Source organism: Anopheles ziemanni, chromosome 2, assembly GCF_943734765.1.
Source record: "Anopheles ziemanni chromosome 2, idAnoZiCoDA_A2_x.2, whole genome shotgun sequence".
Classification (NCBI taxonomy): Eukaryota; Metazoa; Arthropoda; class Insecta; order Diptera; family Culicidae; genus Anopheles; species Anopheles ziemanni.
Genome location: NC_080705.1, coordinates 77,958,962 through 78,063,681, shown reverse-complemented (window position 1 = coordinate 78,063,681; position 104,720 = coordinate 77,958,962). Strand labels below are relative to the sequence as shown.

Genomic DNA, 104,720 nt, shown 5'->3' with positions numbered 1-104,720 from the left:
CCCACCGTTGGGGCCTGCCGTTTCCCATTTGGCTTCGGATGTTGTGACGATATAAGACACTTGCGCGAGACAACACAACATGATACCCACCCCTCCACCTCACTCCCCCGGTATGCGTGCCTGCCTTCCACCGGGGGAGCATATCGATTAGTCATCGAGATGAGGCGCGTGGCATCACTTATGTGTCTTTTTCCTTCCCTCTGCTTCACTTTTCGCTCGCTGGCTGGCTTTTCACTCTCTATGAGCTCGATCGGTGGTGGTGCTAAAAATGTGCAACTGCGGCATAGAAAGGGCCATTCTCTTTCATAGACGACCCACTTGTTTCGGTCTGCTAGACGTGTGTGGTTTGTTCATCCTCTGGTGTCATTCCAGCTGTAGCTGTTCTCTGTGCATTTATGTGTTTTATTTCCCCCCACTCTGTGTGTGTCGGAATGGTAAAGGTGTTTATTGTATTCCGGTAGCTGCTACTAGTTTTTTTTTCTTCAGCTAGTTCAGTAAAAGCAAAGGAGTTATGTTTCTCTGTTGCAAAATAAGATAGTGGGCGTATTGTTCTCAATCTTCATTTTTCCCATCGCTCACGCTTAGTTTATGATGAATTAAAAGGGGGTAACAATACTGAGGGTTCAACAAGTGCCAGTGATCCCATTCTTATACGTTTGTACTTGAGATGGAATATTATTGGGACCATTACAAGAGTCTACGTGTTATTGAAGTATACTCATGAAAGACGTTATTGAAACGATATTCGTTCACGTTAAATTACATTTTATTGATTTATTTTCGAAAGAACGAATTCATTTGAAACTCATTTAAAAAGGGTTAATCTTAGAAAGGAGAAGGACTATTTTTCAATACTCATTCAAATTTATGAAGATGTAAGGAAATATGTATACTCTTCATCCTTGTTTTTCGAGACGGTTGTAAATCGATCCTGCGGGAGTAGTTTGTAACGAAACATTAAAAAGCTATAAAACAAGATGGCATAAGATAAAACTACATGACCGCACGCCAGCTTTCGAATCAATCAATCTTTTGAACGCTTCGATATCGAGCGTCATCAAAAATACATAAAACATACTTCGTCCCATCGAGGGAAGACCTTAAAAGTGGGCTTGTGAGCCATTCTCGTTCAGCGTTCATCCTTACTGGAGCCGGATCCTGCCGCGTGTGGACGTTGTACGGCAATGAAAACATCGTTTAGACATCGTCCGTCTTAAGCAGCATCCTGGTGAGGATTGAAAAAAACGGAGCGAAACAGTGCAGAGGGCGGAAAAGGAAACCGATTTTGAAACGCCTATTATCCAACCGAAATGAAAACGGCCCTGCCGTGGTTTTGCTCTCCATGTTTCGGGGTCGGACCAAAACATAGCCCGCGTTGCAAAATCAATCTTCATCCGGGACTGGAACTCAATTCGGTTTTTTTTTTGTTTTGTGCCGGTTGTGCTGTTTCCCTTTTCCGTTGTCACCATGTGCGATCGAATGTGGGAAAACTAAAAATAAAAAGCTAGCGGAAGCACAAATCGACATTGGCACACTTCCTGTTCCTGCCGAGGCCGGGTGGTCAAAGGGGGGAAAAAACACAAACCATTAGAAAAGTAGGATGGAAACATCCTTTCTCGTCAACATCTTGGAAAAATGTTGCTACCGGCTGCGCTTAACTGGTGTGCGTTCGTGTGTGTCCTTCCCAAATCCTTACGATTTCCATCGGAAACCATCCGAGATAGCCCTTCTTGTTCGTTGGCTTGGAAAAATCGATGAAAAACCCCCTTCAGTTGAAGGTAGTGCAGCTGCTTGACCACACTATTTGACCAATTTCTCTCGTTCTCATTCATGAATGGAATGCTAAAAGCACAGCTCGAGGCGAGCACTTTCTTCAAGGGATGTTTTTTTCTTTTAACCCTTTCTTCCAATTTTCTCATCCGTAACTAAGTCCACTTCTACCAAACACCGGGCACTGCACGTTCGTCGAAATGGGATTCAAATCTGAAAAGAATTTAAATCTGACCTGCACAATCCTGTGCACGTCGCAAAAATTATGCACTTCCTCGTGAACGGAACAACACTCGGGCTGGAGCAAAATCACATCCGTTTTCCCACAATCCCGAAGCTGCCGTCCGAATTGTCCAGCCATTTGAAACCTAAAATGTCAACGCGGTTTTGCAACTTCCTCAGCTGCATGATTATTTTAGACCTGAACACCGAAACTGGTTTGCCTAACGGACGCGTTCCAAAAATGGACTGAGTTACTCAAACATCTCTTGCGCACCGGAGACTTATCGCACTCACGGGGGCGGGGGGTGAGGGAAGGCGAAATAAAAAAAACAAATACAATCACTCGTTATAAAGGTAAGATAAGTAAGTTGGCACCGAGAGTGTTTCGGAGCGCCACCTTGATGACACCGGACGGCCCGGATGAGGGTCATTTCCTCTCGGAATGAATGGCTGAAAGAAGGTATCTCTAGAATCTAGAAGAAAATCAACCAACCCCCCAAAAACCACGGAGCGAAGCAGGCTGTGGTTTTATCTGCATCGTGCCACACTTCTGCTCTCCGGTTCGCTCCACTTCCATCCCACACAATCCCCCCGAGCAAACGCCAAAAATATATTCCGTGACACAAGATATTTTACCATTTCGTGCACAAAAAACGAAACGAGCGGCAGGAATAATAAACCGATATCATTAGAGCCATCCTTTTCCGGGGCGCAGTTTTAAGAATGACCGCATTCGGGGCACGGTCCGTACTGGGGGTACATATATTTTTTTCCATTTCGCAAACCGAGGAGAGAACATAATTCGTTTCGAGACGTGGTAGCTGCTCTTTACTTTATCGCAATTTCTCGTGGTTTTCATCCTTGCCGTACAGAATTCGGGCGAAAACGGCGCAAGCCACACGGTGAAAGGTGAAACCGTCGGTGACCTTTGGGGTCTTCTACGAAGGGGCGTGGGAGACGCCGGTCGGCTTCTTAAGAAGCAACCGATACGGAGCGCCAAAGTTGTATCATACATATTCCGCTTCCCAAACATCACTCGCGAACGTTTGCGTCTCGCGAGAGGAGAAAAAAAAATGATGCCGATGATAATGATGACGATAATGAGGGGGGATGCAAAGGGTGGCGGGGTGTCGGTGGTAATGAGAGTGGGGAATCGTAGATAAAAAAGGTACCAGTACATGAGGGGGCGGGTGGGGCGGGTTTGGTTAGTGCACGGTAACAACCTTTCCGACAGACATTTTGATTACGCGAAGTGTAAATATTGATCTACCAAAGTCGAGTTTCGTTCACCTTCGCGCGGAAAACGGAGCCGTTCTGTGACGTTTGCCTTTCTAAAGGGGGGGGGGGGGGGGGGGAGGGGTGTATGGGTGTCTTTTCCTCCTCCTAACCCCCCTCCACCCCTCATCCGAATCTGACGTGTTATGACTCGGAACCTCGGACTGCGGAAAATGGGTCACAGCTGGGCAGCAAAAGGAGCAGTGGTGGTTGTGTTTATGGGGAATGTGGGTTTTAGGTAACCAGCTTCCGCCCGGAACTTAGCCCCCGCCCCCCGGCCGAACCGCAACGAAACTCCAACAGTGGTGGTGTGTTAATTTTCCCGCAAACATTTTCCCTTTTCGCCCCGCCCTCGTGGCTGGTGGCTTCCATTTGTATGACGCAATTGTTTTCCTTTCGGTCACGCGTTCCTCGGGAACACACCGGAGGCGCTGTGGAAGCTGTTTAGAATCGGAGCAGGGTTTGAAATTAGCACCAAGTCCATTAGAGGCCGCCGACACGTGTTTTGTTTTTCCGGAATATCACCACGGAATCACCGGGTTTGTCTTATTTATAACACACATACACACACACACGCACGTCCTCCGTCCCTCCCATGAAAGGTCAACGATGATTAGTTCGGCCGATTTTTCGTGCCCGTCCGGGTTTAACGATATCTATTCGTCATCCGTTTGGGGCCGCAAAGTTTGAGAATTTTGTATTGGAAGCTCGTAAATTATGCGGCGTGTTCGTTGTGTTTTCTTCTTTACGATGTTCCGGTGTGATTTATGACGCAGCCCCCAACCCCCGAAAACGGAAAGAGTTGGTGGCTCCCGGATCGGTTGTGTAGATCGGTTGTAAAGTTATGGTCGATTGTTGTGCTGAACGAAGCTTACCGGCTTTTAGGAGATGTTTAACAATAAAAGCTCGCTCCAAATTACGTCGTACGTTCATTTTGCGGGGTAAAAAGCCGCCAATCAATATGAACAATATTATCTCAAACCATGTCTTCCCTGGCGAGGCCATTCTTCAGCCCTGGGAATGGGTGAGGCTTCTCCGAAGCGAAACTTCTACCCCTTTGTAATCCACGCGCTTTAACAATACACCAACACCGCCAGCCACCGATACACTTCCGTGAAAGGGAAACATTTTCATAAATTTACCGAGCGACCGAGAAGGGCCGTAACGTTTTACAACTTTTCGGCGGAAGGATTTGCGCGAAATCGATGTTTTTTCTTGGAAAATTGAGAATCTCTTTGGATGCCAGTCGAACTAAACCGCTGGGTGATTTCTTAACTCGTTCACCTTTTCGGTATTTGGTCGATTGAAGAACGAGGAAGAACGAAAGAGTTGACTTAATGATGCTTAATTCTAAATTGTAGGCCGCAAGGGGTTCGCAAAAAAAAAAATAAAACTCGAGCAATAACTCATCTACGCCCAGCCAGGTCCTCGATTTTACGACGGGCGGTTGTAATAAAATGATTTTCGGACGGTAAGCTTACCAGACCTGGACCTGGTCGTCGTTTCCGAGACGTCGAGCTCATCAACGGCGAAGGGCTGACCCTGTCTTGGTGGTGGTTCACCTCGATTTTAGGTTATATTATTTTTCACGAGCTTGACCAGTTCGAGCTAACTTAAAGTCATCCATTTAATTTAAGCGCTGAACATTGTGTTTCAAGTACAAAGCAACACCGGGAACTATATTTTCCAATACAAAACTTGTCAGAGCCCACGTTTTATCACTTTCAAATCTACGATGACGTTTGGTTTTTGCGGAATACGAATGATCAATGACTCGGGCGCGCACGGACTGACGCTTTTACGGTGGGCGTTTGGCCATAAAGCACCCGAGACAAATTTGACGATATGTGTTATACGCATTTTAGCATATCAATGATCTCAGGATTGCGAGTTCGAATCGGGTGGTCGAATGGCGTGGGAAGCCTAAAGTCACTTCCGAACCGGGCACCGGGATTGTAATAATTTTATTACCGTTTCTCTCTTTCATTTTCTTTGGCTCTGTGTGTCCAGATGGCAAATTTCAAACACTCAAATTAAACGCAAAAGGAAGCAGATTATTCAGCAGATCGAAATAGCAACATCGTTTCCGACGGACGTTCTTTCCCAATAACGTCACGTTCACCGGTTTGAATGAACTACTCCGTGTTGTTTTTAACTTTCAAGAATGAAAAATTCCCCGGAGGGGTTTTTTTTCAAAGTTTGCCAAAGTTATTGACGCAAAAAACATTTCATTCACCAAACGTACGAAATTACGAACAACATTGCATTGCTTGCTTATTAAAACTTTTCGTCCTTACAAAACGGAAATAAAACAAACATTTTCCAGATGATAGAAAAAGAAAAGAAAGGGAGCAAAGCCAGGATGGAATTCAACCGAAAGACGTCATAGGATATGCTTATTCATGGAAACGGGGGAAAACGCGAAAGAATCTGCAGTGTCAAACAAAAACGGGCAAAATTCTACTGATTTATTGATCGTGTACACAAACCTACCTTTACCAGCTGTAAAGCTGCGCGGCAAAGGCGATAGACTTCTTCTTTTGTCTTTTGCTTGAGTGAGTTTTCGCGTTTTGGCAACGACAAAGAAAAACAAGTTACCTGATTTGCACAAAGTTCAAAGCCGACGAATCAAAAATTGGGCAAACAGTGATCATTATGGATGGTTTTACCTTTTTCGTGCGTATTTATTTTTCTTTCACGGGATTTTGTTTCTGTTTGTGCACATCCTCTTTCTAATGCTGTCGAGATTAGCAACTGTTGTTCTTCGCTAGCTAATTTTAAAAATCTTCTTTCATCTTTCTTCCCACCCATTTTTGCGATAAATGGTTTCCGAAGACAATTGACATCGGTAAAACCTAAGGTTAGGCATTTTTCGCCTTTTTTTCCACCCATTCCAGCTCCATCGCGACCAAAACGGTGTGAATTGGGAATGCAAATGGAAACTTCTTGACAGGTGTTAAAATAGGAACAGCAAATAGGTGGCGATTCTGGTCCGGGGAGTTGGCAGTTGTTATTTCATTGCCTTTGATGGGGAGGAAGGGGAGGAAAATATGTAAACTGCTACATCCAAAGCGGTACGTTGGCCATCGTTTGCGGATGCCGGTGGAGGACGTTTTGTTTTGACGATCCGTTTGTGGTTGTCAAAAGCGATTCCAACTACGTTTAGAGGATGAATATTAAGTATGGCGTGTGTGGAAATAGTTTCGAACGGAAGTCACTTTAAATATTGTCATAAACCCGGGTCGTTGGAAGTAACTGTGAGAAAATGTTGTTCTCTATCTAATCTAATCGTTCTAGCTATTAAGGAAGCAACACTTACTTTTCTGGCCATAACATTTGCATTCAAAAAAATAGACACAACTACTTTTCATGCAAAGACGGAAGCGCTAGCAACTTTCTGTTGAAAGCTAAATAAAAAGTAGCATTTCCTTTAAATTTTGAACAAATTTGACAACTGTATGATTTAAATTGAATCCACCGTGGCCAAAACATAAAACCAACTACGTTTGATTATATGTTGATACATCCAGCTTCATCGATCTTGTTCGATATTGTGAGACATTTTCTCAGCGACAAGTGGTGAAAAACATCCTTACATGACTGGTTTTGTCGGCTTCGACTGACTAAAGTTTCGAACAGGGATCGTCAGGCCGCCTTACTGGCCGTCGGAATATTTTTTGAAGGTAATAAAATGATGTAACTTTATAATAAAAATAACTTCGTTCAATTAGCTTGGGTAGCTTTTTGACAATGAAAATATGTCTATTTTTTAATGCACACTGTTACATTACGACAACATCTGTTCCTGATTCAGTCGAATCCATTAACGCGTTGAGTGAAAAGTGTTTTAAGCACACTTTTTTAGTACAGTCATTTTTAATAAAATTTGTTTATAATATTTATTAATCCAACAATTTTTAAAGGCTATGCAAAACTTAGCTTCCCAAAGAATTGGCATTACATATTACTATAATATTTATGTTGTATTTTCATTTATTTATGGGTCAAAAACTTTTTAGAACTATTTTCAGCTGTCACACACTTTTGGGTGACAAGGCAGTCAACGTGTTAACGAAAATAAATCCCTCCCAAGCACGACGAGAAGATGCCGTCCACAGGCAATCGGTTCGATTATGCAACAATCGGCACTCAATCAATACCAACGACGTCGTCCCTCAACGAGCTGATGTATTCCGCCGCATGTTTATCAGTTGTGAATTATTTCAATTATTATGCCACCCATACGCGGGGAGTGATATTTCCTTTCATGTTGACACGGAGCGAGAACCGACCGGCACTCTTCCATGCTGGGTGCGTTCTGACGAAAAAAGATCTTGCCGCGCGAGATCGCGAGTACCTTCGTTCTGCAGGGCGTGAGGAATGCCATGCCATGATGTCACCTGAGCTACGGTCACTATATTAGCATACATCATCATCATCACCACCACCATCGACATCCCCGGTGGGGATGACGCCGGGGTGGTGTGTGCGACGATATGAAACCAATAAACCTTGGCAACTCCCAACCCTCCCGGAGCTCCGGTTTCCCGAGGTGATAAAAGACGCCCTTCTGCCACCGCCTCCCTTCTGTCGTCCCCGCCGCTCGGACGGTGTGTCACCGACACATTTGTCACCTTTTTGTCAAAACCTTCAGCCGACCGAAATGGGGCGGAATGTCTTGCGAGTTAAATGATCGTAAAAAAAAACCCGGCAGAACGCGACCATCATGGGAGGTTGCCTACCGAACCCTTCCGCAGGGTGCAAAAAGGCCAAACGTTTGATGAGAGGCGTTTTTTGCCGACAGAAGCCGCCAGGAAAGTGGCGGAAAAAATAGCAAAAAAGAAGGAAATAACACTTGTAAATGCCACAACCGACACCGGTTCAGGTTGTCCATCATCGACCAACTCCTGCCCTCCCCAAAAAGGGGAGCGAACGGAGGAGTACGGAAGACCATCGGAGTATGTTGAGTTTTGACATGTTGGACTAATTATTCAAGAATGAATTTATTAAAGCAATTAACATAACGCGCTACTCCGTTACACACACACACACCACATGGGTTCCATTCGCACGCCCACTTGGGTGGGTGGGATGAGGTGGCCAAGGGCGGATGAATGAATGTTGTCTATCTCTGGATCATCCATCTCTCCCAAAACCCGACCCGCACCCTCCCTTTGGAGCCGGTGAGCCACATTTAATAAAAGCATCACTTGGCGGTTTTTTGGGTGGTCGCGCAGATTTGGCCTTTTCCTTTGCGGCTGTGTGTGTGTGTGTAGATGTCAGTCACCCCCACAGGGGTGGGCAACGCACCACTCGGACGCCGTATCAATCAAAATCTCACGAAATTGATTGATACTGCGGAACGTTCGGCTCGGAGCTCGCGGTTGGCGGCGTTTGGCCATTCAGCGTTTTTTTTTGTTTCCGTCATTGTTCTTTCCTCTTTTTCCGTGCGTTTCCACTTGGGTGGGACTGGAGGTAGTGACTCTTTTAAGATGCTTTTGCTTCAGCTCCGGTTCGTTGGGCAAACATGAGCGTTTGGAAGAAGCTGAGGTCGCGTTTCGTGGTGGCCATTTCTTACACTTTCCGACAGGAAAGCGAGAAGAAACGAGGAAAGCAATGGTAATGATAACAATGGCCACTTTTCTTGTTGAGTCGGAGGGATATCTTTTGTTTCGGGGCAAATCCTACCCAGTCCCTAGGAGTCTTTAGTGGAAATACATTTTTTTCCTCAACATTTTCCTATTTAACCATACCAAACAAATGGATTCGAGATAAATATTTCATCCGCATTCGCAGTTGCCAATTCTTTATCATTCACAGTTTTGTTTTTCGAGTGAAACGATCAATCTTGCTCTCTCGTCTAGTCTTTCTAGCTGCGTTTTGTGGTACAAAATGGTACCCGCGGAAGCGACAGAGAGGTGGTCCATTGGACCATGTTTTCCTCCTGCTGATGAAGACGGTGTGATAAAAATGTTCTAGCTCGGACAAATTGATTGCACACCGTGTTAACTTTTCGCACGTTTTGTTACGGTTATCGGAAACGTGGTGTATAAATAAATAATTTATCTCGTAGCAATAAAAGCAACACATTTTTTTTCGGAATGGTTGTTTCATTGGCCAACGAAAGGTGACGTTAGGCATGTTAACACCTTGTTGATTATCTGCTAACCGTATAAAGTTGGCCGTTGCGTTCGCTTGAATTGGCTTCCAGTTTCTTACGAATTTAATCCAGCTTCGAAACCGCCGAAGCGTGCGCTGTGGAGAAAACTTTTTCCCGTTAACGTCAACCGATTCAACTTCTCGCTGAGCGGGTCGACCCTCCAAAGGCAGCCACGGTCGCTATCTATTGCGCTCCCATCTAATTTTAATATCAACTTCAGAAACTGCTAATTGATCCGGGTACGCCAGCGAGCGGACGTCGTCGTCGTCGTCGTCGTCTTCGGAGTCCTTTTCATGCCGCACGAAAAAACCGTTTCCTTCCGTCCCGGCACGAGTCGTTTCGTGGAGGAATGCGACTGTGTTCTTACCGCCATCATGCTTGTAGATCTCCGCCGAAACCCTTGGATAAGCACACATTTTTGGGGTGTTGGGAAAATGGTGCCCGAATTTTCAACAGACGGAGGAAACTGTCCTCAAATGTTTCGCACCGTTTGCAGTAGTTTGACCTTTCTCTTTGTGGGTAAAATTAAGGACAAGTACGCATAATGTTTCGAAGGCGTGTAAAGCAAGCGTAATACCAAGAAATTCATGCTTTCACGCTCACGAGAAAGGCACGAAAACCCCAGGTCTTACCGTCTGTTGTTGACTGGGCAGAAACGGGTTGATAAAACATTTTGCAGCCTCCTTACATAAACGACACAACAGACGGAAGCTGGATTGAGTTTTAAAGCCTGTGATAAAAAAAGTAATTTGATAAAATAAATAATAAAAAAAACAGTCCCCAAAAAGGCGCACGAGAAATGAAAGATAAAAAAGTAAACGAAAGGAACGGAAACATGAATGTTAAACTTACTCTCCGGCTTAGCAAATACCCGCGAGGACACACACCCACACATATCCACGCAGCAAGATGCTCGCCAGCCATAAGTATGTCCTTTTATATGCCGGTCCATCTTTCCTTTTTTCCTCCCCGTTACTTTTCTTTCGCCCTCCCCTTTTCGTCCCGTAAAAGCGGCAAACTTTTCCACTCCAGTGTGACAACTTTATCGTTTTTCTTTCATCTCAAGATGCTCATAAAAAAGTTTTGCACCCGCAGCATATGTGCACGCGTGTGTGTGTGTGCGTGACGGCTTGTTGGGGGGAGCAGGCAAAGGGGTGGCCGTCTGTTTGGAGGGTGGATTTGCGTAAACCGACCAGCCCCGGACGCGAAGTTTCCGATTTCCGAGTGCGATAGTCCGGAAAGTGTGGCAAACCGGCCGTGAAATATGTCTCTCGTGAGTCATATTTGTTTTACATGCCGATGCTACCGGAAGGGAACGGGGTGGCCCAAGGGTGGGCAATGGGTGGCTGGTGGTGGATCATCTTGTCTGCTTCCGTTTCGAGTGAGTGCAAAGTTAGTGTACGCGTGGTGTGACCGCGTGGGAGCACGTGGGATGGAAAAGTTCGTTGTTCGGAGAGAAGCAAAAACCGATGAACCGGACGGCGTGAGGCGGCGTAGGGGAGCATATTTTATGCTCGTTTCAAGTGTGTTACCGAACGAATCATAACATTTTATTGATGTATGTTTGAAGCTGCTTCCAGCCGAACCGATGTACGTTGGCGGGCTGTAAAAATCCTTTATGACTCTTATCTTTTTCCCAAGTAATGGAGAAGTATTGCCTGTTCGATTGTTCTTTAAAAAATCTGTTTTGCTCCACAGATTGTGCATAAATTTTTTATTTATTTATCATCTGAGACACATCTGGGTTTTAAAAATATTAAAGCTCGCTGTAAGATCATAATTTTATTGACCAAAAATGTAGGAGAAAAACACACTCGAAATAAATCGATCGCATCTCCGCGGACGCTTTTACTGTCCATCTCTTCAACCAAAAAAACCTCCCTGCTGACTCATGCCACGTTCCGTTGTGTTCTTCTGTCAGTCGTTCTTTGCATTCCACCAGACGATCCGTGGATGACGCGACGCCCGATCGGTTGGTCGAGTTGACGAACGTTCTTATGATGCGCCTGATCGGGTCGCAAACGTCTCAGCCTTCACGGTTCGCGTCTCGCCGTGCCGACTGACTTATGCTTGTTTTTTGACTTGTGTGTCTCGTCTCAAGCTCAATGCATCAACACCCGGGCGGCGCCGGTCATGCACTCGCGTTGATGCATCGAGGGCGTTGCCGGTATGCGAGGCGATGAGTTGTGGAGTTGTTTTGTTTAGCAAAGGCACGGATCGATTTATCGATACATCTTCGGCAGACAAAACAATAAAACATCAATCTGCAAGTCTTCTGTGACGGTTTTTGGCGTGCTCGATTCCGGGCGTGCGCTTGCTGTTTGCTCAACTGAAGTGTGTGTTTAAGCCCGATTGCAACACTGTGCAGACACTTGAAAATCGAAGAATTGCCGAAAAGCAAACAAAAAAGTATCGTAAACCGGCAACCGTTCCATCGACAAACGTTCCAACCTCCCCTCCCAGGAACACGGCAACTAAATTGCAAACACTGAACAAATTAGCGACACGAAAATAGCGCGTGTGAGACACGCTCTTTGAGGACAGAAAAATAAAATACAAAAGTCCCGTGATGTCATTTATTGCTGCAAACCATGGTCACGGCCGGTTTGCATTTGGTGGGGGGCCGAGACCATGAGGGGTGGAAGGGGAGGTAGGCGGGAAAAAATGTGCAAACAACTGTCGCGGGTAGATTGCACCGATAACGACAACCGGGTGTTAAAATTGTTCGAGGCGTCGACAACATCACGCAACATTGCAACGGATGACATTGTTGCAATCCGATGCAAAAGTGCAAAGCAAAGAAAAATAAAGTACGGTGAGGTTTAAAAAATTAATAATGAACGCCCAAGTTGAAAAAAATGTCTTATGAGTAAAAGAAACACCAAAGCGTGGAAGCTAATAATGCATTCGATGAAAGAGCAGATATGAGTTGAAGATATTTATAATATTCATAAAATAAATCGATGCTGCAACTTTACAATTTTATTTGCAGTAATTTCAAGCCAAGGCTCGTGAGAACACGAGGTTTGCATTATTTTTTCCGAACCGAAACCGGTACGAGTCGCATAATGAAGTAATTAAATGTTCTTGTTTTCTTGCTTTCCAACATTCCCATATCGTCTGGCGGCCAGAGTTTATGATGGCACAAATGGCGTTATTGTTGGTGTCGACGGAAATTGTATATTTCACTAAGGCGCCAACAATCGAATCGATGAAAGAGTTCGCTTTGGCGATGGTGGAGGGACACGTTTTTTTAAGCCCTCACGGCGTTGGGTTACTTCAAGGATACAATTGTTATAAATCATCTTCCGATACCCCGTTGGGTGGAAAATCGGAGTGAAGGTCGGATGTGAATGGTTGTTTATGAACTGATGCTTAATTTTTCCCAACGTAAAACAATACCAACAGAATGTTTTTAAATTGGAAAGGGATATGCTCCTTCATTGCGAAACATAATATTTTACATTTAGGTACGTGAGTTGCGCTTTTTATTTTTTGTTGCCAATCAAGCTGTTAAAATATTTATTTTATGAACGATCGTATTCGTGGCATCGCTACCATTGAATTAAAAAATAATAAACCATGTTCCGACGTAAGAAGAAAACGAGAGAAACTTTTAACCTACCGACTTATTACCTACTCTAATTTTTAATTTCGATGGCTACGTTAGTTGTCGTTGTTGTCACTAAATTTAACTTTCAAGCATACGAGACATGAAAAATCTAACACTCACCGTTAAACTCCCGTCAACGCGTGGTATCACATATCAAAACTTTCATTTTCAACATGGGTTGATGTTGAGGTTAGAATGGGCGCTTCCAGGAAGGATGTCCTAGTTACGCCTCACCTCCTCACGGGGAGGAATCATTCACAAGCGCCGATGAAAAGTCGGCGTTCGCTTCGCTACGGGGAAAATTCGAGCGATGAATGAATAAATTAGTAGCAACCCTGAAAGCGCTAGCAGGAATCGGAATGGGCCAGTGATTTTCACTTCACTCGCATTATTTCCAACCAGATTTATCCTTTTCGGTACTCCGTGGAGGCTTTTGTCTCAGGCGTAAGTTTGATACTGTTTCGGTAAAGCTCACTTTAATCCTCTTTTTGAAGATACTTTTACCCGGAAAATAATTTTATTCACTCCCACTTTTATCAGATACTGAAAAGGGAGAACAGAGGTATACAAAGGGTCGTAAAGTGTAATCCATGAGGCAGGTCATGGGAGAGCCATAAAACAATGGCTGGTATATTCCGGACACCTCCATGCCACGCTTTTTCATGGCGGCACACATTTTGGCACAAAGGATTTCCTACCTGGTGCCTGATAATTGGTGGATATTACATTTACTTTCGCCAGGGAAATGTTTCGCGCCCGAGATGTTCTACGACCCAATAAAAAGACCCACCGAACGACAGCAAAATACCGGAAAACGTAGTCTGTGGCAAACGCTTGGTTGCCTTTTCTTCTCGAGCAATTAGCAAAGGTCAAATGGCGAGTGGGTTTCATGATCGTCACACGTGTAGGGGAGGAAAAAGTATCCGACAGCCGTTCTGTGACGTTCCATGGTTTGACGATTCTTATCCTCTGAAACCGTTTTCCCCGTAGCGTAACTAGGTCGGGCTGGAAACGGACACATTCCTGAATGTGGTTGTAGAACGAAAGGATCCACCGCAAACACATGTGGCAGAAAATCACGACTCCTGCTTGTTGGAATCTAGTTGAGATTTTTGTTTCTCACTAATGGAGTTTGTGGGAAGCAGATATTTTCCACGACTTTGGAAAAATCTGTTCTTTTTGTTGTACAATCTCTGAAAAAATTATGATCGGTTCGTTCATGGCACTTCCCGCACTTTAAACGTAAAAGAGTCGATTTTGAGAAAAATTTACGGTTGATAATTCCATTACCATTACAATATACCGTGTTCGTTTTTCATTCAAGCCGATTGGATACTTTCGAAAGTTCAAAGTTCGTTCCATAAATTATTTGCAGCAAAAACGGATTGTGAAAGTTTTTGTTCCTCCATTGCAGTGAAAATTCATATCGTACCGCATTAAATATTCATCCCACGGCTGCCACTGGGAAAACGTTTTCCACGGTGCTGTATTGCTTCCCACATCCCCGAATCCTGTGTGGGATTCGAGTACTGAGAAAAGCAGGCGTATTTTTGTGAATCCATATTTTTTGCAGCAAAAAAAAAAATGTATTCCTCCTACAGACCGTTTCGATATCAATCAATACTTGTTGGATCGCAACGAACTTCATGAAAATAGCCAGAGAAAAAAAACGTTCGGAATGGAAGACCCATGCCGGAAATGAGATTCTGCTTAATCCAAAAAGAGTACCTTTAACCTTTTTAACTCCTCGTATCTAATCCCGGCACTTGTGTACGGACACATCCGGTAAGGGTTTATTTATTGTTTTATGAGGTAATTGTAATTTTAGCTCCTCGGTCACGTAATGCTGTACAAACTCACACACGTACATCAGTGTAGCAGATTTGTTCTTACTTTGTCTTTAATGAGGGCTACAGCTGTACGGAGAGCTTGAGTCGATGTAACATGTTCATACCACTGGGCAAAGTTCATCAGCAAAAGTTTATTTGTACCGAAAGTAGTACCTAGAAATGTTACCCAGTCAATTAGCATACGAGTCTATTTTCGGCAAAAAAATTCATGGACCGTAATTGTCGGTTGTCGTAGAATCAAGTGAAGTTTTTTTTCGGAGAACTGTAAGAAGGACTTTCCATCCGTGCATTCGGACTAATTTATGAGTGAAATGGAAGGAAGGTTAAATAGACATCGAAGGATTGCATCAATGCAATTTTTAATACACCCAATTTAATTAGTACCGTTTCCATCTTCTGTTTCTTGTTTCAAACCTTATGCAATGAAAGAAATTCTCTTTAGAGGCGTTATTGAATGTATTTCACCGATGTACTACGAAAGGGATTGGGGTAGCTTTTCAAACCGGGAAAATCATTTGGAGTTTTACCGGACTTTCTTCCCCTTCCATTAAACCCTACCGAGCACTTGAGCAATCTGTTCGAGACGAACGAAGTTCAGAACCGTGGCATTTATTTAACCCAGCGAGTGACGTAGTAGTTCACTTCATCGTAAGCACGCAGTTTCACGAACGCTGTCCGCAGCGTCAGGAAGACTTAAGTCAGGTTTACTCACAAACGCTCCTTCGCCGAGACGGTCCACGATAAAACACTAATAAAATTTCGCAGATTTAATCTCACCAGCACCGTTAAGCGCCACATTGTCCTGATAAGAAATGAGTCGGTTAAAATCTACCGACCAGAACCGGAACGCTCTCCACTTTCGCGTCGTTTGTCTATTAAATGTGTGAGTGAATGTGGTTTAATTCTTTTCACCGAGCTGGATTTTTCAGTACGGTTTCCTACAGCGCTCGCAACGTTACAGCATTTTCCGCTTTGCTAGTATGAAGTCCACCAAAGTGAGCTTAAATTGCGTGTGAACAGCAAAGCTCTCGATTAATGAGGTTTTGTTATCGTTGTTAGAGCAATTAATTAATCCATGCGGGTGCCAAAAACCCGACGGATTGAATGTTTGTTTCGGGCGTTGTTTATCCGATCGTAACACTTTATGGCTTCACCAGCCGGGAAATTAATTTGTATCACAAATCTTTTTCGGGAAACCCTCCAAAGGGCACTTGAAAAGCTTCCAGTAATCTTTTCTTCTCGACAGATTTTCTATGTTTGACTCTGCTGCTAACAAAAGGATTATGAGAGATGTGAAGCTGTGTTTTGAATATTTTTTTTTAGTGAGAGCAGTATTTATTCATGGAAACAATTCTTTAAAATAAATGATTTATTATTTCATGTTTCTAAAATCGGCATCCTACCAACCGAAATATGTTATTTTATTCCTTCATCGTCCTAACTCAGCAATGGTGTTCGAGTTTATTTGTTTTCATTAGTGCGAAATGTTGATTTCTTCACGAACCCCCCTCTTATGCACTCTTCACTCTCAACATGCCAATCTGACAACTTTGAGAGTAATTTGAATAATTTCTTTTCCGAAAAGAAAGACGTACCCCACCGGAGGTATGTGGGAAGCAATTTTATTTTCATAAAATCTGCATACCTATTGCAATCTGTCGAGGGGAAAGAAAAACACCAGCAATCGGTATGACGGAGAACGGCACAACATGAACGCAAAAGACTGTTCATTACTATGCATTCGATACCGTTTCGAGACATGTGGAATGTTGGTGTTGTGGCGAATTATCATGAAAATATTGGCCTTCTTCCGTTGGTTTCTCTACCTTGTGGCTCTCTTCGCACTTGCGTATGCTGCCCTCCTCCTTGGTCGACAAATATTTTTTGACAATGGCCAATCTCATCGTTGATTGGATGAGATCATAGCGAGAGATTGGCCTGCTGGCACATGGATGACAATAAAAGTGGATGCATGGATGTTTCGATGTTATTGTGATTAAAATTCCATTCCCTCGGCTCGAACTCAAGTGCATCTTCGGTGCGGCATATTGCACCGGTATGCCCTACAACCAGTTCGAGCCCGCACGAAGGTATTTCGTTATGCAATGCGGACCCTCGAAACATGGTATGGCTCATTTGCACTGCATGTATTACGGGGGTGACTTCATCCGAGTGTTGACTTTCGTACACCGAGATGACACACACATCTCACAGTTTTCGGTGGTTCGTGTGGTTTGGCCCCCAACACCTACGACATACTCCACCATACAAGGCAATGTGGGACGTCACCTCCCGAGTCTCTGCTTTCCACGCACAAACCGAACATGAAGTTTGGGGGAACGAACGCTTTGGTACGTGCTGTGGACATTTGGGATCAAACAAACTTCTTTCTTACCGGCCTTCCTGGTACTGGCCAGCTCGACGGCTCCTCGAGCTACTCCAAACCACGCATTGCCCAACAACCTCGGAGTGTGTCTCCAGAGTAATGGTAGTGTTTGCTACAGATTCGTTGTCGATAAAAAAAGGAGACGGTGGTGTTCTGTAAATTTACCTTCGAATGGCAAACGAAGCAAACGATAGGATGCTATGTGGCGACGCGTGTATGCTACCTTGAAATAAACACTGGAAGCTATTTACATTCAGATATCGGCCCCCCTGCCCGCCCCAGGCTGGTTGGGCACAATGTAACGGCGGGTGATGACTTCATCCGGGCCGCGATGCGGTTTGTTTCTCTCAGTCCATTAAAAAGCAAACCAAACCGACCAGATGATCAAGAAGGAGATGATACACATTGCGGGCGGTTGAATTAAATTCGGTAACGCAAGGGCTTGTGCGGACGCCAACTTACCCTTGGGCTTAAGTTTTAGTTCTTTTTTGTTTTATAAAGTAAAATTCTCCGGAAAAAAAACACAATGGCCACCTGTGCTACTTCGCTTTGTTTCTGGATAATTAATGTTTTTTTTCCTGGAAGCAAACGCTCCGTTAAACTTTCCAAGTGAATTACGAACGGACACATTTGGCCAAACGCACTCCGCCGAAGGATGCCTTGGGTGTGCAGAAGATACTTCGGAGTTGCCTTTAATGATCAACATTCAATACGTGGGCAGCACTGCTACAAAATGAGTAATTCAGTCGATTCAAGCCACACAAAACCATGGTATGATACGTTTAAGTACGATAAAATTGTGTTTCAAATCCACATTCTGCCTCTCCAACTTGTTGAAGCAGATATGTTTGGAATGCGAAGAATGATTAGTAAAATATATAATAAAGTTAGCGCTGGCAGAAAAGAATAGAAAATATAATCAAAGAAGGCTTGGTAAAACGACATATAAAAGGTTAGCAAAGAAATATGGCAGTTGCAGTCAAGACTTTGTGAGAAGAAGTTTCAGAAATTGTATTTTTTTTAGTTGATGGAGGTTAGATGGAAAATTGATGAAATCCATGATAGAATTTAGTAAAATATAGATGGAAATTTGAAACCAATGAAAGCATCTACTAAAAAGGACTGTTTAGTTATTTTCCGAGATAACAAACAATAAAATGAAAAACCAACAAAGCCATGATTTCCTCCACTTCAACTGTTTTCCTCCAAAGAATAGCTTTACATAACAACTGCTTAAATTTACAAGATTGCCCTTTTGCGGTTAATTTTAACGATTCCGTTCCGTTTCCGTGCCGTTCTCCCATTTCCATTCGGTTTCAATTCAAGTAACTTCTGGATGGGAGGTTGTTCAAGTAACTTCAAATTCATTACAAACTCTCCGTAATACGCACACACACATATGTGGTCCTTGTTTGTTTGGAGTACCACCTCCTCTGACTCCCAAACATTCCCCGCTGGTGGGAAAAGTGGGGGAAATGTAAACGTTGCGGAAGCAAATATTTGCATACCACATACATTAGGCATCGCTTCTGAGGACTCCTGCTCCTGCCGAACGGAACCCGAACTGAATGGGAAATGTCGCCACGGGGAACGGTAAGGCACGCTTAAAGCTGGCCGAAAATCCTCTCAAGACGTTTTGTGGCGTAGGCAAGGACATGAACGAACGACCGAGCGAGCGAGCGAGCAGCTTTCCTGACTGGCTCAACAAAATATGCTTCAGCTTCCAACCACCGCCTCAGGCTGTCGTGGATTTCACGCGAAGTTCCAGCGAAAATACAGCCGCCGCCATTGTTTCGGCCAGAAGATGAAGATTGACGAGTGGAAGCTTTTCATCCTTTCCTTTATCCGCGCATTACAAGGCGCGTTTCCATTGCAACCATGTCCTGTGCGATCTTTGGCCGGAGACGAAACGAAAGGTCACAGGTCTTGGGTGCGGGTAACAATGGCAATTTTCCTCGGGCACAAATATAGCGAACATCATCGACAATGGCATTCGGGGGTGGGATTAGGTGTTTTAGGGGCAGCGCGTGTGGTAACATTGTCGGACGGTTTACACCTCAGTTTACAACTAAAAGCACTCTTTCGATTAGATTACTTGCCGGACGTGTGTGTTCTCTTCTAGCACAAAGGCACAGACAAATGGCACGTTGTCTCAGAGGGTCCTTAACCCTCCTGGGCGCTTCGGTAGGGTTTCCAAGAGCTGGTTAAAAAGTGGCCCTTAGTGGCTTCGGAAAAGGTTCGCCCGGGTCGGGATGGGGGTAGTGTCCCAACGGGATTATCCATGGTAAAATTTGATACAAATCCCCAGAATCAACCTTCATCCTTTCGTGCCGGGGGACACTCGATAACGCAAGGACGCACAGGGATGGTGGTGTTAAAGATGACAAGATAAATGTCATCTAACGACGGACCCAATCCCCACGGGGGGAAGGGATGGAGAAGGAAGCTTTCCAAGGACGTCTTACGGGCTCGCGTAACCGATGGATCGATAGCGTAACGTATTGTTTCCTGCCGTTGGCTCTGACGTTGGGATAACGAGAGTTTCGTCAAGCCATCGTGAAATACCACGTTCCGTCGTACAGTTAACAACCTTCGTGCAACCGCTCATAATTATCTCATATTGGCACTTTATTTCGGTCAGTTTTCCTCACAGTAATGTACCATCTGCTGATGCTGATATTCCTTGCACCAGAAAGATTCCCACGAATGTTTCAACCCGCTAAGTCTGTGACAATGCGGAAAAACTTTTCCACTACGACGATCCGGATGTACCGGAAGACGTTACGATGTGGGCGACAAGGGCAGAGGGGAGGAAAAGATGAACACTGGCACACGGAAACCGCACACAAAATAAACGCTGTAATGAATGTACTAAAATTATACGAGCTCCGTTCCGCTGGAAGCTCTCCGAAATAACGCAATGTCGTCGCCCCATTCGCACTTGGGAGTTGGTGCGTTATTTTTATGCCAACGCCATGTTTGTTGTCCAAAACGGTCGTCTGGTGACCAACGGGTCATTTGGGTGCTGGCGAAAATAGAAATACTTTCTTCCACGGCCATGGCGTTATTTCTGTATTATGTTGTTCTTTTGTTTCGGAAGATCCGGCAGAGACATTATGAAGCTACCGTTTATGGTAGTTATGCAAAGGGCTTTATTTTAACAATAAAGTATGCAAATTATTGTAATTAATTTGCACATCTTTTTTTAAATATAACCTCAAAACTTGCGCCCTTCAAAGAGGTGTAAATTTAAAAGTACAAATTTAAAGGATCTAAAACTTATCCGGCTTATCCTTATTATCTAAAGCTTATCCGGCTCATGGAAAAATGAAGCTTATCTGGCTTTTGACTTTCATATATCAATTAACACGTTTAAAGCCAGATTTCTAGGCACTTAATCCGCACTTCACGTTAGATAAAGTTGTTGTGATTATTGTAAATTAATAAGACGTAAGACACTCATTGGGACCTGGTACTCCGTTGAGTTAAGTACATATATAGAAATAACTAAATCAATGCACTTTTCCTATGTTTCGACGGAATTTAAATGACAGTAGTAAAGAATATATTGTGTCAATTCCATTAAGTTGATGTGATCGATACTTGAACATAGCAAAAGAATTGAGCAGAAAGCTCAATATCGTACAAATTTTTCAAATTATTTTTATTCGGTTGCAAAATATTTGCCAAATGTGATTCTAGAGAGCAATATAATTCTCCTATCACTTAACTTATAAAATCCCACTTAAGCTGTACTTTATCCGGATAAATAAAACATTGCACAGCCCTTTTCGTTTACATTCCCTTCGATAACACTTTTTTATAGCTCATGTGGGCGTCGCTTTAACGCAATCCGTACAAAAAACCTAATTTCGAAACGCTAATGAATATAAAGTAACTGTTATGCTGATCTCGTTTCAGTCGTTGCTTTCTTTCCGTTGGTTAAAATGTTTTGTGGATTTCCACTTTTTCTTGATTGATATTCGAACGTTCATCCATTACTAAACGTCGAGAAAATCGTAGGCCCATTTGGCGGAAAAACCCCAATAAAGGAATAAGGAAACACGTTCAGAGTTGCACCTTTTTCTTTTTCCAAACGATGATGAGTGGCGTTCAAAACACCAAAAGAAAAAGCGTCTACCGAAGCGAAGATTAATTATCTCATTTTGGCCGCGGAAAACTCATCGTCAAACTCGACGGAAAGTTCTTTTATCCCTGTTGATGTTCGTTTCGTTCCACCTAATCGTGTACCTTTCGAAGTTTTTCTCCACTGTTTTATCCACCCGCATCGTATCCATTTCCGTTTCAGAAGCCTTCCTTCACGCTCGGTGAAAAAAGCGAACCGACTTCTGGCTCCCATTTTCAACCCGAAAATTCATTACTTCGGAATATTATTACCTACCCCGGTGAAATTGAATCCTTTTTTCCAGTGCCGGCGGTAGACGTGGACCCGACTGTTTTTTGTGTTCCACTCCCTGTATTTGATGTGTTTTCGTCGCTTTTTGCGTTCGCAAGCAAAACGTCGATGCCGGTTCGCAGTCCATTTGAGAGTAATTTAGCGAGAGAACTTTTCCGCCGCTTCCGGTGGCAGTGTTCTTCCGAATGGGAAAGATAAGTGAAAGTAAAAGGAGGTGAACCGACTAAACACACGGCAGAAGGTCGTTATGGGTGTGAAGTTTGTTCGCCAAAAGGAAGGAGATTCTGTGCATGGAACCGAATGAGCATACATTAAAGTGGTATTTTCCCATCGGTAGACTTTCCGCTATGGGAAGGTGAGAACATGTCAGATCAGGTGACACATTGTTTGTGCATAAGTGTACTTGCTAAGCGGTGACAGCTCGCGGTGTGTCAGCTTTAAGTCGGCGTAAATCAAGCGAATTTTCGAGCCGCTTGTTTAACTTCTCTTCTTATCAGCTAACGCACCACCGATCCAGCGAGCTTGTAACGTTTTTATGCCGCGATAACGGACGCACACATTACAAGCTTATGCTACACATTTTCAAATCCAACCAAAATTCCCAAGCCTCCCAAGCGGGTTCGTTATGCAGCATCGTGGCACGGTTTGGTACTCTGGAACCCGATGGTCTGAGGAAAACCGAAACAGGTGCACACAGGTTTCCTTCATTTCCATGAACATTACTTGCCTTGTGTTAGCCTCCTCTTCTTCTCCTAATGCGAAATGTTTGAGACTTTATGCTTGTACTTTAACTGCTTAGTTTCACCAGCAACTTTCTGCTACATGTATATTTTTCCTTTATTTTGTTCCCTTCTGCTGAAAAGCCACGAAGGGCAAGTAATTTCCGTAGCAAATTTTCTCACACCGGTTCCTTCAATAGGGGCGAAGGAAAAGCTAAACTTTCTTTCCCTGTTTTCGGGCGCTGAGAGCAACCGGTCTCGATCATGACGCCGTCGAATGGTTATGACGCATGGTTTTGGTGGTTTTCCTGTTTTGTTTTCCCTAGCGTCAAACGCCGAAACACACACACATACGTGCCCGATCATAATGGAAATGCTTTATTGGCTCGCGCGTTCTGCTATTGTTTTCCGTGGCGTGTGTGTGTGTTCACTGATTGGAAGTGGGAAGAAAAACTGATGCAACATGTGCTTGACGTTTATGACGGTGATTACTCAGCGATTGGGCCTGGTTTGGGAACTCGAGAGGGCTTATTTCGGAGGATGCGAATATTGATCCGCTCAGGATGATCGAGTTCATTTTTGGTGATGATGGTTTGGGGAGTGAAATGCGACTACTCAAAGCATTTGTTTTATTTCTAATTTCGAAAATACGTAGAAAAAATATAGTTCTCAATTTTCTCTACTCTGATGGAGGAATTTTGACTTGAAAGGATTTTATCTGAATTAAAAAGATAATATATTTAGAAACATCCTTCTTATAAACCTTTGGTCAAAAGTTTATCGTTCGATCGCAACTCTTCCAACAACACTAGTATTTGCTCGGATTTAAGTCCCTGATTGTAGGAAACAGAAGCAAATTCCGTTTACGCTCAAAGCTCCTTCCGAAAGGAAACGTTCAACGAGACAAAATGTCGCCCGTCGCTTGTTTGCACTTTGAAAAGAAAATGCCACCCGTCCCCCCAAATGCCGGAAGCATCTTCATTCCAGGCCACCGTCCGCCGCTTCCATCCACGTGCTTCTGCATTCCTTTTTCGCTTCTGTCGTACATCCTCCGCTTAATGGATCAGCTGTGGCTGGGAGAGTGCTTTCGTCCAACCGTCTTGTGGAAGTTCAGATGGCCATGTGCGTGCATGTGTGCGTTAGCACGTGTGCGCTTCGGAACTTCACAGCAACTTCACTCCCCGGGTCACGCCGAGTGGGGCTGAAGAAATGTTTGTGCACATTGTGCTGTTTTCATTGCGACTAAGGAAAAGCCATCGCCTTTCCAGCGGGCGACTCGGAGGACACGGTACACACACACACACACACACACACACACACACACACACACACACACACACACACACACACACACACACACACACACACACACACACCGTGGACGACCTCGCCGATCACCCGAGGGCGTTGAAAAGGGCTCCTGTTTATTTATCATCAAACATCCATCCGCGAGGCAACATGTCGTTTGCGTCTCACTTCTTGCGATAATCCAGCGTCACGGGAAGCAAACTGCTGCTAACATGTTTCGCCAGAAAATTAGGGAAAATGCTATCAGCTTCCAAAAGACAACGTGAAGCGCTTTTTTCTCCCCGCTGCACTCAAATGGTGAGAAAAATAAAACCAAACTCAACGCGTCCTTGTTGAGCATTCCACTCGATCACACGAACTGTACGTGTACGTGTGTGTGTTTTTTGTGTGCACATGTCGCGGCAACATAAAGCAAACCCCAAAGGACATGACAAACCCCCCTCGGAGACGGTCCAAGTCTCGGTGTGCCTTTCAACAATGTGTTTTTCTTGTACATTTTTCTTGCAGGAAAAACAAAAAAACAAAGGCACACACAGTTGAGAAAAACTGTCAATGGCGATTGAAATTGGATCGTGTCGATAACACGACGAAGTAAAGTGGTCATTCCATCGACGGCCGAATCGTTTGTTGGTGGACAACAAATTGGAATCACACTCATTTTCGGTGGAAACCCTGAGTGGAAATTCGATACACTGTTTTTCGAATTGGCAAATGGTTTCCAGCACGGAGTTGCATTTTTTAGTTATATTTATTTTTACTAAAGCGATGAAGTTTACCGTAGTGATTGTCGAATATAAGCTTAACAAGAAGGTATCAATTGTTTTAATCTAATTAAATTATGTTGTGTAAATGAAAAATAATTACTCAAAGGAAAGCAGGAAAAATAAAACTAACCAAATTTAACGATAATTATCATTGTGTTTATTTAACAGGTATACGTTGATGGGAATGTTGGATAAAGAGAAGGTAGCCCGGTGCATGTTGAAATTACATTTTACCGGATGGTTGTTATATGGTTCTCTAACAAAGTTTCAGTCTCCATAATCGAGAACTTCTTCATAGAAACGCCCATGAAAATCGAAACCGATTCCAACCAAATCATCAGACGCCCAACATTTTCCCTGCAGCGCTCGGATTCCTTTTCCAATTCAGGATTTGTGAGCAAACGGGTTCACGTTCTACCGCATAATTACGTTTAATCGATACCATCTCATCGCTCACTCAATTACGGGACCAGACGAGAGACCCGACCACTAAACCCATCCCACCCTCCCTCCTGCGGAGGCTGCGTTAGTTTAAAAGATGTGCCGAGTCTTATTAAACACACGCCCACCTGGCTGGCTTGTTACCAGCCTTCTTCGATCGAACTTTCAATCAATTTTCGTCGAACGTTTCGTCGCGGAGGCGTCCAACACCGACGCAAGGGCAGGGACGCTTTAGGAACTTCAGGAGGTGCACCGGGAGTAGCCCGTAATGTGCAGCTTCATGTACCCGAGGGGGCGACATGCGGGAGGGAAAGAAAAACAGAAAGAGAAAGCCACGAACATGGAATGCTTGTTTGGGTTGCGCATTGGCTTTGGTTGGTTTGGAGATGGAAAATACGAATCGAACTTCCAGGAATGTCAAGTTCATTTTCCTTCCGCAGTTAATCAGTGCAAACTAATCGAAGGATGAGGCGGATTTTATTCAATTTGTGGACGATCGGTTTCATGATTAATATCCTTCTGAGACCGGGGATATGCCGACCGACAATTATGCGATTCAAGGTCTATTGAATGTCATTGGTTTCTATTAAGTAATCGTAATCGATAATTTATCCACTTAGTAACAGTATAATATATAAACGATTGAGTAAAACAATCATTTTTAAACTCAAAGTTTTGGAAGATAAGTTGATGGATTTTTGACAATTCAAGTTTTGTCTTTCTCATGACTGATTGGAATTGATTTTTCTTTTACAAAGGCACAAGTTGGCCACCCAAAGAATCCGTTAGTTTTTATGACCCGCAACGTCCAGTGCAAGGTTGGCGAGCAAAAAGGTTAAAGCTGTCAATAAAAACTCAAATCGCCTCTAGTTTTGCACCGAACAGGCGAGCGAGCTGCTGCAGGCGGCGGCAGCTTTTTCCTTCCATCTCAACGCAGCTCAACAGGGGGCCAATTTTCCCGGACGGAACCGGTCATCGTGAGCGTTGGTTTGCTGTTTCTAGTCTGGTTTTATTTTTTTGTTTGTTGCTTGGTTTTGTTCTGACCCACCGGCTACTTTCATCGCCTACTGCCAATCTGGTTAAACGGTTTCGGCCAAACCGACGGGATCGATTTCAATCCTGTGGCGTTTTGTGGAGCAACAGGAACGTGGCCTTTCGATAGACTTTCGAATGCTTTTGCCCGATGGTTTGTCTTGTTGTGGGGCGTAGTTTTTCTGCGCCTTTGTGTTGCATTTCATGCGGGTCCGAGCATAAAGCAGCGCCTTTTCATTAAACGAATTTCGATTCTATTGCCTGCAAGCTTAATTCTCAATCATATTCGATTGGCGGTCGGCCGCATGGGGCAGGATCGGCGCATTGGTTTCCTTTAATTCTCACCCACAACTACCCCCTCGGGGCGATATTATCGATCCGTGTTTATTCGCTATCCACCGGCAGCTTTCCATCGCAATCGATTTCAATTTCGCATGCATTTTCCTTAAAATTATCCAATACAAGTGAATGCTTTCATGTAGGGCGAGAAGAGTCGACTAAATTTCCACTTCTCGGATGTACTTTCCAGTTGATGGTGATGCAAAAAAAAAAAAAGATAACCGACACCGCGGGAAACCATTAACGGGAAGTGTGATAATTTGTGCACAACGTTACCAACGGCCGTATTTCCTGTGGCCTTAACACCGTTGCATTTTCGGATGGCATGGAAGCGAGTGCATAATTGAATAATGGTGTTAATTTGGGGGTATCGTCTGCAACGTCGTGCCACAGCGGGGGGCTCTGGTTATCCTGAATTTTATCAGAGAAAGGTTTTTCTCCCTACTTTTACCGTGGACTGGTTTTAATTTTTCAATTTGTGAAAAATTAATTCCAATACTAACAATAGAATTAACTTTTAGTTTTTGGTTCGTCGCTCCACCTTTCTGCGAGAAATAAACCATTTCAATATCAATTGAATTCCATTATGGTAGAAAAATGTTAGATTAGCATTGTGGTTGTTCGAAAAGTGTATTCAACTTCATGATAAAATACAATACAATATTTAGTACTAAAAAAGGAGTTTGATATTAAAAGTTGTGTTGGAATCGGCTTTGCCATATTTTTCAAAATTATAATCAAACCCCGTAGATCATTCTCTCGAAGGTCCATTTCTCTCAACGAACTGGAAAGAGTCAATAAAGCAGAAAACCAAACGAACCGTCAACTTTACCTTTCTTTCCCAGCACCACTTCAAAAATCGCTATCAATCATTTAATCATTTTCCTGTTTTATCTCGCCTTTTCCCACCCCCCTCTCGACCAGGTGTGTGCCATAACGACCCTTGACCCCGAAAAAAAAACACCCCTTGCCGTTGCCGTTGCTCGGCGGTAACCAGGTAAGCATAAAAATACTCGACGCGTATTTTTCGCGCACGACGAAGCGAAGCGGAAACAAAAAAAGTGCCGCCACGGCGAAGGAAAAGGATAGGAAAATGGCCAGGCACGGCACGTGCAGTAAAAAAGCGAGACCCGCGGAAGGAAGCCGGAGGTGTTCGGGGTGGACGCTGAATTTCGCAAAGGAGTCAATAAAAAGTAGCACAATAAATCTTCGTTCTGCACACAAACTCTCTCACACACACAGAGCATAACGGCGGTGTCGGTGGAATTTATTTTCTTGTTTTCGTGGCCTCGCGGATCGGTTTTAAAACCGTCTCGGCAAAGGCGCTACATTATGCTTACAGCGAGGCAAGGGGACAAAACGCTGAACAAGCAAAAGAAGCTTTAAAGATATACACACCCCAAAAAACTGAAAAACCCCGTTATCTGTTCACCCGCCGGGTTGAAGTCGGGTTGAAGCCGGGTTTACGGCCACCGAGCGGGTTTTTCGGGGGCCCTTTTTAATATCAATAACGAATAAAATTCACTTCCAAAACCCGCGACCTCGGGACAAGCCCATAAACGTTTTTTGTCCCCCCTTTTTTGCCCTCATAAACCCTCTTCAAAAAGAAAGTCCGCAAAAGAAAACCAAATTTAAAGGTCAGGTCCCCTTCGTCCACCTGTTGAGCATATATTCGCGCCGGCTTTGGTTGTATTTGCATTGCATGTTGCACTTGTTGGGATGCACTCACTGTCGATGGGGAAGACATTTATTGCCCTTCGCTCCGAAGACGTTGGCAAGTTTTGTTAAATGGTTGTACGATGCGTACCGAATCGAAACCAAGCGCTGGGAAAGACTCATGCTGGTTGTGAGTGAAATGAAATGAAGATTGACACCGGCCAATAATTGAAACCCGGGGGAGGAAGGCCGGTCGTAATTAAGTGTCACGCTGCTTGGACACGTGAGAGAAACCGTTACCGATTGAGGAATGCAATCGAAGAAGTATGCAACTGGGAAAGATCTTTTGAAACACAACTTTTGTGCCATTTTTAAATGAATGCTTCTTGGGAAAGTGCACGCGATAATGAACTATGCTGATTTTTTTTGTTGCACAAACCAAACCAAATACTTTGGTTCATAACAGAAAGGGGAAGCTAAATCATATTTTGTGATTGAAATGATGGGTTCAACCTTTTCACCACTTTTATAACTTGCGTGCGCCCGAAAAATTAAGTTCATGGCAAGTAACTCACTCGATCGAGCCTTAACGCCTTAATGAGTGAAGGGTTTCGGGTTGGGTTTCGTTGTGATCGAGGAAAAGTTCAAACTTCAAAATCACCAAAAGCATAAAAAAAAACACAGAAACGTGCGAACGTAACCACCCCGGTCCGGGAGGTCAGGATTAAGCAAAAATTAAGCACAAAGTGATCGTAAAATGCGGGCAACCGAGTGTCAGGATACTAGCACGGAAGGGGGGGGGGGTGGTAAAAATCCCTCATGTTTTTATTTTCCCAACAATAAAACAACTGCAGCAACCGAAAGGCAGCTGCATGGCTTGGGGATTAACAAAATTAAACAATTAACTAAACAACGGGCGTTGATGTGTGTTCGGTTCGGATGGGGCCATTTTAAGCTTTCGGCAGTGTTGTACTTTGAACACATGTGTGTTTTTCCTTTTTTTCCCTTACCTTTCTCGCTGATGCTCTCTTCGATTTGTTGTGCACGCGAAAAATCGTGCCAGCGTAATCGCGCCGAAGTCAGCAAGCGCAAGTGATCCCACCCCAAAAAGTGTACGCGATCGCATACTGCGCGAGCTATGGCCTTTTTCGCAACCATTGGCGTTTTATTTATGTTGTTGCGGCGTGTACGCTGTGTGCTGTGTTTTTTGATACTTGTGTTCTGGTTTTATTTGTTTTTCCTCTCCCGTTCCTTGTTTTTTTTGCGGCACCCAATTTGGCATTATCTGTTTCTTGGTTTCTTGTTTACTTTTATTGGTCACTTATTTGGTTTTCCTTTTGGCTTGACGATCACCACAACTAACAAAAACGAAAGAAGCCGACGATACATAATGAAACATCGGAAAACCTTTCCTCCGACCGGCGAGCGGATCCGTCCCGATGGCATTTGGATCGTGAGAAACCGCCAAATTCGCGAAAAGTGCGCAGGAAAAAAAACAAACAAAGAAAACATACAAAATAGTGCAGTTATGCGATGGGAAGGGAAGAGCAAAAGGTTCGCGAGTGAATTGCTTAATTTTGGAGGAAACACCGCGCAGCATGGGAAAAGTCAATGAACTTTCAACAGGGTGGGAAGTTGGCGAAGATGGAGCACTTGGATGGGAAACTGTACCTTCTATGTTCTATTGAGCTCTGTTGTTACAATCCGATACGAAAATACAATACAAGGACGAGTTCTTGGAAAGTCGGAAAACAGTTCGGTTCGTGCCAAGATCAATGAGCGAATGTTGGCGATTTTGTTGAGTTGGACGATGGTAAACATATTGTAGTGAGGCGTGTTTTCTTTACCATCATCGACAAAAATAGACAAACATGAATAATCAACGATCCCTTCTTTAAAATTATTTAAAAACGACTATGATGCACACTCCTAAATTAGTAAAATATAATCGCACTGAGGAAACTACTGCAATTAAAAACCGATTCAGTCGTAAATCTACGACAACAGACATTTGTTACAAACACGAACCACTACAACGGTCATGACCCACATCAGTGAGTCTCGACGCCAACTTTAAGGGATGATCTCAGCTGGTAAATTTCCATACTCCCGTCACCGAACGAATCGAGTTGGCTTTCGGTCAACCAGACGCCACCGGAGCGGGTTTCCGGTGGGTATGTAAATTTAGACCGGCCACTTGTCACCGGAATCCCGCCAGTAACCGAGTACCTTGCGCGCGAGCGGTTTATTACTCTGTTTTGCAACTTTTAGTACCGCAAATCGTGTTGCATTTTATGAACCACTTTGGCGGGCGCGCACTTCGACGGTCACCGGCGGTCGTTTTGGACCTAATCCCGGCGGTTCGCTGTTGGCACAACTTTTCACTCGATAAGTGTGTACTTTATTAATCGTTAGAGTATGACACGCCATTTAAGCTCGACCAACGATGACTAACTTTCGGCCTGTGTCTTGCATATGGAGAGGGAATTAAGATAAGGCCAATCATTATGGCGCGCGAGGTGATGAAGTAATCGGAACGCTTTAAATACCAATGACGCCATTAACCGAATGACGATGGTATTAATAAAAATTAAATCATACCCCTTATGACAAGGCAGTAGGAAGGTATTATCGAGCGACCTTACAGGGTTTTTATCTATAACCAATTTTTATTACATGGATGGAGATATTTAAATCAACAGCTTGAACTTCTTAATTGACTAGTAACGTCTTAAAGGTTTATACTTTTCCTCAAACTATTGTCGCCATCTTCACACATTTATTTTCCAACGTTTATACCGTTCGTGACCTTCCCGAATGAATAAGAATCGCATTTTAAGATCAACGGCTCGTTGTGGATAGATCAAGTCGTCATTGATCCGTCTAATAGCAGGCCTTGACGGCTTGAAGGACAAAAGGGCATCGTAGAAGGCGCCACCAGCATTCTAAAGTGTGCTTCTAGCTTCTTCGACTTAAATTATTTCGGCGACTTGGTGGCTACGAGGAACTGCTTTCGAGCTGGGAGTCTAAAAAATAAAAGCCAAGAGTTAAAAACGTACCAAGGGACATTCCTTACGCGCGCGATGCAACGCACAACCCGAAGAGCAGCTCACCGTCTTGAAATGTTTCCCGCCGGCTTGCGGGACGCCTTTTGCAAGCCGGATTTCAGATATCCCACACCAGCGAACCTGACACCCCTTTGGCGGGTTGCGGTGTTCTTTTCTCAGAAATAGAACGAACGCCAATCGACGATCGTTGTGGCCTGTGTTAAGGGGTGTGCACACGTCGTCTGCGCGTTCTTCGGGCGCGGCTAACGCGCAGACGAGGTGTGCGGATTAGCTTCGGCAAAATCCGAAAAAAACTACTGCAGCGAGAGTGAGCAGCAATATACTGCTTTCCTTTGCAACCGTACAGGAGGCAAGGTAAATTTGGAATATTTACGCATACTACCTTATAAGTAACGTACATCCCTAGGTGCGCATCTTTGGTTTTTTTTTAATTGTTTGACCATGAAGGAAATTTAATCATTTTGGTTGCTGTTTTCTCATGAAGAACTACAATGTCGGACACAAGTTGTACACCACATCCATTTCTCATTTTTGAGCCTCTGTATTTCCCATTGCACGGCTTATCGTGCATATTTCATTAAATTTCGTCAAAGCCGCTTAGCTAAAGGTAAAGGTAAAGGTCCTACACTCTAACCCGTAAAGCAGTCCTAGATCATGATATACAAACTGTGCCGACGGGTAGCTCAAATCGTAGGTCATATAGCTTGTTCCGGAGCTGTCTCACATATGCCATACCTTGAGTTCATCACTGAACAGCACATTTCGCTAATGGACTACACCTTAGTGAGCAAATTCAAGCCGAGCCTGGCAATGCTGCACGCTGAGCTTCGACTGTTGCTAGAAGGAAGCTGCTTGATCCGGTAACCTCTAACCGATGTTCTCAGTGACGGACAACTGCAGTTCTATTATGACTCGCGCAGCTGAGGAATATGGTTCCGTTCTATGATCAATGCTGTCTTCTGAGTATTATAAGCAACACTGCGTAGGGATTCAAGAAATACAAATTTTATGTCATGTAAATCTTTTGTCTATAACTGTTGCAGTCTCAAGAACAAACGTTTTGTAGCTAGGACATTTTAAAGAGCTAACGAAAATAGGCGCTCTTATAAACTCATAGCAGCAAATAATAGCCGCGGTGCTATAACACAACGGTTCCAACACATCACGTGCCAACTGCAAAGTCGCACTTCGAATTAAGACCCCTTGGGGTACGAAAGACCGACTACGGTATCTTTTTAACAAACTTTCTAAGAAAGGGACATACTAGGAGACCCGTAATTTAGCGACATATCATGAGAAACAATTATAATACTCTTTCCTTTCCTGCTCCTCCAACAGTAACAGAAAAAAACTGGCAGCAGCGGAAATGGGAACTCCGAAAACCCGAACATTTTCTTATCCTGTCGCTCTTCTGGTAGGCAATGAATAACACGAAGGTTGCCGAAACCGGCGCGAAAGGTTCCGAGCAATTTTTTTCACTACCACTGCTTTGATTTGTGTACGTACACGAAATGCCGAAATCGTTACTTCTCTCTTTATCCAATGGCAATTTTTGTTCTTCCATCTTCCTCCGATGTATGTTCGGCTCATGCAAAAAGAACGAAGTACTGAGAAAAATGCCGATGAAACAGTTTCGAGAGAGAAGAAAGAACAAAAATGATTATATGGAAAAGGGGGACGTAATGAGTTCGGTGTTTCGTGTACGTACACAAATCAAAGCAGTGGTAGTGAAACAAATTGTTCGGAACCTTTCGGGCCGGTTTCGGTAACCTTCGTCTTTTCCATTGGCTACCAGAAGAGCGACAGGATAAGAAAATGTTCGGGTTTTCTGAACTCTCACTTCCGCTGCAGGCAAGATTTTCTGTTACTGTTGGAGGACCCGGAAAGGAATGAGTATTACAATTGTTTCTTTTTTGGCGCTAAAGTTGCTGGTTGCTGGTGTAATCTGACGGTGTATGCAAACTTTTGAATGGCCTCTCGTACTCCCGTGGGTCTCAAGTTGCAAGTCTGCCCAATTTTGAACATGACCTTCAGAGGACTTTTTGTATGAGTACGAAACGGCTCACACCAAACTAGACTAACGCTAGAGCAAAATGCCTCAATTTTGTATCAGCCGCAAGGTCATACAGAACGATATAATTGGTAAAAATAGCGCTATCTTGCGATGTAGGATAACCAAAACAAACATTCGTAATAAACTTATAAATTCCGTTCATTAACGAGAAAACAATAGAACCAGGGAATAAAACACATTTATATTGATTTACAGTTACCGACCATACGATTCCTGTATCGGAAAACCTGTTTGATTGGTATTCTAATGAATACTTTTATCTGTGTATCTATATCAACTTCAAAATGTATTCATTTTTGTACCCACTATCATCTAAGTAATATACATGAAAAGCTGAGGCGATCCAACTTGTAGTTCCAGTAATGTAGGCCAGCCGTTTCGGGCTAATACAAAAAGTCCTCTGAAAGTGATATGAAAACAGGGCATTTGCGAAGATTGGTTGCATGAATGTCTGAAGGGCTCAACCTCTCGGTATTGTCCTCCAACCATAATGTCATGAGCCCAATTATTTTTATTTTACTGCAATGAACTCATGACAGTGCTTATGTTTTTCGATAACGCTTTCAAATGCCCTTTTCTTAAAATGTTTTTCATTGGTCTGTTGGCTCTACAAGAAATAACAGCTACCAAAATAATTAAAATTTCTCCATGGCTAAACCCAAAGCTGCGCATCTAGGGATGTAAGGCGTTTTTAAGATTGTGTGCGTAAACATCCTAAAATCCGGAGTGCAGCTCAGATTTTACGTTGCTTCCTGTACGGTTGCAAAGGAAAGCAGTATATTGCTGCTCACTCTCGCTGCAGGAGTTTTTTTCGGGGAGGAGTTTCGCTAACCCGCGCACTTCGTCTGCGCGTTCTTCGGACCCGAAGAACGCGCACACGTCGTCTGCACCCCCGGTTAGGTTTTAGGGCTAGCAGGAAGAAGAGAAGAAAACCACGGAGAAGGTTCCTTCGGTCGGTAGGGTTTGTTTTGTTCGCGAACCTAGCCATTGAACGCGCGCACGATGCAGTTTTATGCAAACGTTTGCCACAACGGGAACGCCAGCAAAGATAACCATCGTCGTGGTTGAGTGTTTGTTTTATTTTCATTTCCGCCGAAGCGTTTTGCACTATCGGAATGCAGACCGGCATTCGACACGTTGCAACAGGCGCTTAACGGTCGCATAGCAAGCCGCCGTGTACGGAATAGTTCTAGAACAAAGTGTGTGGCTAAACGAAAACATAAATAAAATTACAACAACCACTGGTTCACTCGTTGACAGTATAAAAATATGTAAATATGTAAGTTAAGTATATCAAAAAACCGACAGAACTGTAGAAGAAGTCACGATAAAAGCAACCCATCCGTCGGCCGCCCTTGACATGGGCCCGGTATGGATCATATTTATGCCCTGGCATGCACATTTTCTGCACACCAGACAGGTGCCGGCCGCCAAAAGCCGGTCGTTTCCTCTCCGGCGAACGTTAAGTTAACGTGACGTTGGGAACGTGTTGTATGCAGTTTGTCGAGGAAGGAAATTCTGCGCCTCCCGGCCCGTTCTACGTTGGCTGACCGCAGAAAAGACGCACGGGATGTTGCTTTGAGGCACCAGATTTATGCAGCTGAATAAACCCGACGGTCCCACCCGATGGGGTTTTGGCGAGTGGAATAGTTTTTTCCCCCCTCTTGGATGGAAAAGGACCCTCTTTGTTCACGAATTTCTATTCACTGTTGGAGAGCTGCCTGGCAGGAAGTTTCTGCCGGCAGGGTGGCGACGGTAATGTTGGTGAAAGTACGTTGGCCAAACGATGTTCACACTTGCGCCCGCAATGGAACGTACGAACGAACGAACGAACGAACCTCACTTTCTTTCACTCGAGCGACAAAGGAATGTATGCAAATAAATGAGTGCACTTTTTGTGTGCCGACCCGGAGTGCTGTCGGGAGCTCCAAGGGACCAACCCAAGACACGACGGCAGTGGGTTCGTGGTGCGTCATTCCCTTGCCGATGGTTGTACGGCATCGACTGACGCGATGCAATCTTTGACGCCGGTTTGAAGAGTCGGTAAAGTGTGTAAAGTGTGGATCCGTTGCAAGGGTTTCTTCCGACTCGTTTTCCCTTCTACTTGGGGAGAACGTTCGCAACTAGGGGTTGGTGGGGCGTTTTGTTTGTAAATTTTCCACTTCAATTAAACCATCCACACCTTCGGGGAATTTCCTGATCGTACCTCGCGGGAGCGACGGGAAACGCTGGAGAGTAGGAGACAAGACGTCAATGGATGCTTGTGGTTAATTTGGTTGACTGATGTACAATGTACCATAAGGACTTTTTGCTTCCTCCTTCCTTCCTTCGACACGTGACGAACAAGGCATTGAACTTGTTCGCACGGTGTTGGTGTTTGATAGGGGTACATTATTACTGGCTGTCGACATTTATTGGAACTAAAGTATGTGATTAATGTTAATAGGTAAAGATATCACAAATTCAAATTGGTTCAGAATTTCGTTTGGAACTAAAAGAGATACTTTGGAAAGGAACAGGAACATTAACAAATGTACTAAAGGAATTCAAAACTAGCGTGTTTTAAAGTAAATAACGAAATAATAATGAATAATGATCACTAATAGAGAGGTGAATAGAAACATCAAATACACATAAAAAAGGAATGGGAATAGGATATCGATATATAACAACATGAGCTGGATAATGATTTTTTACACACACACACACACACACACACACAAATGTTCACAGTATTACCAAACTTCTAAAGAAACCTTCATCAAATAACGGATAACGAAACTACCGACGGAAATAGGAGGTGATTGTAAAAAGAAAACATGACAACCAGTTTTGATACCAAATCAAAGCACAATGAAATAATGAAATGTTCAACCTAAAACCCTCCAATTCCTCAACGAACTATGGGAAATCATTTTTCGGAATGAAATTCTATATCTTTTCTCCACCGCAGGGTTTGTTTTTCTTGTTCCTCTCCGTCCCACGCAACACTTTTATTACTTTCCTTTTGGTGGAAAGGATAGACGTCGGTTTCCATTCTCTAAATCAATTACAATCAATCATCATATAGAGACCTATTCATCCTGATCGTCACCACCGTCCTGTTTACCATCATCACCATCGTCATCATCATCATCATCATCGCTTTCTTCGTTGTCATCGCCTTCCGTATCCTTCTCCTTCGATTCCACCGGTTCGTCGGCAACCGGAAGCGGTTGCTCATCCCGTTCGGATCTCATTTCCGGCGTGCTTTCACCACTCGATGGTACGTCTTCTTCCGCCTTCTTTCCCTCCCTTTCCGGACTCGCCTTTGCATCCTTCGTCGACGGTTGGCTTTCATTCGGCTTACCACTGTCACTTTCCTTATCCTGGTCCGCAGCATCGGGCGTCTCTCCCGTTTCGAGGAACTGCTCCCAGTTGCCTCGCCGTTGGTTCACATCGGCATCGGTTTCGGCGATTCTGGGGGACAAAAAAAATGAAGATATTCTTTAGGAAGCGTCCTTTAACTATTCGCCCAGGTCGGATTGAAGGCGTTGGCCAACACACTTACCGGTATTTCGTTCGCCCGTCCCAGATGGCGGCCGTCAGCTTCCGCTGGCCAAAGTAGCGCCCGTTCATGAGCTGCACCACCAGGTCCGCTTCCTCCGGGTCGCCCATCGTCACCTGGGCCACCCCTTCCGGGTGCCGGTCGTACAGCAGCACCCGCCGGACCGTCCCGCACTTGCCGCACTCCTCGCGCAGGTCGCTCTGGTACTCGAGCAGCAGATGAACTTCCCGATCGAACAGCGACGGCTCGAAGAGATTCTTGATGATGACGATCCGCTCGTGCTTCGAGCGCTCGCCGCGCATCTTTTCCGGCCGCCAGTCGAACAGTCTTGGGTGGAGCGGTTAAAAAGCCGATGAGTAAGAAGTGGACGGTTAAACACAAACACGCCAACTCATGACACGACACGGAGTCGGCGCCCTTTGGGAGCCGATCGATTGGGCCGTAAAATTCGTTCCCCCCCCACTTCACCAACCTTTGGTAATTGACTCCTGGGTAAAAACCCGTTTCATAACGCCACGTTATGCAAAATACAAGTTCAAGTGGCGCTCCGTGTCGGGCTCGGGAAAGGAAATCTCAACCCAACCCGGTCCGTTTCGCGAAAGCGCGTGGCATTAAACGCGAGTGGCCCGTAATCCGTTTTCACTTGCTAATCGACCAATTGAGGCGTGCCAAGAGTGCAAGCGAACCGTTTCGTCCGCGAGGATGATCGTTTTGCCTTGCGTGGTTCGTATCACCTCGCTCGAGTTGGTGTGCTCCCGGTGTAATGAGTCACACTTGAAACGTGCCAGCCGGATGATTGTCGGTTACACCTCGTTTTTCTCCTCGTAATCAGAAGAGGCCACCTTCCTTAGACGTTAGCGTTCGAAACCGCAACAAGGAAAAAAGGGCAAAATCGAGGAAAGATTTATGGCACAAGAGTGTTGCGTACCGAGACGATTCATCGGCGCCATCGGCCAGTACTTCAAAAAACCCAAACCCCCCCCCCCCCCCCCTGTTTTGGTGTAGTGTTCAAGCATGGGCCACAAAAGGAAAAACAATACAACACACATGTTCCGAAGCGCGGCTTGAAAAAGACGATCATAGAACTTTGACCTCGGATCCGGGTGGGGGGAAAATACTGTTTGTCCTAACGTGAATGTCGGTGAAAATTCAAACCGAGCTCGCGGCACGTACGGTGGGTCATAAAATTGCAAATTAACAAACAACAACATCCTTTTGCCCTCGGAGTTGTTTGTGACGTAATAAATCGTTTGCAGCAATTCAATGTACTTATTATTTGTTTTTATCTCCGAGCAACGGTTTTATCGACATGTCCGCGTCGGCAGGGACCAAGTAAAACCCATTTTCATCACGATACATAGATATATTTAGCGCACCCAGTTAGCGGTAAGTTGCTAAAAACAATCCGATGATCAGACATCAAAGAAGTAAGATTAAAAAAACCTCTTCTCAACGAGACACCAACGATGCCCAGTTGGTTCGGTATTAAAATCCAAGCACCACAAATTAATACATTTGCTGCGTCTATCTTTACATGATCAGGCCACTCAATTGGCAAGCTGTTAAATGACAAAGCAAATTATGCTAAACGGTGAATGATCACACTTACGATTCTTGCATCTTCTTGATGCGCTCCTTTTCCTTTTTGCGCATTTTCGGCTTCAGCGTCGGGTTGTACTCGCCCCGCATTTGGAACTCGGCACGCTGGACCTTAATCTTGTGGCCGCGCACATCGTAGTTGTCGAGGATTTTCAGCGCCAAGTCGACGGATTCGATCTGGAAAGGGATGAAAAGAGAACGTGATTGAAGTAAATGGAAATTAAATAACTACATTAAAAACTATACAACCGAATTCAATTTTCATTAAAGTACAAGTGGCGATAATGAGTTCTATTCCAGCTCCCGGACTTTGCCAACATCATCCTTCCACTGTTCTTTGGCTCAGAAATACTCCCACCAGCATGAGGCTCTTTTGGCAGTGTCAATAATTGGCGGTTACGGGTGCTACTTTCCACTGCAAATGGCGTTTAAGTGGAAACGGACAGCACACCGCAAGGGCAGGCACCATCATCAACAGCATCATCATCGTCGTCGTCGGTCGGGGCAATCTGTACAAACAGCGTCGATTGCGTATCGAGCGGCAGGCAACGCAGCGTATAAAAAGGCTAGGTGCTAAATGCAGTGCAAATATTGATACTTTCATTCCACGCCGGCCACGTGACACGCATGGCGACGCGTGCTGTACGTTCGGCCTCCTGGCTGCCTGCATTGGTGAGACGGTGCGTTTCGATGCGGGATGCGCGCCAAGTAGCTCAATTTGTCGTCGAGCGGTTTCCACTGCGCCCCGTCCGCCAGTCGAATGCCGTGAGCCCGGAGATTATGGTGCCCGGGAGGGTGATGAGCAGGGTGTGCGGAAATGAAATCAATTTGTTACACACGATTCACTTAACGCACGGGTAAATAACGAGGATCGTCTTCCCGTTTGCGACCGTTAAGTGCCCAAGTTGACGACCACGAACACGACGACGACGACGACGACGACTACCGACAACAGATCGATCAAGCTTGATGAACGAAAGACCAAAGCGACGAGTTTTGACACGGAAGTTTTACCGAGATGTAGGTTTTTGAGGTTGTCTATGTTTCTACCGGAAAGGGATTCATTAGAATATTCCATTTCCAACAAGAGCATCGAAGATAATAAATTCCTTATAGAACAAATAGATCTTATCAATTGCACGAGACACTTCAAAAGTATGAGCATTATTAAATTATTTGCCTAATGTCAAGCATTGAAATCTGTTACAGAATCTTAAACGAATCATTTTTAAATTTAAAACTACCATGGCCTACTTCGTTGCTTTCTACTTCGCCAGCATTTCATCTTCATTTCGTCTCCCACAGTGTGTTATGTTTATTAGAATCCAAAACGGAGCAAAAAGAAAAAAACGAAAAGTTGTGTGCAAACACACTCAGCCCGGACAAATTTGATTGACTTTAACAACACAAAACACACGTAAAATAACACTCTCTGCTGCTCTCGAACGCGTTCGTTCCCAGCCAGCTCAGCGCTGACAGCAAGCATGATTTTAATAGCAATTGGCATCGATTCAATTTTGACACATTTAAAAACGGCCGTTGGAGGCGGAGTAGCGAACGCCGAAAAACGTGAAGAACTTTCGTTAGGCACCAGCAAAAAAATAGCGAAATTTGAGTGCCCTCCCAGCGACAAATCAAAAGACCGACGACAAATCGAGCAACTCTGAGTCTGTGTTTGCAGAAAACCAAAATCGTGTATCATATTTCAAAACCACAAAACCACCAAACCTCAAAGGTTAAATTGTGCCCGAGCAAGAAGCCAAAATTCGTTCAACCGCAAACGAACCGGCTCTCGATTTGTCGTGCGACTGTTCGGTTCGTGTCGTTTGCGATAAACTTGATCCACTCTCGCAGCATCTACATCAAATGTGTGCCAAATGGACCCCGCTAGGTGCAGGGAAGAAAGGTAACAAGGGCACCCCGCGGGGTGAAAGTGCAAAGTGTTGATCGGTCCGCAAATCTTTCGTTGAAGTTTGAAGAAAAAAGGAAAACCAAACAATTCACCCATTCAATCTTTCACAAGCCGCGGGCGATGCTTTGTTCTTGGTGTTGCAAAAAGAAACCTCCTCCTCGAACACGAAGGACACATTTTTGGCACCATCTTCAAAGGGCCTCCCAACGTTGGGTTGGGTTTTTAACCTTCCGACCGACACCGATCCGTTTCCTTTTTTCTTTCCATTGTGCGCGTCAAGTGCAAGCGGGCCACGAAGAAAAGCAAACAGCCATCATCCGGCGTGAGGTCATAAGATCGATGGGAATTAAAATGTTCCGAATTTTTTTCCTCAGACCCTTTTTTTTGGACAACTGCCAACATAATAAAAGGAAGGTGGGTTAAGCAACACGAAGTGTTGGGCTTTTTTCTCGTGGACATGCAATGCGAAACGAATGTGCAATTAACAGCGCATTTGTTCTAATTCACCAAAAGAGTTAAGCGTCTGAGCCGGCGGACAAGTGTGGCCGTGTCTTGAGTGTCTCAAGTGTTCCCCTCGACGATCATCAACTTCTACGGTTCGGTTCGCCAAACGTACAAGCCACAATTGACAAGTGACACGACACGGGGCGAGTTTGATTACCGGACTTTTGCCCCGTGAACGCACAAGAAAACAGCCTCGGGCGGCTCTCTAGACGGTCGGTCGGACGGTCGGCGTCTCGGCCCAGCCAACCGTTACGGAATTGATCATATTTAAATGCTATAAATCCTTCAATTAATCAATGGCCGGGCACCGGCCCGGACCGGAGTCGTCCGCGGCTACCGTCCGCGCCGTTACGCATGTTTGCGAGCGGGACAAGATCAAATGTCAGTGAGAAGCATAATTTTACCCCAATCTAGTCCCTGCCACCTCCCCCTCCCGCCATCCCGTTCCCGAGCTCTCGAACCAGTTCAAGGTTCGCGTTCGGTGAGTGCGCGCGCTTTTGGAAGCGGCGGCTTTTCGGCGGCGCCGGTTCCCTTTCTTCGCGATGACTCTCGAAAACCGAGCGAAGAAACAAATTCGGGAGGGGAAATAAAAAGACAAGGGAGCGAAAGGCGCGAGGGGTCGGTTATTATTGATTTTCTTTTTTATCAGATCGCTATCGATCTGATCGAAGCAAAGATTCAGATGTGAGGGAATAGGAAAATGGATGCATTCGTTCGACCGGCGCACATTTTGACTGATCGTGTCAAATCAGACGAAACCCGTCGTTTGTTGGGCTTCGCGGCGGTAAGAAGTGGTGTCGTTGGCGCCCGACACGACAACAACGACGGTGAGAGGATGAGGAGTGGGCACCACAGAAGCTAGCTTTTGTGTGAACCGTGGTCCCGGTTTTTTGATGGTGTGTAATTGAGATCCGTGTTTGATGTTTATACCAAAAACTTATCTAGTTTTTATCGATATTTTATCGATATTTTATCGTTTATTTTTCGTAAAGAGTTTTGCGTAAGGAGATTGTTTCTTAAGATGGTTTTTTTTTCGTAGAGAGTTTTTTTTGTACACTAAAAACACGACCAATACTGAACCGTTGCTTCTGAATCCTTCCACACATTAATTTAAAAAAACTACAGATGTTGTTGAACATTTGCTTGCTAAACTTTACAATTGAAACTCAGTTTTACTAATGCAAATAAAGCAAGCATGTACAAATATGTCAAGGTATATCCACCAAGGCTGTGCAACACGGTTTATACAAAGCGGGGAAATCGATAAAAAACAACCATTTTAAATGTGCCGCTATTAAAATTATTAAATTAAAACATAATTCTCAAGTAAAGAATTAAAATCATAGCTCTTTTCTCAATGTTTTCCTTACCGAGCTAGTGTTCGATATTTTTGAAAAGTCGGTATTAGAAACTCCGATGAAAAAATAAAAGTCAAGTTATTGGCGTAATAAATTAAAGTAAAAACTACTTATTTCAATAACAGACACTGAACCGATTGAATAAAAAAATGTTTCCTGCTCTTTTTTCTTCCCTGTGGGATGGAGGAAATATTCACTGAACGGAATGCCACCCAGCAACGAAACAGTCGAGTGTCAAAGCTATGTTTAACGTTTTAACTGACCCATACGCTCATTAATGACTGGCTATTACGCTTTCATCATCTACCGAAGGCCCCACACAATCAAGCAATCATGCAAATTATGCAGTCTGCAGCACTTTTGCGACAAAAAAAAAACAGTGAATGAACAGAGCGTTGGAAAATAAAATGAAAAACAACAAAACCAGTCCGTGAAAATTATTGTAATCAACTGCAGCAGACTTGGATGACTGGGAGGGATGAATTATTCGGTGGTGCGTATGCCATTGGCCATCGTCCGTGGGTGGAGCGGTTCGTGACTCATACGAAATACATGCACCGTTGGTTACCCGCTTTCCCGATTTACCGCACCGATTTAACGTCGGATGTCGGATGGCCCCCCATCATCGCCAAAAAAGGACCAACGAAATGTTTGGTGGTGGACACTCGGGGACGGTATTGAAATTTTATTATCAACACTTGACCGTAATGGTTCCCGCTGTTCCCGTCCCGTTCGCCAACGGGTGATATTTCAATTGGCATATTTTATTGGGTAGCCCCGTTTCCGGTCCGGTAAGGGTATGAGGCTCATAAACTGGCATCGTCAAGCTGCGCGACACGTCAGACAGCGGGAAACGGTATAATTTTCAACCAAATCAATGGCGCCCACGACAAACTCTAACCGTTCGGCGAAAGGTATTTTAAATAAATAATTTATAGCATTTTTGCCACCGGTGCCGGTTGGTGTTTTTCCACCGCCGCGATCGTGGGTGATTTATTTGTTTTCCATTATCCCACCACCACCGGCGGAGCTCCACCCGGCCGGTCGGCGTGTCGGGGGGTGGAACGGTATTCCATCAAAAGTTAGATTAGTTGAGTAAATATTCATTCCCACAAAACTCCTTGTGCAGAGGAAGGCATTGTTTTTCTTTACACACCCACATGCATGAAAAAACACATACACACACAGACACACTAGCGACTAGATCGAGGAGGATTCCCTGCGATTTTCCATTGGAAAACACCATCATACGTATGGAACCGCGCCCGTTCTTGTTGGTTTTGATTTTCATTTCGCATACTTTTTCCGTTCTAATTTCGCTACTTCCGTGGCGGAGGGTGAGGCCGAGGGAAGGAGCCGGCAGATACACACTTCGTTCGTTGGCAAAAACGGAAAAAAAACTTTCCATTTCGGGAGTCACTAGCAGACGGCACGGAATTCGATGCTGGAGGAAATGGTTCGCTCGAAACGGCAACACATTATTTTCACCCCCGGGGGAGGGAGGGAGAGAGGATGGGGATGATGCTCGATGGACCAAGAATGAAAAAAGAATTGTCGAAAAATATGCCACAAACAAAACCACCACCACCGCGGGACGAAACGAACGCGGGAGAGATGGAAAGTATGTATGTTAGCCAAATATTGTTTCGGACAAAAGCAAAAACTCCCGCTTTTCCATCGAGTTCGGGTAGCAGCATCGTGGCAAGGAACAACATTCCCATTGTGTCCATCGGGGATATGTGTGTATGTACGTGTGTTCGTTTGCCGATAGCACAACCGCAGCTAGTCGTTCGAGGTAGGAAAAAATCATTTTCCGGTGTGAAAAATGATCCAATTTTCCCACTTTCCCATACCTCAAAGTTGGATTTTTTTTGTCGTTCTCATGGAAAAAGTCGTTTGAGCACAGTTAAAAAAAAAACAACGTTCAGCAGTAAAATTGGAAAAAAGGTAGCTTTATGTGAATTGGTTCCTACTTCCTGTAGGGAAACTCACTCTCTCTACCAAACAATTTTTCTTCACTTGCCCTTTTATTTCGCTTCGTACTACGGAACACCACCTCGGCGGACCTCGATTTGACCTTTGTAATGCATCAGGTGTGTGTTATGATTGGAGTGGAAATCTATTTCAAACTTTTCTTATCAAACAGGACTTGCGAAATATTATGCATTGCTGCCTCAGGTGGAGTAAATTTAGATTTGCCTGTTAACATTTCTCATATCGTTTAGTATTGGGTGGTAAAAAATTTAAAGTTACCTGAAACAACTATTTTTTGTCTCAACGAAACAACTATTTTTTGTTTTACTTCATATAAAAACTCCTTAGTTAAGGTTATGTAATACAAAGAAATATGGCCGAGCCTTTATCGTTTTCCTTCAACAAACCCATCGTTCTGGGCAGTCTAATCATCATTCGGATCCATTTGATTCATGGATTCGTTGATCGATCGAATTTTCACGCGGGCAACACAAACAAACGCACAAACATTGCACGAATTCAAACCGATCTAACGGTTGGAGAGCAAATTTGTTTACGCATCGAACGAGCGATCGAAGCCAACGGAGCAACATTAGCACGTGACCTGCGGCTTTCCAGACACAAACAACTAACGTTTCAATCAACCTCCTCCGGCCAGCCTCTGTTTGTCGAAAGCCCCGGTTCAATTCATAAATCACACACATCGATAGCACCCTCTCTCCCCCGGGGGTGAACGGGGAAAACGGGTGAAGGGTTTTCACCGAAACTCATCACGCACGGATTCGGTTCTCCCGCAATCGGCGGTTAATTATGATTTATCGTTCATCACCGCGCCAGTCCAGCCAGTCTGCTCGGTCGGATCTATTCGAGCGTAATTGAAATGTAAAGTTGACGATGACATGCGCAGCTCATGAACGCCCGCATGAGTGGGTTTAAATTTTATAACACCGTATTTCCGGTGGGTTCATTTAGTAAGCGTTAAGCGAGGACTCCAATAAAATCTCGACCCGTTATCTCAACTACTTCCAATAAATTTGTGTGAAAAACTGCAACAAGATAACCATTTTGAACTGCCACGGTCGGGGAAAAGAACCTTCCGCTAGTTTTGAATGCACTTCGGGGCTCGGGGCTTATCTTTTATCCGCATTAGCAAATTTACATAAACGACCAACAGTTGTTAAATGGAACAGGGAAGAAACGGACGGTTGGAACGCAGTGACTTAAAAGCGGATAAAACTCGCCATGTTTTCAACAAAATGGTGCCCCCACCCCGACCATAAAATGATGCACTTCGCTGGCAGATGCAGATGCGCCTGAAACGGCTGGAGCGAAGGAGGAAAAGTGGCACATTATCGCCGCACAAGCACACCCAAACAAACACCTAATGAGCCGTGACAATTTTCCGCGTCCGCTTTGCGGGTCGTCACTGGAAAGAGGTGGAGCATCCGGCGACCGGGAGAATGGTCGGTGTTGTTGCATCCTGTCTGTTGACTATTTTCTAACCGGTTTGCCGCATCCTTTCGGGGGAACCATTTTGAAAATGGAGAATGGTTTTTCCATTGAGGACAGTAACATCCGCAAAGGACTTGTAAAGAACTTCCAATTTAATTACGTCGATGTTTTCCAATTTTATACCAACAGACAATACGGGGAATTCATTTCGGTTTTATTGAATTAATTTCGAATCGAATATTAATTGTTATGAAACAACATTGAATGCACGGTGGGCGACTTTACGAAGTTTAAAATTAATTATTCTTTTATCGTACCGCTTTTCAGAATCCATCCAACAAATTAACACTTCCTGCAGCGTCACGGAAAAAGGAGACGGTTTCAGGTGAGTCAATTCTGTGCGGGCGGAAGTGGTGCGAGTGTAATTTACAAATCGGAAATGAGTGCCATCATTAAAAGTAACCTATAATGAGTCCCGGGTGCGGGCATGGGTCGCTTTCATGCACCGCAAAACGCCTACGGTGGGAAGCTTCGGTACTGTTTTACAATAATTAAAAGTGCAGCGTTGCTTGAAAGCGGATCGTGCGTTCATTAAAATTTATTTTAATACGCACTTTTCGACGCATCACTTCTGTAGCGGAATGGGGGGTTCGGTGAAATGTGCAAGTATTCACCAGTTCACCAGTGCCGAAAAGCCCACTTTGGGCGACGACTCCACAATCGGACTCGAAATCGCTTCAGCCGATGGGGTGGAAATAAAAATAAATCCTCCATTATAATCACCACATTCCCACCCCAAGGAAAGCCCATCCGATGGCAATCGGTTTTTACTTTAAAGTGCCGCCCCGGCGGCATCCATTCGGTATCGGTAAATCATTGATGATATTTTTTGTCTTTATCAACCCGTTTGTTTAGTCATCCTCGATGCCGTGTCGGTGCAAAATACCGTTTCGAATGGGCTTCCGTTGGCGAGTTTTGTGCGACCGGGTTATAAAAATACCGCAGGGAATATAGCATTCGCATGAAACGTCCAATGCGCGAATGAGCCAGAAGGCCATCATAATCCCATAATGCTAAACCGCACGAAGAATGCGAAGCGAACCCCCGGCCCATAAAAAGCCGCAGATAGTATTGCATCGGGCGGTGAGGCGAGTGTTTATAAATTTACGGATTTAGATATCAACAGCTGGGCCAGGTGTTTTTTTTTTCATAGCCGGTTGGTCATGGTGGCATAAACTGTCATTTTCGAAATGCAATGGGATGATAGAGGAAGAAGAAAAAATAGGAAACCACCTGAATAGGCCGAGGATCAGTTGCGATCGGGACAAATAGGCACGTTATTTTATTTTCGGGCGTCGTTTGCAAATAGGATGGACAAATAATACGAGTTAAAGACTTCCAAGGCTTTCGTTTGTAGAGAGAAAGAAAATTGACTAAGGATAAACATTAAAAAAAAATCTTGCTTCCAAAACATCCAGCCTTTAATAATGAACAGATATAGACGTCCTAATAATAGCACTCTAAGACACTTTGGTAGCCGAGTCGAACGCATTTGTCATCGTGGCAACCACCATTCAATGGCCCTTGTTGCATCCCAGATGGGCTTTCTTCGTGACAGAAATGCAAACCATCCATTTACAAACGATAAAAACAACCAGCTACCATTCCTATATCAGGTCGCCGTCCTCTAAGTGGGTTGCATCTCTCGTGCCACATAGATGCCAATCTGTTTTGTAGCCCTCGAAGAACATGAGAGCAGATCGTCTGGAAGCAAAACGAAGCACAAAAGGGGAGGGAAAATGAAACTAAAAACCCCGTGGAATACATCGCCAGCCAACGCGAGCGATTGCTTCTGTTCTCCACCGGCGGGAGGCCGGTTGGTCCAGATTGGGATTTATTTCCCTACATCCGGCGCGGTTCTGCCATCGATGATCGATCGGATTGTGATTAGGTTCATCGGGTCCCGAAGAGGGATGCGTAAGGAAAAAAAAAGTGGATAGGACTTTATCCACCGATTCCCCGGTACGGCGAAGTAATCCTCGGTGTGGGATAAAAATATTCTCACTAGAGACATCTTAAAGGTGGGCGGGATTGGGAGATGATGAAGTATGGAACGCGAACCGACGCGGGCGAAAACGGCGGCAAAAAGGGCGTGAATGTTTCCCCTCCCCTCGGGGTGATGGGTAAATTACTGTACTTTGTTGAAAGGCGAGGCGAAGGTTGTTATGAAACCGATAAATTTGCTTGCCTTTTCAAGGGTATATGAAGTTATTTCTTCATTACGAACACTAATCAGTATGCGAAAATTTACGACCCGAAACAAGGCTATTGCGGATGGAGATGTTAACGAAATCTCTGCTCCAAAAACACGATAAACATCAATCCTTCGTTGGTGTTCGCTTGTGAAATATCCCATCGGTATGGGAAAAACAAACAACAAACAACCGAACGGGCATAAAAAAAAACAAGTGCACCCGAAAACGGTGGTTGAATGCTGACAAATTCAAATGGTTTGCAAATAAATTGGACATCGCGACCACACAACAAGTACGCATGCAAAGCAGTCACGCATAGACCCACCATGGCGCCGAAAATGTTGATGGCGAATTGGTGATTGGTGTTGGAATGGAGTCGAGGAAATAGAGGAGAAGAATTGTAAATTTACCCCACAAATTGAGCTGTTCACCACGGTCGAATAGGTTTAGGAGCGCACTTTAATCTGAATATATTTTCGAAAAACCACCTTAATGATGGCGCCTTTCATGTGGAATACATTGTAATTCTATGCGGACAAGTTTAACCTTTTTTTTGCGCCACGAAACAGAACGGACGAGACAGCACCAGTTGCCCTAAATACTTCAACGGAGAGAGCGCTCTATGCGATGCATTGGGGGGTGTTGTTTCTATGCAAATAAATGCATCCAAGTAATGATGCAATCATGCACACCACGCACTCGGTCGCGGCTCGTCATAGTCTGACGTCGGGGTCGAATTATGAGCAGACATGGTACACACACCACAACCCATCGTTCTCTTCCCCCCATTCGCCCACAAAGATCAGGTGTCTGAACGGGGAGGACCACGCAACTTCCCACGCCTGCCTCGACATGGTAGTGTACCACACACACAACCGATGCACTGCAAAAACATGCACCTCGGTTGTGTTAATTCGTTTTGGCAGCCGCTGAAAGCATTTGGCAGCGGATTGGCAAACGGGACACACCGGGTGCATGCGGCCACGGAAACCTGTTTGATCGTTCGCCGCTACCGGTTACGCATAGGCATCGGTAAACCCACGAAGGGACGCCACTGGAACCCGAGAGGGCACCCCGAACTATGTCACCCCATCCACGCTCATGGCCGGTCCCTGATTTCTCTTCGCTTTATTCCAAAAAGAAAAGACCGTGAAGGTGTCAACGGTTGTAAATTGGTTTGCTTTCCTTTTCGCGCGCGCTTGAAGGTGCGACGCAGGCAATGCAACAGGGAGGGAAAAGAGAGAAAAAGAGACAACTTTATCGAGAAAAAAAAAGGATTAAGTCTCACACAGCATGCGGTCGAGATGGGGGGGATGCAGAAAAAAGGAACTGCGCCTGCCTAACGAGGAAAGCTAATTTGATGCCATTCAAAAGCGCAACATCTCGTGAAATACTGCATTAAATTTCGAGACAGCATAAACACCGCACCCGCGTCAAATTTAATTCGATTGTTGTTGTAATGTTGATGCTGCTGCTTGGGAAGATTAAACGGAGATGAACGAAAAAAACACACGTGAAGAGGAAACTATAAACATTAAAACGACGCCATTAAGCCAAATCGAAAACCCGTTTAATTCCCGAGTAATGATAAAGCGCATAAAATTTTGTATTTAAAAGCAATAACTTTAAACGTGCTTAGCATTGTGTAAAGTACAGGTGAACGTCGATTATCCGGGGGTGTCGGGACCGGGAGGTCCCCGGATAATCGAATTCCACGGATAATCGAACATATACTAAAATACGTTTATACCTGGTTTGAGTCTCTGCTAGTTCACTTTTGACCAGTTCCAGTTAGTTGATTAATCATAAAAAATGTTTGAATTATTTTTCTATGATAATTTTTATTGCTATTTTCGATCCGACAAAAATTGTTTGACACATTATTGCTAAGAAACTTTTGCAAACTAACCTGAAGTTCATTGAAACATTTCAACAAGGTTGTGCAGTTGTCAGTTGCAAGACCCCCGGATAATCCGCCGCCCGGTTAATCCGGCCCCGGATAATCGACGTCCGACTGTAATCGCAAAGCAGGTTCCAGCGAACATAAGCATTAAATATGATATTTTTTTGGCTGCAGCCTCCGTCTCTCATTACGACTCAAACGACGACGATCCAATCACACTCAATAAAAAATGTCAAGGAACATCATTTTTACGACCCACCCGGCGAAGGTCAACGAACCGCCGGGAACCAGGTTTGACAACCTTTGGAGCGTCTGTGCAAATGAAATGCCTATTAAACACCCATTAAAAAAATCATCCGCCTGATGTCATCCCGGGCCGGTTCGGTAAAGGTCCCTCTTCGGTCATAAGCAACGTGGTTCTTGCTTGCCCAATAATGTTGGATGAAAGAATAAATGAGAGAGAAAAGTCCTAACAATTGTTTGTGCAATTCATCCCAAAATCCAAACAGACGCTGGACGAACGGTTAGTGTGTTTAGTTTCATAAAATACAAATAAAATCAATTTCAGCAGCAATCGAGTTGTTTGACAAAATTAAACAACCGGACGAGGAGGGAAAATGCACTCGAACGCCTTTGATCGCTTTTTAGGAAAAAAAAGGGGGACGTGGATCATCAACACCCACATCCACCCAATGAAGAACCCATATGTGATTAAATTTTACCACCAAATTATGAAGATAAACACACACGCGATAGAGTTTGCGGTTGTGTCACCAAATGGACGCTGTAGAAAAGCGAAAAAGTAACATCAACACAAACGGCATCCGATGGTCCAACATTCAATTTCTAACCATATTTTAATGTTCACACATCGTACGTAGTTTTTTAAACAAATTGTTTGCGTTTGCGATTCCACCGCAAAACCTCGCGAGAACACCGAACGTAAACCTTTGACCAACAAACTGCTGGTCCACGGTTTCCCGCCGCACCTGCGCTTCGTATCGGTTAATGGGAATTAATTTTCCACCAAAACCCCCGCAAGAGCAACACCAAATTGTGGCTTTTGTTGACCGCGAGCAAACAAAATCAGGGCCCCGCTTTATACGCGTTGTATTAATGACACAAACAAGCCGCAGCATTCCACCAGAACCCGAAAGTTCCATACAAAAAAAAACCCACCATGTTTGCCCTACGAACGAAGGTGCATGGTTAGCAATAAAAGGATTTAGCGCAACAACAAACAAAAAAAGGGAACACGACCATATTGTCGATGTTTGTCAGCGAGGAGCTTAGTCGTGCGAATCATTAGGTCCCGAACCGGAAGGCTCGACCGTTCCCGCCACTAATAAGCAAACAGGAGAGCGCCTTCGGCGGGTATTACAATTGAAAAGCTTCTGACGGAGCAATTGGTTTCCCTTGGGTTTGCCGGAAGCGTAGGCACGCAACACCAACGTCACCTTCATTCCGGACTCATCCGGTTCTAATGATGCTCCAGTTTGGCGAATCGTTCCGTACACCACACGGTGAGGCGGCCTAAACGCAACCCTGCGGACACCGATAATCCTAGACAGGTGCCCACCATTACCACCACAGCCCGAGCCGAGGATTACAGGGGGCTTAAGCCGCCCGATAAAACAGCTTCGGAAACAAATCCCATCAGAGGATCAGCGACTCCGTCGTACGGAAACCATGTGCCTGTCCCTTTGTAGTGGCCTTTCATCTCTCAGCTGTGCCGGGTAGGATTCGAACGGAATTGCGTTCCGGGAACCTCGGGTTTCGGAACGGGAGGGATAACAACGGGATGTACACGCCGAACAAAAGGACGCAATTATCATGTCCACCGACGTCCGGCGATAGTTTGGTCTGTCCGACAAGACCCACACCCACACACACACACAAATGATGTCAATGTGATGCTTCTCCAAACGATATTCGTCCCCTGTTCGAGTATCTTTCCCGGAGCGAACCGGGTGGTTCGCAAAACAACATCGACCGGGGTGTCCGGTGAGAAACCCGGGACTCGATTCTATTGCTTCCGCACCGGAAAGTGTCGTTGTTGTGGAGAGTTCCCTTGACGCCCCCCGGTCAGAAAAAAAACTGTCCACCGGATCGGATCGAACTCCTGCTGCCGACGGAACAGGATGTGAGTGGCCGGAAGGAGGGTGCGTTGACCATTTGGGGAAGGAAGCCAACATTCCTGCCGTCATTCAGATCGTTTTTGTTCGAGCCTGTTGGTCATATTCAGTCGTTTTGCGACGTCGTCATTCCTCGCATGGTATTGGTCACTCAGACTAATATTCTTCATGTCAAAGCTGGCACTAAAAGACAAAAAATGAACATTATGATCAGGTTGATGCGTGGTTGAAATGTGAATGATGTGTGTGTCAACGGGGATATTTCTGTTTATTCTCTTTTCAGCTCGTGTTAGGCATCCTTTTTCCCAATCCCCTCGAACAGCTATGCTTGTTGGTTCTTTCCTCTCTTTGTTTAAAGCACGTCCTCGAGCACTCGAAACACAAAACTGGCTGGAAAGTCGCCAGAAGGCGCACGTGACGTTTCTATGCTTTTTCCCAACCGCTTTTCGTCAAAAACGGGTGCGATTTTTGCTTTTATGCGGGCATTTGGCAAATAGACCGGCGTCCTCCTCGCTGCTAACAGCCGAAAATTCACGCACGGTTGGTCATCCGTTTTCGATCCAGAGAAGGAGCTTTTTCCAAGCAGCACGTTCCACGGGGAGAAAAAAAACCACACCAGGCAAAGGCAAAGCGGAATGTATAACCTAGAAAACGGTTCCTTCCTGGACCCGATTCCCGTTACGGCTGCATCCGCAACCGCGTGTTAGTTTTTCCACCGCACGGCAAACATCAGCCGGATGGCCGGAAAATGCACCGGTTGCTAACCGGAAGCGTCGTCCTTTGCCAGGATGCATCCGAACGATGTTTGGTTGTTTCGTTTCGGGTGTTGGATTAAAAATACAATCATCCTTGTGCTGCTGGTGTGTCCTTGCGTGTGTTTGTGTATGCCATGAGGAGGATGAAACATCCGTCAAAAAGAACGCGACCAGCGTTGTCCACAAACACCCAAAAAGGCTCTTTGCAGCGGAGCGGATCCACTCAATCGGATAAGCCTTATCAAGGGGTTGGAAGAAACGTTTTTATTGAAGCATTTTTGTTTTACGAACGTAGGCATTCGTCTCTAGCGAAAAAAAAGAACCAGTAGGACATACAGACAAGCACACAAAACCAACACCACGTGGATGCGGAAATGTTTTATCACAAAAATAAAATTTGTTTATGCAAACGGTCCCAGCTGGAAACGGGTTTCTTTTGCGATTTTCCCCGGAGCAATATGGAAGCTTTTCCGGGAATGAAATGTAGGTCACATACACACACACACACACTCCTTCAGATCCCGGAGCAAAGATGACATGTTTTCCGTTTCCGTTTGGATGCGATTTGTTCGCACCAATTTTTAGAATTGATTGATTGTCGCTTAGAGCCGTCGTTTTTCTTCGTGTCGTGAGCCAAAGAAAGAAAAAAAACGTTTTCCCTCCCCCTCCCCCCATGGCAACCACAAATCCGGAGATGACAAATGGGGGCCGTAAAAATTCGATGATGATTGCCTTCGAAATTCGGCTGCTTCGTTAGGGGTTCGATTCCTTTCCTTCGCCTCTCGTTCCCTCTTGGTCCGTCTTCCTTCAAGAAAACCCTTAGGAATTCGCAAACCCCGTTTGAATGATATAGAAGTCAAACAGTTAAACATCGACGACGGCAGCGAGTATGTTGGGGAGGAAGGGCAAATATTTGGCAAACCAAATTCATCTGAGGCCATGGACCACTCCTGGCCAATTAATAATGGACCTTGCGAGGCCACCATATGCCTTGGCTGGTCGAAAGATTTAACGATTCCACTCGCATGTTTGCATTTAGCTACAAACGATCTCGACCCGGACCACGAGACGGAGATCCTAATACTGGTGGGCATGAGCTGTTGTGGGCTTCGCTAACGCGCCTTTCGTCGAATGGAAATGGCCATCGTTTCGGTTTCTGATCACGTTCCGATACTGCTGTGGCACGAGCTGGAAGCTGGGCCATCGCTGGACACGTTTATGCCATTGTCCAGCATCCAATCGTGGCATGCGAACGCCAAGGAGGGTCGTCGGCGGGGGGGGGGGGGGGGGGGGGGGGGGAACTATACACGATCCACACGAACTCTGACTCAACACGGTTCGTAGGAAAATTTAATAAACTATTTTTAAACCGATGGTGAAGTAATTAACCCACGGACACTGTGTGTGTTGCGGGCGGACAGAACTCCCGAAATGTTTCCGTGACCCGGTTCGCGGGCGGTGATGCGGACACAGCGTGTCAATCATCGCTAGCCACAGCACACGGTTTGCGCTGGATCGCTCATTTTCCTTCTCACCCGGTCAAGCGAGCGGACGTTGGGGCTCAAGTGTGGATCACGCGAACGAAGGCGACTGCTGGCGCCGCCATAAAACCAGAAGCGCCGGAGGTGAAGCGCTGGGCCTCGCATATCGTGTGGCCATGGAAAGGAAATGAGCTGTTCTCTCTCGTTCTCCAAACCTTCCCCCCGGGCCAGTACGCGGTTGGTTGGTTGGCTAACGAATCTCGGGGTTAGTCAAACAAAACTTCCGCCCGAACGATGGACAACACAGGTTGGCTCTTCAATCAAATCACCGTTCGAAGGAAAGGGCCGCGGGCTCCAGACGAACCACAAAGGAATGGAAATGAACGTGCAACAACATCCACACGGCCCGCGTGCCTCTTTTGCCAGAACGCCACCCGGAGGGGGAATGGCGGGAGTTGGAAAATATTCAGCCAGCGATGGAAATTTCACTTTCCGCCAGGCACAACAACGAATCAATTCTTCCACGCAGCCGAGCATTGTTGTTTCCTTCGAACATGAATGCTGATTGTGGAGAAAGAATAATAAATGTGTATGATTGGATGCTGGCGTTGCAAGAAATCGGCCCCCCTCCCCCCACCCACGTGGCCCAATACGAGAAAAAGTCTCTCGATTCTCGGGAAACTTTGGGGGCGCGTGCGGCACGGAACAAGAAATCATGGCTGTAGCTCGTTATTATTATCATTCTTAACGCAGCGAAGCCGCGTCAAATTTTCAGTCGCAGAGGAGGAGTAGGAGTAGAAAAACAAAAGGCGACCCAACGGCGGATATCCGAATGTTTGAAAACATCACCAAAGGCCAAAGGGAAGCAGCAAACGGTATGAATTATGGTTATTACGATGATGATGATGATGATGATGATGATACTACACGCGATTTCCATCGCCCCGTGGCCATCCTGCGAAAAATGTAGCTTCCGTAGCGTGGCTCCTGTTTTTTGGAATTTTTGCCTTCGGGAAATTTAACGCAAAACCCGCGGGACTTCGGGCTTGAAGGTTGAGAAGGAGATTAGAAAATTAAACATCGGACCAACCTTCGTCAGGGCAGGACGAACCGTTCTAATGTGAAATGAATCAAAAGCCATTAAAGGGCAACGATAGTAACCGTTGTGTTGGGATTAGCATTTATTTCCTTCATTGATAATCTTTCAAATTACCAACCTTTGATGGATAGCAAGTAAGGACATAAGCGATTTACTGATGGGAAATATGACGAAAAATATTAGATATAATAAAGATAGATCCACCAAACGATCGTAAACGGTATCTTTCCCAAATCTAAAACAAAGCACCTACGTCTAATCGATAAATAAGTAAAGCAAATCAAATCAAATGAATTCGATTAAAAAGTGCTGAACGACGCATCAATAACTACATTTAACCTCAACCCCCCCCCCCCCATATCACATAAATCTTTCACCCAGCGGGCAAAGACACAAGAGCTACTCGCATAAAGGGATGAAAAATCACAACACCGATGGGAAAACATAAACCGAAGGGGAGCTGGGCGTTAAAAGCAAACACAACTACGGGGCTACTCCAGCTCATCACCGCTTCAATGGCGGGCGGTTGCGAGAAGAAAGTGGCCAAGACATTCCCAACCAATAAAACGATCATAAATATAAATTAAAGCGTAATCTGGTTTGATCACTCCCCGCTGGAAAGCGAAAGAAAGGCTTTAAACTTGTGGGTGGGTGGGGTGGGAAATCTCTTTGAAAAAAAAAAAAAAACGGGTGCACCCGGGCACGTTCTAGGGGAAGGAAAAGCGAACGGTAGCAAGCACCCAGGTTCCGTCGTTTGTTGAACGCTCGGAGTACGAGAAAAGTGGGAACATTTTTATTAGCTTCCTCCGGTGAAAGATCCAACGGCGGAACGAACCCAGAAAGGATGGCATTCGGGACCTGGGGAGTGGGGGGGATGGGGTGTTCATTCTTTTTGCCTCTCACCGAACCAGATTTAAGTCTGGCCGCAACGTTTCCGATGTACACGCGTTCAAAGCTGCAAGCGCAAGAAAACCAATCGCAAAGCAAATGAAAATAAATCTCTTCAATGACAGGATAATTAATGTAATTGCCGTTCGTATGCGTCATGCGTCGAGACCCGGTGCACGTTCTCGCGCGGCCACTGTGGATGGCTACTTATCAAATTAATACCCTTTTGTTGGACAATTGTTTCGCCGTTCGCTTGGACAGTGCGTTTTCACGGAAACTCATCCCGCTTCTTCGGGGTCGGGCAAGAAGTCGCACGCGAGACAAGAAGTCGCGTCCGGTTGAGGTGAGTGAGTCAGGCGTCTGGGTAAGAACGGAACCGAACCGATCATCGCAAGCTGTTGCGCGTCCCTGGACCCGGCAGAATATATTACTTTCCGATGCCTTCGATGGCGAGTGAGAGAAAGCGGCAATCCGCGAGGCGGTTCCGGGAAACCTCCAGCCACAAACTGCCGGTGGTGAATTTATTTGTTCCAACAGTTTACGACCATCATTAAGTGTGGTTCCCTCTTCGTCCACGTAGGAATACGGGAACTTAATCATTTTGGGGGGTGTCCCACATGGAGGGACAACAACATTGCAATGTGTCAGCGGTTGGCATACGGGACTAACATCTGTGAGTCTGTGCTGACCACGACTGCGTTTTTCTTTTCCTTCTTGTTGTGGTTCGTTCAACTCCCTCGAGCAAGTGAGCTGAAAGCTCCACTCCCGACGGCCAACACAATGATTTCATTCATTGTAAACTTCACCACCGAAGAGACGCCCACCGACGGACAACGGAGAGTCCGCTTCCCGGTTAAGGATTTCCGACCGACCGAAAGGCTTTACGACTTGTCGGAAAGCGTATGCGCCAAAGGTGTCAGGGTTAGTCCGTGGTGTCGGGCCGTTGGCTGCTCGCATGTGCACATTAGGTCACTAGACACGCCACTCGACCAACAAGCCGTGTGTGTGTGTGTCTTTATTTTTTGCACCACAAGAACTGTGCCACGCAGCTTCAGGAAAGCGGCACATCGCTATCGCTAGACAACATCGCGCGGCGAAGCTAGACGTCAGCAGATTAATGGAACCTGTCTGCGGATATTAATGGTCCATTAATCTGATAGTAGGGTGGTGATGGTTCCGTTGTGCCACGGATTGCACGGAGCGGAATTGACATTTCCTCCCGGCCTGATGATTGAAACATTTACTTCGGGAAATCACAGGAATTACGAGCCAGATGTTGGGGGTCGATTGTAACACGTGCATTACGGCAGACTAGGGTCGCGTCGAACTGAGGTGAGGAGACCGGTCAAGGTACAATCGAGGATCACCTGCGAACGCTTATCGATGGTGTGATCTAAATTGACAACAGCTTATCGGCAACACAGTCCCCGGACTGATCGGTATTTAGTGAGGGTATTAATAGCGGCTTAATCTCTGCATTGTACGGGAGTCAAACAACAGGGGACAAACTTTCCCAAAACTCTTATCCGTCACGATAACGTATCAGGAGTTCGGGAGTCCGATAAGGATCCCGCGCAGGTGGCACAACAACCTGACAGCTTTGTGACCCAATCCGATCAGTTGATACGGAGAACTCCACGAGGAAGTAAGCATCAAACAGGTCCCCAGGCCAATCCAACCATCATGCGGTCCCAGCTAGCCCTGCTTCTGATCGTGCTGGTGTCGGTCGCTTCGTTCGGCCTCACCCAGGGAGCGTGCGGTCCGAACAACCGGTGCCCCAGCGACGCCAACAACTACCTGCTGCCGCACGGTGATTGCACGCAGTACTACGTCTGCAACCAGGGCACGGCATGTGAGCAGAGTTGCCCCTCCGGAATGCACTTCAACGCGTACCACCGACAGTGTGAGAGCCCGCTGACGGCCTGCTGTGACATCTTCCTGCCCTGCAATCCGACCGCCTAAGTCCACCGTCAACTTCTTCCCTCCCCCAACTCTGTAATGCAATAAAGAAATATGTGTGTTAACAAACGGAAAAGTGATCAAACCAAATATACCAACTAAGCGCTTACCTACCACCAAAGTGTGGACACAAACATTGGGTGGTTCGAAATTTTACCGCGTCATCGAATGGTACTCGCGCATGGCCACCTTTTGGACACGCGAGTGAAAAATTGAAACCCCTGACGGAGCGGATGCAAAATTTCCAGCGCTCGTCGCCAAAATGTCCACACGCGTGTGTGAAAGGCGATACTTTGTTTACGTGTCTGGAGGAATTACAAAAAAAAGAACCCCAAAATGAACGATTTGGCGAAACCGAGTTGAACTTTGTTCCACGCTCGAATGTTCTGGTTGGTCGGTCGGCACGTTTAGCGGCCTGGGTTTGTTTATCATGGACACGTTCATCATGTTGTTTTCTAATACGGTTGCAGTTTTCAAAAATTCAATTCAATTTTAGGTACGTGTGAATGTATGTATGACTGTGAGTGTGTGTGTGTGTGGCTTTATTATTATTTTTTCTTCCTCGATAAACAAACCAGAACTCGCCTAACTGACCACCCACGCTTTGGTGGAATGTTTCTCGAATTGCTCGGAACCGGGGCCACATTGTCAGCATTGGTGCCGATTTTTTTTTTTTTGCTTTCGCCAGCACATCATTTCCGGTCGTAGCAGCGGGAAGAAGGAACCCCGCCCGTATCATGCCCACCGTGATTCCGCGGAGTTGTAATCCGGAGCAAGATCTTTGTAGCAAGTTTTGTTGCGCCTTCTTACTTCGGTGTTCGTGGTTCGGAGAGTGGGTTAGATTTTCCATTCCGGGCAATCGTCGATCAAAGCAGTCGCTCCGCCGTGCAGCAATGACATTTACGCTGGCTCATTCAAATAATCATCGTCAGCGTCATCGTCCCTAGCAACAGCGTAGATTAGAAGGCGGTGGTGTTTTTTTTTTGTGTTGGAGAAAGAAACCAAATGTCAATTCTGAGACGTGAAGCAGTTGAATCGAAAAGAAAAAATGATTTAGCACATTATGCTAGGAAAATCATCGCTCTAGAAAAGCGGCTGGTGGGGAGCCGGCAAAGATCATCGTTTCCATTGATCGACCGATACGTACGCTAATGCTGAACGGTTCGTTCCGGGGAAAGGTTTTTTTTCCAACGAATAGTCCAACAAACGCAGCATCCACCGTCGCTGCGAGACACATACATATCGATATCAGACGGTGGCATTTGCGTCGGCTTCGCTCTTTGAGCTCCACGTGCTGCTGAAAGCGGCTGGCAAAATTTATTCCGCCCCAACACGAAACCGATCCGGAGCGGATCGATTAAAAAGGTTTTCCGAACCGCGAACGGTAGGGAGGATGGCAATTTTTCGCATTAATCTTGGCGGCTTTTAACGCCACCCCGGAAAGGCTGATGACTCCCTGTTCGCACACCCACCGTCATCGACACACAGACACTCATATGTGATCCTGTGCGGCGCTTTCTTTTACAGTGGATATGTTTAATTGTTTACAGCGTGCGTAGGTCGATCGAATCGGATCGACCGTACGACTTTTGGGCAGTGATAAAAAGAATTTATAAAATAAACTATGCCGGGTGTTGGTTCGGAAACAACCGAAGCATAACCCAATGGAGGTGTTCTATTTTTGTGGCGAACACGCCTTTCTTGTGCGTCATGCATGGCACGATAAATCAAAGGAAATTCGAGAATTCGTTGAATCCAATAAAATATTGTTCTGGAGTAAAAAATTTTCAGAATTGAGTTATATCTTTCGTCCTGAAATTAAAAAAAAAACACTAGTTTAAAATTATCGACCTTTTCCGTTTCCTCAATCTAGAACGGAAATCAAGGTTGGACGCAAAAAAAATCATCACATTAAGCCAAACCAACACTCAAAGCTAATCCCAACCCTCACACACCATTTGGGGTTTCCCCATATAATTACTTGGCTCCCCATAATCCTACGGAAAAACGGCCCTTCCTCCCGGGTGAAACTCAGACTAATGGTTACCGTTTTTTACAACATCAATAGGATGTGTGCCAGATATTGGCCATCCGCAAGTCCTCCCCACTCGAACGAAATCCTAATGAGCTTTTAAGTGAACTTTAAACGGACACATAAATATTTCCCCTTTCCCAGGGCGAACTTTATTTATTCCTTTTTTATTTCAATTTACTCAATTATGTGTGTACTATTCTCTTATGCTTCCGAGGTGACGATGTCAACAGCGGCCCAAAAGGGAGAGCCAGGAGAAAGGGGAGATCAAATTTGGGTCATATGGTAGCACGGAAAATGGGATTTTCAATTAGGCGAAAACAAACGATGGGAAAACATAAATTACCATTTTAATAGCTTCATTTTGTGGCATTTAAGCTGCTCGGTGGGGGCTTTGCTGTCTCCCCGTCCCGTCCACAACATGTGGCCATTCCCCAATTTTATTCATATTTGAAAAACAAGGACCCGAACATCACATCCTTCGGTGGGAAATTATTTATGGCGCAACTGGGGACATTTTGAGCGTCTTTTTTATTTCCCTTCCGGTTGTTTAGATGACAATTTTCGTAAATATTCTTTACCCTGTTCGTAATTTCAACTAATGGATTGTAAGTGAAGTGCTCCGGCCAGATACCGTAGCTTCAAACAAAGTGCCCCATTCGCTCGAAAGTCAGGTTTCAGATTTCAACCTCCTGCTGTGGAACGGCGCGAACGTGTTGTAGAGAAAAAAAATGCTTCGAATTTGAAAAGCAAAACAACAAGGATGTTTCACCGCTTCAAAGAAATAATATACTAAATCGATAAGCCGAGCTTGTTAAGGGTGACCGAGCTTCCGTCGTTCGCGAAGGATGGGGGGCAAATAAAATTCGAGCTTCAACGTTCAGGAGTGTTCCTGAAACGACCAAAATCACCATTCCGGAAAGCAAGCAATCAATAGAAGTAGGAAGAAATAATTTGGTTTTTAAAAATAAGATTCTCTACAGTCTGCTTTATAATCTTTTTTAAATAAATCCTACCAATAAGTTGGATTGATTTTCAATTCAAATAATCCATCTTTTCCTTGGTGTTCCTTTATTGCATCATATTTTTACCACTCCATTTTTCACTTGCAATGGAATGCTGTGTGGTTAAAAACTAGTTCAGGGTGCTCGGATTCCTCGAGGCTTAGACTTATATGGCACCTAGTTAAAGTTTGCGCTTCTGCCTCCCATCTGGCCGAGAAAGCTGAAATGAGAAATTCAGCCCTCGTGTCATCCTCAGTGGATCGTCATAGAAGCTGCCTCACCGACTACCGGTGTCAACCATCCAGCAACACCCTGGTGTTCCGCTCAAGGCAGATTGCACACCATTTGTGGCCCATTCCGGTGGCCAACTGCAGCTATAATTACCGCCGTGTCAACAAATAATTAAAATTACATTATCACATTCAACCTGGCCTGCCGCAAACAGTCGCCCTTCTCTCTCTCTCTTTCGCACCCTCTTGAGGGCATCGACAAGTGCCACCCGGTTTGTTTCGCATAATTCCCCTCCGGTCGGCGATCCATCCACGACGACGTTCGTCGACGCACGAGTGTTAAATCAACACCCAACACGACGTCTACGGGATCGGGTGCAATTTTCCTTCCAGCTGACACGATGCAATTTAAGCATCCACTGGGGCGGACGAGAAATGCACCAGCTTTGGGATGTACTCGCGGACTGAAGGAGTTACCTTTCCACTGACCACTGGTCCACTTCCAGACGATTAACACACCCGGCTGACAGGTCCGGTTTTAGGATGTCTGAATGTAGAGGGGGAATGGACGGAAAGGCTTGTTAACTGCGAGGCCAGAACACAACTTGGCGTTAATCTATGGCTGCTTTTGACACTTTCCTGTGTCGGCAAAACAAAAAAGTTCGCTGATACCATGACCAAAGTTATAGCAAACAGTTGTGGCTTTATTCGGGAGCACAAACGGTTCACCGGAGTTCATCAACGAATCCGTTCACGTCCCCGATTACAACATTGGGGGTACGTTGCGTCAGGTGAAATTTCCCTGCCATTTCCAGGAAACGCCCCTCCTCCCGCAAGGACGTTCCCATTCCATTCGGGATATGAAGCAGATCAAATAATCTCTTCACGATTCTTATGGAGTTTCGGGCTTTGTTTCACCAGCACGCCAAACTTTTTGCCCCACTAAGCTCCGGCTTTTCCTTAAGAGGCGCTGTAATCGCAACGCATCGGTTTCAAAGGTACAAAAAAATCAGACCCGCTAGCGACGGGAAAAAGGGAAAACGCCCGTGGAACGATAACTAGGTGTGCTGAATGTAATCAAATCACACACGGGATCCAATTTCTCATATCCGCCATTTTCTATTCTTAGCTTCTAACCTTTTCTCGTGCCAACTCCTGATGGCATGATGGCGTTGAGGGATGTGCCCAAGCCAGCACTCGTAGAATTCCAGGAATTAGGGATATAATTTGGAAATCCCTTTGAGCACTTGGATGCTGTTCGTGCACCTTTTCGATTCTACGAAGCGAGCCAAAGTTGGATGACGTTCTTTTTTTTTGCGGCACCAAACATAACCTCAAAAATCATAAGTTGACGCACGGCAAACAAGAACCTGATGTTGAGTGTCGTTGACTTTGCGGTTAAAAATAGGTATGATACGTCCCCCGAAGCACCATGTTGGGTGTGTTTTTATTTTCCACATTTCCTTGGAAATTTAGCAACCGTACATTTTCCTTAAGCAACATATTTTTATTCGTCGTTGAACTCAGACGAATGTTGAAGTGAATGAATTCTTTTCTGTTTTAATAGTTTGGTATAAAACGAATGTTTGTATGAAGGATGAAATGCATACTCGCTAGACGCGGGCTGAATACAAACAAACACATCCAAACGGACGGTCTCAAGTGCTGGCCAAATGTTTGTTGCCATAAACAGGACGCAGGGTTTCCAATTTCAGCTCGGGCCCGTCCGATAGATTTCACACGCGTTCTTCTAATCCATCAAACCAGACGAATTGCGACCACCAGAATTTTTCGCTGCATAACATAAACATCGGGTTGGTTTTTCCGCTTGCAATGCGCGTGCAATTTTTGTGCTCCTCTTGAGTTTTGTTGCTGTGTATATCTATTCATCAGTTAGAACAGTTTCATACGGGCGCGTTTCGGAGAACATATGGTTCCAGGGTGCTTTTGGGACCGCAACGAAACACGACCGACACTAAGCCTCCGGGCCGTATGATTTATCATTCCCAATTAAGTGCATGGTTCTCGTGTGTGCCCCCCACCCCCTTTTTTTTCGACCGTGGCGAATCTATTCTAGCGCCATGAGGTTCATATGCGTAACGAATGGCAGCGGTGGTGTCGCCCCATCAACATTCCTCCCTTTTCCCCCGCAGTCAAGGGCGACTGGGGTGCGTGTATGTTTATTAGGCATTAGGTCGACCCCCCCCACATTCCCCACTGCCGCTTCACCCGCGGGAGGAATGCGCACCCCGTTTTCGCACCCGAAAGACCACCTACTGCGCCGGAGGCTGAGCATGATGTCTTCGGTTTCCGTTAACGATTTGCCCAGCTTCGAATGGCTTCTAATTCGGCACGTCCACCAGGCAGATAGCGCCTGCCGAGGAGGGTCATGTTTCTCATTTGCTTTCGTTCGTTTTTAAGTCATTTATCCCGACACTCTCTTCTCCCCCATACACGCCCGGTTGTTTGACGCTTTCCTTCACCAGCGATGTGGAATGTTCAATTTAGCAAATTGAGTTTTATAGTGTGCCCTCCATTGCCCACTCGCTTGTTGGACTGCCCACTCTGTGCGTGTCTCCCGGTATTTTTTAAGTCTTTTCATAGATTCTAATCATAGCCCAACACGGTGTCGGGGATGGGCATTAAAAATCTCATCCAATTAGTCGTCCAACGACCGGCAACGGGCTGTTTGCCGATCGAGCCTTCAGCTCTAACCGGGCTGATGTCATTAGTCGCAGCCCGGAGTCGAAGGCAAATTTTGTCCAAAAACTTCCCAAAAGCAACCATCCTTCTCACCCCGTAGGACTCTTTCTTCACTGTGTACCAATTTCGGTGTACAACAGCATTTTTCTGAATGAGTTCCATTGAGCAAAATTGCACACTAGCTTTCTCACCGGTACTTCTTTGAAGAAACGCCACCGGGAACCGAAGAAACACAAGCCGTTCATTTCTTTTTGCTGCACGTTGGCTGGGGGAGGATCGGTTTTCTTTTTTCGCAAGGGGAGGATCCTCAACGAGTTTCCGTTCGCGTATTTGTTTATGAAATTATCTCGTCCCTCGGAGGAATCAAACATGAACCACCTTCCTCTTCAGGGGTCATATTTGCAAAAGGAATATCTGCTGATACTCGAACCCCTTTCCATTCGCTTCCAAGTACGTCCGGACGTAGGCTGAAGTTTCTTCAGGCAAACCGATTCAAGTCGGAAGAAGCGGCTACAGTTCCTTTGAGGTCCCCTCCCACCGTGCAATCGTGACTCTCGGCTTACCCTTGGCGTGTACCGAACAGACAGAGCTGGAATATCGTCACCGTGATGGTAACCGATTTTCATTCCAACGGCCTACCGTCCGTCCGGGTGGCTAGTTTCAAGTTCTCGCAACAGGACATTGCTTGTGGGCTTGTTTTACGCCTCGTTTACGTTATGTACCGACATTCCGAAAGGGAACAGGAATGTCTGCCCAACACGGTGCGGCGCACGTTAACTTTTAATAACGTCAGCATTATTTTATTCTACCTTATGCCAACGGGAAGATGATGGCCCGTCCACGCCGTCGCAGGGTGACATAGACAGCCAATCATCATTGGGATTGGCAAACATGTTCTTTTTCACAACTAAGCCAAGAGACTTGTTACATTGTCCTCGTTTTTATAGTTTTTCCATAAACACGTTACAGTTAAAAATCGCTATGACATTTATCACAGTGCCCAAGTGTGCAACAACTCCGGTTGGCGGAACTATTAAAAACAACGACCCTCACCCACCTTTTTTCACACACTAAACGTTCGCGAAGTGGGGGTCGTTAATGTGCAAAATAAATACATTTGCCAACTTTGCTTAATGTGCGTGTAGCAGTAAATCAACATCAGGCCACGGCAAACACCGCTTCTCCACACCCGCTCCGAAGGTGGGCTCGATGATGATAATGATGGCGATAGTGGTGATGCTCACGCTGGTACCCCCGTTTTTTCTCCCAACCACATCAGCACATTCATCAAACCCATCAAAACTATTTCTCTCCACCACCCTCTGGAGGGAAGGTGGTGGTGAAAAATTGCATCCACCACGAGCCACCCGATTGCACCCGTTGTTTTTCCCGCTCGAGTGGAAAACCAACTTTCTCGGGGTTGCGCCCAAGATTGATGCTTGCGCGGTTAGGCGAGACGAGTTCGCCAAGCTGGGCGGGACGGGATAAAGTTTGTTGCTTGTAAAGCGTGGGGACGGACCCGGAGGGGGGGGGGGGGGGAGGGGTACAGTTTCCGATCGGTATAATTGTTGATCGGGTAGGCGACGACGCTGTTGCAACGATAACTTTTGATAGAATTATGCCACCGATGGTAGAAAGTTTGTCCGTCCTCCGTCCGGGAAAAAGCTCGGCGAAAGCGAAGGAATGTCATTGCGAAATCAGTGCATAATGGGATAAAGAGCGTCGGGTTCGATTCGGGGAACTGCTCTAGAAGGAAAAAATGGCTAGAAATAATAATAAAATTTCATAAACAAAAATTTATTATTATACTTCTCAATAATAACGAACGTTTCCACCGTACGAAAGATATTGATGTCGAATAAAAACGATTTTAAAATAATAGACACATAAAAGGGACTTTTCACGGTAGACTGAAATTCGACGTTCGCCATTTGCCGGAAAACCCACGAAAAATGATTGCAGCAAATCTAATTGTAGCACTCGCACGCGCGCTCCATTTGCGCTGGACTTGCCAATTGAACGCAGCGTTTTCGGTTTCGTTCCGACAAAAGCACGACATAATGAAGTTAGTACCGTTCGATGATTAAAGGAAGAATGGAAGATCGTTGCTTCGTTGGTCGTGTGGAAAATTAGATTTTTCACCACCATTTGCAATGGCGCACTGTTCGATCCGGGCCAAGCCGTTGGAAGTCGATATCGGTTTTTTACTTTGAAGTAAGTTAAAAGGCAAAAATAATTGAACTGAAAGAAATGCGAAACAATTGCGAAACTGATAAAAAGGTATCGTAAGCGTACGGTCGAGGTGGTTTGTTTTGTCGTATGTTAGTAAAAACCCCTATTCAAAAATTAATTACTTTCAGTTAATTATAGAAAATTAACAACAAACACACATGTTGGCTCCGAGCCTTGATAATTTCATTTCCCGTCCGAAAGGAACCACCAACCGCCGTCAAAGCCGACCGGTCGGACCGAATTCGCTCATAACCGTTGACGGTGAGTTTCCATCAAACAGTTGGCCGATCGAGTGAGCAAACCCTGACGGCGGCACCTTTCATGCTGATGACGACGACGACGACGACGACGACGGCTAAAGCAAGCCCATTCATAAACAAACCGATGGTTGGGGTTCCGACTAGCGTTATGTGTTTGCGCTTGTCAACGGAAATCGATGCCGATGGTTGATAAAAACGGTCCCGATCCGGACCCTGTCTGGGCAAAGGGATCCTCCACCTCGGGGGCACGAGGGGGCAAGCATAAATTAATATTTCGTGTGCCAATGCACCTGCCATCGCACATGTATCGGTGGCTTGGGGAACTAATTTATCCGCCGTGTATTGATTTTCGCGTAACACACGTGAGTTTATTTTAGAGTTGCTTAAGCTCCAATGCGCTATTGATATTTGTCACACACACACACTCCATGGAAGGGAGTTGTTTTTTTTTTTCGTTTCAAAATAAAAGGACCCCCAAAGGAGAGCCGGTGTATGCAAACGGATGCATTACTCGTTAGCGACATAATTTACATAACTAATCGGTCACAACATTAGCGCACTGGGGTGAACAAAACCACCCCTAGCAGCACCCTGTGTCCTGGCCCCGCGCGCGCCCCCCGAAGCCGGACCTGCTCCTCGTCGATGCTTTGTCGGCATTAATGAGATTAATTATGTCGATGATTGTGCCGCCGGGAAGCGGCATCATATCGGTATCGGTATCGGAACACTGTGCGCGGCTATTAGGGCGGGTGCGCTTTGGGATAATTTAATAAACTCCTCGCAAGCGGACACGCATCAGCTTCGGCTAAATCGAGCACCATTAATGGGTAATTTAGAACATGATCGGTCGATGTTATTCAAATTTAAACTCAACACACTGCAACGGCATTATTAAAAGCAAACAAACCGACCACACGGCAACCGCCGAAAAGAGAGAGAGAGAAAGAGAGAACATCGGATTATTCGCACCATTCGCTGGGGAAGGATTATTGGCCAAATAACAACGCCACCTACGATGGGACGATATAAATTATTCAAACCTACCACCTTCTCGACTTCTTTGAGGAAAACGAGGGTGTCACTCTCACTTTTGAAAGAGGTCGATGTCGAATTGGACGTTTCGGTCATAAAACCGTAACCACTATACACTAATCCCTCATTTGTCCACCAATAAAAAAAACACGCCCATGTTCAAATTAAAACGACAACCGGCTTTCGGGTGAAGGCCTGTCCAGTCGACGGGTGAATCAAATCGGACCGCGAAGATTTGCCACAAATCCCTCGCCCAATCCGTGATCATCGAGGTCGAAATGCGGCAAAAATTAACAGTAGGCAAAAGAAAACGGATGATGGGCCAGTTGCTAGCGTTCCTTTCGCGGCGTGGGCGCAAAATTTAATTTGTCTCCATTTCACCGCTGCACACTCTTTCACGCCTAATAACACCAATTAATTCGGCGTGACCTTCGCTCGTCACCCCTCCGTTTTTTTGTTTTTCACCAGGAGTTGGCGAGGACATTAAGTCATCCCAACTTGATGTTCTGGTTTGTCAAATTTGGTCCTCGTCCGATGGCAAGTCGATGATTTTAACGCTTCCATCATACTTTCTCCTTCCCCAATCGTAACACTTTTCTTGTTCCCTCATTAAACAGTTTAAAGTTTTCCAAACGAGTTCCTTCGGCAAGCAAATCAATTTGATTAACTTCTGACATGGCCACTCCTGCAAAGGCTTGAGAACCGAAAAGACCCGGGTACGATGGGAAGCACTATTTCATTGACGTTGAGAAACCAAGTCCCAGGATTCCTTTGCCAGCCGGTTGGTTGGGAGAGTCATTTTCGAAAACGGACTTCACAGGAAAACGTTCGAGCTTTCGGAATCGGTAGAACTAACAATTAGATGATGACTGTGATGATGCTTTCGACTTTCCCTCCTCCCGGTCTGACGTTGAAAGATTCCTCAGAACGATCGAACAAATGTAAAAGTTTTCCACCCGCCCCCGGGACTGCGTTGAAGTCCGGAAGCAATGGCAAAGGGAAAAACTGCCTGCTGCATTCATTCATCGTTGATGCCCCGGGGAGCTATCGTGGAGGAAAACATCTTGTAATGTAGAACATTTTCCAGCAACCAGCTGCCAGACCACCGACCGAGCGAAGCGAGCTCTAAATGATCCTAAAGAAAAAGAAAAAGCCTGGCCCAAGCTGCTCGTCGGAGTGAACGAGTTAAGGGACACAGGGATGTTGTGTACTATTTGCATAAATTATGCACAGTAATTGAATTTTTGTCATCATCCGGCGGCTTCGGGGGCCCCGATCGTCCGATGCGTCGTCGGTTTGCTGGCGAAGTGAATTCCTCTTGAGTCCCTGTTTTCCTTCCCTCACTCTCCTTAGAACGTGGTGGAGAAACGTTGACGTAAATGGCTCCCGGAACATCGACAGCAGCCTCGAAGCCGTCCGGTGACCATGTTGACGCACGAGATGAAAGGAAAATCCATCCATCCGCCTTCATCGGCCCCTTCTCGTCGGGGCGGAATTGATGTCGTACCGGTTGGGGAGGCTTCCTTCATTCACCCGAAGCTTATTAAGATGTTTTCCACGACGCACATTCACGTCCGCCCCTTGTCACCTTTTATTCGTTTTAGTATGCCGTCCACTAGAAGAAGTAATTATTGTGATTTAAAAGCCGGCGTCGTGCCCGATGATAGCGCTGACAGGGGAAAATGGAAGCGAACTGCACGAACTGTCAACCCGACCCGGTTTGCCTGAGCGAGGTTTCGCCACTTTCGTGCAAGAAATCTTTGCCATGCTGCTCTCCACGCCAAACGAATTTCTTAGCGAATCGTACGAATATCAATGAAAAAAAAAAACGGAGAGGATCGACAATGAAACACTCCTGCCCGGGCAGGACATACCCGGTTTGGAGTAGAACCGGTTCCACATTATTGCCCTCCAATGCGTGTAAAGAATGGACAAATTGTGTGACACGCTTTTAATGCGCTTCGGCAACATTGGCCCGCGCATTCATTATCGACGCGTTCTCGAACTCCTCCATTTATGTACCCTCATCAAGGCACAAATCTTACTCCAGCAAACTTTCGGACTCGATCATGGCCGAAGAATTAGGTATGGTTATGGCTTTTTACTCGTCTGAATCGAGTTGATTCCCTTTGCCTTCGTTCCGGCAAGAAAAACTCGTGTGTTGCACGCGTGTCGCTTTGGTGCCAGATCAATAAATAAATAAATAAAAAAGAAGGTTAAACAGACTACCATCCTGGGTCCACGTAAGCGGGAGGTAAATTCCAGTATTTATGTTTAATTCCACCCAACGGAGGTGGGAATCCGAACGACACAATCGTTCGCGTTGTTTCGCAGAATGTCACCAGCAACATGCCTCACGCATTGTGTTCGATCGTTTTTACACACAACATTCAGCCGGGTGGCGGAAGGATCATAAGCATTACGTAGGGAACGTCCAACGCTTTGTGCTCCGTGCTTAAGCCGAACTGCACACACTGTGTATTAATTCGGAATACAAGGACCAAAAGAGAAAAAAATACAAGTCGAAGAGATCTGATTCATATTACCCTTTTTGGTGTGTACGTGAATCACGCACCGCAACATACAGTCTACAAGGCCCACTTGAGACTTCTCCCGAGGGGGGAAAACCCTACTGGAAACGATAACGATCTCAAGGGGGACGCGGGACGCTTCAAGCTGAAGAGGAAGACGACAAAGCATAAAACGGCACGAACGTTCGTCGTCGTGTCCCGAAGGTTCAGTTCGTGACCCTCGAGCTCGAGGCAAAGCAAGGACTCCGGCGGACTGAATGCCGACCGGTTGACTGTCGAAAGCAATTGCTTTGATCTTACCAGTTTAAAATTATTTGGCACTATTTTTTTCACTTCCCTTTTTTTTGGTTTATTTACCTTTCAGAAGAGATTAATTTTTATTTCGCAAAATCCATCCATTCGCACCGTGTCCGGTATGATTTATACGTTGCGTATGCAGATTTACGATGCTCTTAATCTCGGTCCTCGGAGGGAGGGGGGATTAATCGGCTAGCAGGGGTTGAATGGGAGGAACACGACATTGCCGCATTCAGATCGCAGCAAATCGCAGAAAATCCCGCCACTTTCGCGTGCAGTCAGTAGTTTACCTTGGCCGGTTTGGATACACTCTCGAGGGAGAGGAGTTGGTGAGTCTGCGACATAAGAAAGACGTATAAAGCCCTCGCCAAGAGTACTTCTACGAATTGACATAACAGAAGGGGATGGGGGTGTGGGGAATGTACGTCACCAAACAAACCGTGACCTTTAACATTGTCAATGCTTTTCCAGACCCTTGAGCGGTTTGACTTGACAAGTACACTCGCTTGCGTCATCCAAAGTGGCCCACTACTGGATGATGCAGCTTCCGATTGGTCTTCAGAAAGTCTTCACTCCCTTCGTGTGCCTTTGGGTGTGTGTGTGTGTGTCTGCCTAAGAGGACAGCTTAGCGCCATTATTATAAGCCCTACTTATGCACCGGTCCATTCATAAATGCGATGCGAAGAAGGAACACACCGGGATGCACCGGGAAAATGAAGCTCCTAAGCTGCCCATTTTGTTCTCGGATCGTGGAGCTGGCCGTGCTGGCAAATGAACGCACAAGGAGAAGTGAAGGACGTTCCATCGTCCAACGAGGAAAAGACCACCACCATGGGATAGTTTGCATCCGGCAGAACAGACGCTAATGTTGATGTACGGTGAGCGTGAAGACCGCAAATGGAAAAACCACGGTACGATTTGAGCCGAGTTTACGCTTTGCGTTTTATGCAAAACTCCATTGAAAGCAACAAAAGTGCGGCACTCTGCTGAATGGTTCGGGATAAACTGGCCACAACCATGAGCAGAGATAACCGACCGTCGCTGGATGCTGGCTGCCACGTATAACTCTCAATAACACCCACTCACCGGATTCAGAAACTCGCCTTCCAGTCATCGGGGATATCTGCACCTTCAGGTCTCGGGAATGACGTCTCGTAAGATATATACACTCTTTACGTTATTATGATACTTTTGCTTACCCATCCCCGATGGCGTCTGCTGAGGCGGCACGTTCTGCTTTCTTCGGGGAGGACGTGCATGTTGAAGTAATAAATATAAATAACAAAAAAATCCTTCCCATCCCCCCTTCCTTGGCCGAGACGTGAACAACGGCGTCGTGTGGGCTTGCGATGTGATGGCTTTCATTCACGGAGGCCTATTCTCGTTGCCTGCCTGGTGGGCCTTACCTTCCTTTGGCCAAAAAAAAAAAAACCACACGAAAAACAAATCTTTCCTTCCCGCACACGCAAGAGGCCTGCGACTAAGGCAATAAAAAGGTATATACTTGTACACATTTCTGCAGAATTCTGTCGGCCAAAATAATCCAGGCAATTAAAATTGCAACCCGGCAAGATATCTAACGGAGAACAACATTTAACACCGTGTATGCATCCCAACTTTGCACCGGGTTATTCTTTGCGCAACCGGATGACAGTAAAGGGACCTCTTTACCTTCCCAAAGGTTCGGGGAGAGAGAAGCTGTTGTAATGTAGTACCGGGATTATTTATTACTTCCTTTCACTGTCTTGCAAGATGTACCTATTCTGGGGAAATATATAACTTGCCACAGTGGCAATACCTTGCGGGTTGTTAAGTGGTTCACCGGTGCGATGTTTTTCCCCCATCCACAACAAGATGGTATCGTTAGTAAACCAGTTCGAGAGCAACCTGAACGATATTTAAATTGAATTATGAAAGCAACATTTTATTAAACAAAAAGCCAATAATTAAATCCGCACTTGTATTTTCTGCTTCTAGGATAAAAGCAAAACCACTCAACCGGCCTCGAAGGGCCAAGCGACAGCGACGGCGAAGAAAACCCCCTTGTTGAAGCATTTGATCCTCGTAAAGCGTGGGTTGATTTTTCTCCTCACGTAATTACTCAACACGGGAGTAACCTCGACGGGCCTTCGACGACCGGCGCAAGTACTCCCGCTCAGAGGGTCAACAGGAAAAAAAAGGAGTAAAGGGCACCACCGCTGCCATAAGCAAGCTCTTGGGAAAGCGTGTATTTGTGTCCGTCCATCATCACCTAAAACATCCGCAGGAGACCTCCCCGGCGCGAAGCGGAAGGAAGGAAATTAGTAGCCACTCTTTTCTGTGAAATAATTTTAATTAAATTCACTCCACGTTTACGACACCGACCTGACACACACAAACACACAAAAGGAAGTGAAAGCAAGACGCGTCGCTTCGGAGCGCCATTAAGCTTTCAATTAGTTGCTGGAAACTGTCCTGCTTGGCTAGGTTCCGTTTTGACGTTACCCGTGGTCGTACACCAACCCGGTGCATTTGCGTTTCGTAAAAGCAGCTCGGGTGACACAACCCTTCAGCGCAAAACGAGGTCAGAGTCACAGAGTTTAATTTTGATGACAGCACCGAACATGGATTCCAGAACAGTATTGCTCGGTAAGTTATTTGTGAACCATTTTGAGGTAATGAAGAAAATAAATGATCTTCACCATCTTGCAAACGCTCGTTCAACAGCTTTGTGCGTGCTGGCCACGGTACTGCTGGTGCACTGTGACGAACCAAGGCAACATCAGCATCAGCAGCCGCAACATCATCCCCGACCCGTTCGATCGAACCTTCGGTACAAACGAATGTACGTGATGTGTCCGCCAAAGTTTAGCCGTATCGGCAACGAGTGCTACTACATCTCGCCGAACAAGCTGAACTGGCTCGATGCCTACTTTGACTGCAAGGACCACAACAGCAAGCTGGCGGAGCCGATGAAGTACGAGGACAAACATCTTCGGCGGTATCTGCAAAAAATTCAGCGTAAGATCAACACACTCGTTCGATACTTGAATGCTTATTTTTTTGATTTCGCTATCTACCTTCAACTAACTTACCAAATGTTTGTTCATCGACCTATTGTGCAGACCACGAGGATCTCTGGATCGGCGGTACCTACAACTGGAAGTCGAACAAGTGGCAGTGGGGTCACAATGGGCGCGAGATGGACTACCAATCGTTCAGCCAGATGGTGCCAGGGTAATTACGAACACACGATTAATTCCAATTTAAGCACCCACACACAAATCGGTCTCTCGAACGCCACGCAGCCGTGTGACAATGCAAAACTGTTCATCTATCGTCTTCATGAGAGCACTTTAAATAAGCTGTCGATATTTATCCCCCCCAAAAATATAAAAAGCCCAATGACTTATGAGCATTTTTTGCAGGAGCAGCCGGGACCTGAAGTTCAACTGTGCACTGCTACGGGCCGATCTAAAGTTCAGGTGAGGTCATGCAGCCAACGCCAATCCGCCAACCTTCCAGCTCATGCTTCCTTCCATGTACCAAACCCGTCCGCGTCCGTTGAGTACATTGGACGGTGTGTGTGTGTGTGTGTGTGGCCCATAAAAATGATGTGAATTCAAGTTTTGTTGGCCACTTCATTCATGTGTGTCTCCATGTTTGTCTTCGATTTTTTAAGTGTTTTCATTTGTTTTGGTCAAGTATTTGAGTCAAGCAAACCAAATTTGTTTTTGTTACTTTGAAAAGTATTTGCATGCATCTCTAGTACGGTTTCATATAGAACTGTTTTTGGTATCGTTTGTTTGGTAGTTAGAAAAAATAGATTTTAACACAACACTGGCTCCATCCCTGTAGTGTTTGAGTTCACAAATAATGCACCTACAACTAACCTAACCACAACCAACCCTAAACAACCGCGTATCCTGGGAAGGAGGGAGCACGTTATGATGTACTGTACTTAGTTTCTGGCGCACACAGTTTTTTTGAGTTGTTTATAGTGAGCTTTAACGAAATGAGTTTAGACCTATCGTCCTGCGATGATTGCGCATATTCTAATCACTTCTTTTTCCATCGATTTTCCCACCCCATCCCCACACGCGCACGTGAACAGATGGTCGGCCGAAGAGTGCACACAAAAAATGAACTTTATCTGTCAGCATCGCATGCCGCTGGTGTCCGAGACGAGCCGGAATCAGGTGTACAGCCGTTGGAACGAGACTTTCCCCAATCAGAAGGCGAACGAGAAGCTGGTCTACATTGTGAGCGATCCGAATAATCGTAACCGAACGTAAGAATGAACTTGTCCTTTGATACGAGACAGCGCGGGTGACATTTTTACTTACAAACTTGGAACATGTTTTGTTTTCCCTTTTTTTAGCGATCCGGGAAGTGTACGAATCTATAACAGCATGAAGCAGGTGTTCAAGTCGAATCCCTCCATTCAGCCACGTCCCGCTTCACACCGCCGCAGGCCGTATCGCGGCAGGAAGCATCAGCAGCAACCGGTGGTCAACAATCGAACCGAGTACATCCCGGCCGATGTGTACCGGCGGCAACAGGTGGCCCAGTACGCACCGGAAACGCACAACGAAAACTCGCTCGACAATGGCCACTCGCCTCGCAACGGATACTCGGGATCGCGGTTCAACGTGGACTTCACGCCACGCAACGGTCGGAAGGGCTATCCGCGTGACCCGGTGCGCGTACCGAGCGTGAACGAACCGCACCAGTACCCCCACCAGCATCGCCATCAGTCGGGAATGTACTCGGGACCGTCGCGAAAAACCACCAAACACATGCAGCAATCCCTTCATCACTACGCCCCAAACACTCCGCCACCTTTTAGACCAACACCACCACCACCAACAACGACGACGACGACGACCACGACGCCTGCTCCAGCCACGACCTACCCCTACACCACCACCACCACGACTCGCCGGCCAACCACCACAACGGAAGAGGACAGCTATGAGCCGCGTACCACCAGCGCACCAAAACGGCTCAGCGCGGATAGGATGTCACCGGAGGAGAAGAAAATCCAGCGGGACCAACTGCGCGAACGACTCAGCAAGCTGACCCCGGAGGAGCGAGACTTCTTCTTCCAGGACCGTGCCCGGCGGAGGCGTATAAAGGAGCAGCAGCTGCGCAAACTGAAAGAGCAGCAGCAGGACAACGAGGTCGTCCACGAGTGAGGTGGAGAAGAGCGAGCGTCGGCTCGATAACGCCAAGGTGACGCCAAGAACCCGCGAACACCGTTCCTACCGAGGAGGGGAGAGGCCAACCAGCCTTAAGCAACTGCAGTCTAACGACAAACGGCTCCCCTGAGAGACCTACGCCAATGTATTCGAAGCGAAGGGCAATGTTTCACCTTTTTTTTCCAACCACTTTCATATCCTATCAACATTACAGTTACAGTGTGTGAATCTTAGCAAAGCGACGATCGACAACTAGACACCTCAATTCTGGAATTGCGCTCGAAATACATATCGAAACAAATTGGCGATGAGCGCAGACACGCAGGGAAAATATATCCGAAAACTAAACCACACCTTGCAACCATCAACCAGTCCACAATGAATATGGTAACCATCTCACAGACAATTACAAACGCTGTGTTCTAATGAGCAAATTGTTTCCGGAACGAACACCACTTGAACGAAAATACTATCTCTGCAGAATCTAACTCCTAGTATTGTAAGCATAAGCATGTAAGCTATCTTAATAAACTGTTGCAAACAAGGACCCGGCAAACCTTCCAACGCTCCCTACTCTTGCCGTCAAAGGCATTCAACGTTACGTTTAAGATGTTTCGAAGCGAAATTTAGTATTTGAAGCGAAAGGTGTAGAGATGTATATTCGACCAAAAGAAATGAATAAAGAAAAGGAAAGTAAAGTGTTAGTAGGGGCTACAGAAGATGAGATAAAAATAAAACATCTAACAATCATTCAATAGTGTGGAACATGTGTCCACTGACCAATTGGAATACGAACAAAAAGGTTTTTCTCGACACGAACAAAACAACAAATTAAATGGAACGTTTTAATGGGAGCCAAATACAAATTAAAAACAAATAGAGTAAAGTGAGAAGATGAACTAGGGACGAAGATAAGAGCAATTAATGAATAACTTATGTTTCAAACGATAGGGTGTAACGAAAGGGAGGGAAATTTAAACTGAAACCGTTTTGGACAAGAAACTGTTGGTGAAATGAAATCTATGTTTGATTGCTTGATCATGCAGGATTAGAAACTAACATTAGCGGATAGAACTTATTGCCATACTATTACTACTACTATTAATACTACCTACTACAACGCGCGATCGAGTCAGGCTCCCATGTAATAAGTGGAAATCAATCTTCAAGCACTAGGGCTTGAACGAAGATTGCGCAGCGGTTTGTTTCGTAGTTGCAAACGTGTAGTCGAGCCAAAAGCAAAGGCATAACTATTTGTAAATTAACTCAACACACAAACAAACTATATTTAAAAGAAAAAATACCAACATAGTGAACGTAAGAAGGAATGCCAACGCGGCAAACGGGCGTGTTCCACTGAACGGGAAAGGGAATCGATCCTGTTATGGGCGAAAGGAAATTTAAGGAGTCACCAAACGGATAGGTCCAGATAGAATTAGACGGTTAAACAACGATTTCAAACGAATAGTATTGCGTTGGGAGCGGATGGAAGAAAGTGAACGGAACAACCAGTTTTAGGACCCTTTAATCATTGAATTTTTATCCAATACACCACGGAAAGAGCTAGGACGTTGGACGCACCATAGCATTGTTTTACAAAAAGCATCCTCCTGTTTAAAATAAAGTATTACTTGACCGACGGGTTTTTTTTTGGCGGGGATTAAATAATCGACACCAGCGGGTAAGTAACCTCGTGTTGCAACGAAAGAAATAGTATAAATATATTACAGCAATTGAACTTTTGAAAACTATAAGGTAAAACCTATATCAGCATATTTTTAAACAGACATAAATATTGAGAAGAAAACTAAAGATGAAAAAGTCTAAAAAAAGCATTTTTTCTAAAAGTTTAATTTTGCAAAAGTTATATATGGAAGCACAATATGAAAGAATATTCCATTCAAATGACTTTTTCGGAACGAACAATAATGAATTTATATTTAAAAAATCAAAGAGATGACAGTCCCTTTTCATTTTGTGGCATCTTTTAAACCCCAACAATTCCTTTAGCGAATTAAAATGGAATTGGAATTGAAAATATTAAAACTGCCATTCGTTAAAGTAATGCCACTTGAATCAAAACATGGATTCAACATGAATGAAAAATAAAATAATATTTAAGGAAATATTCAGTTATTAATGAGCATAAGAACAATCATGAATGGTGATTCTTTTGGTCACTTACCTTGATGTAATGACACAAGCCGTCACCTTTCAACTGGCCATCACTGTCGCGGTACAGTTTCAGCTTGAGTTTGTGCGTTTTCGGGTCCTTCATCACCATGCCACATTTGGACATCAGTTCACCGAACTCCTCCTCGGTGACATCGGTCGGCAGGTTCGAAACGTACACCTTTGTGTTATGTTCCGGCGCCAGCTCGAACCACTTCGGCGGTTCCGGCGGTGCTTTTCGCTTCTTTCCTTTCGGTTGTTTCTGCGCATCGTCCTGTTCGTCGCTGATGCTGCCATCATCATCGTCGGTTCGCGGCGGAATCGGTGGTGCCACATCCACCACCTTCGGAGCACTGGCCGTAGTCGGACCGGAAGTATTGTCTATGAACCCGTAGTTTAACTGATAGATTGCCATAAAGTCGTCGTCGACCTTGGGGAACCAGGCCTTTCGCTCGGTGTCCCAGAAGTACACGGCCCCGTCCTTGTCTCGGTATGTATGTACACCGTCCTCGTAGCCATAGTCCCGATCCGGGTCGTTACCGCCGGCGGGTGTGGGTTGCTCCTTCGGGATCCACTTCCCGGTCGCTGCGTCCCACCGGTAGAACTCCGTCTCGGTGGCGTTCTGCTGCTTCGGTATCCATTCCTTCTTCTCATGGCACCATCGGTAGTGTTCGTTTTCGTATGGATTTTCCGAAGCGGTCCCACCCGAACCATCCGGCTCCGTGGCAGTCGCCAGGGGAGTCCATTCGTTTTTCTCCTTACACCACCGGTACTGATACTTGGTGGCCGGATCGGTGTATATCGCTTCCCCAGCCGCGTTGTACGTGACATGCTCCGCGTACTGATCCTGTCCACTCTTTACCGGCTCACCACTGACTTCTGCCTTTACATCTCCGCTTTCCTTCTCCTCCTTCTCTCCGGTAACTTCACCCTGTTTAGAGTCATCTCCTTCGGATCGATCACTTTGCTCTACACTTCCCGACACACTTTCCACTGTTTCACTGGTCGCAGCAGGCGTTTCTTCGCCACCACCGGACGAATTTGCCTCCATCTCAATCGCTCGGTTTTCGTTGTTGGCGTTCTCTGAATCGGTCAGCATAAGGACGCTCGATGCGGACTCGGCGCTGCTCATCGCTGCTAATGCACTGCTGACGTTCACCGATGACGGCGGGCCACTGTCGCCGCTGTCGGACATGGTTTGAAGTTTGAGTTGCTGCCGGATGAGGAAAAAAGGAAGAAGAACAATAAATAAAAATCGACCATCAAATACGTTTATCTACTGGAGGTGTAGGGTTGATACTATTGGCGATGCTAACATAATACAATGTTAGACAAAATAATATTACTTATTTACAAAAAGTAGAACTAAATGGAACAGCATATATATGCAGCATAAATATGTTATAAATTCCCAAACTGACCCACCAGAAAAGTGTCTGACACTGAAAATCTATGCCTCAAAAATTGTTAATCCTTACCCCTCTATTGGCCAACCCCAATTGCGGTCACCAGTGCGCTCCTCCGATTAGGGACAAGGTTACCCAAAACTCGTCGCGGTTCCAGCCAAAACGCCGACGTTGGCACAAAAAGAAGGGCAAGGTTGATGGGAAAATTTCGTGCATTTCACGCTTTCCAAGCACAACCAACAACTCGTGGTCCAGAACCACCCCATCGTTTTCAGGTTCGCGATTTTTACCACCCTTTAGGAACGATAGGTCGCTCTTATCACGGGTTGAACATTTCTACCCCCTGCCGTAGGCGAAAACAAATTAAGTCGTATTAATTCCACCAGATTTCGCATGAATGGAACAGGGAAAATATACTACTATCCGAGCCCAACAACCTCTCCAGGGCTCACAGTCCACCGTCGGTCCGTCCGTGGAGTCGATCGATTCGTCACGACCCACGCCGCCACTAATCTAGGTGAGGGTTAATTGGCCGGCTTCCGAGATGGACTATTTTCCACCTGCAGCAAATTTAGGCCCCTAGAGGTCACACCACCGACGAATACGTCACAGCGACGTCCCTTCCGGCAGGATTTAGTTCCCACGATGAACCCACACCGTACGTCGAGGGGGAAAAAACACTAGAGTGAAGTGAAAAGTAATTTGCACTAGTGCCAAGCTGCTGGAGCTCACGAAAAAATCACGATCCTGAATAATAAATTCACCATTTTTGCTCGCTTCCCACCACCGACGGGAACATTTACTATTCAAATTGCGGTAGCGCCAGGATTGGACCATTTTACGGAGTAATTGACACGATGGTAGCGTTCTTTTTAACTGGTTTATTTACACCAGTACGGCTGGCAGCGGAAAATAACATTACATCGAAACACGGAAACAAGCTTTGCGTTGATTCGAGGTTTTCGTTTTGCCAGGAGTAGGAGAAACTTTAGTGCTGATAAAAAATGGAAAGGGCATTTCATTAAGCATGAACGTTCCTTAATGGTTCGAAAAATTTCTAAATTACCGGTGGAGGATAGAAAATATAGGTTTCGCATGTAGGTGATTACTGCCGTGTCGCTAAAATAGATAGCAACTACCATAATTAGCAACACATAAAACAGAGAAATAGCTTTCAATATTCTGTTTTTTAACTTTTAATAATATTTTAAGATGAGTAAAACATAACTTCAAATGTCTAAAATATCTATCGTATGTTACTCATTAGATATAAGAAAAGATATCAACTATTCGCATCATAAAGTTTTCCAGTTACGGTGATCATTAAAAAGTCTTCTAATTTCTATCACTATGCAGTGAAAATTGCTCTTTTTGGAAAAATATTCCATCAGTTGCTTCCGACTGTTAAAGTAGCATTGGACGTACACTTATTATTATCTATGATGTATCTCAATTATGGGAATAATAAGCATGAGAGTCACCTGCGACACACAATCAATCGTGACATTTACTGGCACGCTTCTTTTCTGCACTATTTTCTCGGGGTAACGTTCATAAAGTACAGGCTTTCAATATTTCATGCTACCGATCATTGACCGGTTCCCACCGACCAACGATGGGCAACTACTCCCCGAGAGCATACCACTAACTGATGGGTAAGTTTTATTTCCAGTAGCTCCAATTCTGGGCATATTTATGCTGCCCTCTCCAATGCATCCTCGCCGCTGCCCACGGATGGTTAAATTATGCATTTCCATCACACACTCACACAAACCATCCACCGTCAGCCATATTAGGGCTTCGTTTTGATGAAAAAGCCACCCCACTTTCGTCGTTCGGTGGCACAAAATGGGTTGGCGCTGTGTTGAGAAAAAAAACAAGTCCAATTGGCATGTTCATGGATTATTCTTTGCCTCCCCCCCGACGCCTCCCGGGAGAACGGGTTCGGTACTGGTGCTCCTGGCTACCCATGAATTGGTGATTATTGCACACTATTTCATGCATTTTAGAGTGGAGTGCGATACCCGCCGGCTCCACTGCACTCCACTACTAGGGAGGCAAGTCCCGGTGTCAGTTTTTCCGACGACCGAAAATACGGTGCGGTTGTTAGGTCAGGTTGGAACTACATTCGGGTGTTATCCGAACGTGCCCAGTCGGGTGTAGTTAATATTTAAGGCCAATGCGAGCGCGCAACGAGATGATCATAAATAGGAAATGTTTCGAAAGAGTAATTAAACAACAATAAACGAAGGACTATGAATAAAGGCTCCATATGAGTGTGAATGCATGGGTGGATTTGCCATCGGGCAAATTACTTCTAAACCCTCCAACTTTCCCGTATGGTACTAAGTAAACAACAACCTCGGAAATGTGGAAGCGTTACGAATATTTGTAAACAAAATATGGGCGCATTCCTGGGTCCAAGTGCAGAAATTCCTTCACACGTACGACACCAACAATTTTCCAACATTACCATGGTAATGCTGTTGGTTGTTTGCCAACCGGTTCACTGGAGGAGTAATAGACGAGTCAGTACTTATTGAACGGCGCCTTGATAGTAACGGGCTTTCCGTAAACAATTCCTTTAGCCATGCGCCAAGAAGCATATAAATTTACCGCCGAACCGACTCCTTTGAGCACTTTAAATTGTTTCACGCGCACGACACCGTTGCAGGTGTTAGTGTGGGAATGTTCCCTCGTACAACTCCAGGGAAGACATCCCTTTTGCAGGAGGTTCAACTCCTCAAGCAACTCTCCTGACTCTCTTTCACTTATTCCATTTTTTTTTTCTAAAACCAGCAAACATGCAACTATGCAACAAACAGTCAAACGGTTTTGTTTTGGAAACGGCGCCGGGTATCCTTTAGCCGTTGCCGAGAAATGGTGGTCCTTAGCGTGCCAGCTTTGCTTCAGTGTGACTCGTCCGTTCGGTGCAAGCAGTGCAAGTTCAAGGATTTCAATCCGGGCGTCGTGCCGTCGGTGAAACATTCCGATACTGTCTCGTTGACTGCAGAGCATTCTCCCGTGGGGCGTTTCCGATGAGTTCCATCGTCGCAACCGGATCGCTAATGAGAAGCTGCAATTAGTCTATCGTGGGAAGGACGAGAAATGAGGATGAATATAAATGTGCCCTTCTGCCCTCCTCTGGCGGGACATCGAGTGCAACGGAATGAAGGAAATGGAGCTCGTTATCCCGTTTTGTGATTGTTGAATATTCATGGTATAATATCGGTGAGGATCGATGAATAAAATAGCTTTGGTGCTCTAGATAACTCTTCGCCTCTACGGAGAAAAGTAGTAAAGGCTGTGTATTTCAAGAAGAAAAAAAGGAACTACAATCTGATCGGAATCGAGCGACAAACCAGTGCATCAAAGCCGGTAGGAAACCGGTGGCCCGAACACTACTGCCTTTCATCGACCCGCAGGAGGATGTCGATATAAATATGTTGATGAAGAGAAGTCGAATTAAGGCCCCCTTTCTCGATAGACATTCTCATTCCTTTTCTGGCTAAAATTACTCCACTTTTCCCCCCGATTAATGGGCACACGTTCGATCGGGGTTTTGTGACACTTTTGCTGGGAAGGGACGAGCATTATTCGAGTTGGCCTATTTTGTGGGACAAACACACGCCCGGCGCCCGGGGGTCAATAGACTGGACACTGTAGTTCTTTCAACTTTACCTCTTTACGGGCGAATAAAAATCGATGACGGTAGCCTCCTGCATGTCCTGTTTGGTCGGCGCAAGTTGCACCGGAACGGAACGGTGGAATGTGGGAAGATTTCCTGTCGAGGTTGCCGTATACGCTTTTCACGACCGGCGCCGGTGCAACCGAAGGATAGCACTGGCACTATGGAATACATGTTGAATAAACGAGCAGTAGTAGCGGTTCTCCATGGCAACTTGATTGTCAACTACGCTAATGTGTTGTGATATGCCTCGGTGAAGTGTGCATATGCAACATGCTACGAGCATGTGTTGTATTATTTACAAAATACTTTTACATTATCCTTTGTTAAATCATGTTTGGGTAGGGTATGGAAAAATACGTAATTAATAACATTTTTCCACCCATACGTGTTGCGCCATACTACCAAACTGTGAACAAAATTTAAAGAATAGTTCTTTACGTAAGAATTTTTATACCAAGGCTACACTGAACCGATAAAAACCTATTCCAATACTTGGCACAATCAACTATTACGCATCCAACATACATGACAACTGTTTATTGCACGAAAAAACTAACGGTAATCTATCGTCCATCGCTAATAGTGCGACACCGAGGAGTCCACGCCACCCTTATGGCGCCAACGAAAAGCAGAGTATCCCTAATGAATCATTCATACTCGGCCACCAGCAACGCGTCAAAGCTATACCTCAATTATTAGACAATCAATAAAACCCGCCATCGACCCACATATTACGCGACATGCATACCGCTCGAAACTTCCCACCGAATTAAAGGACATCCCTGGTCCGTTGGTTCCCAACACACCATCTACTTGTTTTTCCCATTAGAATTTAAGCTCAACCACTTTTTGTTTCCTTTGTTGTTGGCCACCACCACCCACAGAAGGAGTGAGGGTGTCGACTAGGAGGCAAGTAGAGTGTATCATTCATGTTTTCACCTTCGACCACAGGTCTACTAAAGCAGCGTACGAGGAAGGCGAGTACCGCAACAGACGGATCCTTCCCACAGCCCAGCGGTCACGTTACTTGGTTTGGCGTCACTGTTTGGGGTTGGTGTGCGTCGGGTGACCTACAAGTGAACCACGCAACCACCTTACCACGTTGGCAGGAAAGCTAACGTACTCACACGGTAGCGGCGCTCAGTTGCGAACGGACCACCAAAGGCATACCAGCGAAAGCACACGGCTGGACGGCGCAAGGATACACCCACAGAAGAGTATTTCGTAAAAAAGGTAGCAGTAGAACTGAACGCTGGAAAAGTGCGCCAATCGTGCCCGGAAAGTGACGGAGGTTTCAGTGGGAAATCAGCGCTACTTAAGGGATTTCTGATATTATTTTCTGTAAAAAGACGGAAGTGTGGAAACTTGAAAATCAAAAAAGTAATAAAGTGAAGTGCAGTGCTTTAAGGATTAAAAAGTAGAACACGGCGAATGCATTCTGTTGATTGCCAATCCCTTCGGTAGACCGCAAACAACAAAAATGTGCAATACAACGGACCAAAACGGAAGTGAAATGCACGTGGAAATAGAAGTTCCAGGTAGCTTTAATACTCAAAATGTGTTCTACTAAAATATTTAATGCAACGTCCTTTATACTTCTACCGTTTTTCTCGTCTGTTCCTTTCGCCTCCAACTAGACACGGGAGCGGTGTTCACTTTGGGTAAATCGTACCTCTACGATGACACCATCAAGGAACAAACGACACCCGTGCCGAACGTAAGCAGAACCCCAGAACCGCCCGGAAATGATGGTGCACGACGAAAGCTTCCGACGCGCCAGCAGAGCTACTTCTTCGTCAAGAATGATCCGATCGTGAAAATTGTGTGCGGCCACAAACAGAGTGGCGTCGTTTGCGGTAAGTATGCTGTATTTAAAGTGTGCTGCAAACAAATTAACTGTCGAATAGAGTTCCGACAGTGATATTTACCCACCAAGGGGATTCCTGAGGGAAAGAAGAAATGAAAACGCAATTATTCTAGGTTCATTGAAATAGTTTTCTCGTGAGCACTCTCAAACAAAAGGGAAATTCGGAAACCTCATCAAACTCGGAAGGGCTTTGTTGAATGGAATAAAATACGTTTACCAAGGAACTGTTATGTTGCAGAAAAGCGAAACAAATTGATGCTCATGTTGTCCATTGTTATCAAAACCAGGAAGTAAATTAATTGTTCAGGCCCTTTTTAGCAACTCATCAAAACAATGATAAAGCATTTCCACATCCAGGGCACTTGACTATTAATATATTCTCCCTCTACTTAGATGTTTTTCATTATTTCCCTAAGTTAGTCAAACGTTCAATAAAAGTCAAGAATTAATATTAAACAAAATCAAATTCGGATAAGCTTGATACACAATTCTAAATCGAAAATGTTTCAACCAAATAATCAACATCGCCCGCAGTTTCCTTCACCATAAAATCATTGGTGTCAAGTACAAACTGGTCCACTTTCTTCAGGTTTATTTGCCGTCAAGAAACAACGAAAAGAAAATGTATCCGCACCACGCGAAGTTGACCTTTACCGACCAATTAGGAACGTTCATGAACTTGACTAAGAAACCACCCACTGGGCACAAGATTCTTTGCCATCTTTGCGTGGTCTATTCACCGCGAGGATAATGAAATCATTTGTTCCTTCCCAAAGCCGTGGACTGAAATCTTGCCGACGACAAAGAAAAGAACGAATAGACGAGTGACCTGCTGCACGAAACCCTGCACGTGCCGAACGAGGCGATTAGTGTGTCCACCCGCTAGTACAGCTTTAATTGTGTCCATATATCTATCGCAAAAAGGCAAATGTGCATGCTACATTAGTCTCTGTTGCTATCACCTGAATCACTTTATGGATTTATGGTATGTGTGGAAAATTCCAGTCCAATTTTTTTCCAATTCTCACGCCGATTAATTAACCAGTGAAAATTCACAGTCACGAGAAGTCGGTGCGACACGAGCTTTTCCTTTCCCGGGCGGCCAAATGTCAACGATGCACGCAATCTTGCGATTAGGACGTAGGTAGGAAAAATATTTGTCCACTTACAGAGGCCCTCGAATGGCTTGTTTTCGAAATTTCTCCCGTGGTCCGTATCTAGACATTGCTTTGGCGTCTCTTCCGTCACTTAAAGTCATCCAGACGAACAAGAATCTCTCGATATTTCCGACATCGCGTGGTGCTGTTCTTAACCTGGTGTTGGAAGTTATTAATCATCGGGACGTTTTGTTGTTCTCACTCGATTCTTTCTTTGTTTCAGAATCTGGACGACTGTTTGTATGGGGATACAGCCAGCATGGGCAGCTTGGACTGGGAAACACGGACACCATCCATAAACCTTCCTGCGTGCGTTCGCTCAAGCGATCGAGAGAAAGAGTGCAATCATTTTGCTTCGGAGGAAATGGCTTCTGCGTGATCCTTACAGGTATTTTGTAAATATTTTAATTTATAACACAACTAATCAACAATGTTATTTTTCCTCCGCCCTTCAGAGACGGGAAAAGTTTTCTACACTGGAAAAAGTATTTTCCCGTTCAACGCGAAGGTGACCTCATTGCTGGAGGCAACAACGTTGCATAAAAATCCCACCGACAACAGCGAGTTCACACCGTTCCCAGTGGAGCTACGTGAATTCAACGATTGTCTTCAAGAAGAGGGCGAACGTTTCACGGAAGCCGTCGCTGGTTTCAACCACTTTATCCTGCTCAGTTCCAGCGGCGTTTGTTATGGCTGGGGATACAACAGCCACCAGCAGCTCGGTGGAGTGGATTCGCTGAAGATACTCTCCCGGCCGGATCGAATCGCCATCGAGGGAACCGTAGAGCGGGTGCTTTGTGGCAACTATTGTTCGCTCTTCGTGACCACAACGAACGAGCTGTTTCTGGTGGGGAAATTTCAAAAGATAACCATTCCCGTGCTCAAGCCACTGTCGAATGTGATGCTCCCGGCGAAGGTGAAAGCGGGCGAGATTACTGGCTGGGACTGCATCTACTTGCTGCTCGAAAACCATCAAGTGTTTCGTTCCACGCGAGTTCCGAAGGTAGACGACTTGCGGTTCGAGCCGTTTGAAAACCTTGCCGGTTTGTTGGGTGAGGATGAATATGTCACCAAAATGGCATCGGCAAATGATTGCATTTCTTTCGTCACCAGTCGGGGTCGACTGCTGACGACGTACGACGATGACTGTCCGTTCACGGCGTCGGAACACTTCAAGGAGTTGAGTAAATTTAAAAACTTCAACGTTACCGACATCGCCAGCGGCACCGAACATTCCCTCGTGTTGGCTTTCCCCGCAGCGGAACGGTTGGACGTAACGCGTGCACTGGAGCTGCTTCGCAATGGCACTCCGATTCCTACCGACCTGCAAGCCGACGCTCAGATGGCACAGGAGTTCTTGCGCAACGAAAAACGACGCCTTCGCCGGGAGCACGTCGAACGGGAGATCTCCAAGGACGAATCGATCACAATCGAAACAGGAGCAGATTCAGAGGTGCGCTTTATCAACGACGGCATGGATATAACGAGAAGCCGCACGCCAAACGGGAAGCACAAGAGTCGCCATCACCTAAAACCGTCCGAAGAAGATGAAACGGATCGCTTCTCGGCGCACAACGAAATTATCCCCAGGAAAACGCACACGCCCAACATCAGTCAGCTGATCGACTACAGTGACGATGATAACGATAGCATTTCGTCCCAGTCCACCTTCAACGACGAAGAGGAAGCGGCAGAGAAAGCGGAAGAGGCCTACAACAAACAGAATAAAAATGGCATGAAAAACGACAGCAACAACAATAACCACAGCGACGACACCCGGAAGCACAGCCTCGGGAGTAAACTTAACGGTAGCCTTGGGAGCACGAAGTCCAGCGACAGGATGAGAAAATTCTTCAAGGAGCTGAAGTCGAAAAGTATGGATGTTTCCTGCAAGAATCCGGGGGTCGTTCTGGACGACGGTGAGTTCGGCCGGAAGAGTTGATTTACCTTGATTCGATTTTAATGACGGCTTCTGTTTCTGATTCCTTTCCAGACGTCAAATACTCCAAAAACGATCAGATGATCCAGGCGGAGGACCGAGCCTCCAAAGTATGCACAATAATGTAGTTTCACTTGCTCTAGGTTTTGAATACTGTAAACATGAAATAAATCACCTCAAAAACCACACCGTTCTCTTGCAAATGGAGTCCTACTATTTGAATGGAATGAGAAACGATTTATAATTGGAACACTTTGTACAAAAGCTTTCACTTCACACTTTGCATTTAAACGAAAGTACTTTTCTTCCGCTTTTATTCGTTGAATTGAACATTCCTACCGGCATCACGACTGTTTACAAACATCTGAAACTGATGTTTTTGACGTTTCTTACGTATTGGCTGCGTACGTATGTTCCCAAATGGCTGAGTTCATGCGATGAAGATTTGACTTTATTGGTCCCGTGGATGACATTCTCGTGGAACACGTGAAAAACTGTTATGTTCTTTTGAACTTTGTCTAATTTTTGTATATATTTTTACCCCCAAAGAAAAAAGCCAGTAATGATTTCATGACACATATTCATATATTTCACGATTTTTATGTCCACAATTTCATCTATCATTCCGTAAAATTTAATTTCAAAATTGGTCAAAATCTAAACAATCGTAGAAAATACCAAACTCTGCTACCTGAATCCAGTAAACCCATGCGTGTTTGATAACAAACAAAAAGAAACACATTGAAACAACTCATTATTGTACTCCGCAACGAAGGTAAATAAATAATAGTATAAACAGTTAAAGTTTAATATAAACTACCATTAATCTTCCACCACTCCCGGAGGCCCACGCCAGTAAATCTAGTAATTTCAATGCCACGCGAGTGAGTATAGATTTCGTATCCACAAACAGTTTTTGATTTGAACTATACATCGAAATATAAATTCCACACCACCCAATCGAATAATGCACCAAACTGAGCAGTGCTGAGCCTTTTTTTACCATCCACCCCTGACTGTACAAATAGCTTATTTTCAAATGTGCCCGTTTTCCTTACCGGAAACCACTAGCGCGGGGAGCACTGTTTAGACTACTTATTACCTAAATCACAATTTTAACTTCCCTTCTGCCGAAAAGTAATTTTGACCGCTCGGGTTCATTTCTCTGTGGCGGAAACGGCTGCCCTTGTTGGTGATGGGGCTGCGTTCTGGGGATACATAAAACGTCGCCTCGTTCGAAAGCCTAAGGAACTCTTACAGCAACACGACATAGTACCATGCATTTAGTAAGCCATCTATATCTTATCCGAAAGGCAATCCGGTTTGAAAACGTGCACCAGGGAGTCCCAGCCGCAGTCGGCGAGCTGGTTCCGACGGCGCCTATTCCAATCCAGACCGTATGTAAACTCCGAATGATGTTTGATCGTTTCGATGGCTTCGTTGCTTTTCTTGAAATCCCATATCCTGCAAGAGAAGGTTCGAAAATTTAGTATGAGAAAATAAGACATTGTAATAACGACTGATGAAACGTACCTGGTGGTAAAATCATACCCCACGCTGGCCAAAACGGACAGGTTGTGCGGGGAGAATTGTACTTTTCTTACGGCAAACTCGTTGCCCTTCAGCTCCGTGATCGGAACACCAAAGTTTCTCAGGTCCCAAATGCGAATCAGCCCATCCGAGGCACCGGTTGCAAGAATGTTGGAATCGTGCTTACACCAATCGACCGTCAGAACCTAAAATGGAAAATAATATACTTCTGCATCAGGAAAGTGTCCAGAAAATGGGCATCGTGATTCAAGACTTACCTCTCCATCGTGAGCCTTGATACTAGCGATCGGCAGATCGTAGCAGAGAATGTCCCAAATCTTCAGATATCCATCGCCGCTGACGCTGGCGAAGGTGTTGGGGATGTGCGCCGCAAACACCGCATTGTACACCAACTGCGTGTGGCCGATGTACGTGCTGAGCGAGTTGTTCCGGATCGGGTCCCAGATCTTGACCGTGCTGTCCCAGCTGGCGCTGATGAAGAGCTGCTCGTACGGAACCTTGCTCCAGTCCACGCTGTAGATCTCCTTCTTATGCTCCCGGTACACCATCGACGGTGGCCCATTGTTGCTCGACAGGTTGGTGTTCCACAGCTGAACACTACCGTCTCCGGAGCCGGACACGATGATCTCAGGGTTTGATTCGGACCATGTCTGCAAACGAAAAAGAGATGTTGAGTTAGAACTTCTTCAATTCGTTCAAATTTTTGTAAGGCTTAGGATCGTTGGCCAAATTATAAAATTTAAGACGATTTTTACAAATAAATGGTTAGAGAATAATTCAAACAAATTAGATGTTTTCTTAAGTTGAATTTTAAATACTGAAGATCCAAATGATTCCTACAAAGTATATCAGTTCCTTAGTAAAATGATTGAATAAAAAAGAAATAGAGACGGTAACTATTCTGAAATTGCTGCTAGTCTGCTAGTGTACAATTCATCTTATCTTGGCCACCTTAGAAGATTGGCCTTGTTTGTGCCTCTCAGCTCGGGGCTCGTGTGCGCAAAAGATTACGCTGCACAGCGCCGTTCCCCTTCTGTTTACGATAACGTAAATTACGCCGATTAAACAAGCGTCACGATACTTACCACATCGAACAGTCCGTCCGTCCAGTGATGGGTCCGCTTCTCGACGATACCGCACCCGTCCGGTGTCAGCTCGAGGAAGTAGAGTGTGCCGCCGCCGGCCAGGCCATAGAACTGGCTCGACGCTACCACGAACTGATCCGGATTGAACGGCGAGAACCGCACACTGTACCCGTGCCGGTTGGTGGTGAAAAACGTGGACATCGTTCCTGAATTCCGTTGGGTGGGTGGGGCGGGCGCGGGGCGGGAAAGATGTGCCGATACGACGAAACGAAATAAATTAGGTTAAACCGTTTAGCGATATCAACATTCCGTTGACCTAAAATTATGCGTGCCCCCTTGGGGCCATTTTGCGTGACCGTCGCGAAGGAATCGCCGGCTCCCGGAACGGCGAGGGAGGGCGTTTCGAAAGAAACTGTGCCTTACTTGTGCACCACACGGCTACCGACTATCTTAAACAACGGCCATTTACGCCACACATCGCCACACTGTCCGGATGATTGGTGGAATGTTATTTCTTTTCGCGCTTCGCGGAAGGCTTTCCCATACAACCTTGCCTTTGATAACGCGCGCACCCACACGCACACACAAACACACACACGAACCCACCCACCGTCTTAGATCCCGACGGTAGGATGGAAGGAGATTAGGTGGTAGGATTATGTTGTTGGTTGCCTGTAATTGGCTGGACTAAAACCGCGGCACCATGATCCGGTCGGTGTCGGTTTTGGCGGCGTTCACGGTCAATCGCTTGCGATCAGGCTCCTCCGTTCGATTGGGAAGGAAAATCGAACACCGACTGCTTGTTGTAACCGACAAAAGGAAAAACACCAGCTACCCGAGTGTGAGCGAGATACCAACGCACGGCTCACGACACGACCGCCGTAGGAAGTGCGTTGACGGAAACTGTCGACCGCGTCGTGAAGAAGCAACCCACTCTCGCGGCGCCCGCGTCTCGGGCGGGAGAAAAAGATTTCATTATTTATTAAACAACCACCAAAAAACCGGGCAAGAAAGAACTACTGCCTGCCGAAGCGCGCGCGAGTGCGAAGAGGGCAATTCCATCGCGCGAACCCCGCGGACGATACGCGAGCACGTAATCGTCGTACGCCGAAGGGGTGCAAAGGGGCTCCGAAAGAGGGAGATCTCCGTAAGACGACCGCGAATCGTCGTCGTCGTCGTCATCGTCATCAACGTCTTGGTGTTGCCCCGCGCGGCGGAATTCGGTTTGTCTTGGTCTCAAGCACACTATCGGCGCGCACGCAGGGCAGAATGGCGGACATTCAGATCAGAAATCAAGAGTTACAAAGTGACAATCCCATGGATTTAAATTTAGTTTCAGCTTTGAAAAACATACACCAAAGTTTAATCGATTCAAAAAAAAAAAATTAACATTTTAGAGCTAGCGTCAGACTTTAAACTGAATTAAGATAGTTCAACGGGCAACATCATACAAGAGCACTAATTATCTAATTTCTCCAACGGTTTGTACGATATCTGCCTAATGTGCAACATCAAGTAGCGTTTTGTAGTCAAAACAACACCATCGTTTGCATCATCATCATCACCGTCATCGGCAACGCGAGAATCGCGAAAAGTCGTGATCCGGTGGATGCTGCTTAGCCGAGACACAACCCAGAGACGCGTGAGATGTAAAGGCAAAAGCCCTCATATCGATGTTGTAAGGATACAGAGGCAATCACTCTTAAGAGTGATGCGAATTCCTTATGTTTAACTTATATGTTTTTGTTATTTATAGGGTTAAATTTAAATAAACAAAAATGCTTTAAAATTTTGAAAGGACTATGAGTTTCGAAAGAATAAATTCCAATACTCCAATTGATGTGGGGTTTATATTAGAATTTATAGTCAACTTATATTTAAATCATCTTTTTAAGTATTTTGTGAAACAAATTCGTCATATATAAATATGTCCATTTTTGTTTTGTTCAATATTCACGCACGTGCAGCGATTCAAACACATCCGACAATCAATAATAGCGGGGATCAGAAAACATCCTTTTCAATTCCTTATTTCTATTTGAATTTGCTGATTTCAACCTTCACACTCCAACCAATGAACTGACAATCCTTAAAATTTTCGTAATAAAAGGAATTATTAACAAGCATCGAGGAAACTTATTGTACTTTTCTTTAATTTGATTGAATTAATTAAAACACAATTACTTTTACAAAAACTGGCCGAAACACTTCTGGAAATCGGTTTAAACAGTAAAATAAAGACTGATGCCACAAAACAATCGAACAAACAATAGAAAATTCACCAGCCTACGCACAACTGCAACCGGAACGATGCAACCAGATCGGCACAACTATGCAACAGATTACTAGGCGAGCTGCAGGAGCAGCGTTTTTCCCGAAACGCACCTCACAACGACTTCACGCGAATAGAAAAACTAAATCGCGCGCGTGTCTGGCGCACCGTAAGCAGAACCCCCTAACAAATTTTCCATGTGTGTCCGGTTGCTTTTTTCTTCCCTTTGGAAAATCCTCCCTTCTACGGTGTCGTTGTCTTCTTGTGCCTGTGCTCCCGCGCTGCCGTTGCCGTTTGATTTCGCACAGGCTGGCGGGAAAAACTATACTCCACATTGCTCCTCCTGCTAGTCTCCCGGTGTCCCTCCATCCCGGGGTGGCGTATTTATGAATAGAAAATAGGCAAACGAGCGTAACCCCGAAACGGAGGGAGAAAGGGACGCACAGGGCGGAGTGAGCAAAATAAAAAAAAAGGAAGCAAAAACCCGACGAGCCACAAGCCAGAACAGTTGAAAATAGTCCAACACGAGAAGGTTACAAAAATCATACGCTCACGCCGGGGAAAAAGATGCACCATCCCGTGGATGCAGTTCGGGCAACAAACCAGGCCCTTTGCGTCCCGTGTCTTCCCCCAAATTTCCCCATGGTTGGCGAGGCGTTGCCTGCGACTTCTCCAAGGATCTGGTTGCGCAAAGCAGGGCGCGAAAACACAAATCTGCAGTTCAAAACCGCGAAACAAAATAAACGTTTCGCGCAACATGCAAAGAGTAAACATGAAAAAAATAGTGTACAACTAAGATGTGCCTTGAGGAAAGGGGTAAAAAAACCTCTGCTTGGTGAAATAAAATTCACCAATTTATAGGCCAATTGGAGGATGGATTCAAGATTGCACAAAACTGCATTCGCTAGTTCCAGCACGGCCTGCACCTCCCCTCCTCAACCCTCACCCGATATCGATAGATTTTCCACGAATGAGTCAGCCGAATGTCTTCCAGGCTGGCGTGCGCTTCGATCGGGGCCCGTATTTATCGCCGGGCAGCTAGTTCTCGCCACGCCAGATCACCGATAAATTAGCAGATTTGTTTATTTGCGAATCATTTTTCGATCCCCGATGGTTTACAGCAAATCGCCACACGTACACCCGAATGGCAGCATTCCCGCGAAGGGGGGAAAATGGTGCGCAAATAATTTGTAATTTCTTTCCATCGGGGTCTTCTGGCGTTTGGCACGTTGCGTGTGAGAAGGAGCGGGGGGGATGTTTTTTTCGCCAGTTTTTTCTCCCTATGTCTATCGTGGCTTAGAGCAACGGTGGGTCTCGTTCGCACTCGCGGATGGCTTCCGTGTACTATTTTTAGGCATAGTTTTTAAACTGTTGCCGCACGTAAGAAAAGAATCCGCCAACCGGTGCCGGCACAATCTCGCCCGACGACGACGACGACGACGACGACGACTTACTGTCATTGGATGCGCGGAGTTCGGTTCAGTTGGGGTTTGGCAAAATATAGGTCAGGCCAACGACTTTCGTCCGACCAAAGCTGATCATTTGTCATCCGAGGCTTGTGATGGAATGGTTTTGAATTCTTTTAGAGTTTTTGGCTCAACATAGTACGAATGAATAATAGGTGGACATTTAGATTGAGAAGAAGGGAGTCTTCTAGAAATCCCACAGGAAAGATAGATAATATAAGGTACACTATGTTAGGCTATGTGAAAAAACCACAATGAAAACTTTAAGCAGTTTAAAATTATTGCAAATTCTACAAGTTTACTCTTTAAAACATGCACTAAAAGAGAGTAGCAAATAAATCTTAACATTTTTTTAGAGTTCCTTTAACTTCTTATCCTTTCCAACGCACGCGATTTGCGGGGTAAAGCACGTGCTACAAACAAACTGCGCAATATCCGACGCCATGTTCCAGCGAAAATAGTCGTTTTCGGTCACGCCGTGTGCGAATGGCGTCGGCTAGGAAAGGATAGCCGCTAGAACCGTTTTTCTCTCCAGCCAAGGAAGGGTTCGCTCAACGGTAGCAGCATCCCGAGCATCGTCATCATCATCATCACCATCATCATCATCATCGTGTTGTTGCAATATGGCAATACATTTCCCTAGCGTCGGTTGTACGGTTTAGGCACGCAAAATTTAGCGCGTACCCGCGCGTTCCGTTTTCCGCGCATTTTCCTTCACGACGCCACCGGCGGATGATGGCGGGCGCAGCAGCAACAGCACCAGCCCCGGGAACTGACGCCGGGGACGCCGAAAAGAACGCGCGCGCGATATTATTAGAAAATTAGGTTTTTGTCCAAAAGAGGACAAAACAAGAGGACCGTGCAGATAAATATGGCATCCACCGGGGCCGCAAATCTTCCTGTCCACGAACCCACCCGGGAAAGCTGGACTGGCACAAGCAGACGACGCTTGGGAAAGGTCGTCAGTGCATCGTCTCCACAACGGAGGAGGTCTCCGATGGGACCCACTCGGGAATGGGTGCCTTATTTTTGGTACGCCAAAGAAGAGAAAAGAAAGTGACAAATGGTGAAGCAGAGCAGAGCGTGGCGGAAAATTGGAAAAGTGTTGTGACGGTGTGCGGACCAAACAACCGTCGACAGCCGAGTTTCACCAGAGGGCAAAAGATGCCGCCCTAAACGCGACGGCGAAGAAAAGGACTGCCGTGTGAGGTTATGGTGATGGAGGGGCGGAAAAAGTTGCTTCGCAAAGGAAACGCAGTAGCATGGAAGATCAAGACGCGGTGGAAAGTGATGGAGTGTAATGGGGAAATTTTCCTGTGAAAACGACTGCTTCACTGTGAGACAAGTTTGCTGTAAAATAAACTAGTCCGATACGTTGTGCTTACCATGGTTAGTGTTTTTTTTTGTTTTCCCTAAGCGGTTTTGTGTTTTTTTTATTACAATACGTTAACAACGAGTCGTTACAGTGGAGTTACACTAGTGCCATTGGCAAGCAAAGGGATGTGAGGTGACAAAAAAGGTGGGCTTTAATACTTTTCAAGTGGTTTTCTGTTGCTGTTGGGAAGGTGAAATTATGGAATTGATCATACAAACAACTAGCTCTAGTGAGTTGTACGATTTATTGCGCCGCCAAACACTGAAGCGTCTCACTGTTCACAGACACGAGCAAGCACACACACACACACACACAGTTGCAGTCCCGTGCGTCCTTGGACCGGAAGTGCTAGCAGACCGAGTCACGCACACCGAACGCCTTGCACAAAGGTTAGCGCACACTAACGGGCTGCTGCGGAATCGAGTAAGAGCTCGAGGCAAAGGATCGAAAGGAACCACCACGAACGCCTTCCAGACGTCCACTGGTTCGGGTGGACCGTGGAGACATCGACACAAGGCCATCCGATGCGCTTCACCTCTTCATATGTGAGATACGGCCGCAGGTGGGCGGAGTGGACGGGTGGGCGGAGGATGGATTCCACCCTTCGATCACCCAAGAAAGGAGCCCGCAGGATTCATCGGTGGGTGGCGTCTTGACCTCCCCCAAAGTCGAGGGTGGTGAGTTTCTTACGAAGTAGATGGGACTCCTTCCCCTAACCTCCCCCCCCCCTTCCCTCCCCCTCCCATCGTTTTAATTGGTTTGGGTCGTGTTGGCAACGTTGCCAAATGAAAGATTTATCTACTATCGGAAAGAGAAAGTGAACACAGGGTTAAGAAGCATTACAACAAACCGAGTGAGAAAGAGAGTCAACATCAAAGTTAGCGAAAACTCGGTGGACCCGAAGCAAGAGTTTTGGCGGTGGGTGGGTATGGGCAGGGAAGTTGTGCTGCACGCATCCGTTTTCCCAGCATTAAAGCATCGCCCTCGGTTGCGCGTGCATCCTGGACGGTTCTATTCACCACGAAATGCATCATGCACTTTCACGTGAGGTGAAAATCTCAGCGTGCAAACGCGCAATGACAATGTATACGGTAAGTGCAAATCATTGCACAATATAAAAATGTAACTGTACACATCTAACACATTCGCTACGTGCACAGCAACGGTGCGGGTGTTTCTAGAAATGCAATTTCTGCATCCCAATATCGATTTTCCACCCATCGTTTGATGTGGAAGTTATGGTACCACCTCACAAAAAACATACACACACACACAAAGGCAAACATCTGGAGGAAATACAAAAGCATTACCCGGAAAACGAGGGGTAAAATGAAATGCAAATGCCTTCGCAGATGAAATGATTATTCTTTTACATACATTTCTGCCCGTTGTTTAATAGAAAAGTTTTTCCCTAGCTCGCAAGCTCGCGCGGTTGTATCGTTTCGTTGCCTGATGAATTGTTGTTTCCTTATGATAGAAGGCATAGGAAAAGGGATTCACGTTGAGATAAAATTTAATTTTTGTTCTCCAGTTTCACACAATGTTCTCTAGTTTCACTTCATGATAGTCTTAAAACAAGTTTAAAGTGCTTGCAGCGTATTTTATGTAATGATTATTTTTAAAAAAATTAACAAAAATATAAAAAAATTGTAATAATTTAAATAAAAGGTAAATGAAAACATAACTTAATTTTTTATAATTTAAATTTTTATACGATACACATAAAAACGCCCGCGAAGGTACATTGAACTAATCAATTACGACAACATGACATTTGCAACAGCATGTAACTATTCGTTACCTAATAAATGACTTACTTCCAAATCTAATAAGTGGCTAAAACCCGTCTCGACGGTAGTATTTATCGTTTATTCAACACAGTTACAATTTTTTAGGTCTTTTCGGTTAGATTTCGGCATTTGACATTATCGAATGAATCCAAGCATCGATTGCATTCTAAACCCAGCAGCTAAAATAAAGCGCTTAACTCTTTCCTATGTTTCATACCACTTTCAGCTTGTGGTGCTATTTTTGCATTTTTAACCTTGACATTTGAGCCTCTGGAACTGCAGGAACCGAGTGTAGTGTAAACCTGTTCGCCAAAGAACGCGTTGAAGTATTTTTATTCACAACAAACCGATTCTAACCCATCGTAAAAGAACTAACAGCCTGCAGCGGTAGCACGAACCCATAAAAGTTCTATCGCTAAGCTGCCAATGATTCGGCAAACTGTGGCCTAATCCAGGGTTCTCTACTATTGGGGTTTTATAAACTGTTCTGAAATCGGGGTCTAGAAGGAAAATGTAGGCAAATATTTTACCTTTATACAAACCAGATTCCTGCATGATTTCCAAACATAAGCCTTCTTCAGGGTAATTTTGCTTTCATCTACAAATGACGCAAATGCCTCAACTGACGGGCTCCACTCAAACGTGACCCACAGACAACGTCCTTGCGGTGACGTCACACGGGGCGTGAAAAGCGGCCCGATGGAAAATAGTTCCACGCGCGTTCGGGCGATGTTTACGCGACAGCATCGAAATAAGATTACGCCGTACTGAAAGATGGCCAACAAAAGGTTGCGACTTGGTGGTTAACGCATATTCGTTTATGTCCTTCTCACTATGGGAGCATCTGGTGGCCAAATTCACACCGGAGGCATCTGGTCCTGTTAAATTTAATATTTATTTTTGAATTTAAACCATTCGGTGTTTGGAGAGTTTATTTTTCTCTTAATCATTTACAGTTTTGCATTATACTACATGTTAATCTAAAACAAAACTTACAGTACATGTTTATTCAAACTTATTCAATTGTATGTCAAGAAAAATTCAAAAGACCACCAACATAATTCTTCTTCTTGGCGTAACGACCTTGTTGGTCATGCCTGCCCTGTAAAGGGCCTATGTATACGTGGATAGTCAGTCCTCTCGTACAGGGGAGGGTCCGGTCTCGGTTGGGATTCGAACCCACGCCGTCGAGGTGGTGAGCCACGGCGCTCATGGGCCGATTTTCTAACCGGCGCTACCGCTCGGCTGTCGCGGACCCCCATCGCGGACCAACATAATAAGTATCCTTTTTAGTGATGTTCTTATTATCGTGAGTAATGACAATTGTAGGCATAATTCCAAACGATTTAAGATATGATTTGAAGGTAAATTATTTCATAAGAATTGCAGCTAATTTAAAGCTTATGAATTATTGAAAAACACTTGATATTAGTTGCATAATGCAGTTGGATTTCCGTTACCGCAGCGGTTATAACTCTAGTACTGAAATGCGCATTCTTCAAACAATTTTACCCGAATACCATTTTGCCTTTCGTTTGACTCATTGTACTTGTGCTATTGCGTACCGTACCGATGAAAGTCCTCGCCAATGCGTAAAAAACAAAATAGTTGGTAAAAAACCCAATGTTGGTACTTGCTCCCATCACACATCGTCACATACATAAACACACCGAGAACACGGCAGTACGGCCGCTTGCTAATTCAGTTAATGGCTGGAAGGCTCCCTGTGTCCGCCAGTCCGATCGATGGACCGTTGCGGCATCCAGGGAAACCTTTTCGGTGGCCGGGAAAAGTATAAAACGGCCCCCGGAACGGCGGAACGGTCGCACTTCTGGTTGTTCTTTCAAACCAATCACCCAAGCACCGGTTTTATCAGTGGTAGAAAGTTAGTTTTTTTTGTAAATTACTATAGTGTATACGAGAAACCTGAGAAGAAAACAACCACGCCGACACCTCGAAAACTATCAGGTGTAGTTTAACGAAACGTACTCAAAAGTACAAAGAATAAAACGTTACCAGTGTTTCCCAAAGTGTTCTAAGCACCCACAACTCAGCACCGAGTGATACGACACCGTTTGAGCCGTTTTATAGAAGAGTTATCAGTGATGGTGGTTTCGGTGAAAGTATTCAAAAAATCCGCCCCGAATGGCAAGCTGACCGTGTACCTTGGCAAGCGTGACTTCATCGACCACACGGACTACTGCGATCCGATCGATGGCGTCATCGTGCTGGAGGAGGAGTACCTGCGAGGCCGCAAGGTCTTCGGGCAGGTTGGTTGTCCACTAAAGTGTCCTTTTGGAGATGTCGTGAGGTTCGAACGATGAGAAATAATGGACAAACATTGTGAAACATTTTCAAAAGTGTGAATGAAGTCCAAAACATCAACAAAAAGAAATATTGATCTTATTAACATTGGTTATGACATTTCTGACAAAGCAGAATGAGTAATTTAAGGCGATTAATTTTCTTTGCAAATGGTCTTTGCCTCGTAACCGAACCGATAAGCTCTCGCTGGGGACTAATTGAATTAAGGCTGCCCTTGACTCACCTTTTTCTTCCTTTATTTTTTTGGCTAATTTTCCACCCCACACCAGCTCATCACCACCTACCGCTATGGGCGCGAGGAGGACGAGGTGATGGGCGTGAAGTTCTCCAAGGAGATGGTCCTGACGAAGGACCAGATCTACCCGATGGAGAACGCCAACATGGAGATGACGCCGATGCAGGAGCGGCTGGTGAAGAAGCTGGGCGCGAACGCGTTCCCGTTCACCTTCCACTTCCCGAACATGGCGCCGAGCTCGGTGACGCTGCAGGCGGGCGAGGACGACCACGGTAAGCCGCTCGGCGTGGAGTACGCGATCAAGGCGTTCGTCGGCGAGGACGAGAACGACAAGGCGCACAAGCGCAGCGCCGTCACGCTCACCATCAAGAAGCTGCAGTACGCGCCGGCCTCCCGCGGCCGCCGGTTGCCCTCGTCGCTGGTCAGCAAGGGTTTCACCTTCTCGCAGGGCAAGATCAACCTGGAGGTGACGCTCGACCGGGAGATCTACTACCATGGTGAGAAAATTGCGGCCAACATCGTCGTAACGAACAACTCGCGGAAGACTGTTAAGAGCATCAAGTGTTTCGTGGTGCAGCACTGCGAGGTACGTAGGCGAAGGGCAGGAGACTACGAATGTCTGATAAGAAATAGTTGGGTGCAGGACTTTTCAAAGAAGTCTCGATCAGTTCGAAATATTGGAGAATGTTTTAAGAATGCTCTTGTGTTTATTTGAACTCACAAGAAATAGTTTTGAATCGAAGTCCTGAAGTCTTTAAGACTTAGGAATCTCCCAAAAATGTGACATACTTCAAATTCCCCAAAATTACCATCCGTAATCCACCAGTTCCATCATGAGGAAATAACGACTCTTTTGCTATGACATTTCCAGGTCACGATGGTAAACGCTCAGTTCAGCAAGCATATCGCCTCTCTGGAGACGCGTGAAGGCTGCCCGATTACGCCCGGAGCTAGCTTCACCAAGTCGTTCTTCTTGGTTCCGCTGGCCTCGAGCAACAAGGACCGCCGGGGAATCGCCCTCGACGGCCACCTGAAGGATGACGACGTGAACCTGGCCTCGTCGACCATCATCGGCGAGGGCAAGTGCCCGTCGGACGCGATGGGTATCGTCATCTCCTACTCGCTGCGGGTCAAGCTAAACTGTGGCACGCTCGGTGGCGAACTGCAGACGGACGTTCCGTTCAAGCTGATGAACCCGGCACCCGGTAAGATGCCAAAAGTAACGGCGACATCGAGATAGAGTTTATTTGACATTTGATCTTTGGTTCATTTTTAGGAACCGTCGAACGGGAGCGAGTGAACGCGCTGAAGAAGATGAAGTCGATTGAGCGTCATCGTTACGAGAACTCGCACTACGCCGACGACGATGATAACATCGTGTTCGAGGACTTTGCGCGCCTGCGAATGAACGAGCCGGAGTAAGGGAGTTGACCATCTCATCCTGAGGGGTCCGCTCCAGCTCCAGCCCAAAACACCACCGTTCTAGCTTACCGACAGTCCACGCTCATCCACCCGGCGACATAAGGTCGCATACGGGAGTCTCTCCACCTGCTGCACCCTCCTGAAGCTGAGCTTCCTTCGCCGAAGAGTACCCATTGGGACTATGAAGCATTCCTGTGGGAAATGTGACTAGTAGTCCCGCTAGAGCAACTCCGGTTTTTCAACCCCTTTGGGGATTCGTTGGGGGTCTACCCAGCCCCGTGTATACATACAACACCCAGCGCCACGTAACAGTGTCCATGTGATAAAGCCATGATGATACCAATTCAAGTCGAGAACAAGGTGTACAAGACACCGCAACGAAAGCAACCTGAATAATGAAAGAACAACGTTTTACAGTGCATAACCTTACCCCATAGCGACATTAACAAATGGAAGAGGGAGAGAAAAAACGACAAAAAAACTACTATTAGATGATATAAAAAATTTGGTTCATCGATTAATTACCCTCCGCATCACGATACCGGGGGCAAGGTCGGGGACTTTTCGTAAGAAAAAACAAAAACACGGAAGTCCATCACGACCCGGTACCGGATGCAACGTGGAGTGGCCAAATTAATCGATGAACCAAAGGGCAACGAAAAAAGTAACAAAAAAAAACTAAGTCAACCAAAACATCCAGAAGTGAACGAAATCGAACATCTAGTGCAGCTCGATCGGTGGCAATCGTTCGTGGTCCGATGCCGGACCGGAGCGGCTGCATCCAATCGCCCGGCGACAGCAGCTTTAGTGTGTAAGCGGACGATCAATAATTTTCTACGCTTTAGTGACGTACAATAGAAGAAAACGAAGAAGAAAAAAAGGAAATACGAACACACGTCAAGAGAGAAGAAAATCTAAACCCAACGTGTTTGGGATCACGATGGACGAGGGAGAAAAATCAAAACACATTGCGTTAGAAACGACTCAAAACACTGCTTGAGTACGCAACGAAAGTAGACAACGAACGGAGGGAGAGAGAGGGATAGTTATCGTAGAGTTTAAGGGACCCTTGCTAGGGAGAGGCGGTGGCGGCAGAGTGGATCATCCTTGGACAGGCTCCATTACTAAGGTGACACTCTACGGAGCTGGTCCCCGTCCTCCTTCGGGCGCTCCACACTGCGTGTCAATTATTGTTTGAAGTTTCGCCACAAAACCCGATTGGTTGGGCTTACATTTAAACGCGTTACATTGGTTTGACGTTGTATTATCAATCTATTTTAATCATTCCAGTTGTAGCGTACGAATCCGATTCGTCTTAAAAAAACCAATACGCGTATTAACAAAAAAAAGGAGAAGAAATCATATTTTAAATACAATTAAATTTAAACGAACCATTGAAATATCGATGCAGTGCAATGCATTCACTTTAGTACTTTTGTTGATGGGCCTTTTTTTTTAAACGACAAATAATGCAGTATAATCATTATCTACCATAGTTGTATCATTAGGCAATGTAATTTTAGATTGGATATAAACTGCAAACCAAAGCAAAACAAAAAAAAACACGCTAAACCAAACTTATTTCCATTTCCGTACCGCTTCTGTTTGTCTCCACTGTCTTTACATGAACCCGATTGGAGAAAGAAATCGTTCCCAGTGGTGAAATTCACCCTTGTAAACAGTATACGAATGCACCGGTATTTGCTCAATCTGTACAATATGTCAATCCAATCCATTTGTGATTTAAACAAGACGACCTAAATGATCGCTGTCGTACGAAGATTGTACATACATGTCATTAAAAGAATGAAGAAAATTTTACAGACTCTCGTAAAGTATAGCAAAGTGGTGTTTTGTCTACCGTTTCGTTCATATCTGTACAGTACATAGTTTGAACACTGTAATTCCATCCAGCAAAGCAAAACCAAATAAAATGTTCATCCAACAAAAAAATCCATACATAGAAAAACAAACGTAAACAATAAATCATACAAGATCATCGTCTTACAAAAAATAATAAGAAATAATAATGGTTGACCAATATAAAGGTGACATAACAGAAGAGAGTAATGTGTAAAAGCACACTATTGAATAGTAAGAAATTGAAACAAATGGTTGTACCGAACGAAAATCAAAGAAATAGACTTATGTTTATCGTGTTAAAATATCTTCTTCAAATGGAAGAAAAATAATGGAAGTATAGATAATATTCATAAATATTAAATCATAGAAGAGAAATATGAAACAGAATTGAAATGAAAAAACAAACAAAAATTAAAGCTCAAGAAAACAATCACACAAACATTGTTAAGGACCCACGTCGCAACACCAGCGACATTGTGATACAGAATCTCCCCAAGCGACCTGTTGCCTCAGAACACAACAAATTCTAGCAAGCAAAACCGATGGAAAACTAGTTTCAATCTTTCACCCCGACATACGATCAATGGCATTCGCTTTTGTTGAATAAGTTTTCTTACCTTCAACAGCACGTTGCTGTTCACTTTTCTCGAGGGAAAGAGGTCGTTAGCAGAAGTGGCTAGTGGAAGTAGATCCTGACCTCGACCTCACCCGTCCGGTGATTGATTCCGATGGGCTCGGAACGGGCGCCTCCAGGGTAAAACTGACCACTTTCACTTCACACACTTTTAAAATCCTTGCACCTCAGAGGACACACTAACACACCGTCAAACACGAGTGTGTCGGTGAACACACGAACCTTAACGTGGACGATGGCCAGCTGGTGGTGAGGCCGGTTTCGGGAATGTCCGCATTCACCGACAAAACGCGCACATTCGGCACAACGGAGCACTGCTTCCGGAAGTCCGGACCGGATAGAGACGCGCTCAATCACGGGTACACCAAAGCGCCACGTGTTGAGCCGGAATCGGTGGCCACCAGTACGCTCGAGCACTCGTTCCTAGGTCTTGCGGCTTTTGCGAGGGTTTGCTTGCTGACTTGAGTAAATCTCGTACGAGACTGGCTCGTGGAATGTGCCTCGGTCGGGCCGAGTGTACGAGTGTCCCGGGAAGCCGGGTACATCGGGAGGGGGGTGCAGCATCACGGGGTGATTTAAATTTTTCCTAACCTCCCGAAACTTTCACCGAAAACACTCCCGAACACACAGCACTAACCCCTCGTCCTGTTTAAAAACCCGACCCGAACACACGCACGCACTTTGTCTCGCAGGGCGCGGAAAAGAGACGCATCGCAAGGCGACTGTCTTTCCCGAAGGCAGCATCTTCCCAAGGACCCAAAACGTAACCAACGCCCAAAAACGGTGGCGCGGGAAAATCCTTTTAAAATTTAAAAGTCTCACTATCGCACGCTCGGCAAAGGTGTAGCTCGAAGGCGCCTTATGTACATGGCGCGAGACCCTTCGACTTCGATGGGTTTTTCCAAAGGTGCGGCACGGGACAGGGACAGAGCACACGCACGCACGCAGGGGCAAACCGAAGAACGAAACAAGAGAGGCAAGACGCTAGAACCCGTGGAAAAACCACCGAAACGGCGCAGCGCGAACGCGAAGGAAAAAGAAACAGAGCACGCGC

The 104,720-nt window shown here is 45.5% G+C and overlaps 4 protein-coding genes across 4 annotated transcripts; 2 read left to right on the top strand and 2 right to left on the bottom strand.

Annotated features, from left to right (window-relative positions):
• Positions 1-36,109: 36,109 nt before the first annotated feature.
• On the bottom strand, positions 36,110-87,906 carry LOC131294306 (HIV Tat-specific factor 1 homolog). The gene is made up of 5 exons (XM_058322356.1): positions 87,657-87,906; positions 77,602-78,801; positions 38,251-38,417; positions 36,645-36,968; positions 36,110-36,553 (listed from the first exon to the last, which is right to left on the bottom strand). Exons 2-5 carry the CDS (start codon positions 78,781-78,783, stop codon positions 36,169-36,171), a joined length of 2,058 nt encoding a protein of 685 aa, XP_058178339.1. The 5' UTR covers positions 78,784-78,801; positions 87,657-87,906; the 3' UTR covers positions 36,110-36,168.
• LOC131294317 (uncharacterized) lies at positions 84,166-87,776 on the top strand. The gene is made up of 5 exons (XM_058322367.1): positions 84,166-84,223; positions 84,323-84,541; positions 85,933-86,097; positions 86,165-87,628; positions 87,703-87,776. The coding sequence occupies exons 1-5, from the start codon at positions 84,166-84,168 to the stop codon at positions 87,774-87,776; spliced, it is 1,980 nt and encodes a 659-aa protein (XP_058178350.1).
• Positions 87,907-88,943: 1,037 nt separating the features above from the next.
• Positions 88,944-90,485, bottom strand: LOC131281604 (peroxisomal targeting signal 2 receptor). Its single transcript, XM_058310946.1, has 4 exons — positions 90,285-90,485; positions 89,457-89,849; positions 89,182-89,384; positions 88,944-89,112 (listed from the first exon to the last, which is right to left on the bottom strand). The coding sequence occupies exons 1-4, from the start codon at positions 90,483-90,485 to the stop codon at positions 88,944-88,946; spliced, it is 966 nt and encodes a 321-aa protein (XP_058166929.1).
• Positions 90,486-99,086: 8,601 nt separating this feature from the next.
• On the top strand, positions 99,087-101,243 carry LOC131283016 (arrestin homolog). The gene is made up of 4 exons (XM_058312574.1): positions 99,087-99,457; positions 99,782-100,333; positions 100,619-100,952; positions 101,024-101,243. The coding sequence occupies exons 1-4, from the start codon at positions 99,293-99,295 to the stop codon at positions 101,167-101,169; spliced, it is 1,197 nt and encodes a 398-aa protein (XP_058168557.1). The 5' UTR covers positions 99,087-99,292; the 3' UTR covers positions 101,170-101,243.
• The last annotated feature ends 3,477 nt before the right edge of the window (positions 101,244-104,720 follow it).

Bases quoted from the DNA above. Each gene is read 5' to 3' on its own strand.
- LOC131294306 (XM_058322356.1), bottom strand. From the start codon at position 78,783: ATGTCCGACAGCGGCGACAGTGGCCCGCCGTCATCGGTGAACGTCAGC. The intron at 36,969-38,250 runs GTAAGTGTGATC...GCTCCACCCAAG, and splicing joins ATCAAGAAGATGCAAGAATC to ACTGTTCGACTGGCGGCCGG. The intron at 36,554-36,644 runs GTAAGTGTGTTG...TTTGTCCCCCAG, and splicing joins GACGGGCGAACGAAATACCG to AATCGCCGAAACCGATGCCG.
- LOC131294317 (XM_058322367.1), top strand. From the start codon at position 84,166: ATGTGCAATACAACGGACCAAAACGGAAGTGAAATGCACGTGGAAATA. The intron at 84,224-84,322 runs GTAGCTTTAATA...GCCTCCAACTAG, and splicing joins CGTGGAAATAGAAGTTCCAG to ACACGGGAGCGGTGTTCACT. The intron at 86,098-86,164 runs GTATTTTGTAAA...TCCGCCCTTCAG, and splicing joins CTTCTGCGTGATCCTTACAG to AGACGGGAAAAGTTTTCTAC.
- LOC131281604 (XM_058310946.1), bottom strand. From the start codon at position 90,485: ATGTCCACGTTTTTCACCACCAACCGGCACGGGTACAGTGTGCGGTTC. The intron at 89,850-90,284 runs GTAAGTATCGTG...TTTCGTTTGCAG, and splicing joins CGGACGGACTGTTCGATGTG to ACATGGTCCGAATCAAACCC. The intron at 89,385-89,456 runs GTAAGTCTTGAA...TTTCCATTTTAG, and splicing joins TCAAGGCTCACGATGGAGAG to GTTCTGACGGTCGATTGGTG.
- LOC131283016 (XM_058312574.1), top strand. From the start codon at position 99,293: ATGGTGGTTTCGGTGAAAGTATTCAAAAAATCCGCCCCGAATGGCAAG. The intron at 99,458-99,781 runs GTTGGTTGTCCA...ACCCCACACCAG, and splicing joins GCCGCAAGGTCTTCGGGCAG to CTCATCACCACCTACCGCTA. The intron at 100,953-101,023 runs GTAAGATGCCAA...GTTCATTTTTAG, and splicing joins GCTGATGAACCCGGCACCCG to GAACCGTCGAACGGGAGCGA.